The sequence below is a fragment of the Trachemys scripta genome, chromosome 18, assembly GCF_013100865.1.
Source record: "Trachemys scripta elegans isolate TJP31775 chromosome 18, CAS_Tse_1.0, whole genome shotgun sequence".
Taxonomy (NCBI): Eukaryota; Metazoa; Chordata; order Testudines; family Emydidae; genus Trachemys; species Trachemys scripta.
Window position 1 is genome coordinate 3,801,962 of NC_048315.1, and position 143,235 is coordinate 3,945,196.

Sequence of the window (143,235 nt, forward strand, 5' to 3'; positions counted from 1 at the left end):
CTTGACTCTCAGCACCGTTCTTTAACCACACAAATAAAATCAAGGACATTCAAAGAGATGAACACGCGTTCTCATAAACTTCCCTTGTTTTTATCTAGGCACAGCATGGACGTATTCATGGTATATAACAAACAAAATAAAATCCTCGCTGTCTGGAGACTGGTAGGCACAATGAGGCAGGTTTAGGACCAAAGAGCTGTCTTTAAATCTTTATTATGATTATTTTGATGACAGTATTTATTTGTCACATGGTATCATAAATATGCATAATTCTTTACAGATAAATACAAACAGTGGGTGAAGTTCTGACCCCACTGAAATCAATAAGAGTTTTGTCATTGACTTCTGTGGAGACCAGATTTCACCCAGTGTCACTGCCGCCAGAGTGTAATACAATCAAGAGCCCGTTCCTGTAGCTGGATCTGCACAGGCAGACCCTTTTAAACACATGAAGCCCATTGGAAGTTAAAAGGCATAGGGCTGTGACTGTGTGGAGCACTCTGGAGGATTGTGTTATTTTTCTCTTGATAATGGCCATGTTTAAAAAGACAAATACTTGCTCACGGAAGGTTAATGCAAACTTTGTTTGCCAGGAGCTGTGATTTTAGGGTTTCTTGCTAAGGGCCACGTTTTTCTTCTGGATTTGCTCACCATTTGTATATTTTGGCTATTATCAGCCTCTTGTGTTGGGCGTTGATAATTAATTTAATTTGGTATTTATAAAATGGTCCTCTCGGATCTAGTCTCTGAGCACAAAAATATATCAGAGAGCACCACAAAACAAGTTAACAATAACAATGTTAAAGGGAAAGAATTAGTTGCTAAGGGGTGTTGATCAGGAGCTGCATCCTGCTCTAAAGATGGCTGCATTTCAAAGATGAGTGAAGAGATGCTTCTGAATCTCTTATGTAACCCACAGGTTGTGAGGTTTAACTAATTAATATTTGTAAAGCAAGTTAAGATCTTCAATAAAATAGGTTATTTCTTCTTATTATTATTATTATTATTGTTGTTGTTGTTGTTATTATTTATTTGTTACAGAGTTTTTTGATGGGACAAACTTCAGCATCATCATGATACCAGGACAGTTACATTGCAGAGTGATGACACTGCATTGGCATATCATGATGCAGTGACATCACAGAGTATCACAGCTTCCTCCCATGCATCTTTACAACATGATGATGGAAGTTCTGGATGCTTGTAATGTCCTACAAGCTGGGCTCCCAAAGTGCAGGTTCTCCCCAACTTAAATCAGGATGATCCTGGAAAAAATTGGACAGATGCATTGTAAAGTAAAGGGCCTTCAAAGGAAATCAGCATCAAGAGCTGTATACTGGAAAACTTGTAGCTAATGCTTGTCCTCACTTGTTTCTAATGATGAGGTGTGCTGTTAAAGGGACTGAACCTGTGGTTTATTCCTTGCTCTGGGTTACTGAAATGCATATCACTGAACTGGTTTTCTGGCACTCATCACAATTACGAAGTGTGCTTTTTATATAAGGTTTGATTCAGGGGAATCTTTCACCTTGTGGGATCTTGAGGAAGCCAGTTCCTTGCTCTGTGCCTCAGTTTCCCCATCTGTAGCTGTGAACTGCAATAAGAATACAAAGCTATCACACAGGGTTGTATTTGTTAATGTTTGTAAAGAGCCTTAAACTCTTCTGGGCACTCTTGGAATACAAAGTATCATTATTTTATTATTATTCTACTTCCCATTAATTGTGCTTGTCATCCACGGGATATTATATCCTTTCATTTGAGGATTTTTGAACTACTTATAAAAATCTCAAGCAGGATTTGTGTAATATCTGAGACTGCATGATGCAATTAAAGAAAGGTTTGGGTTTTTCTAAGGTCCACCCTTCAAACTTCTACTTAAGGATTTTCCCATGTCCAAAATGGACATTTGAGCCTGCAAACTTTATTTGGGTTGCAATATTTGTATTGCATTGAATAAAAACATTCTAATTCAGGTCATAAGCCAGATGCAATAGTATCCACTGTAGCCAGTGACTACTGACCCTCAGGGTTTGTTACGATGTAAGACCTTGGGCCGCAATCCTGCTAACACATAGATAGTGCTTAACTCTTTGCACTGCAAATAGTCTCATTAGACTAAACGGGACTACTCGTAATGTGTTAAACTAAGTACATACTGTATGTCTTTGCAGGATGGGTACTTTGTAAGGATAGTGTAGCAATATCGGTGAAAGATATTAGCATCAACTGAATCCAGAAGCTATTATTACACCTACATTGGGGGCTTGGCAGAATCTTATCCAGAGGCAGGCTATTCCATAATTGTCCATTAGGGGGGTTTTATACTTTCCTCTGAAGCAACTGATACAAGCCACTGTCAGAAAGAATCTGTTGAGCTAGATGGACGATTTATTTGATCCAGAATGGCAATTTTTATGTTCCCGTGTGGTCAGAATTAGACTCTATACTTCTCAGAGCAGAGAATTTCATTCTGTTGTCTCAACTGTTTGTAAAGGACTTGGTACCTATACAGCTCTTTAGAAATAATCATGGCAATGTTGTGTCGTAACTCTAATGTCCTTTGTGGTAGAGAAGAAATAAGATTTGCTTGTCTGAATACAAAGAGGGTTCTGGAGACAGGTGAACCCTTACTAACTGACACAGTCTGTGCGGCCTAATGTCACAAGTCAAAGTATCTCTAAGTTCTGGCTAAGACTAAGTAGGGTGGGAACTATTGCTGGCTATACAACACCAGTATGTGGGCGTTTTGAGACAAAATGATGAAGCCACGTTGTGCTCTGATGACATTTTGACACAGCATGGAAGCACTGTGAATGCCACAGTGATGCTACTTCAGTGTGATGGTGTAGTGTGGCAAGAACAAGGATTTGATCCATTGTGACGGCACATGGCAGTAGGGTTGCCAGCCCTCCAGGATTGTCCTGGAGTCTCCAGGATATAAAGATTTATCTTTAATTAAAGATTATGTCATGTGATGAAACCTCCAGGAATATGTCCAGCCACAACTGGCAACCCTACATGGCCGTGACGATGTGTTGACATGGCACCATGGCCCGTGTCAGTGGTGTTTTGAGACCAGGTGATGCTGTTATAATACAGCGTGATGACATCACATCTCAGCATGATGACATTTTGACCCAATGGGACATTACATCATGGCACCAGGACGCCCTGACGCAGCATGATGCTGTTACATCAAAGCCTGATGACATCACACCACTGCCACATCATAAAAGCGGAGTTAACCCCATAGCAGAAACTGACATTTTCCTTCTCCGCCCCCAGCCTTAAACATGAGGCCTAAGCCCCAATTTCCCGCGTCTGGGGCTTCTTGCCCTTATCCAAGATGTCTGACTGGGCCTAACTCTCTCTGGCGCCTTCTGCCCTTATCCAAGATGTCTGACTGGGCCTAACTCTCTCTGGCGCCTTCTGCCCTTATCCAAGATGGCTGCCTGGGCCTAACTCTCTCTGGCGCCTTCTGCCCTTATCCAAGATGGCTGCCTGGGCCTAACTCTCTCTGGAGCCTTCTGCCCTTATCCAAAATAGCTGCCTGCCCTGGGGCATTTTGCCATTATCCAAGATGGCTACCGGCTCTGGGTCCCTTTGCCCTTATCTAAGCGGGCTTCCCGTACTTAGCATGGCGGCCTGACGCCCAGGCAGCCATCTTGGGGGAAGGCAAGAGGCCGCGGGTAGTGCCGCGCCGCTGTTTCCCGTGATGCCTCACGAGCTCCGCTCTCCTCTCTCCTCCGTTCCCCCCGGAAGAGGGAGCTTGGCGGTGGCGGTTGTTGACAATATGGCGGCTGCTGGCTGCTCCGCGGGAGGAAGAGGCGGAGGGAGAGGAGCCGGCAGGAGGAGGAAGGAGTCTCATTCATAGGGAGCCCGGCCCGCTGCTCTCCCCCCTTCCCCGCCCCGGCACCATGTCCTTCTTCAGGCGGAAAGGTGAGGGGGCCGCCGGGCTGGCAGGGCCATGGGGGTGGAGGCTGCGGGGAAGGCGGGGCAGCAGGCCTGAGGTGGGAGAACGGGGAGGCAACATAACATGGGGGCAGGAGGGCTGGGGACGGGACATTGAGGGGCAGGAGGCCTGAGGAGAGGGAACATGGGGGGCAGGAGGCCTGGCGATATGGGCGGCTGTAGGTGACAGGGAGGGAACTGCTCTTTCTTGGGGGCACGTAGAGAGGCTGAGGTGTGGGACCCAGGCCTTTTTGCCCTCTGGGGTACAGAGGAGGAGGCAGGACCTTGGACAGGGGATTGTAGGAGCCTCCCTTCCCTTCTCCCAGAGAGCCAGCCTGCCAGGGGTCTGCACATTCTTTCCCCTCTGGACACTCATTTTCTCTCCCCTTCTCTGCTGTCAATAAGTGCTTCCCCTTCCATGTTTCCAGGGATGTCCAAGATATGATGATGTCTCTGATGAAGACTTCAAAACAATTAAGCATTTTATTGAAGCATGCAGTGCAAACAATCCTCAAACAAGAGAGTTTAAAAAATAATCTGAAATGACTGAATCTCGCTCCAAATGAGTGGGATCTGTCAGCTCTGCTTTCAGTAAATAACCCTGACTCCTTCCCATCCTCCACCCCACCAAAATAAAAAAAGGGCATGGTTTGGGGTGTTATGATGGGTTTCAACTCCTTTGTTTTATCCTGGCTGCTGCATCTCAGAGTGAGATGTCTGCTGCAGTTTCTCCTTGCCTTGTAACAAGGATCTTGCTGTGACCTCAGGAAATCTAAGCATATTTTGAAATAGATCCTGGTTTTAAACCTTGGTGATGCAGCTAGCAGCTTCATTCACTGGGGTGGTTCTCAGAATAGTTGTAACTAGCAAGGTCAGAGTTTGCATTTTCTTAAGGAAAGCATGGTTTAACAGCTGTAAAAAAGATAACTATTACATGTTGTATACTTCTTGTTTCCTCTAGACTAGTACAATAGACTAATAGAATAAAATTTTGCATTAACCCACACCATCTTGTTAAATTTTACCAAATTAAAATAACACTTGCATGATATAGTAAAACACAGCGGATTAGCTATTTGTATTGTGATGGTATCCTAAAGCCCCCAAGCACCCATTGTGCTAAATGCTGGACAAAAGCACAGATGATACAGTCCTTGCCCCAACGAGCTTATTATACAGAAGTTACGTAGCATAACTCAAGATATTAATATTTTAAGAATCCTATTTTCCTGATTCCTATTTTTGTGCAATGAGTACGAGTAATCATTGAGTTAATGGTTTAGATCCGGGTTTCTCAAACTTCATTGCACTGCGAGCCCCTTCTGACAATAAAAATTACTGCACAACCCCAGGTGGGGGAACCCAAGCCTGAGCCCTGGGTGGGAGTGCCAAAGCCCAAGCCCCACCACCCTGGGTGTGGGGGCCAAGGTGGAAGGCCAAGGGCTTTAGGCAAGACTGGCAGGGTGTAACCTCGACCCTTGCTGCCCAGTGCTGAAGCCCTTGGGCTTTGGCCCCGGGCCACAGCAAGTCCAAGCCAGCCCTGTCGACCCCATTAAAACAGATTGCGACCCATTTTGTGGTCCCAACCCGCAGTTTGAGAACCGCTGGTTTAGATTTTGTTGCTGAATTGGTCTAAAAGCAGTCAGTTGAAACATAGAGGGTGTTTTGTTTTTTTAACATATGGGTGCTAAATTCCTCAGTTCATAATCAGTCTCTAGAGAAGTTACATCCCCCAATAAATGTAACTAAACCTTCCTGTGTTAAGAAAATGACATAAAGAAACTAACCATTATTTTCATTACTTGAAATAAATGACATGCATTCTGGGTTTTACAGTTTGAGCTATGCTATATAATTTAATTTACAAAAGATGAATCCCTTTCAGACAAATAGTAGAACCTTACTTTTACCTGGAGTAAGGCTGTTGTACTTTCAGTTCAAAATATACAATCAGAGGTGCTTACATTTTGATTGGGGAAAAATATTTTCAGCCTACTATTAGTGTTTGGGGACTAAAGTCTGATCCTGAAAGCTGCCAAGAACTCTCAAGTCCTATGGGAGCTCAGTAGGTACTTCCTAGAATTCCTGGTGTTCAACAGCTTTCTATAACAAGCTATTTTTCAATCAGCAGAATTTTCCATGTTTAATTATTCTTCTGATTATGGTTGATTAGTCAGTAAGTGTGTCCAGTATCTGACACAGAAAATGGGGGTATCTGCATATAATAACTGAAAATGGCTAATAGACAGAAGGTAACAATATGACTTAAAATATAAGATTTTAAAGCCAAATATGTTTGACATTTTTCAAGTCGATTTTATAGTCTTACTACTTCCTTGTTCTTTGAAAATAAAATAAGCCTGTTGGTATTAGTGGTCTGAATCATTAGAAAATGAATGTTGTATAACAACACCTCTAATTTGCACAGGCTCAATATTTTTTTTAAATGGAAATCACTTCCACATTTGAAGGGTAATCCAGGTGTTTTATTGTGTGTTAGGCAGTCTGTGTAAAAATCAGTCTTGTCAACCTGTGGTAATACTGTAGTTCAAGTAGTAAAACTATCATTCCTTCAAGAGCTTCTACAACAATTAAGTGGCTGATATGAGTCTCTTGTAAAGTGTCTTGTTACAGAAAAATGGATCCAAACTGCATTTTTTGTTTTGGGAGAGTGAGAAGATTTGATAAGTTTAGATAGTGGTGTTCATTGGCCAGGCTCATATTTTTCACATATGACTGGAAGTACTTTACACGTTATTACAAGATTTCAAGGCCAAAGTAGCAGCACTAATTCTCTTATGCGTGGGGATTAGTGCAGTAGTCCTGGGAAAACAGTTTTAACCCCCCACTTTTCATGGGAGAAGTTCCAGAGATGCCATGAAGTCCACCACAGACTTTGCTGTTGTCATCAATTATTACGTGGAAGGTGCTCAGATACCATAGTGATGGGCAGCAGCATGAAATCCTAATATAGATCCAGCTGTGAACTAATGGTCAGATACAAAATGTTCCTCAACTCTGTACACTGAAGTATTTTTGTATGCAGTTATTTTTATGTAGGCTCTTGTATGAAATAACCTTCCCCAGAGTAGATAATAAAGTGAATTGTGGAACAGGTACTCTGTCTTGATAAACTGGTATGGAAACAAAGTGAAATCCATCAGAGACAAATGCAAAGAGATTCTTATAGGAAGGAATAGTCAAATGTAAAATAGAGGGATACTGATTTTGATAGTACTGTGACTAAAGGGATCTGAGATTATTGGTTTTAGCAGAAGTGGCTGAAACTAAATGTTATAGTGCAACATTATTGCAAACAAAACCCAGTTCTTCTAGGTTGCATGAATAGAAATATCATATAACTAAGGCTGTGAGTTTGTCATGGAAGTCACAGATTGTGTGACTTTCCGGGACCACCGCAACTTCAGCAGCTGCTGTGGCTGGCCCGGGGCTCGGACTCCTGCCCTCCGTCCCCCCCAGCAGCAGGAGTTTGGGTGTGGGAGGGAGCTTAGGGCTGGGGGTTGGGGCGCAGGAGGGAGTGAGGGCTCTGGGTGGTTCTTACCTTGGGGGACTCCCCCAGAAGCGGTGACATGTCCCTCCCTCAGCTCCTAGCTCTGCGTACTGCTTCCGCCCGCAGATACTGCCCCCACAGCTCCCATTGGCTGTGGTTCCTGGCCAGTGGGAGCTGTGGAGCCGGCGCTTGGGTTGGGGGCAGCGCACGGAGCTAGGAGCTGAGGGAGGGACATGTCACCACTTCCAGGGAGCCACAAGGAGGCAGTTAAGGAGCCTGCCAGCCCTGCCAACCCCCCCTCACCCCATCTGCACCAGCAGGTGTCTCCCCCCAGCACCAGCCCCGAGCACCCACAGCTTCCCCTGGGCCCTGCCCCAAGCACCTGCGGCACCCCTGACCATCCCCCAAGATTTAGTCAGGGGTATATAGTACAAGTCATGGACAGGTCATGGACCTTGAATTTTTGTTTACTGCCCGTGACCTGTTCATGTCTTTTACTAAAAAATACCTGTGAGTAAAAATGTAGCCTTACATATAACATAAGGAAGATTGTTGGTCTGCTGCCCTGAGAACTGATTAGGCCTGAGAGAGCTGCTTTCAGTTTTGGATACTGCATTTTAGGGAAGGTGTAAATTGGAGGTGTTGGAGAAAACAAATAAAAGGTTTTGAATAACCCCCAACATCCTCATTTGAAAACCAAAGTACTCTGTCCAAAATCAGTATAGTTGGAGCAAATTGCTATAGTATTTTTATAAGGGACTAAGTTGGGAAAGATGAAGAGAACGGGGTGTATTTGGTGAAAACTGAGGAGGGAGAGAACTTTCTATAAATATCTAGAGATCTTATACATGGGGAAATAATAAACTACATCTTTAGTTGATGAAGATGGGCCGTAAGGCAAGGGGCTAGGGAAATTTAGGGTTGAATAGTAGAAGGAAAAAAAGTAACTATAAGATTTGTTAGGCATCTGACCCAGCAGCCAAAGGAGGTTATAGAAGGTTAGGGAATTCTCATTAGTGAGGATATTCAAGGCCAAATTACACACCATCTATTATCTTAGAAATAATATAAACAGTCCTGCCATGATGTAAGAAGAAGGGTTAACTGATGCACATATAAAATGATACAAGACAGCTTACATTTGCTCATCCTTCTTGGCAAACTGATTTTTCTCACTAAATATATTAAAATCTTAGACCTTGTATGGCAGGCTGCACCTCAGCCTGCCTCTTAGTCCTCTGAAAATGAAGGCTGCCAGTGGAAATTCTATCAGACCTATAACCCCTAATGTACATGGCTATTGTTGTTGTTCAGAATTGGCTTCAAGTGCATGATATGACACCAACTAGATTGGCTGCAGCAGGGTGAAAGCAGAATTCATGTAGTGATATTTTACTCCTTGAAATGTAGCCTATATGCATGTACTATCATTCCTATATCTATAACTATTGCTTTGTAAATTTGTTCTGCTTGCTTCTGACAGTGATGCTAGAATACTTAAGCATCCCATCTTACCACTTAAGTAGAAGGTGACAATTTGAACTACGTCATGTTACAGGTAGTAAGGTAATAACTAGTTAAAGAGTAACAACTTATCTTTACAGAGAAGTTAGCATGAAAGAACAATTAACACTCTTTAGCTAAAGCGATTAGACAATGAAAGACAAGGGAAAGTGAGTAATCGCTGTCACTAAAGGTAGCTAAGACTGGACTTGATGGATCAAGTATTGAGAATGTTTTAGGGAGATATACCTATACCTATCTCATAGAGCTGGAAGGGACCCCGAGAGGTCATCGAGTCAAGCCCCCTGCCTTCACTAGCAGGACCAAGTACTGATTTTCCCCAGATCCCTAAGTGGCCCCCTCAAGGATTGAACTCACAACCCTGGGTTTAGCAGGCCAATGCTCAAACCACTGAGCTATCCCTCCCCCCAGGGAGAATGATGCTATTCTGATGCAGTGTAACAAATTACATTTGTTAAATATTATTGTGCTAGAAGGGATATGTGCTGATTTTCCCAGACAATTTTCATCTGGACAATAGTGTTCAATAATCTATGTAAAACCCAGTCATCTTAAATATTTTAATGTCTACAGTCATGTATAAATTGAGGGTCTACATAAAAAAAAGTGGAAAACAAGAATCCCAAGTTGCTTAATCAAGGTTTGAATGACTCTATTCCAAAATGAAAGTGCTAACCTCTAATATAAATGTAAAATGCTGAGTTGCCAATTCATGGGTCTGCATCATTTATACTTCCCATTCTAATGGCTGTCAGACTGATGCTGCTGCATTGACTATTGTGCAGAACAATTCTATAACTGGAGATTGAAATGCCTCTCTAAAAGATTTAAAATATTTAAATTGGGGTAAGAGCTTTTTTTAAAATGTGCTCATATTTTGCAATGTAAAGACTTGATTCTAGTAGTTATAGTTTGTATAGATTGTACTTGGAAGATTTTCAAGGCTAGAGTTCCATGAATGAGCTATTTGTAAGTAACCTTTTCAGCCTGTAGAGGCCAAAGAAATTTTCACTGGTACTTATGCACTTAAATATTTCTTTAGATGTAACTGGAGGTTACAAGCATGTTTTCAATATCACTTTCATTTTTAACTCTTGAGTCCTAAATATTTTGGTGACTTCGTAATTTTTTGCCTAATTGATCTTTAGGGGTTTTTTTTTTTGTAATTGACAAAAATAATTTTTTTACAGCCATAAGATGCAGATTTTTTTCGACTAAGATATCTCCCTACAGTACTTATTTTGTAGGCACTTGGCAAACATAGAGAGACAGTTCCTGCCCCTTGTAGGCATTTTGCACACAGAGCGAGACAGTTCCTGCCCCAAACAGCATACAACCTAAAATGTTCACCATAAATACCAAAGCATGTTTTAAATTCCATGGTAGGATGCTAATATATACTAGAAATTGTACCACCTAGATTTAAACCAATCTTTTTTTTCTAGCTAACCACACCAATTACTTAGGAATCATCTATACAAAGTTCACAGCTTGATAGAAAGCATCTGTCAAACCTGTCATCCACCACAATTAAAACATATATATCTTAACTATGCTGATAAGTCAAGTTTGTAATAAGGCTGCAGGTGATGGATGTGCAAATATCCAAATGTTAGGTTATTTAGATAATACTATCTGTGAGTTATGTCAGGGCATGGGGAGGAGGAGACATGTTTGACCTTCACATCCGGTGCTCTGTGAGGTCTCTGAATTCCCACAAATTTGCCATACACTTCAATTAACAGTACTGTGTTGTTAGAAACTGAATACTCTTTTGGGCAGTAATGCAAACTGCAGGAAGTAAATATGTGAAGAAATTACTTGAATAGATGAGGAAGCTGAGCTTGCATGTGCTGTAGGTGAAGCAGAATACAGGTTCCTTTTCTTCATCTAGGGTTTCTGTATTCTGCAGATAGTGATCACCCTTCCTAGGACAATGCCATTGTCCCATGTATGGATGCAGGGGCCCAATTAAAATTGGTGATCGCCTCTTAAGTGAAGATGCACTAAGTTTCTAGTATTTTTTTTTTTAAATCACCATAATCGGGAGGGGGGTAAATTATTAATTCCATCTAAATAAACTCAAGTCATCACTTTCTGTTTGTTTGTTTCTTGGTTAAGCTTAAAAATTAAAAGGTAGTGGTGATCTCTGTCTATACATCAGTGGCAGGATATGGCCCCCTACGTGGATGCTTAAATATAATCATCAGAGCTCTAACATATCTTAGCAAATGCACAGGGTCCTTACGGTAGTGTAAATGCAGGTTTTTCTGCCTTTGGCATGAGAGGCTTTCATTTCAGTCATGAGTGGTTCCGTCTCTGCTGGTAGATTGACCTCTGTTGCTTTACTAAAGAGATCAAATATAGCCTTAGTAACCAAATAATTCTGTTAAGATTGCTGTTCAGAAATCTAACAACAATCATGTTCTTGGTATTGTTCTTCTATGAAATGTTTCTTATTCCTCAACAATGGGAAGGGAGACTCAGGTTTGCCATTCTTAATTGATGGGGTCCCTTGCTGAATAGGGCCACAAAGGACTGAAGAATGGAATTCTTGCATGGACCCGTTTTACACTGTTACCACCACAACTAACTTTGAGATTATTTTTGCATAAGAGCTTGTGAATTTTTCCTCTTGTGCAACATGTGTAGCATGCAGAGTTTGTGAATGGGATGCATGCACAAAGCATAAGTAATTACTACTTGTGTTTTTTGCAGTGGCGCAAAGTGCTTGATCTTGGGAATGCTGGAAGTTGCAACTACCATGCCAAAGCTCAATAGGACCTTCTGCCTAGTAAATTGGTCAGAGACTGTTTTGAGGACAGGCCTTTAAAGCTACCAATTGAAAGAAAACATGTCAAGCAGAAATGCATCTTGGAGCAAATAGGCTGTGGCACATTTCCCTTTTTTTGCTGTCTTCTATGGTGCAAGCCATTGCTCAAACACAGTGCACTTTGTTAATATGTAAGACTTTTGGCTTGCTAAATTACCTTTTTATCTTTGGTCCCTGGTAAGATTCTATATTTGCAAATGTGCAGCAAGATACATAACATGATACAGCAAGAAAAGTGCAGATATACTTGTGAAATTGTGATCTATTTAGTCAATTTACTAATGATCGTAGACATTTTTATTTATTTATTTATTTTATTTATTTAACTCCTCTGTGGTCTAATGTTCAGTAACGAGGCTTCTGTTATTGTTTATGTCCCAGTTGTTTGAATCTAAAGATAAATCATCCATAAATAAGCCCTCTTTTGCTCTCCAGGATATGTAATGATAGAGTTTTTGGGAGTCATGAACATACTGCTTTTTGTCATTTTTTGAGGTCAGGGAGTGCAGGTGTCAGGAGTTGGAATAATTCTCAAAACCTTGAAGTTTTAGACAAGTGGGTCCCACTCTCACACTAATTTAAGTATATACAGTTTAGGGACTTGATCTGATAAAAGACCTTTAGGGTCATTAGAGGTCCTGGGTCCTAATGCAGAATTGGCCAAACTTGAAAATCCGTAACGAATTAAAACTTGAGTCATCATAAATATCTCAGATGAAATCGATTTTACATGATCTAATGTAGTCACTAGTGTAAGTGTAGATAGACAGAAGTAATCTGCACCTGTTCATTGCTGAATCAAACGAAAATCCAAATTTAAAAAAATTATTAAAGCTAATGTTAAATTATATAATATACAGGTTAAGAAAAGAGTGTCTGCACATCTGGGTATAGTGTTTAGATTATCCACAAATACAAAGTTTGTTTTTACAGTCATAAAATACATATAATGCTTAATCAGCAATAACCCAAATTAAGGTGAATCCGAATACTCGGGTACATCACTCATGAAAAGTTATACAGAGTTGATTGTAGAAAGCAAATATAGGAATGAGTGTAGATTGTCCCTCGGTAATTGAGCATATTACTTGCTTTCTTAGCCAATGGAAATATTTGCTGGTTTTAGTTTTGCTGGTATTTTTTAGTTTTGCTGTGAATGGACTGGTAAGTAGGTAGACATGTATGTGTCTGTCTTTGACAAAGAATCAAGCTGCGTCCAAAAACACCTTTCATAATGCTACATAGAACAGTTTATTTGGTTGTATTGATATTATCCTAAAATAGTAACCTGTTTCCCCCCCGCACTTCTGTATTATGAGATTAGACTTTCCTTTTACACATGCCATTGTACTTTTTTGATTATCACTGATAAATTTATTATTTTTTCAGTCATCTTCTTTATGTCCTCCTTCAGTCTTTATGCTTTGTTCTATACTGTTCCTTATGTTGGGGCTTCCTCGTTCTCTTCTTTCAGATTCTTCCTAAAAACTTCCACATTTTTCCTTTACATCTGTTGTGCTTCAAGTTCAGTCAACGATTGTATTATTTATATTTGATCAATATTGTTTGTGTCAGTATTATACTTATTGTAAATTTCTATATTGCCTACTGCTGTGTAAAGTCAGGAGCAAGGACAAGCTCCATTTATGTCTATACAGCTACTGGTATTCAGATAATACTGTGGGGATATAATTTTTCCAAAATTGTGTGCTGTGTGTGGTTCACTGAAAACATCTGCCAATATTTTGTTTTAAAATGCAACTAGTTCATCCTTTAATTTTGTTTTGAAAACAGTTTACATTTTGAATTTACTTTAAATAAGAAATCAGGCAACCTACAAGATTGGTTAAGTTGGTTTAAATTACATAATACACGAGCTTTGCGGGACGTTTGTATTAATACAAATCTTTTAATTTTTGTGAAATTTAATCCGTAAGAATGAACTACCAGGTTTTGTGTAAAAAGCTTAACATCCCCATCCAGCTACTGGATGTATGTGTAGAGTTGAAAATAGCAAATATATTTTAAAACAAAGAGGTGCTTATTTGCTACTTTCATTACCCACCAAGTCCTGAGTTTGAGATTTTTATATTCTCCTTCAACAGTCCACGCCATCACAAACCTGAAATAGCTTTTTATTCCTTCCTTTATATTTTACAGTGAAAGGCAAAGAACAAGAGAAGACCACAGATGTAAAAGCAATTAAAAGTAAGCTCAAGATTTACTGAACTCTATGGAAAGACAGTAAGATCCACAACACTGCCATATTTTTGTAACCAGTTGTTCATTTCCTTATCACTGAAGAGGAGCACACCTTGTACTAGAAAAAGTAAATAGTTAATCTGTCTCCAGGTGGCCTATAGTAAATTGAAAACTAATCTTTCCTGATAACTATCATCTTACCAGATCCGGATGCATGGAAAGTTATTCTTTCTCGCGTTTTATTCCAAAATTATCACCTTGCAAATAATGATTATTCCTTATCTGCAGTAGTTTGCTTTCTGAGGTTTTTGGGAGCTTTTTCTGGTATGTAATTTATTTTGCAATTTTGATAATGTGACTTTGCATTGCCTAACTTACAGAACAGGAGGCTAGGTTCTGATTTTGCTTTTACTAATGTAAATATGGAGTAACTCAGTTGAAGTCAGGAGTGCCTTCAGACTTACACCAGTGGAGTGGAGATCCAAATCTTTTTCAGAAAGAGCAGCTACCCTAATACTACACTAAATAGTATAGAAATGTTGTAGTCGTTACATGACTTAATGTAGAAAATTTTTCTGATTTGTTGGTAACACTCTGGGAAAACAACACATGGGAAAACAACACATCTAATTTATCAGTTCTTTCATTTTTATACATGTTCACTTTTTAGTTCAGCTTCCCTGGAGTATTGCTACAATCAGGGCCGGCTCCAGGCACCAGCATTCCAAGCAGGTGCTTGGGGTGGCAATCTACAAGGGGCAGCAGTATGTGTGTTTTTTGCCGCTTCAAGCAGCGCGCCGAATTACCGCCGTGGACGGCGGGGGCAGTCGGTGTGCCGTTAGGGCGGCACGCGTGTTTCCGCGGCGGCGGCTTCTATGTTCAGCTGCCCACAGGGGCAATTCGGCGGCTTCTGTCTTCCGGCTGAAGACAGAAGCTGCCGCCAAATTGCCGCCGCTGAGGAAATGCGCATGCTGCCCTAACGGCACACGGACTGCCCCCGCCGTTCGTGGCGGCAATTCGGCGCGCTGCTTGGGGCGGCAAAAACAGTAGAACCGGCCCTGGCTACAATAATTAAGCTGCTTTTATGTGCCTCAAATATAACTTTATTTCGCTTTTTAAAGTGTTCCCTGGGCTTTAAGAAAAGTGTACAAGCATCTTTGAGCATGTTGATTTATCTTTGAAGCAGTACAAGAAGCAAAGTGATCCTAACCAAGTTAGCAATTATTAGTCATGACTACTTATTAGTTCAAGCAGATTGCTAAGGAAAGGCTATGACATGGCCACTGTGTAAAGTAAAATAAAACTTCAAATACAATTCAGTTTATTACAGAACAAGAACTGCAGATGTTGAGCAAAATGGGAGCAGCTTCCTTGTTTGGCAGAGCACTCTTCAGTGATCTGCATCATATGAGGTTAGAGATTTAACACTATCTAGAAGTTTTAGAATAGGTATTTCATCCTTAGAGTTTATTAAACTTAAATTCTGCTTATAATAAAGCTAGGAGCCTTAAATCTAAATCAGAAAGGTTAAACCATTATCAGATGGGTCTCTTTTTCTACACAGTGTCCTCCAGCAAGTAATCTTCAATTGCTGTGGTCAGCCAAGCAACTAGCTGCTTCCCACAGGCTTGGAAGAACATGTGTTTTCCCATTCCTGTCTGCAATACATACCAAAGGCTTCTTGGAGAATAGCAAGCAGAATTTCAGTACCAAATATTTCAATTCAAGGAAAACCTCCATGTATCTTACAAATTATTTCCAGTGACTACTTGCCAGAATCAGGCCTGTGTTCATGTTTATTCAGTCATGTACATTCAAACAAGTGGAGAGGGAGACTATACTTACCCAGAGTTGTAGATTAGATTGTATTCTCTACATAGCTAATTTAGCAAAACAAAACCATACAGCCATAGATTAAAAGTATAGAAAACAGACCACAAATCCTCAACAGGTAATTGATAATTACGTGAACAAGATCAAATCTAAATGTAAACTTAAACATAGAGTCCTTATTATCTGCTGAACAAATGTGATAAAGGAGAATGGGCAACACTATAAACGGGCTAAAGTGATCTTATCTTTGGCATGGAGAACCCACTTATTTCTAGTACCCCTGCTCTGGTCAGATTATTAAGCAGAGACTGACATGCTGTACTACAAATGGTGTTGTAATAAGGATGCAGGTGAGCTAACACTGTAAGTCATCTCATGGTACTTAGCATGGGATACTGTGTAGAAAAGGTTACAAGTTTTTTTCTTTTAATCATTGTTGTCTTGATTCCAGCTGCAATACCAGTACATTCCCCTCAAAGAAGCACTAGAAATCATGCCTTGCTGGAGGCTGCAGGACCAAGCCATGTGGCAATTAATGCCATCTCCGCCAACATGGACTCTTTTTCTAGCAGTCGGACAGCTGCTCTTAAGAAGCAGCCAAGTCACATGGAGGCTGCACATTTTGGAGACCTAGGTAAGACTTTGCTGTTCTCTAATATTGGTGAGCCATATCTTTTCATATCCTATGAATATTATACGTGCTGACCACTAGGACAAGTTAGCATTGAGGCAAGTAGCATAGTAAGGTTAAGAAAATTAGACACAAGAATAGTATCTAAGTTACACTACAAAGAGTAAAATAACATGGGCTATCCATTCAGTATAAAGCATACTTGTTACCAGTTGGGATCAAAAAGAAATGTGCCATGCCCTATAGCTATTTACAGTAAAGTATATTATGAAGGTCTTGCACCTTCCTATAAAACACTATTGATGACACAGTCAAAGAGGATAGCACCCTAGATGGGCTATGGGCCTGTTCCACTGTGGCCCCTCCTGTGTTCCTTCATTACAGGTTCCTCCATGGGTATGTGTTAAGTTATCTCTAGGCTTAGTACATCTGTAAATATTAGATTTCTGATCTCTCACTTTTTGTTTTCTGTTTAGAGCTCTTTTCATCACCTATGGGCTCTCTATAAATGGATTTTTGGGTTGGCTATGGTGAATTCCGATTATACTTAATATTTTTTTTTGAGTCGTCCTTTTTCTTCAAACTAAACGTTGTGGCCATTTGTGCTGCATGCAGTACCTTTGTACTAGACCTCTAAGGCTACTCTGACGGTGTCGGTTTGTTTTTTATTAAGGCACTGGAAAATTTCATTGGGCTAACCCCAGAGTAGCCACAAGCTTAAATACCTAGGTTCTTAAATTGTAATCATTGTGGTATCTTACATAGAGGCTTGAATTTGCCATTCTCTAGGGCCATAGATCGTCAATGTTGGTAGTCACCAGCCTGTAAGTGAAGGGGGAAGAATCAAAACTGACTGGAAGGCTGATGAGGAACTAGCCCCCAGCTTCCCGAGACCCCCTCATTTTTGTTGTGCCTCGTGTAGCTGCTGGCAAGGTGGAATCTAACACCTACTGCAAGAGAGAATTAAAAAAAAATAAACACTAAAAAGCCCAGGTGGTGTCTCCTACCTGGAATTACAACAGCAGCCCCTGCCAACTGATTAGGTAACGGGCTACAAGGATGGTAGAGAGAAGTCCGAACAGGAGACCAAGGCTGTGTTCCTCCTACTCTGTATCCCTGCCAGAGAGTGCAGAAGGAAAGGTGTGTGCCTTGTGCATTCCACCTGCCTCATCCTCTGGGTCAGAAAGGACAACCAGGTTTGCTAAAGGGTAGAAGGCATCCATTATAAAGTCTGTTTTGTTTACTTAGCTTGGGCTTGTTTAGATTAAAATAATGTAAATCTTGCAGAGTTCTTATAGTTGATTTCTCTGAACCACACAAGCTGTTTATACAGAGCAGGCAAAATGCCATTTAGATTGACCCAACAAATCAATAGACTATTTACCAATATTTTGTAGGCTAGACACTTTTGAAACAGTAACCACTACTGAAAACACGTTTTTTATATTTAACTTCCGCATTGTACGTCGGAATGCTCAACAAACATGCTGTTCAAAAGCCCTTTTGGCACTGCTCACTGTACCATCCACTGACTGTCACAGATTGATTTCACTCATGGATGATGGTGCAGCTTGTGAGCAGAGGAAGGCTTGAGCGTTCAATGTTGCTAAAGTGTTATCAGTGCATTCTTATGGCTTATCGTCAGAGTTTTTTAAAATGCATTCAGAGTTTGAGGAAAGTTAAGGTAGCAGTTATAATGTCATGGATTTAGTATGTGAAAGTATAGAGCATAGGTAGCAGAAAGTGGAATAAGCAAAGTCTGTGTGAGTAGGTTGGTCTTCACGCACTCCCACCTCACGTGATCTAGGCATGCATTAGCAAATGGCTGTAAGGATTAGTCGCTTAAGGCTTCTTTGTGCCTAGATATTTGATACATTGGTTGAATAATCAAATTTTTCTGTCTTTTTGACAATAGGATGAGAACTTTACTGGACTGATCAAATATAAATAATATATATATATTTAAATGGTAGGCATTTCCACTTTCCAAATACTTGTTGGGTAGGAAATGCATTTTACACTAAACTTGTATGGATACTTCAGAATCCTCTCTTTCTCTCTACCAGTTGCATTTTGGTAATTGTTTATCAGATGCCAAAATGTAGAATATTGTGTAAACTCTCTGATGCTTTTTCTTTAGGCCGATCGTGTCTGAATTATCAGGCTCAAGAGACCAAATCAAGCCTTTCAAAGACCCTTGAACAAGTCCTGCAGGACAGTGTTGCCCTACCTTATTTTATCCAGTTTATGGCACTGCGTAGAATGGAACATTTGGTTAAATTCTGGTTAGAGGCTGAAAGCTTTCACTCCACAACATGGTCCCGCATAAGAGCACACAGCCTGAACACAGTCAAACAGAGCTCATTGGCAGAGCCAGTGTCTCCCTCAGTAAAACAGCGTGAAACCACAGTATCTTCTCCAACTGGATTGCTTGATGAGAGGTTGGAGGATTCCAGCACAGTCCATCTGCTCATGACCAAGACAGTACCAACAAACCTGAATGATAGAATTAGCAACATTCAGAACCACTTGCTGTCAAACCACGATAGCAATAATGCCAGGGTACTTCGTCTTGGGACGTCTGAGGCAGGAACCCATTCTGTTCCAGCTGAACAGCAAGACTCTTCCAAGCTTACAGTATCAAACCGAAACAGCCCCTCTTCTGCACTAAAGGACTTGTCAGGAAAACTAATGAAAAGTAAGTGCATCAGCGGCTCTCTTACATGGCCAGTTCCTCTGCCTCTTGTCTGCAAGTGGAGGAGTGTGGGAGAGTAAATAAAAACCTTTTTAAAAATACATTTTACTCCTAATGTATGGGTGCACCTGACTGACATATGTAACACTTTTTTTCAAAGAAAATGGCTAATTTATTGCTAGTGTAATAGCTCAGCGTAATGGTGCTACATAATCCTTAATCAAATTTTAGGATTCTCAAAGTAGACCCGTTAAATCAGATTTTTTACAATGTAGGTGGATTTTCTTGCAGAAGCAATCCTATTCCCAAGGGAAGGCATAAATGGAGAGATGAAGAATCATCATGTTAAGAGGACTAATTGGGCTAGATTCATGTCTGATTCTGACAATAGCTACCTCAAGCAGCTTCCCTTATCCTGAAATCCTAGGAAAACTCTTACGAATCTGCAGTTGCTCTAGATCTTATCAATTTCCATTTTAAAGACTACGTGCTAACTATTTAATGGACACACTCCCCTAAAGAGAAACAAAAGATGTGGGCTTGTTACAATTGGGATAGGTTTAATGTGTTAATTCTGGTCACATTAATACCAGTGGACACTGTGAAGTGGAACCCCTAAAAGGTTATGGGCAAAATCATTCCTGGGCCTGGGTAAAAAGGGCAATTGCTCTGAAACATTTTGTCCTATCAGAGAACTAGCAGTGGTGCATGCTTTCTCTTTTTTTAATAATATTGTATCTGTACCACAGAAAATAATGGCATTTGCAGCAGCATAAAATATTTGTGAACTAAGGTAGATGGGTTACTTTGGAAACTACCTCTGCTGAACATTCAGGGATGTATACCGTGTACTTCCATCAGACCACTGAAGTCAATGAGATTAGACGGGTGTAACAGAACAGATATTCTGCTTCACTGAGAAAAGAAAATGTTTGTGGGTTGGAAAGGTGGATGGGCAGGGGTTGGGGGATGAAGCTAAATGATCACTTTGAAACCACATTGTGTTCTATTAACTGAGTCACTAAAGGAACTCTCAGCATTGATACCCTAACAAACAGACCTGCTTAGACCACAGAGTCATGATGGAGCTCTAACCTTAGATTTATCCCATGTAACTTTCTTTAAGATAAATAAAAATCAGACTCATACTGCTGCTGAGAATGATGCCCTCCTCCCCCCCTATATATAATAATATAAAAAAAATTCCCAGTAGCAGCATGGGTTTAAAAAAAGGAAGAATTGAATTCTGAAAGCAGGAACTGTCAAGATACTGTGTAGGCCAATGTTTAGGCTGAACCCCTTTGTATCATTGGAATAAGGCTCTTTTGAAAGATTTGTGTTAAATATTATGCTGTCAAACAGATTTCAAAACCATTACATACTCTGGCATTGTAACTGTACCTACATGAGTAATCTTGTGAAATCAAGGCAATCTCTGTAATGGCTTTTCTATTTAAAAAAATTGTAGCAAAACTTGAATGACAACAGGGAAGTGGGGGTGATAGTTGCCTCGGTCTGGAAGCTGTATAGATGGTATCTTGTAAAATAACATAGCTAATTACAAATCCTCTCAAGAATGTGTACGGAAAATGTTTTTGTCTTGGATTTATTTGATCAAGCTTCTCATAATTGATTTGTTCTAATTTGGGGCTCAATCCTTCACACACTTACTGCTGGGAGTAGTACTTATTACCGTGAGCAGGAGCACAGAAAGTAATTTGATCATTTATGGTAGTAGGTTAGTAAGTGGCATGCCTGTAATCCTCTTCTGCGTTTCTCTGCACCCTGCACCTGCCCAGTTATGTGTGTCTGTCTAAACAAAAACATCCCTTTCACAACACATTGTCTGCTTGAGTGTTGCATCCCTTTCCTCTGACCTTTGTCTATCGTGTGTGTTTAGATTGTAAGCTCTTTAGGACTGTGACCATTTCTCTCGTACAGCATCTAGCACAATGAAACTCCAGTTCTATTTGGGGCCTCTAGTTGCTATTACGATTTAAAAAAAAAGGTGGGGGGTGTTTGCAGGAACTGAGATTCTTTTCTTTTTTTTTTTTAAAGGAATCTAAAGAATTTGGGGCATAGATGTCTGAAATACTAGACATTGTCACTGAGTTTGCTGCAGAGTTCATTCAAATTTTGGGGGGTTCTTGACATTTTTGCTAAATGGAAATTAAAATTAGCTAGTGGCAATTTTTATTTTTATTTAAATTGGAACAAAAAGATGTTTAATTCTGTTGTTGCTGATTGGATGTTCTTGTGTATAAGAGGAGAGGAACCGTTTCTAGTTGTAATGTAAGCCCTCTGCATAGTATCTGACTCAGAATAGTAATCATAAAATGATCTTTCTTTCCCTATTCATCTGTATTAACAATTTCCAGTTACCAAAGACAAGCTTGTCAAAAGAGCATAAATTAAGTTTTGTATGTTTACCAAACTCATTTGATCTGAAGAAACTGAACTTACAACTGAATTTCCAGAAGTAAAGTGAAAGTGTATTACCCATTAAGGGTTTGTCATAAACAAATTAGTTTTCCAACAGTGTGTCTTAATGAAATATAATATAATTAAATGGAATTTTATACTAAGAAGTGACATTTAGATTGTGTGTTATTCAAATAGTTTCTGGTTTCCATCTATTACATTTATGGACTTGATTACTTGAAAGCGGAGGTAAGAGAAACAACCCTTTAAGCAAGTTTTGTGTTTGAGGCTAAAAGCAAATGCAGTTTGTGTATTAGTAATGCCAAGCTAAAGATAGGTGTCTGATGTTGCACAGCCTGGTAGTGCAACTTATTTTTTCATTGACTAATTCTTTCAGGGGGTTGTACTTATAACATATTTTCTGTATTTAAGGATGGTGTCTGTCAGTAGGCGTTAGGACAACAACATGGATGAATGACAGAAAATAGGTGCATGGGACCTTGTAGTACTTCCGATACCTCAGTTTAAAAATACCAGAATTCCACTGTAAGGTGGCAGCTTTCTGCACAACTATAAAGAGGGCCAGAGTTTGGGAGCTTTCTTAGGATTCTTGCTTTACTGAGGTTTGGGGGGGCTTGGGAGATAATGTATTCAGCCCATATGGTGGACGTGAGGGATTGGAGAGCTGCAACCCTCTTATTCAGTCCTATTGGCTGGTGCATGGTGGTCTTTCAGTAGCCTGGAGTGTGCCTAGAGACAAGGCTGTCATGATAGGAATTGCTGTCCGGAGAGTAGAATAGGAAGTTAAAAGGTTGGAGGAAAGAAGAGCCATTTGAGTAGATGCTTCCTGTTCCTAGGTGAAAATGCACATCATTTACTCATTTTATAGCTATACATCAATGGATCTAAAGTTCAACATGTGTTTTCTTCTTTTAGGTATAGAACGGGATGCAGTTAATACTTTTACCAAATATATTTCTCCAGATGCTGCTAAACCAATACCTATTACAGAGGCAATGAGGAATGACATAGTGGGTAAGAACATGCTGTATTTGATACAATTGACTAGACCCATTGCATCTCCCAAAAGCAATAGCATTGGTATGCAACAGAATTGTGTGTTCACTTTTTATGAGTTTATAACATCAGCAGTAAATAGATTGTAAAATATACACCTAATTATTTCAGAAATCTCCAATTATTTATTAGATTTTTCTATGGTGCTTATTTCTGTAGCATTTGAGCACCTCACATATGTTAAGGCAGTGGTTCTCAACCAGGGGTATGTGTACCCTTGGGGGGTATGCAGATGTCTTCCCGGGGGTACATCAACTCATCTAGATATTTGCCTAGTTTTACAACAGGCTACATAAAAAGCCTAGCAAAGTCAGTAAAAACTAAAATTTCATACAGACAATGACTTGTTTATACTGCTCTATAGACTATACACAGAAATGTAAGTACAATATTTATATTCCAATTGATTTATTTTATAATATATGGTAAAAATAAGAGAGTAAGCAATTTTTCAGTAATAGTGTGCTGTGACACTTTCGTATTTTTGTATTGTGTGCTGTGGCACTGATTTTGTAAACAAGCAGTTTATAAGTGAGGTGAAACTTGGGGGTACGCAAGATGAATCAGATTCCTGAAAAGGGAATAGTAGTGTGGAAAGGTTGAGAGCCACTGCATTAAGGGATTTACCTTCTCAAAACTCCTCTCTAGTATGGAAGTTTTATAATCCACATTATGCAGATGGGAAACTGAAGCATAGAGGAGAAATGACCTTACTTAAGTTAATACAGGAATGTTTGGGAGAGTCAGGAATAGAACCCAGGTCTCCTGAGTCCCAGTTCAGTATCGTAACCATGAGAATATTCTTCTAATTTTATAGACATTTGAAGTAACAAACTTTTAAAGAAGTTCTTTGAACAGTCAGAACTGTTCCCAGTTGTCTTGAACTGTTGATTTTTTTCATTAGACTTATCACCAGTGATTTCTTTTAGCTAAATAAACCCAACTCCCCATTAAAGTTGGTCTGGTCTCTTTTACAGCAAAGATTTGTGGGGAGGATGGACAGGTGGATCCTAACTGTTTCGTTACTGCACAGTCAATAGTGTTTAATGCAATGGAACAAGAGTAAGTTGATTCCATGGTTTGGCTTTATCATGTTGTGTGTTCTTTTCTCTTGCGCTCTTTTTCAAAAACAGTTTCATAGATCTAAGAATAAACATATTCATACAGTTGATAAGTGAATAGTAACTGTGCTAAGCACTCTGTGCCACCCATTATACTTGGAACCATCTGTCTTCATGCTCCAAACCCCTTCTACTCCAAATCTGTGATCATGATTGCTTCCCTGAAGTCATTTATAAATGCTACTGCTAGATAATTACAACACTTCCAGTTCATATGAACATACCACACACTATTGTTTCTTATCTATTTTGCCTTTATTTGACTAGATTATTAAGAATCTTGGGGTAGGGACTAGGTTTTATTTGTAAAATGCCATTTTTGCTGTTGGCACTTGATAGCTAATAATATTTAATATTGTTTTGTCCATGTGCAGGCACTTTAGTGAATTTTTGAGAAGTCACCATTTCTGTAAATACCAGATTGAGGTGCTGACCAGTGGGACTGTTTACCTGGCTGATATACTCTTCTGTGAATCAGCACTGTTCTATTTTTCTGAAGTAAGTTTATCCCCCCACTGCACCCCCTCAGTGTAGTGTAATAAAACCATGTATACCATAAAAGCTTTATTTTAGGAGCCCTTTATATAACTTGAAAATATCAGATCTATGTAGTGCTAGGGAAAAATGCATTAAACTATTTTTTCCTGTCTCTGCGTAGAATCACGGCAAACGTTCTAATTTCTGTGTTGTATTTTAGGCTGAGCTTTCACACATCTCTTCTCCTGTTTCCTGTTTCTTAATAGCACTCTTTTTGCTCTGTAGCAAGATATTGTTAAGCACTGGAATAAATTGCCTAGGGAGGTTGTGGAATCTCCATCATTGGAGATTTTTAAGAGCATGTTAGACAAACACCTGTCAGGAATGGTCTAGATAATACTCAGTCCTGCCATGAGTGCATGGGATTGGGCTAGATGACCTCTCGAGGTTCCTTCCAGTCCTATGATTCTGTGATTGTAAGAGTTCATTTACCTACCCCTACAGGGCTGCTAGGAGGTTTAATATCTGTAAAGCTTTTTGAGAATCTTGAAAAGCCCTACTGAAGTACCAGAAATTTTTGTAGCAAAGTGATGGGCACAACAACTTAATCTCTTGCAGAATAAACTGCTAGCAGGTAGACTTGTTTAATCTTGCCTTAGCTTTTAGCTATTTTATAATCTTGCCAAAAGAAGCATTGACAAGAAGTACTGGGCAAGATTCTGACTTGGGTCATGCTGGTATAAATCCAGAGTAACTCCGTTGGCTTCACCATCATGACTTCAGACCAGAACATGGTGAATGTTTTGAATCTGAAACATCTTCACAGTAGCAGTGCTCTCTAGGTTTGGGGAAATGGGCTTGTCAGCAGGGCAAAACTGTTTTAATGGCTTAGCAGTGTTGCAAACTACACTGGCCCATATGTCTTGAAACAGATTAAGAAGCTCAAACACCCACACCATGTATAGTATTGCATTAAAATAAAGTCCACACAATGTGAAAATGATTTTTCTGTGTTCCTGTGTGTTTTCATACAGTACAGGTACGTGTAATTACCCAAGCATCATCTGAGACTGAAATATTGGCCTTTATTGTTAGTGATTTTTTTATTGTATTTGTGAGTGAAGATAGACTGTTAATCCCTGCTTTGTGTAACAATACATCTGAGCATCCAGAAGTCCTATATGGTATCTGCCCAGATAATTCTTGTGTATCAATATGTGATTCAGGTTTTTTGGAGAGGAAAAAAAAAAGTGGTATCTGAAAAGGGACCAGGTCTGCCTATGTTCGCCTTCCACTTCTTAGCTAAAAGCTGTTTTCTCTTCTTTTAAAGAATATATTTCATATTTCTTAATTTCTCTCACAGTACATGGAAAAGGAAGATGCAGTTAATATATTACAGTTCTGGTTGGCAGCAGATAACTTCCAGTCTCAGCTTGCTGCCAAAAAGGGCCAGTATGATGGGCAGGAGGCACAGAATGATGCCATGATTTTATATGATAGGTGAGTTGTTCTAACAATTTGCCTTCACAGCTCCAGTTTGAAAAATCTAGTACTTGCATATGTGGCATTGCACACAGGGATATTCTCTTGTTCAGTAAACATCTTTCATTCTTGGCTTTCTGTGTGCTTGGTGTATGGGACCGAGGGGCACATGCTGAAGAGTGTGTTTATTAAAGGTGACCTCCAATGTAAATGTGTGGAAAATTGACTTTTTAAAATTCCTTGTGTACAAAGAAGTCTAAAAGCTTTGAAAGTCATCTTGCATGCTCTTACATGAGAAATATTGAATCTTGTCTAGCCTATTTATGCTAGAGGACTCTATGGGTGGCTGGAGAACTAATGGCCTTATGTCATCACAAGACCTGGGCAATTGGGAGGGGAAGGATTTGTTTGTCACTGTGTACAACTCTGGATTTTGAGTTAAATAGGTTTTAATTCAAACGTCAGATGTACAATTGAGAGCGAAGCTCACTCTTCAATATTCAGACACCCTTATGCCTTCAACAGAAGGCTGAGAGAGCTTCCCACTTTAGTTCTCTAGTCCTCCTAGGAGTCCTCCAGGAAAAACAGGTAAGAAAACACTTGATATTTTTGGTATGTAGAAGTTACTCTTTTTTTTTTTTTAATTACCACTTTTTTTGAGGGGGGGGAGGGAACAACCTTTGACTTCCCTTTAGCTCTCATAAAAAAACAAGAAAGGGCACCAGTAATGTAACTGCCACCCCAACCCTTGCAGGAGGACTTTAATCATGTTAAAACAATAATGATTTCCTAAACTGCTTCTCAGAAAGCTTGTTCTAAAGCTGAAGTTTGAGTACCCAGGGCCACAAGCTGTGTTGAATTCATTTATTGCTGTTAGGAGCTGGGAACAGTCCCTGACCTATTTCAAACTAACCAGCTCACCACAATTCCCTAAAATCAGTTGTTTAATAGTGCAGAACCTGCTTTAGGTTCTTAGTGCTTGCCGCCTCCTTGCTTTACAACATAGTATTGTGTGTGCAACACTGCCCGTAAGCAATCACGTAATGTACTTTATTCCATTTACTCTTCCCTCATTTGAGGAGATATTTATAAAAAATGTTTATTTCCTCAGTTCAGGGATTTTTTCCTAACCTTTAGATATAAGTTGTACATTCATTTTGAGGCTAGTGGCCACCTAGTGATAAAGTTATTTTGCCCACCTGTGAACATTTTGAAACTTGTCTTATATATAGTTTTCTTCCACTGCCCTGTGCTGCAGGTACTTCTCCCTTCAAGCCACACATCCTCTTGGGTTTGATGACTTTGTGCGATTAGAAATTGAATCCAATATCTGCAGGGAAGGAGGTCCACTCCCTAACTGTTTTACTACTCCATTACGGCAGGCCTGGACCACCATGGAGAAGGTGAGAGAGAGCTTTTTGAAAACATTCTTGGAAACTAGTAGAGAGAAAAGATGATCAATAATAGAATTCCCCCCCCCCCATCTCTAATTTTATCAGTTCTTAGTCGTTCACCCTCTTGCTGCCTAGGTAATGTAGAATTGTTCTCTCTGATATATTTTCCAGTGTTCTTTGTCCAGTCTGTTTTTAAATCTTCCAAGCAAAGACATTTCTGTTAATTTTCTTGTGAAGTGGAGGCTATTGCGCAGTCTAATATCGCTCAAACTTTCTTCTGAGGTCATCTGCTAACCTCAGCTGATTTTTTGTTTCCTTCTGAAACACACTTCCTCCCTCATTACGTCTCTGTTCAGCCCACATCCTTGCAGAAAAAGACTTGTTAAAAATACTGATAGCTGATCATTAGGACTTGCTTTGCAATTCTCTTGAGGGTTCTGTAACTGCCATATAACAATATGCCACTAACTGAAGTATCTGAGTCAAGAAGATAGTGGTTGGTAAAAACTGTAACTGGTAAAAACTCTTGAACAATGTAGTGGACATTTTCAGACTACAAGGATAGGGAGAGACAGATTAGCAGCAAAAAGCACAAGGCAAATGCTTAAACCCTTCAGAAACTGAAATGAGAGTTTAAATATTAACACATAGGCCATGTCTACACTAGAAAATTAATTTTGATTAAGGTAGGGTGTGAATTTAAAGCACAATACCTGTTCCTGAATAACTCCATGTATGGACATTCTTGTTCAGGAATAGCTCCAAGGGTAGATGAGCCCTTAGCTCCCACGTATGGTCAGATACCCCTTCTCCTGTCCTGTGTGTGCCACTGTAATAGTCATTCATTCTGATTGTATCCTCTGCCTTTTTATCAACGAAACCAATTCCTCTGTTTCCTAGGTTTTTTTACCTGGCTTTTTGTCCAGCAACCTTTATTACAAATACTTGAATGATCTCATCCATTCAGTACGAGGAGATGAATTTGCAGGGGGGAATATTGCACTGACTGTTCAAGGACCCAGTAGCTCTCCTGACAATGAGCCTCAAACAACTGGTTCTGATGGCTCTGCCTCCCAGGTAAAAAAAAAAATCTGTTTTACTTCCATCCTAATAGCAGCTGTGGTCATTCCACAGTGACATCACCAAACATGTGAAGAATGACATGTAAAGAAGCTTTGGTTAAGGGTACATTTTCACGTAATTTAAGTCTCACATTTAGCTTTCCTTTTAAATTCTGTATTATAGTAGGAAATCTTTATTCCACCTTATTGTCTGTCTTAAATCAATCAAAAGTAATTGATATAGAAAAATACAACACAATATTTAATATAGCTCCTATTCCTAACCAAAGTTGCACCTCTTACTATAATACTATTCAAATACTGCTGTGAGACATACAGAAAGTACACCTCGACCCCGATATAACGCGACCCGATATAACACGAAATTGGATATAACGCGGTCAAGCAGTGCTCCGGGGGCGGGGCCGGCTGCTGCGCACTCCGGCGGATCAAAGCAAGTTCGATATAACTCAATTTCACCTATAACGCGGTAAGATTTTTTGGCTCCCGAGGACAGCGTTCTATCTGGGTAGAGGTGTACATCATCTTTGGTTTGTTTAAAAATAAGTATTGAAGAAATTAAACTATTAATGTGCAATGAAGACTTCCTATTACAATTTGCATGATTAGACAATGGTTGTCATTAGAAGTGACTGCAGTACTACACAGTGGAATCTGAAATACTGTAGGTCTTACCTTTAAAAAACAAACAAACAGTATCTATGATATTATGTTTTATCTGCAGGAAAATGCTGATTTTTTTGTTTTGTTTTGTTTTTTTTTTTTTTTAGTGTTGACAACTGTGAATAAATTGCTGTATGGTTAAAGTATAAACCAATGCAAGTTATGGATCTTAGGTTTTATTTACAATAGTTTTATGTACAATAGTACAATGGTACTTTACAACAATTTTGTTCTTGTAAATGACAGTCAGACATTTAACCTAGAAGCAGAACATTTCTTTTTCAGGATAAAATAGAGATAGCTATTGGTGTAGAGAGAAATAGCAGTTAATATCTAGCATTTAGGTTTCTATGAAAGCAGAACAGATCCAGCAGATTCTGTTGTGCTTTATTCATCAAGCTAGCCAGATGTCCAGTCAGTTTAACTGGTTAGAAATTGAGAGTCTCTCTTGACTCCTAGAAAAGAACTCTTGTGCCTAACTCTCTTGTAATTAGCTGAGCTACATGGTGGTGGTATCTGAGTTTGTGCTCCTGTTTGTATATGGTGCAGCTGAAGATGACTACATTGTGAATAAAGACTTAAAAGATCTGTTGCTGAGTCAGGCAGAGAGCTTTTTAATGAAACACTAAATAAAACTAGTTTGACTCTTCTTCTGTAAACTATATGGAAGTGAGACTGCAACTGGCTTCCTTTGATGCTCAATTGCTTTCTAACTTCATTGAAAAATGAGAGATTAGATTACATTTACTTTTGTTCAGTGACGGTGAAAGTACAGTCTTGTTTTATCTCAACTCCAGGTTTTTCTGTGCTTCATTAATGGCTTCTCTGGTTCCTCACCCATTTCTCCCCTCTTAGAATGCAGCTTTCTCAAGATTGTGCCCTGTGTGTTGCATTTATAAGTGGGTCCAGCCTGAGAAGTGGCCAACAGAGCAAAGCACATCTGGGAACTTTTCTCTTGGCTAATGGCAAACACATTTTTAACCTGGAATTGTCTATCACAAGTGAAAATTAAATTTTAGTTTTGTTCACATTACATTCAGATATGGAACAGGGGCAGCATATAGCAGTGGGCTCCAAGTTACCAGAGACTTAATTCTCTTCAGATATTGAGCTTGGCATTAGGGTGGAACAGTTCCAGAAATCCTGCAACAGCACATTTCCTATCAGCCTAACGAAAGTAATAGCAATGACATCAACTGCAAGCAGATACTGACATGGTTTCAACACCCTGTCTGATAAATAAGGGGGTTGGGGCATTAAGTCACCAGCATAACCTGCCAGGTCTGGAAAAGCTGTGCCGCTGAATGGACTAAGTAGAACAAACTGCTAGGAATTTTGCAATATAAATGGCAGAATATGTTAAAAAATAGAACACTGCGTTTAATGGTGCCTCTAGTTATGCAACTGAAAGGAGAGAGTATTCTTTTTTGTGTGCTTCCACTTTAAATATAACAGGGTCTCCCTACATGCCTCATTAGCCTGCTATGAGGCAGCTGCCATTAATGTTTCCATTTAAATACAGCATGTTAGTGAGTTATTTTATATGTTCACTCACTCTCACTCACATGTTTCTTTGTTTTCCTTAAGATGAAATAAGCAACTAGCCTAGGAAATGCATGATTTGTTCTGTGTATGGGAAAACATACTACATTTCATAGGAACCATATATTTCCATTGAGGATTAACCACACATGTACCAAGTAGATGGCTGGAATTAGGGGGATTTTTTAATAGCTGCAGCTTTTGAGAGAGCTCCATTTTAAATTCAGAAACGAATATATGCATGTCCACACAAATCCACTCAGTCACCACTCTTTAAATAGACATATTCTGACTTGTGTATTATATGTTTGCTTTTTTTATGCTCTGTTCATGTAACTGTACTTTATCACTGTCTAAAAACAATGTCACTTATTCTGAAATTCATATTTTGTGGGGTGGAGGCTGTAGAATATTTTTGGGCCTACTTAGAAACTTTGAGCTATTTTATAGTGTGCAAGAAAGCTAAAATATCATTTGCCCTGGTGTGCTAAGTGACTATTAGTTCTCTGCATTTGGCACTAATATTTAGAATTTCTGTTGTAGTCCAGTGTCAAAAAGGCTAATGTTAAAATCCTGAAAAATTTTGATGAAGCAATAATTGTAGATGCTGCAAGTCTGGATCCAGAATCTCTATATCAACGAACTTATGCAGGGTAAGGTTTATTCAGTGTCTATCATTCTTTCATGTCTGTGCTTCACCTTTGTTTCATTCTTGTTGTGTCTCTTTGTATTAACAGTGCAGATAGTTGCAAGCTGTAGCACTCTTGTTTCGTTCCAGTAGATGATTATAGTTGTAGTGCATTAGTTAGCTGAAAAGTATTCTACCTCTTCAGTTAACTCTATCAGCCAGTGTCTGCCTGCCTCCCTTTTGAATTAAGCAAGCTGTAATTCACAGTGGAATTCGGTCTGCTTCAGACTCCTAGTCTCTCAGCCATGGGAGCGCTACTGAATTGGGAGTTGGAACAATAGTGGTCAACCATGACCCAGTTCAGGGGGAGGGGAATATATGAGTGTCAGTCCCAAGGCCTGAAATGCCAGTACTGGCATAGACGCTGGGCTTGAGACTCCTGAATTAGAGGCCCTGAGTTTTTCCTTTCAAGTAAATCTCATCAAACAGTAATTCTGTGAGGAGCCTCTCAACACCTTCAGCAGGTTAGAATATTGAATCTCTCCAGCTTGCAAAGCTGAAGAAATCATTCCACCTTCCCCTGCCTCTCCCCAAGGGCAGGTTCAGTCTTGATATCTTACAGGATAGTTTCACTCTGTGAGTTTTTTCTATTTTATTACTTGAAAGTAATGGTTATTTAAATAGTATGATGCACATAGACATGTCTTCATGTTTGTGCCTCTCTGACCAAAAAAAATCACCAGTTGATAGTTTGAACACTAATAATAAAAGCCCTTACTTTAAAAATTATTTTAAACTGCTCTGTGTTGGTTCCAAGATGTTTCCCCTGGTCCATTTCCAGAAATAAATTTAGTATTTCCTGATCTCTCACTGACAGGTGTTGGATTAGAAGGAAGCAAGCCCAGAAAATCTCAATAGCCCAGTGTGTACCCTTGATTGTCTTCCTCCCTCTCACCAAATAGAGAAGAAACTGTTGCTGTCCATAAACCCAATGGATTGTGCTTTTCTTCTGCCTCTTAAGTAATTTCCTATTGTGATAGTCATCAGAGTCCTGGAAGCTTTTGTTTTTCTGCCTTTTTTTTTCCATATCTCTCAAACAGAGATGCTTTTTCCATGGCTTATATAATAAGAACATGTGGATTCCTTAAAATAAGGGGTCAAGTGTAAGGAAGTTGTTCTTTGCAGATATAACAAAAAATGATAGCACTTTTTAAATTGGACTTGCCCCTTTTTTGCTACTTTATGATGTATAAGGAGGTCATGAAAGAAGGTGTCCTGGAACCTTAGTTTTTTTCTGCTCCTTCCATGTCTCTCTCTCTCTCTCTCTTTCTCCCCTTCCCCTTTAGAAATATCAGGAATGTCAACTCTGGTATTCCCTGGTGTTGCCTGAGAACTATCTGGTTGTAGGTGATCTCAGGGAATTCATGTCATTAGATCTTGTGTTAACTGAAGGGACAGAAATGTCAAATATTTTACGAAGGTTTCTTTTTTCCAAAATGTTAACTGGCCATGGAAATTATGTAGGTGTCAGGAGAAAGTTTAAAACATCTGACTAAAAATCCCTTCCAGTCTCAACTGCTTAACTTTCACTGTCCTGGTTCCTTTTTGTGTTGTCAGTGTCTTACAGGCTAGACAGGATCTAAATTTCTAATGTAAAGAAGTAAATACTTTTGGGGCATGGGACAACTTAATCATAAAAAGCACAAGCCCCCTTTCTTTCATTTTCAGGTCACCTTTAACTTAAATCAGTTGTTCCCTAATAATTCATTTTGATGGCAGCGATTGGGGCACTTACTGACACAGACTTTAATGTGGTACAATCTAATCATTTTGAGGTTTGTACCTCTATTGAGTTTTTAGAAATGCATTCCGTAAAATAAACTTGGGATTTAGATGAAAGAGGGGAAAATATCAGGATGGTAAAATGCTAGCCCTGACTTTTGGGCCCAAGCACTTCTCAGCCATTGTAGAGAGCCTTTGCTCTGTTTCTACTGGACAGTTTTTCACATTGCACCTCAGTTAACCTGCATAGCTTTGTCTACTGCCTCTTGCTGCAGGAAGATGACATTTGGAAGAGTCAGTGACCTGGGACAGTTTATCAGAGAATCTGAACCAGAACCTGATGTAAAGAAATCAAAAGGTTTGCTTTCTCCTTCCTTCTTTGCGTCTGTAAATGTTTAGTAGCAGCTGCCCTCTTCCTTGCCTGCAACAGCCAACATGAGCAGGATTCTGCTGTCTCCAGAGCCATTCCATATATTTTTGTCAAGCAGAGGGAGGTGCTTGAGGGACCGTGCACATTCAGCCCATGCTCGTTCCCCAGCCAGGCCCTGCTTTTCTGCTCCAGTGGGACTCAGCAGCAGGAGGAGTGTTGTGGGCAATTTCTGGGATTTGAACTGTTGGCAGAGCATGGCAGAGAGTGGGAAGCGGCTAAGAGCTGAGCTGATAAAACCTCCTATGCATTTGAACTTAAAAGGGCTTCACTGGCTCAGCTCTCCCCAGCATTAGCAGCAGAGTCTCCTAGTCCCTGGCCTGGATAGGCCGATGAGACTATTTGGCTGAGTTTACTAATATTTGCCTTGAATGCTTTTTCCTTTTTTTCCTCAACAATAAGGGTCCATGTTTTCACAAGCTATGAAGAAATGGGTGCAAGGAAACACAGACGAGGTATGCCCTCTTTTCAAGCAACATTTTTGGAGTGTAAAAATCTGGATTTACCATTCCAATTACAGATGAAGAATATTCTCAGTCCTGACCACTTTCTTTGTCTGACATTCCTCCAGCAGTCTAGCTCATTAACTGTCCTGTGCCAAAATGTTCAGAAAACATAAATGACCTCCATGCAGTTGAGAGAACAGTTGGATTTTTGGCATTGCCAGCTGGTTGGCTTACTAATGTAATTGGTAACTACAGGTTTGTGGTCAGGGATTTTCTATGGTCTCTGAGGGAAACAAACTGCAAAAGAAAGGGGTTGGGATTTCCAGTTAACCAAGCAGCATTCATTCATTTTTCAAGTGATGGTCCCCAGGTATATTTTGTGCGCACCACCCACCTGAGTCTGGAATTTTTTTTTTTACAAGCGGTTTCTGTTGGCCTGAACATAAGCCGTAGCCCTTTTCATGTTCCGCATAAAGGGTGGTGCAGGCCAGTGCCTCTCCAGTTCTTTCTGACTGCTATGTGGTCTGAGTCAGAATCTTCAGTGGCCTCAGCTCCTTTCTGCTATGTCATTGCTGTAAATATATTGCATGTTGTTAGTTTTTAGCAGTGTTTAATATTTATAGTGTAGTCTAGCATAGTACAGTTATATAATGTTTTTCCCCTGCCTCCCACCGTGGGAAAATTTCCCCTCAGGAAATCTGGGATTATGGTCAGGGTCCCGGTGCTCAAAAACTGTTCTGCTCTTGCTCCTTTTTTGTGAGCAGTGAACATCAGTGCTCTCTCTATTGCCTGTGTGAGGCTCACATCTCTGCCAAGTGCAGCGTTTGCAACTCAGAGCCTGGTATTCGGATGGGCATTGGAAGTAAAGTGCTCATGTTCCAAAAGGGTCCATCCTTAACTACAGCAAAAAGGACTCTACAAGGAGCTATTACTCAACAAAATGGAAGCATTTCTCCTTTTGGGCTCAGCAAAATCACTTGTCCCCAGAATCAGCCGAGATCCCTGCTATCCTTGAATATCTGCTTACCCTTAAGTCTTTGGTCTCGTGCTCAGTTCTCTTTGAGTGCATTTAGCAGCAATCCGTGCTTTCCATCTTCCGGTGAATAACCATACAATCTTCACTCATCTTGTCACAACTAGATTTCTGAAGGGACTTCTCAGATCCTTTCCACTGCTGGTGAAGCTCACACCACATGGGTTTTATTAATTAATTAATTAATTTTTATTCTGTCATCTCACTAAACCTCCCGTTTATTCTGTCGTCTCACTAAACCTCCCGGTGAGCCTGTAGCTGCATGCTCAATGGCCCATCTGCCTATGAAGGTGGCCTTTCTGACAGCTAAAACATCAGCCAAAAGATTCTCTGAGCTGGTGACACTCGTGGAAGACCCACCATATGCTACCTTTTATAAAGAAGAGGTCTTGTTACAGCCCCACCCCAGGGTCATCCCTAAAGTAGTTTCTGATTTTCATGTGAGTCAGGTAATCAGTTTACCAGTATTTTTTCCTAAATCACATGCCTTGGATGAAGAAAGGTGGCTGCATTCTCTAGCCATCTAAGGGGGTTTGGCCTTTTATCTACAAAAAACAATGGACATTAGACCTAACTGTTTGTTTCCATAGCAGAGAGATCAAGGGGTCAAACTGTATTGGTGCAGAGACTTTCAAAATGGATCTCTGGTTGTATTACCCTTTACCAACTAGCTCACATTCCCCCTCTGGAAGGGGTGAGGGCTCCTTGCCCCAGAGGGCAAGCAGCCTCTGCGGCAGCTCTGAGACATATACCCTGATAGAGATATGTAGGGCATCTACTTGGATATCTCTGCATACCTTCACAAGACATTATGCTCTGGTTGAGTCTTCCACTATGGATACAACTGTGGGGACTGCAGTATTACAGTCAGCTATCTCTACTGTGTCCTCACTCCCATCTCCTGTCTGACTACTGCTTGTTAATCTTGCATGTGTGGAATATGCATAGGGTCCATCTCCTGAGGAGGAAATGGAGGTTACTTACCTGTAACTGGAGGTTCTTCAAGATGTGTGGTCCCAATCTGTATTCCACTACCCACTTTCCATCCCCTCTGTTGCCGATTGTTTGGACTGTGAGAATAGGAACTGGAGATGTGCCGTCCCACACCACCCTTTATGCTATTGGTTCAGAGCACAAGGAGCCCGGCACACATGCAGGGCAATGGACACTGCTTGTAAAAAAACAAAAAAACACATTTTAAAAAAAAAAATCCAGACTCAGTCACATGGGGCACGTGCGTACACAGGTATGGAATACAGAGAGGAACCACACATCTCAAAGTCTCCAGCTACAGATAGTAACATCCATTTTTGCACAGGTGGTGATAATTGTTCTATAGTGATGCTGTAAAATGACCACTGCATCTAGGTTGAAGACTAGATTCCCCTCTTCAGGACTGATCAGCTCCCCATAAAGTAAATCTAAGACTCTGCCTGTCACTGAGATGGGTAGATTTAGCCCTGTTTAGAAATACTCCTATTTTACAAGGTTTAAAATGTGACTGTAGTAAAAGCACTTTTGGACCTGTGACTTTAAGAATTTACGCTCAGAAACCAGTTTCCTTTGTTTTAGGCCCAAGAAGAGATGGCTTGGAGGATAGCGAAGATGATAGTCAATGATGTTATGCAGCAGGCACAAAATGACCAGCCTTTGGAAAAAGTTACCAAGGTAAATACAGGAGCCTCAACCATCTTATTCTTTTCCAGTCTGACTTGGGAAGAATGGCACTTTAGCACACTTTTCCTAGTGAGTTTGATAACTAGAGTGTGTTACGCTGTGCAAGATTTCTTGAGAGTTCTCATTAACATGAAATCAGCTTTTCAGACTATATGACTGGCTTGCTTGTGGAAGAGTTTCATGGCTGAGACACGATAATAGGTGCTTTATAGATACCTTTGATAGAAAGCATCTGTCCATAATTGCACAATTGTACAAGTCCTCTCGTGTTCATTGTTGTTCCTTTGGGATCTTTGTAAACAATCTTAATTAAAGAGATTGTCTTGTTACGATGGGTGATCAATACTGGAATGCCTTAGTTAAGTTCCCACTTGCTATTTCAAATTGAGTGCCAAAATACTTGCCTAATGTACCAATAAAACATTTAAAAGCTTGAAAGCTGTTGCTTATTGGTCACACCAACTTTATCACTGTGCTACATTTATGGTATGAAGAAATAGGGAAGCTCGATAGATTTGGCTTTGATTTAGCATTATGTTTAAGTGTTTCAAAATTTTTTTAATAGTATTTCTGGTTTTCTGCAGTCACACAGGATTCCAGGTTACGAAACAACCTCTAATGCAACAGTTTTATTATGAAACAATATAGTTGATTGCTGTATTCCTCTTCACTAATCTCTTGGTATTGGTAGTCAAAATTTCTGAAGGCCAAGGTTAACCTATGAAATCTACCTGCATCTCTGTACCATCATCACCAAGGAGTTAAATGTCTACTCAAAACATAGGTTTATACCTCTAGTTTGTGGAGGCAGTGATATGAGTGACTTATACAACAAGTCCCTCTACTTAAGTTTGTCTGTAAACAATTAATCTAATTCCCCTCTGAGTAGATCAAAAGGTCACATGGAATACACTCACATTTTAAAAACAAGAGCCTTTAAAAATCAGTGGCTGCAGACAGTTGGAACTCAAATTAAGCAAGTACAGTTGCAGTAATTGGAAGTTTCTTCCTCATCAAAAACTCTTTCCAGCCAACTTTGTGCAAACATTTGCCTACACCACAACGGTCTGTCCCTGTACTAGATGGTTGATCTGTACAGTTTTCAGCCACCTTGTCTAGAATGAACTTTAATTCTGTGTTTCCTTTCCCAGCTATGATTTTAGAAATGCCAGAGCAAGAAATCTGGTTTTCTGCTTTTGAAGATGAGTGAACTTTTTTCCCTTTTGGTGGAGTCTTCTTTAACACAGCCAATGAAAACAAAACACTGTTACTTCAGACAGCTGATACTCCCTCATCCATCAGGGAGGAGGAAAAGGAGCAATCCTATATCTCCTCCATAAAGTACAAAGTAATGGGTTTTTTTTTCTACTGCACGTGGCATTCACAATAATGAAGGTTTTAAAGAGATGAAGAAGCGATTCATGAACATGTCACTGGAAAACTGTGATCAGCGTCACAAATGCTTTACCCCATCTCGGAAGGACTGTTAATCGCAATGTCTGCAATGGGACATGGGCCACACTGGGGAGGGGGAAAGGCTTTGTTGTAGTTTCTAGTTCTACTACTACTTGTAATTTTTAAACACACAACTGTAAAGGCCACAGGGCAGCTTCCCTGACCTTAACCATTGGAGAGGTGAGCCTGAGATGAGGAACACATTGGCAGTGAGTGATCGAAAGAGCTATACCCGTTATATTTTTCCTTACTTGAACTAGATGAGTATTCAACTGTAAGATAAATAAATACATTTTACTTCCTTCATAACTGCATTCATTTTGAAAGAAGCATAAAATGGCCAGGAATGAAGACTGGACAATGTAACTCTTTCTGCCCTTAGTCAAGCTGTTACACTTGCATACACGCATTCCTTGCTTCTAGAATGCAGAAGACTTACAAACCAATCGCTCGCCTCTGCAGCCCTCCATTTCTGATTCATGGCTCTGAGTCCAGGCCACTCTGCTGAGCGGACTGTGCCCAGTGGACTCTGCTCCATTTTCTTACTTCTCCATCATGCAGGTATAAAATAACTGCCATTATGAGTTGCTGCCATTCTCCATAATGTGCTGTCGTCAGACCGAGACCATATCTATTCCCAGATGTTTGTTTTTAAGGAAAAAGATCATTCAGTTTTAGGACATTTCGCCTTTATTTCCCCTTCATTATTTTCAGCATTTGCAACTTATATAGCCTTTGTTTTAAACAAAAAGCCACAGCATCTATTATACTTCTCTCTTGGTCGCCAGACCAGCGAGGTGATTCTGCAGAGCATCTGAAGCACTCAAGTTGTCACTCCGTTATATTATCGCTGTATTTTTATTGTGAAGCATTTCTGGTTTGGGTTTATTTTATTATGATTGCTTTGTTTTCTCAAGATTGTGCAAAAAATCACTTTATAAAAATTCTCAATCATCTCCAATGTTCAGAAAGTCTTGATTGACTAGCAAATATTATTCTGTTGCAATATTTGACTGTATAGAGGCACACTGTGTATTGTCTAAGAAGAAGCAAAAAGGCTGTGTATAAGGTTTTTGGTACTATGTACCACCTCTTATTTCTCTCATGCCCGAGTATTCATGTACTTAAAACATATTATATTTAATTGTGTTGATTTAAAATATATAAATATTAAAAATTGTGTCAATTTTCTGTTTTGATGGCATTTGATTTTTCCTACATATCTTTTATGCATGGGTCTCCTCTTTGCTTTTATGAACAAAAGGAATCCTGAAATACCTCTTTTGGCTGGTTAGTTATGGTGGGCCAGACTTATAGTGTCCTTAATGGAAATGTCCATATATTGGCTAGTTTAATATTTTTCCTGATGGAAATTATGCATAGAAGCTTAGCAAAATGAAGTTTTTAAATATGATAAACTTGGTCTTTTTTCAAAGAAAATTAAGCATCAATTTAGAAAAGCACAGAATAAGTACCTGTGATGCTCCCGAGGGGATCACTGGTTTGGAAAACAAGCTTTTGGAAGAGTAGAAAGACTTAAGTTGTAACTCAGTTACCATGTGTGCGCACAGTGAGATTTTTCTGGGAGAACTGACACCCGTGGGGCTGCCCCAGAATAGCACTCAGCATCACACTATCCATGCAATGATACAGGGTGGGGAGCCAACAACCGTTGCAATGTCCTGGATACAATATGAAAATTGAGCACAGTTCCTAACAATTCAGGCTTATGAAGTCTCTCTCTCCTCTTACCTTCTGTAACGCAGCGCCTCTGACTGAAGCAAAAAGGCTTCTGTAGAACCATGACAGCTATACTCAAACACTGACAAATCCGTACTACATGCATATGCATCAACTTGGAAAACTCAGGCGATTGATGCTTTGTGCTATTGTGATAAGAGATTTGTCTGCAAGTCTGTGATCACCTTATGCCCATGTCTGTTGTGATTTCGCATATGCATGACTTCACAGATTCTCAGTTACAGCTTTACTGTTATAGTGGTAAAGCATCTTTGATGTATCTTGCATCCTACGGATACGTTTCAGTGGAAGTCCCTGATGACATGTGACATTTGTAGTTATACTGAGGTTGCAGAAGCTATGTACTGTCACAGCAAGTGAATGGAACATGCCAAAGAATATTCACTTGGGACACCGCAGTAAGTTACTGAAAACTCAGCTATCTATGCTGTCTACTAGAGTACATCAGTATACAGTTACTCTGCTTAAGTTCTGAGATGGTAGAAAACTAGCAGTGAGGAGCCTTGTGTTTTTATCATTGGAGTTATTTGTTTCAACAAGTTTTCCTTCCCAGCCCAGCTTCTGAGGGGTTCTGCACTTAAATCATGGCAACTTGGCACAAGCACAGGATTCTGATTCCACTGCAGGATCATAGAAGTTGGCAGGGAAGGAGAAAACGCTTCCTTAAAGTCATGGTGGGGCATTGGAAGACAGACGCAATAACACCGTATTTTGTGTCTGGCTGCATCAGAATTTAATCTTTTCCTGCTGGGAAAGCCAAGGCTTATCACTGAATCCAAACTGCTGTCTACCAACATTAGCCATTTATCCGGCTTCAGAAGAAATGTAAAATCACCGGGTTCAGCTAAATCCTTCAAGGAAGACTAGCGTGGAAGCAAAGGCCCCAACCTACACATGGAAATGGCATCAAGTCTTATCTACCAGCCTTCAGGAGCAAAGCTAAAGCTCGGAGGGCTGTTAACCCTTAGCACTGGACTATGTCTAGACTGTCTGTCAAATTAATGCTTATAGGTAATATGACTATTCCTGTCTAAGGCTGGGTCTACACTACCCGCCTGAATCGGCGGGTAGAAATCGACCTCCCGGGGATCGATTTATCGCATCCCGTTGGGACGCGACAATCAATCCCCGAATCGACGCTCTTACTCCACCAGCGGAGGTGGGAGTAAGTGCCGTCGACGGGAAGCCGCAGAGGTCGATTTTGCCGCCGTCCTCACAGCGGGGTAAGTCGGCTGCGATACGTCGAATTCAGCTACGCTATTCACATAGCTGAATTTGCGTATCTTAAATCGACTCCCCCCCTGTAGTGTAGATGTAGCCTAAGCTACTTAGCTCCAGCAGTTGGCAAACATTAAGTACTGTTCAGGAATTAGGCTGTTCTCAGCTAGTAGGGAAGCAATAGTGGGTGTTGCCTCGTTCAGGGTATTACATACATTAATCCTTTCTTTTCTCTCCATAAAGCACTCAGAACTTTTGTTACCCACGGGCTTCTAAGGTTGCAATATGAGCCTCTGTTCCTGTGGGTGTATTCCAGTTGGGCTGTGCTGGAAGTGAAAGTTATCGGCACCCAGCCCATTTCATTCTTTATGGTGAATGTCAATGAACTGCAGGTCCATTAAATCTCCCTACAGATCAGTTTGGCTGCTCATTTAATCAGGGTCTGTAATGAAGATAAGATACGAGGAGATGCTCTAGAAAATATGATATTGGACCTTTGTCTTTGTTACACAATTTTAGAAAATGCCCACCTCTAAACTATGATGAAACAAATTAAACTGAGTAATTTTTCTTCCTGGGTGCTGGCTTCTGTAGCCTCTTAGTCTGATTAATGCTCCCCAAAATCTTCTTTTGTTTGCATCGCAAGTCAATATCTAGTTTTTTGTGGGTTTTTTCAGTCATCAAACTGTTACATCATGGAGAGTAGCAAGGTTGTTGCAGTTTCCGTCTCCAGTCTTCTAACTCTGCACTCCTCCACCATGTGTTTGATGTGGGAGACGGCTACTGCCTTCTTGTGGCATAACGCAAAACCAAAGTAGACAAAATGCAGAACGCAGGCTCGTGTCCTAAACTCCTGAAATGTTGCCTCCCTCTGCACCTGGATTTCAGGGGTGACAATGAGGCCCTTTTTCTCTATGGGGTTTCATGGCAAAGCTCATTCTATTCCTCTTCTGTTCTCTTTCCTGTTGTGAGGGCCTCTACCTATCTAGCCTGCATTCATTCATAGCAAGCATGCCTGTGGTAGAGAGGCATCTTTGAAAGCACCACCTTTCTGCTGTAAAGTGGCTCTTAGGTTTTTAAATTTAACCCTGGAACGGGCACTATAGATGCCAGAGCCCTGACTGTTCCTTGCTGTAGAAATGTGCTTCAGCACCTGTGCTGTGCAGAAATGCTTATCCATGTGGAGTAATTATAAAGAGCTGCAGTGTCTGAGAACTGTGAACTCCTCTCTGTTATAACGGGGTGCTGGTTCTCAAATGGAACAATGCTAGTTTAGCTGTCAACTATTTCTCTGTCCATTTTAGCACCAGCAGCAGTTAAGGTACTTACCCCACACTCTCAAACTGCCTCCCAGGCTGCTGGAAGCCCTAGGTTCCCCATCCCTCACTGTTATGTATGCACAAATCTGCCTATTGAAAACTGGTACTGTGGGCATGATACGGAATTAATGGGATGTTTAGATTAGAATAAATAATGGCAGGGCTCTGGCTCGGCTTGCACTGTTCGTTGTTATATTTAATTCTTTTTAGAACCTCAATTAAAAAAAAATTGTAGCCCGCACTGAAGAATGCTGCATCACCCAGGGACTTTGCTCCAGTGTGTCTGGGTGGGGAGACACTCCAGGAGGATGCTTCTTCAGATCCTATCATATAAGCAGAGAGTTGCAAAGTTAGCTATGCAGAGACAGCAGCAGTCTGGATGGTGCATGGCTGGAGCTGATGACCTCTTTCCAGCCTGGAACGCTGTTTCCTTTTTCCACAAATGCTGATGCTTTTGCTCACAAGCCTAATTGTGGGGGATAAACAGCCTAAAATCAAGCTCTACATCAAGGCATTATTGAACCCATGTTCTCAAGAGGATGCATAGGAGAAGGATGGCCTACGGGTTAGGGCACTAGACTGGACTGTGGGAGATCTGGCGTCAGTTCCTGCTCTGCCACAGACATCTTGTTTGACCTTGGGGAAGTCACTTATTCCCATTATATAGACTGGACCTGGGAGACTAATAGTATTTCCCTATGTTGCAGGGTGGGATGAGGATAGGTACAGTAAAAATTGAGGTGCTCCAATACTGTAATAGTAGGGGCCATTTAAGTATCTAGATAGCTATCCCCAAACAGTTTTACACACCTGGCAACTTCTTGCAAGCAGGTGCCCTCACAATATGAAATCCTATTGTTTCTCCATGTAGAAGAATCAAAAAGGGACCATGACGCACCAGAAAGTGGTGCATCATGCAACACGTGGGCTAATTCAAAGAGGTCGGGAAAGAGGGATGGGAATCCAAGCAAGTCCTACCCTGGTTTGTAACTTTTCTGAGGAATATGTAAGTAAAGGATCCCACTTGCTGGACATTTAAGTACAGTACAAAGCCTCTTGAGAATGAGAAATCTAGGACAGGGGTTCTCAGTCTGTGATCCCTGGAGAAATTGCTGGGGATCGATGGAGAGCTGGCTGGTCCTCCTTATTTCCAGCTGCTCTGTTCCATTGAAAGGGACAAAAACTATGTGAAACTGCTTTTCCATGGGAGCACCAGCTCTTGTTGCCACAGAGATGTTGTGGCATCATGAATGGGAGAGGATCGTCCATGAGACAGTCTCGCTAGTAAGGAGTTGTAGGGTGTGCTGTGAAAAAGGCTGAGAATTCTGATCTAGTGCTTTCTGGGGGTAGATGTGGTGCCTAAATGACAGTAATTAGCACCCTTGGGTAGTTAGATAGTAGAACGTGTTCATGCATTTGGCTTTTTCCTCTGGAGACTTAAGTTCTGTCTCTTCAGAAGTGAAAATAAGTCGGGTGGTCTCCTGGTCTCTCTGCTTTGCAAAACTTGGAAACGATTCAGCAAGATGGTAGTCTCTTCTGCCAGGAAGGAGCCAGGGCTGAAAATAACAAGGGGGTGAGGGGTTGCGGGACTTGTATAGTGGGGAGTGTGGGATTGGAATAGCAGGGTGCACAGGTCAGGCTTGGGGGGCATTGGTGAGATGTGTAGGGGAAACCCTCCCAGCACCCTCGTATTATGCCCGGTCCCTTCACTGACGGAAGTCCTACAATTCTGAAATGGGGGAGGGGATGACTGTGAAATCTTGAGAGTGGATACAATTTTCAAACTTGCCTGTGATTTAGGCACTTAGGAGCCTAAATCCCATTGACTTAAAGTGCTACATCACATTTGAAAATGAGCCATAGGTTCCTAAGTCACTTAAGTGCTTTTGAAAACATTACCAGTATCTTAGTGACAAAATCAATGACAAAAAAGGCCAGGGATGAGGATGGAAATAGTGGTGGGAAGGCCTGACAATTTGATTTTTCTGAGTTTGACAAAGGATCTGATCTTTGTTGTGGGCAGGGAGGGAATGATATTGATCTCCTTTGTGAAGTGCTTTGAGATCAACATGAAAAATGCTACCTAAGCACTAGGTATTATTAATTTATCAAAGCGGACTCTGCTTCCTCCCAAACGATTTGGATGGTTCTTCTCCTTTTTTTAATCTGTCTAAATGAACTGGAACTAGAATATCAGACTGTACCAATATTTTCTGCAGCTTTCTGCTGAGTCTTTGCTGAAGAGTAACAAGTGATTACAATCAGTATAGCGCTTAATGGTATGTACCGTCTAAGGCCCTGATCCTGTAACGAGCTCCATGGGAATGGACTCGTGAGGGACCACATGGGCACAGCTTCTGCCTGCATAGCGCTTGTTGCAGAATGAGGGATGTTGTGGGATCACGACTGCAGGTCTTTCTAAAAGATGCTTTAGCTCTCTCAGAAGTTACGGACTTGATGCAGAAATTCCTGGGCAGGCTCTCGGGCCTGCGTTCTGCAGGAGGTCAGACTACATGACCACAATAAATCTCTGAGTTGAGACCTAAAGACTCCTGCTCTTTTAGAGGGATGCTGCCAAATGGAACTAGGCCCCAGAATAGGTTTGGTAAAAGCCACGTCTAAGATCTACAAACCCTGGGAGGCAAAGTCTGAGAGAGGTTTCCATAAAATTACCAAAAGAAATAGGTTTCTGTCTGTATGTTTACAGTGACCTAGTCTTTGGCAAGGTTTGTAACCCAAACATGGCAGAGGGTCTAAACCATGACCGCCTGAGAACGAAATGAAACTGAGTCACCTCTTTTCCCTGTCCAGCTAAGAGATGCAAAAAGCAAACAAACAGAGTCACTGTAGAAAAGTACATTGCATTTTTACCACAACGCATGTGAATAAGCTCCGGTGATCTTGGTAACATAGGTGAGGCCATTTGTGGAGTGGTTTAATGCCTGCTAACATAACTGGATCCTTTTAAACACACTAGGTACTATTCATGAAACTGAAAAACATTTGATACTTCCTCACTGCCAGAACCTGGATAGACCCTTGTGCTCTCATTTGGTGTGTCTTTCTTTTACAGTCTGGAGTGAAATAACTAAAATACTCCCATTCTCTTCTCTATTCCCTCTTTTCCTGACACCTTGCCCCCAGATGCTGGGTTTTTAAGGCTGGTTATTTTCTCTCTCCCTCACCCTGTTCGTGCAGAAATCTGCCCAGGGAATCTTTTTGTCCTATGGCAGCTTGACCCAGCTGTGTGCCTACATCACAGCTGCAATTCCCTTTGTCCAAGGATCGCTTGCTATAGCCTCTCTTCTCCAGCAGGTGGAAGCAGAGCTTCCCGGCCGAGCTGCAGCCCGGGCGCACAGAGATGAGCTCACCACTTCCTCTCCACGTGGGCAGGGCAGCAGTAAACACATGGCTGGGGCTGCCCAGGTGAGTGGGGGGTTTGCTGGGGGTTTGGGGGCAGAGGAGGTGTCCCTAACCAAAACCCTTCCGGCAAGAGCTGCCTTCTGGCCCCCTGGAGAGCCCTGTGGCTGCAAACGAAGCCAGAGCAGCCCATTGAGGGAGCTGGGATGAGGGGCCCTGCCCCATCCCTTCCTTCCTTTGGGGAGACCTAGCCGCTCCTGGGGTTGAAGGAGGGCGTCCCTCCCGTTGTAAAGCCGGACCTTGGGGTGGTGTTTAACCCCCCCTCCCAGCTGCCAGGAGGGGGCTGCTGAGCGTAGGAGAGACCCCACTGCAGCAGGTGGGGCCCAGCCTGGGCTGAGAGATTTACCTGGGCAGGAGCAAGGAGCCGCGGGAGTGAATCGCCCCCCCCCCCCGTCCCCAGTCTCCCCAGCCCCAGGGAAAGAGTTCGTGGCGGGGAGGAGGGGTTTGTGCTACAGATGGGAGGCGTTGGCCGAATGATCTGGGCTTTCATAGATTCTAGGACTGGAAGGGACCTCGAGAGGTCATTGAGTCCAGTCCCCTGCCCGCATGGCAGGACCAAATACTGTCTAGACCATCCCTGATAGACATTTATCTAACCTACTCTTAAATATCTCCAGAGATGGAGATTCCACAACCTCCCTAGGCAATTTATTCCAGTGTTTAACCACCCTGATAGTTAGGAACTTTTTCCTAATGTCCAACCTAGACCTCCCTTGCTGCAGTTTAAACCCATTGCTTCTTGTTCTATCCTTAGAGGCTAAGGTGAACAAGTTTTCTCCCTCCTCCTTATGACACCCTTTTAAATACCTGAAAACTGCTATCATGTCCCCTCTCAGTCTTCTCTTTTCCAAACTAAACAAACCCAATTCTTTCAGCCTTCCTTCATAGGTCATGTTCTCAAGACATAGATTCATAGAATCTATGTGCTTTATTCAGATGTCTCCAGAATTAACAGGATTAAATCCTATGCCCAAAATTTGGGGTTACTCGTGCAAAGGAGCCCAAGCCAGCGCATCCCAGGAACACGTGGGGGTGGTCACTGGTGCTGACATGGTGCCCCTGGAGGAAGGGTCTGGATTCTGGAGCATTGCGCTGAGCGGAATCGGGGAGGCTGACAATGTATCTCGGGGGAGCAGATAGATGGTGGAGCTCTGGGTGTCAGGCTTCCCGGGTTCTGTACCTGCCTCTGCTAGGTGACCCAGGGCTTTTGTGCCCATTTCCCAGCCTGTAAAATGGGGATAATGGTCGGGGGGGGGGGAGGGGGAGAGATGTGAGGGCTAATGGCAGGAAAGCACCTAGAGATCCTCTGATGACAGTCCCTGCGGAGATGCAGAGCATCCGGTCACAGGGAGCTGTGGAGCAGTTCTCTGTCTGTGGTATATTCAGCGCTATGTGGGTTTTGCTGGTGCCGATCTCTTTGGCAGCGGTGGGTTTGATTTATAGTCGCGCTGCGCCTGGTGTGGGGCTGACCCCCCCCTGATGCAGGAATGCGCTTGCAGGTCGCCACGATGCAAGGGGATGTGGAGAGGCTGCTGATCCTGTTCAAAGATGAGGCTGGCGAGATCCTGGGGTCCCCCTTTGACGTGCCCGTTGATATCACGCCGGAGAAGCTGCAGCTGGTCTGCAACGCGTTGCTCCAGAAGGTACTTCCCAAGGGGCCTCTGTGCCCCCCCCCCCCACTGCTCTAATGGGGGTGCAGCAAACTGCTGGTATCCACAGGCTTCATCCCAGCCCCATCCGGGGAGTGGGATTGCACAGGGGGATGGGGCTTTTCTCGGTGTTGGGATGCTTAGAACCACTCCTGCTGGGCCAGGGCCAGGGCCCCCAGTCAGTCAGTTGTGGGAAAGTGAGAGAGGAGCAGTGGGATCTCTGCTGCAATGCCCATGGCTCTGCTCCTCCTGGCTGTATAGACACCATTCGTAGCACTGCCTGGGCCTGCCCTGCCAGGGACTCTGTCCCCAGGGCTCCCTAGATGCTGAGGGATTGGCATAGACGGGGGGGGGGGGGCTGTCTGTCTTTCCCATCCACCCTAGGGCAGATTTGTCAACCACTACCTCAGTTCTGAGCTAGTGCCTCTCCCCAGCCTGGGGCTGCCCCGGGAAGGAGTAACGGGAAGCACACAGGGTCCCAAACTGTTTTCCGGGCCGGGGGGCGGGAGAACAGGACGGCTGTATGAGCCAGTCCTGCTGAAATCTGCCCCTGGCTAGTGCCTCTGCCTCTTGTCACGCAGGAGGAGCCGCTGCCCTTGGCCTTCTACGTCCACGATGCTGAAATCGTCACGTCGCTGGAGAAGACCCTGGCGGGGCAGGTGGTGGAGACGGAGAGAGTCCTCGACATCATCTACCAGCCCCAGGCTGTATTCAAAGTGCGGGCGGTGACGCGATGCACCAGCTCTTTGGAGGGGCACACCGAGGCTGTCATCTCCGTAGCCTTCAGCCCCACTGGAAAGTAAGGGCAGGAGGGCTGGGGATTGCCGGGCGGGAGGCAGGACCGCGCCGAATGGCTGGAGAACAGGGCTGCCAAAGGTTATAACTCCCTGGTAGTGGGGAGGGGGGAACGGACCGGGAAGGAGCCTCGGCACCACCTGCCACCCTGAGCCCAGACAGCCTCTTCCTCACCATCTCAGGTACCTGGCGAGCGGCTCCGGTGACACCACCGTGCGCTTCTGGGACCTCAGCACGGAGACGCCACACTTCACGGCCAAAGGTGGGTGCAGCGGGCGAGGGGGGACCCCATGGGGTGTTCTGAGTCTGCGCCTATCCCTCCCGATAGCCTCGCCGGGCAGCAGAGCATGGCCCCTGGGTTCCCTGAGTTGCTCATGCTCCAGAGGGTAGCGGTGGCTCTGCAATGCTGATGAGTTCACCGGGTCGCCCCAGCCGCTGCTCCCTCTGCCCCCGCCCCCCCCCCCCAGCTTCCCTTCGTGGGGAGGCTGCTGAGCTGGGCTCGTTGCAGTGACTCGGTTCCCCCATGTGTGCAGCGCGGTCCCGTTCCGGGGCACTTTGCCTACAGGGGTCAGGGCTTTGGGCCTGGTGCTGGTTCGGTGTGAGAAGCACATCACCGAGTGAGCACTGCACATGTTGTGCAAGCTGCCTCGATTCCTGGGCCTGGCTGTTCCCCTCCCGGACGTGCTCTACAAGTGCCCAGGCCACGGCGCAACAAGAAGAGCCGCTGCTCACTGAGCTAGCAAAGCGCAGGAAGTCAGGCTGGAACGAGTGCAGGGGAGTCCTGTTCCCCCCCCCCCCAGACCACAGCTGCCCCTTGAAGACAGGGCCACCTCCAGGATGGGAGGCTCTCCTCACCCCTGCACTCTCTCTGGTCGGCAGGTCACAGGCATTGGGTCCTCAGCATCGCCTGGTCTCCCGATGGCAGGAAGCTCGCCTCAGGGTGCAAAAACAGTCAGGTACGTGTCGGCTTCGGCTCAGCGAGGGGCCGGATTCCTCTGTGCGGGGCCAGGCCTGGGGGTGGGGTAGGGAGATCTGCCCCGGAGACATCTCATGGAGAGCTCTCTTCCTCTCTGGGGGAGCCCTCGCACCCCCATCGATGGACTGAAACCAGACTGGGCCAGCATCAGCCTCCTGGGTGATGAGTCGGCCCCTCTGACCGCTGTGGAAGGAGTAACGCGGCTGGGTCTTTGTTCAAACCCGGACGTGGAACTGGAGAGCAGGAATCCCTGTGGCCTGGAGGGAAATCGGCTGTGGCTGGGTTATGATGGATGTGTCCGGTTGCTCCTGTGATAGTCGTCACGTCTAGGCCAATGGAACACAACTGCACTTTAGCTACTCGCCCAGGCGTTCCCACGAGGGGCTCGAAGGCACATCCCCACAGGAGATCCGCACGCTGCTGGGGTTCATTGACACGGGGTTTGCAAAGATCCCTTTGAGCAGCCCTGGTTGGTTATTTGGTGCGTTGTGTCCTGTGCTGCCCCCTGCAGGCAGCTCTCCATGCTGCGTGGTTGGGAGACCAGCTCCTGGACATTCCCTCTGTCTAGCTGCGGGGTGCGTACAGGCTGTAGGGGCTGTGCCTTTGGCTGGCACTTGCAGAGCGGTGAATCTCTCTGGAGCCTGATGGCGGGTGCCTTGCTGGCATCACGCCCTCGCCAGTGCAGCTGCTGATGCAGCCTAGGTCCTGCTGTGGATTCTGGTGTTTATTATGAACGGCAGCAGCGCCTAAAGGGCCCGGCTGAGATCAGGGCCTCGCTGCGCTAGAGGCTGGAGAGACTGCTCCAAAGTAGGCGGGACAAAGGGAGGGGAAGGGAAACAAGCCCAGAGACGGGTGGTTTGCCCGAGGTCACCGGCAGAGCTGGGGATAGAACCCAGGGCTCCAGAATCCCAGGCACTGGGCCATGCTGAGCCGGGCTCTGCTGGAGGCTAAGTGCTGTCGGTCTCCAGGGTGGGGGCGTGTGTTTAAACCCTGCAAGCAGCAGTGGCATTGACTCCTCACCTGCACCCGTCAGAGCCAACTCCCTGCTTAGCGCTCCCCGGGGCTTGTTCTCTTTGTGTGTCGCTGGCTTGGCCAGTCCCCGTGGGAGAACAGATTGCCGGGAATATTCGGGCTCAGCGCTCTGACGCTCCCGTCTCCGAGCCCGGGAGCCGGGTGAACAGCATTGAAGCAGGGCCGCTCCCCACAGGCCGGACATACTCCTGTGCCGCTCTTGCCGCATTGGAGACCCCGTGGCTCGGTCGGGGGCTTGTATTCTGGCAGAAGCACGGGGCAGCCGGTGCTGTACCTTTAAGGGTTAGCTCCTTGTTTGGGAGGCTGCTTGCTTGCTGGGAATGGGCCCCGGGGAGGTAGCTCTTTGCTTAGAGAGCCGCAGTGGGACGTGCTTGTTGCCACTACTGAGAGGTTTTGTTGTTTCAGAATCCCAGGCTCAGCTGTCCCTGCTCCTTCAGGGTGCAGGGCCTGCCGGGCACCCTCCTGGGTCTTCTCTCCTCACTGTAGCAAGCTGGGCCTGCCTGCGGGTAGCCATTGTGAGCAGCCATGCGGGATGGTGGTGTGGTTGAGACATGGGCCTGGGACTGAGGGTTCTGTCCCCAGCTCTCCTGCAGCCTCCCTGTGTGATCTTGGGCAAGTCCTTTCATCTCACCGGGCCTCAGTTTCCCTTCTGTAAAATGAGGATGATAATCCTTCCTTTCCCTCTCGGGTCTCTTGCTGTGTGTTTATACAGCACCTAGCGCAACGAGGCTCCAGTCTCACCTGGGACCGCTAGGCACTGCTGGAGCGCTGCTAACAGTAACGACTCCTAACCCAGCCGCCAGCACGCTTGGGGAAACGACAGCCTCATTCCTTTGCCTCTGCTCCGAGTCAGCTGGGATTGAACCACCGCTAAGAAGAGGGGGACTGACTTCCCCTGGGATCGGTTTAGAGAAATGAGAGCAGAGGAGCCTGAGCTGCCTGGCCTGCTGTCAGCCTGGAGACGGCCCATTTATACCGTTAACTCGGTGCCAAGCATCTGCAATTAGGTGCCACTCGGGAGGCAGATAAGAACATAAGAAAGGTCGTACCGGGTCAGACCAAAGGTCCATCTAGCCCAGTATCCTGTCTACCGACAGTGGCCAATGCCAGGTGCCCCAGAGGGAGTGAACCTAACAGGCAATGATCAAGTGATCTCTCTCCTGCCATCCATCTCCATCCTCTGACAGACAGAGGCTAGAGACACCATTCCTTACCCGTCCTGGCTAATGGCCATTAATGGACTTAACCACCATGAATTTATCCAGTTCTCTTTTAAACTCTGTTATAGTCCTAGCCTTCACAACTTCCTCAGGCAAGGAGTTCCACAAGTTGACTGTGCGCTGCGTGAAGAAGAACTTCCTTTTATTTGTTTTAAACCTGCTGCCTATTAATTTCATTTGATGACCCCTAGTTCTTGTATTATGGGAATAAGTAAATAACTTTTCCTTATCCACTTTCTCCACATCACTCATGATTTTATATACCTCTATCATATGCCCCCTTAGTTTCCTCTTTTCCAAGCTAAAGAGTCCTAGCCTCTTTAATCTCTCCTCATATGGGACCCGTTCCAAACCCTTAATCATTTTAGTTGCCTTTTTCTGAACCTTTTCTAGCGCCAGTATATCTTTTTTGAGACGAGGAGACCACATCTGTACGCAATATTCGAGATGAGGGCGTACCATCGATTTTATATAAGGGCAATAATATATTCTCAGTCTTATTCTCTATCCCCTTTTTAATGATTCCTAACATCCTGTTTGCTTTTTTGACCGCCTCTGCACACTGCGTGGACATTTTCAGAGAACTATCCACGATGACTCCAAGATCTTTTTCCTGACTTGTTGTAGCTAAATTAGTCCCCATCATATTGTATGTATAGTTGGGGTTATTTTTTCCAATGTGCATTACTTTACATTTATCCACATTAAATTTCATTTGCCATTTTGTTGCCCAATCACTTAGTTTTGTGAGATCTTTTTGAAGTTCTTCACAGTCTGCTTTGGACTTAACTATCTTTAGCAGTTTAGTATCATCTGCAAACTTTGACACCTCACTGTTTACCCCTTTCTCCAGATCATTTATGAATAAGTTGAATAGGATCGGTCCGAGGACTGACCCTTGGGGAACGCTACTAGTTACCCCTCTCCATTCTGAGAATTTACCATTTATTCCTACCCTTTGTTCCCTGTCTTTTAACCAGTTCTCAGTACATGAAAGGACCTTCCCTTTTATCCCATGGCAGCTTAATTTACATAAGAGCCTTTGGTGAGGGACCTTGTCAAAGGCTTTCTGGAAATCTAAGTACACTATGTCCCCTGGATCCCCCTTGTCCACATGTTTGTTGACCCCTTCAAAGAATTCTAATAGATTAGTAAGACACGATTTCCCTTTACAGAAACCATGTTGACTATTGCTCAACAGTTTGTTTTCCTATGTGTCGGACAATTTTATTTTTAACTATTGTTTCGACTAATTTACCCGGTACCGACGTTAGACTTACCAGTCTGTAATTGCCAGGATCACCTCTAGAGCCCTTTTTAAATATTGGCGTTACATTAGCTAACTTCCAGTCATTGGGTACAGAAGCCGATTTAAAGGACAGGTTACAAATCTTAGTTAACAGTTCCGCAACTTCACATTTGAGTTCTTTCAGAACTCTTGGGTGAATGCCATCTGGTCCCGGTGACTTGTTAAGTTTATCAATTAATTCCAAAATCTACTCTCGTGACACTTCAATCCGTGACAGTTCCTCAGATTTGTCACCTACAAAAGCCAGCTCAGGTTTGGGAATCTCCCTAACATCCTCAGCCGTAAAGACTGAAGCAAAGAATCCATTTAGTTTCTCCGCAATGACTTTATCGTCTTTAAGCGCTCCTTTTGTATCTCGATCATCAAGGGGCCCCACTGGTTGTTTAGCAGGCTTCCTGCTTCTGATGTACTTAAAAAACATTTTGTTATTACCTTTGGAGTTTTTGGCTAGCCGTTCTTCAAACTCCTCTTTGGCTTTTCTTATTACATTCTTGCACTTAATTTGGCAGCGTTTATGCTCCTTTCTATTTGCCTCACTAGGATTTGACTTCCACTTTTTAAAGGAAGTCTTTTTATCGCTCACTGCTTCTTTTACATGGTTGTTAAGCCACGGTGGCTCTTTTTTTCGTTCTTTTACTGTGTTTCTTAATTTGGGGTATACATTGAAGTTGGGCCTCTATTATGGTGTCTTTAAAAAGCACCCATGGAGCTTGCAGGGATTTCACTTTAGTCACTGTACCTTTTAACTTCTGTTTAACCCCCTCATTTTTGCATAGTTCCCCCTTTTGAAATTAAATGCCACAGTGTTGGGCTGTTGAGATGTTCTTCCCACCACAGGGACGTTCTGGTTTAAACTAACCCTGTGAGCTGTTCTGCTCCAGTTCCTGGCCTCCCCTGGGCAAATGATTAATGCCTCAGCTCCTTGGAGGAGCATTTATTCAGAAGGCAAGAAAAACCCAATAAAAAGCCAACGTGTGTCCCACCTGCAGAGTCCGATAATAACCACCGTTTAGCACGTCCTGGCTCTCCCAGCGCTCGGCAGGCATTGGCACTGGGTGTGGACAGCTCGAGCGGGCCTGCGAAAAAAGCTGGATAATTTGATGGCTGATGGTTTTGCAGCAGTGTGGGCTAAGATGGGGGTGAACAAAATCTCCTGCCTCAGGGTGTCACCTGGTGGCTGCCGAGGTCAGGAAAGGAATCCACTCTTCATCCCCCTGCCCGAGCCAAGGTCCATCCTTGCACTCTTGGCCTGGAGTAGCTGGACTTTCCCCGGGATGCACGTTGGGTGGTAGCTGTGATCTAGCCACCTCGCTTGCTCTGTTGTACAGATATTTCTCTGGGACCCAGACACAGGGAATCAGATTGGCAGGGTGCTCGCCGGACACTCCAAATGGATCACGTGGCTGTGTTGGGAACCACTCCACATGTAAGTGACCTTCAGGCCAGCCTCCTTGCTTTGCCAGCGAGGAGAGGCCTGCCCCTTGCCTTGGTGATGGCAGAGTAAGTATGTACAGAGTGAAGCTGAAAAGCAGCCAGTGAATTGGGCACTGGGCTGGGAGCCAGGAGACCGAGGCTCTAGTCCCAGCTCTGCCCCCAACCTGTGATGCAACCTTGGGCTTGGCATGGCTCTCTTGTGCCTCAGTTTCCCCTGCTGTATAATGGAGATAGTGATGCCAGCTCTCCTTTCTAACAAGCTTTGAGATGGATGGATAAAAGGCTAGGGTAAGTTTCAGGAGCGTTTGCTTTATGTTTTCAAAGCGCTGTGCAAATGTTACCCCAGCCTTGTTCCTGGGAGGTGAGGCTGTGCTACCTCCATTGTACACGGGGGAGAGCACGGGGAGCTGGCGGTGGCTTACCCAGAGCTGCGCAGAGAGTTGTAGTTAGAGCTGCGATTAGCACCTGGGTGTTCCTGGCTCCCAGTCCTGTGTGCCGATCACTAGCCCATGGTGTCTATGCCTCATGCACCCTGCCCACGCTGACTGTTCCGCCTGCGCCCCCTGCAGCCCCAGCCGCCTCTGCCATCTGGTTAATTTCTCCCGCAGGCTGATTAACCGTACAAGCTCTTTATCCCCTCCATCTGAGAAAGCTCCACCTCCAAGAGAGGCGGGGGGGGAGCTGTAGATGATGATCCAAGAGGTTATCAACATTAAAAATAGCCCCTATGGAGCAGAGCCTTGCAAATTGAATTCCTCAGTAGGAAATCCTAGCGATTTGGAAATAATTAACTGGATTAACGAAAACTGGTTATAAAAGGAGGAGCGGGGGATGGGGAGGAGGAGGTCGAAGATCCTGCCTGTGCTCTGGAGAACTCAGGATCTGTGTCTCCAGCCAGCCAGGCAGGCTCCTTGCTCCGTTCCTGCAGAGAGGGATGAGCAGCATTTCCACTGCCTTGCACTCCAGGCTCTGCCAGGCCTCTCCTTGATTGGCGCGTGCAGTGGTCATGTTGCAGGCTTGGTGCCAGCTGTTAACTGTCCCTTCTTAGCTTGAGAGCAGAGGTCAAATGGGAGGGTTGCCGTTCTGTAAGGATGCCCTTAACTCTCCCCAGCCATGGAGCTGATGCAGACCCAGTCGATGCGTGGGAAGAGGAGGCCAGATTTGCTGTTCTGCGCCTTCACTGGCTTCCAATTTTCCTTCTAGAAATCCCGAGTGCCGCTACTTGGCCAGCGCCTCCAAGGACTGCAGCATCCGCATCTGGGACACCGTCACGGGCCGGTGCGATAAGATCCTCACCGGGCACACGCAGTCGGTCACGTGCGTGAAGTGGGGCGGAGATGGCCTGCTCTTCTCCTCCTCCCAGGACAGAACCATCAAGGTCTGGAGAGGCCAGGATGTAAGTGCGGCAGCCTGGCGTGGGTCGACTTCGACGCCAGGGGCCTGGGCGGGGAGGTAGCGCAAATAAAACGATGCATCAAACCTTTTTTGTTGTTCCTAAAAGCTGGAAATAACCAAGTTGTCGCCCATCCTGGCCCTGCATTGCCTCGTGGCTTTGGCTGCATGTGCTCGCTTGCTTTCTGGGCAGAGGCAGCACATGCCACCCACGGCTCAACAGCACCCCCCTCTGGCGGATTTAAGGAACCGCGATGATTGTTTCCAATTGGAATCTCGTCTGCTCCTTGGAAGCTGGGATGTCCCATGGTCTGACCCTGGCACTGCCCATAGCTGATTGAAGGTGTAGCCGGGAGGTCCTGTGGACTAATCCTTGCACTGCCGCTGTCTCCCTGTGAGTCCCTTTCTAAGCAGGTGGCTTTTTTGCTTTCAGGGAATTCTCTGCCGCACCCTGCAGGGCCACGGGCACTGGGTGAACACCATGGCTCTGAGTACCGACTACGTTCTCCGCACAGGGGCCTTTGAACCCGCCGAAGCCTCTGTCAACCCACAAGACATGAGTGGCACCCGTAAGAGCATTAAGTACATTGCAGGCTGGAGAGGAATCGGGGGAGGAGGTAGCGTGGCCCAGTGGGTAGGGCACAGCGCTAAGAGTCAGAAGACCTGGCTTCTATTCCAAGGTCACATGGGGGAGCTGGGTCCCCCCCGTTTCTCTGTCTAGAAAATAAAACCATGAGCACCGCAGATTGGGAATGCTACACAAGCACTGCATTTCATTGTTAAAAGTGTGACCCTCTGAAGAGGACGTTGTTCTAAACCCCTCACAATGTCCCTGTCAAAATCCTTCCAGAGTCACAAATCTGGAGGGAGAAGACGTCTTAGATCCTGGCTTTAGGGATGTTACACTTTTCCTTTAAGCTCCCGATCGCTAATCTCCCTTCTCTCCTGCACACAGTGGCAGAACTGAAAGAGAAGGCGCAGCACAGGTACGACCAAGTCAGGGTAAGTCTCCATTAAGAAATCCCCCCACACACCCCCGCTCCCCCGTGCCAGGCTTCCTATCATTGCTGCTGACAAAAAAACGAATAAATAAATCTACGTGACTGGTTAAAGATTTCCTCCAGTTTATGTCTGCGTCGGGTTTGCGTCTGAGCTGTGAGAGGCTCAGTCTGTGTGAGCCGAGGCTCGGTGCTGGGGTGCGCTGATTGTTTGTTGATCGCAGGGGCAGGGACCGGAAAGGCTAGTGTCTGGATCGGATGACTTCACGCTGTTCCTGTGGGCCCCAGCAGAGGACAAGAAGGCGCTGGAGAGAATGACAGGCCACCAGGCATTGATCAACCAAGTGCTCTTCTCCCCAGACACCCGGATAATAGCCAGTGCTTCCTTTGACAAGTCCATCAAGCTCTGGGATGGCAGGACGGGAAAGTAGGTTCTCTCGTTCTATTACAGACGCGAGGTTTGCAGTTCACTCCATGCAGTAACACAGAAGGAAATGCACCTGTCTCCCTCCCATGGCTGAGCCAGGACCTTCCCCTCTGCAGCCTTGCATGCATGTGCACACACGCACGTACGCGCACACACACACACATGCACACAAAGTCACCTTTTGCTTTTGAGGTCGTGCACCTAGTGATTAGAGCAGGGCACTCAGACTCTGAGCTCCTGGTTCCCTGCTGTGCCACTGACTTACTGTGACCTTGGGCATGTCCCTTATATCTCCGATTCAGAGCATGCGTGTGTGTCTAACAGCCCATCTCCACCCCTTCCCATCTCTGTCAGATACCTCACCTCCCTGAGAGGGCACGTCTCTGCTGTTTACCAGATCGCCTGGTCTGCAGACAGCCGCCTCCTGATAAGCGGGAGCAGTGACAGCACGCTGAAGGTGTGGGACGCCAAGACGGGGAAGCTGGCCATCGATCTCCCCGGCCATGCAGACGAGGTAGGATGCCGTTCGCCGAGGGGCTCACAGTAACCCGCCTAGAGAGGGCAGAGGGCTCTCAAATGCTGTGGCCACCACCAGTGTCTCTGAACAGCTGGGGGTGTCTTCTGCCAGGGGCCTGAGGTTCTTCCCTGCCACCGGGGCTGCGTGGCCCTAAAGGAGTGACAGGAGCGCCTCTCTCTCTTTGTTGGTAGGTGTTTGCAGTGGATTGGAGCCCGGATGGACAGCGAGTAGCCAGCGGAGGGAAAGATAAGTGTTTAAGGATGTAAGTATCCCCTGGGGCCTGTCCCCAAGAAGCAGAGCATGGCGTCTGTACACTCTGTGTATATTAACACAGCCTGCAAAGGAATGCACTGAGGGGCGCATTCTGTATATGGAACCACTGGGCCCACGGTCACCGTCTTGCTTCACCCAACAAGCTGGGCTTTTGTTATGATTAGTCTTATAGGAGCCCCCAGGAGCCCAGCTGAGTTTGGGGCACCATCATGTGAGGTGCTGCACAAACACATGGTAAGGGACAGCCCCTACCCCAAAGAGGTTACAGTCTGAATACAGTCAGGTCTTCGGGTTCTCAGTTAATTCTGCACAGCGAAACCATTAGGCTCTACTCCTGCCTTTTTGCTGAGCTTGCATTCCATTCAGTTCTGATGCCTGGGGACCCTCGCTTGCATTGGTCTCCACCCCAGGCTGAGCCTCTCACGGCACAAAGGGAAAGCTGACCTGAGCAGAACATCAAGAACCCTTTTTCCCCCCTTTGGAAGAGAATTTCCCTTGAGAAACGGGGCTGCTGGGCCATATTCCAGATTGATTGGCACCTGTGCCTAGCTACCCTAGCGAGGAGCCCTTCTGCACTCCCCGAGGTGGAGGGATAGACATGCATGGAAGTCAATATGACGGCAGAATTTAGCCCCTGTTCTCTGTACCAGCTGTCACTGCTGTGCTAGCAGTTGGCCAATCTTGGGGAAGGGACACCAGAGCAATCAGTCTCAGGTCCTCTCTTTCCAGCCTTGTTCTCCCCCCTCCAGACCTGTGCATACAGGATTCCCCCGTGATCCAGTGGCCAGTTAACTGCGTTCACCGTATGAATCTAGTGCAAAGGGCCTCGCTGTGCCGCTCTGCTGTCTGTGGCGGATGGTGCGAAAGCCGGAGCTGGTGCTGGGCTGATGACACCCGATGTCCCTTTCATTTGCAGATGGAGACGATAGGAGCAGTGAAAAGAACCTGCCGTTCTAACTGGCCCTGTCCGTATGGCCGGGCCTGGCAGCTAACCCGCTCAGCGTGGACTGTGGTGTTCTGCCTCTTGCACACCGTACTAGCTCTGCCTGATTAATTTCTGTGAAGGGAGATTGGTTCGCATTAAATCGGAATCACAAAGAACTTGCCCTTCTGCATCCAGGTGACTTTGTCTGCAACCATTAGTACACCCGGAGCTCTGCTAGCTCCGATTCAGCCTGGTTTCTGTTGAAACTTCTGCAGCCTATACTCTCTGGAGGAGAGAGTGAAGAGGGGGCGGGGGTCTGGTCATGCTGTTTCCTTTCCTGGCAAATGGAGCCTGCAGGGGCTAAAGCTTTTAGTGGGGACAGAAAAACACGTCCTTTCCTGACCCCCGGAGAGAGAATGGGGAAAAGCGTCACACTGTTACCTTGCAAAATTCTACTCGCCCATTTTGCCTGGGGCAAAGAGCTGTTTAACGGTAAGTAAGAGAGCCTTGGCCGCCTTCATTATTAGGGTGAGGGGAGCAAGGTGGCTTTGCCCCTGGGCTGTCAAATCTTTCCCCTTACGTATCATTCACTCTGTTGGCAATAGCCCAACCCACCTTAGTCTAAGGAACCCACTTCTGCTTGGCTGTTTGTTCCGAACCAGGGCAGGAGGGAGCAGGCGTGAAATGAAAACTGGTGCAGACGCTGTGTCGAGTTTCCAGGTCTCAGTTGTTCCCTGAATTGCGGAGAAGTGGGTGCGCGTGCCTGAGTGAATCCGTGAACCCTCCCTGTTCCATGCATGTTGCCTGGCTCGGGTGCACCGTGCACTGGGAGGCTGCTACTGTGTCTCTTGCGTCCTGTTGCGGGTTGTCCGTAGGGTTGAGATTGTCTCTAAAGGCTGCTCCTGGGCCTTTGAAGTCACTGGCAAAACTCCCCTTGATTTCCGTGGTGCAGAATTGGTCCCTTACTGAGTTTATCTGGTGCATTTCCTCTGTCAGATGGGTGCAGGGAGCTGAGTCACTTGTCCTATTTCAAAATCCAGTGTGTTCATATTTGTTCAGTTGTTCATAGCCCACATGGAGCGGGTTTTAAGTTAATGCAGCCCATCACTCTGGGAGGCAGGTCAACCTGGATTTAGCTTTGAAGTTTAAGAAGAGTGCAAGTCCAGATATGATTAATAAGGAGCAGACAGAATAATGTCGAGTTCTCTGTCACAATTGCAATAAATTTACATTAAAGACCAAAGCACTCGCTCTCTCTCTGGCGCTCCTTTGTTGTGGTTTGTGCTGGATGTTCAGCAAACAGTTGTTGGGGGTTTTTATTCAATCTCTGTAGTAAACTTTAGAGTTGTTGATTGATCCTGGCTTGGGGATTGCTGTGCAAGCCTAACACGGTGTGGAGAATGCCAACGACGGGCTTGGAAAGGAAGAGGAAGACGGGCCAGCGATTAGGGCTATAGCCTCAGACTTGGGAGACAGGAGTTCAAATCCCTGATCTGCCACAGGCTTTCCCTCTGACGTTGGGCAAGTCATTTAGGGCTTGTCTACGGTGCCACTTACAGCGCTGAAACTTTCCTCGCTCAGGGGTGTGAAAAAACATCCCGCCCCCCCGAGCGATGCAAGTTTCAGTGCTGTAAAGTGGCAGTATAGGTAGTGCTACAGCGCTGGGAGCTGTGCTGGGAGCTATTCCCCTTGCGGAGGTGGGCTTTTACAGCGCTGGGAGAGCGCTGCTGCCTCTGCCCCCCCTCTGGAAGCACAAATGCCAGAGGAGCAGACAGCTGGTGTGAGTTCCCCACCCTCCCAGAGGTAGTGGAGCTCAGACTCCCAGCCACGCAGCAGCGGCAGATTCCGGCTGCAGGCTCTGTCCCCCAGTCGCAGGGCCCAGCGGGCTCCATCCCCCGGTCCCACACCCATCCACCCTATCACCCCGGGCCCGTGCTGCCTCCCTACCCACTTCCCCATCCGACCAACCTGGCTTGCCAGGCCTGCGTAAGTCTGCTGTGAAAAGTGATATTTGTATGTTTGTTAATATCACTTTTCACTGCCTCCCAGCTAGCTAGCAAGTCTGCTGCTGTGAAAAGTGTTGTTAACAAACATACAAATATCACTTTTCACAGAAGCAGACTTACTAGCTGGCAAATTTTTAAAAAAACCGAAAAGAAAAAAAAAGGAAAAGAAACTACAACAAAAGACAAGAACATGCAAAGCACCTTGTTTGTGTTTCTATTCTGTATAGGTCCAGTAAAGAATAGACACAACTATCTGTTATTTGTATTATTGAATCTGGAAAAAAAAAACTACATAAATAAATGACTATGATTTGGACATGTGCATATTTATTTATTTTTCCTAAAGTTCATTAAGTATTTTAGGAGCAATTGTCTGGTGGCCGCACTCTGAGGCCACCGAAAAATGTGTTGTGAGAACCCGGGAAATAACCAACCTAGATCTATAGGTAAAGGGGTAATAAGGCCAATATTGCTCAGCTGGGAAGTACATCAGGAGACCCAGAAACTAATGGAGCCTGAGGCATTCTCTGACAAAGATGCCTGAACAACAACAATCCCCTACACACCTTGTCCCCAGCCTCCATTCAACACTGCTTTGCACCTACCTAGGTGAAATATCTATGCCCAAAGAGGCTTTTCCGTACAGGTGGTTTCCACGTGTCATAGCGCATCTCCCTTTGGTTACTGACAGAACCCAAATCACCAGTGGTGTGGAGAGTGAGGATGCCACAAAGCTGGGTTAGCTAGAGCCGTGGGGCTTTGTAACAGTGCTTATTGGTCCTGCTTGGGCTTATGAAGTGCTGGAATTTGCTTCTTGTGGCTTGCTCCATCCCAGGGCTGTGGGCCTGCGTTTGTGAACAGCAAGTCCAACGCAAAACATTCAGTCCTTGCTTGTCATGAGGAGATTCTCTCATTGCCTATTTATTCTTTTGCTGATGCCACTCAGAATGTTGTAGTTTTATAGACTCCCCGAGCAGGATACGTCTCATCCCTGCGTGCTGCACGGTCAGCATGGTCTGGGTAATCTTAATTTCAGCTGTAGAATGGAAGATAGAGACCAGGATTCATCATTCCAGAAATGACCACAGCCTGTCGGCTCTTCAGAAACGGTAAGCACAACACAAGGTTGGAACAGAAAGTTACTGCTCTCAAATCACTTCCTCTTTTAATATCTCCCACTTTGCAAACCAGCTCATCTGGCACATCTTCACCAGATCTTTAGGTAAGAACGCAATATCCTGTACACACACTGCTTTATTAATACACTTCCTCTGCTTGCCTCTTCCTGAATTTTAAGGCTGTGCGTCCATCTGCACAAGGGAAGCAACCCACACTTTGTTGATGTGAAGGTTGTGGTACAAGGCAGGGCGGTTCTAAGTTGCAGCTAAGAATGCTGTCCTTCAGTTGCTCTCCTCCTTGGGAGGAAAACAGCAGAAAGGTGAATGAAAAGGGAACTCCCACCAAAGTATCTATAGCCTTACTTTTAAGATAACTGCTCAGGATGGAGGAGGAAAAACCCAAAACAAAGAGACTTAGCTGTTGTTTAAGGCTTTGTGTGTTCAAAGAAGCTAATCTACCCTCCAACGTTTCGGAGGTAGGTGGTATTATCCTCATTTTACAGATGGGAAAACTGAGGTACAGAGCGATGACAACCCCACAGCTAGTCGGTGTCACAGCAAGGATTAGAACTCATGATTTTCACTTCCAGCTTAGTTCGTCTGTCCAGATCAGCTCATGCATCTCCAAACTGAGCAAGGCTTTTTCAGTTGCATGAGGTAAGCTTCTTCGCATTCTGTCCTAAACTGGTAGATAGTTTTGCTGTGCCATGCTAATGAGTTGCTATGTTTCACTTCAGAGGTGCCTGTATTTTAGTGGCTGGGAAAATTATCCTGAAATATGTTATTTATATTACAGTAGTGCTTGGTTTGGGCTCCCACTGAACTAGGTACTGTACATAATCAGAGATGGCCCCTGACACTGCACAATTTAGAGAGACCAGACAAGTGAAGGGTGGGAGATAACATTGCCGCTTAATGATAACCAGCACCATGTTTTATTGTGGATGCTAATCTGATCAGAAGTGCTCTCTAGCAAGGCACATGGGGCTAGATTTTCAGAAAGTTCAGGCTCACAAAAAAGTAATTGCTCACGAAAACCTCTGGACTTAGCTCTTCAAGTGCATATGAATTTGGGATCCTGGGGGAAGAAAGGTGCTATGTAAATATCGTTTTTAAATTGGAGATCACGTATGTATTTGTATTACCAGAGCACCTAGGAGCCCTATTCCAGATCAGGACCCCATTGTGCTAGGCACTGTACAGACAGATCGAAAGACGTTCCTTCCACAAAGACTGACAGTCTCATTTGTGCTGTAGTTCTTCAGCCCCCGAGCCTGACCTGCTCATGAGGTTACTCCTTTCATTCCTCCAGATGTGACCTTGGTGTATCTCGTCTGCCATGATAACATTGGCAATGGTGGGCCTGCTCAGCCGTGGGTCAAGGGCACTGGTACGCCTCTGCAAGAGGCACCAGATAGCGGTGCCAGGCTTGTGAAAGTCAAAGCCTTGTGGGATGTTTAGAATAACCTCAGCAGATAAGCCCTGCACATCTAGCCGTTGATCAAAGAAACTCCACTCCTTAGAGCCTGGCTTGGCCATGCATGCCTGAGCTTTGAGGGAGATTAACTTATCTGCTGGGACACTTTTGGCTGCTGATTCCCAAACAAATAGCTTTTCCCTCTTGCCAGGTCTGAACCTAGCTAACACAGCTCCAAGTGGTCACCATCTCTTCTGCCCCTCTTCTTCTCCGTTCTGGCTTCAGCATTTGACGCCGAACGGTATGCATGGAAAAGAGAAACAGAAGACCTTAGACAAATAGATGGAGCTAACATGTAGGTTCCCAGCCACTGTGACTGGGAATATCTGTGTGTCCTCCAAAAGGTGGTGTTTCGGCTTTAATTTTCATTCAGCTGATTAGTCATGTGGCTTGCAAATCCATCACCCACATGGTGAAGTGGCAAAAACCAATTGGGCAGATTCTCCTTGAAACACTGCTACTAATATGATTAAGTTCTAATATTAATATTTTTGCCATTTACATAGTACCAGCTTCCATGTGAAATAAACCCATGGTCCTTCCCATATGTGCTCGTTAAAGAGCCCGTGATGCTTTTTGCAAGAATATGATGGTAACCTCCGAATCTTGATCAAACTTCAGTTTAAGTGTCTTCCTGCCTAGCTAAATCCTTCTGCCTGCAGCTTTGTGTGGATACAGCATTCCTCACTTCATATCTCAAACTCTTTTGTAGTGCTGTTGTGTACTGTTAAACAGCTGCTGTGTTCCACCCCAGAGGTGGCTGCCATTTTGATGGTTGGTAAAGAGCATGATATAATCCCTTGCCTTCTTCCAGGTGGTGGTGTGAGCTTTAACTAGTCAGTGATTATTGAAACACTTTGAAAACTTGGATAAAAGATGCTATAAATGTGCAAAATATTATTACATCTCTACCTCGATATAACGCTGTCCTCGGTAGCCAAAAAATCTTACCGCATTATAGGTGAAACTGCTTTATATTGAACTTGCTTTGATCCACCGGAGTGCGCAGCCCTGCCTCCCTGGAGCACTGCTTTACCGTGTTATATCCGAATTTGTGTTATGTCGGGTCACATTATATCGAGTTAGAGGTGTACTTATAATAAAATCAAAATATATGAGGTAAGAATCTTATTTTTCACCAAAGATCCTCGATGTGTTTTAATAATCAAATATCTCTTTCTAAAATCCCTAATGTTTGTCTCTGGAAAGTACTCAGACAGCCCTTCCTGACTGGCTAGCAGCTGTGTTGTAGGGATGCCAATTTTGGTTGGATGTATTCCTGGAGGTTTCATCAAATCACATAATCTTTAATTAAAGATTAATTCCTGGGGACTCCAGGACAATCCTGGAGGGTTGGCATCCCTACTGTGTTGGCAACCTTACAAAAATGCACGTACTGAAATATTTAGGTTTTCAAAAGCCAGCGTTTGGCATAAATGTTGGTATATGTTCCTGTGTTTTCATTCCAGTTTCAGATGAATTATTAATGAAATGTGCCACAAAGGTATGCCTATTGCACAGGTATTTGTGTTCCTTGTCTAACACAAGAATGCTTGTAAGTGTATCCAGCTAACACAGCCCTGCTATTACCAGGATCTCTCCTCACGCTTTCTGGTATGTAATTATATGCTGCCTCTGTTTACACCACCATTAAACTCCTTATAACTCCCTCATTAAAGCAATACCTCTTAGCACTGTCCCTGGTTCCTGAGGACTTTGTGATGGGGATGAGGAGGTGTGCCGCTCCTTGGAGGAAAGTTTTGGGGCTACGAGTGAAAGGTCAGGAGTAATTAAGAAGGGGGAAGTGATGTGCAATCACTTCTCCCAACCGTGACTCAAACAGACCCTGTACTGTGGGGATTCACAAGCCAGTTGTGTGATGACTTCATCATGATCCTTTAGGTCACATTTAAATGAGTGGGGCCTTGACTTCCGGCTGATGTACAGCGTCAATGCTCTGGCCTCTTCTCACCAGCGCAGAAGGCTCATTTAGTGGTTTATCTGTCATCTTTGTAAAACTGCAAAATCCCAATCCCAGGAGCTCAGCTCATCGCTTGGTTTTTCCCAGGTCGATAACTTGACTCCCCTGGGGCTGACTGGCTGGGGAGAGGTAGAAGTCTTTCAGTGGAGACATTAAAAGCCTAGTGTCTTACCTGCTCTGTGTGGAAGTTAAAGGTCTCCGGATGCTTTTCGTAACAGAGTTTGGGGGTCCTTGGCCCTCTGCTGTTTGTGTGGGGTACTGTGTGCAGGTTGGGTGGTGGCTGGGTGTCAGTGGCAGAAGATGCTATGGAAACACACAAGATTAACATCTTCATTCCAGGCAGATGGAAGCAGGACGAAAATGTGCCGTACAAACGCCAAAGGGAACCAAAACCTTCCCGCTCTCCGGAAGGTCCTGGAATTATTAGCCTCATATTACAGCTGGAGAATCTCTGAGGCAGAGAGAGGAACTGACTTGCCCAAGGACATGCAGCGTGTCTGTGGCAGAGCCAGGAATAAAACATAGATCTCCTGCCTCCTAGCTGTCTTCTCTAACCCAGTAGATCACATTCCGTGACACGTTGCATGACTTCAGCACCCAGGGAATTTCTAGGGGCACTGTATGTTTTTGGCGTAGTGTTTGTCAGGTTATGTGGCTCAGGCCTGCAGAGATGTTTATTCCCTATGCCCTTCTGCTCCCTGCCCATGCCATATGACCTATACCTGCTATCTTGGGGGCCCCAACTGTGGGAATGAGTGGATCCTTTTATTTGTACATTTTCCTATTGCTTCTTGTCCTCCCTCCTGGGCTATGAATGGAGCTAGATTTCTCCCTTTTCTTAAGACCAATTTTCAAAATGTCACTTTGGTACAAAATGCCACACAGAGCTAGAGATTGGAGCCCTTTATTTATCCTCACTGTGTGGGGAGCAGTGGCGGTAGCAGAAGTGTAATCTGCCCATTTATACCTCTCCTTGTTTTTCTGTCAGTATGCCTCACCCCTGTGATCTGCAGGGCCCACCTCCTAAAGGTGAGAGGAGGAATACAGTTCACTTATGCTTTGGTCTTGCTCTGCTGAGAGTACAAATAAAGGTGTCACTTGTGGACACCTGGAATTGGACTGACACACAGAAACTCATTTCAGAGAGGCCAGCCAAGACCTCAGTTCAAACCAGTGGCCTAGGCCAACTCCTCAAAGATATTTAGGCTCCAAATTTCAAAATCCCATTGAGATCTAGAGCCAGACTCCACAGTCCTTTCACTGAGCAACATTTCCATTTATTTTCTGACATCGCCACTAGAGTTCAAATCATCCATAGCCGGTTACAAATCCCCATGTGATGAGCAGTAAATGTTACGCTGATCAAATTTCCCAGCTTCTTCCGGTCACGGTTTCATTCTGGACCACCAACTTTCTGTACAGCTCTCTGCTGAAATTAACCCATTCCAAGGCCAGCAGCCAAGGAAAGCAAGACAAACAGCTAACAAAGCAGTGTGATCACTTGGTGCTGTCAAGGGAAATGAATGTGTTGTTTTTCAACCCAGGTGGGATAATTTCTGGCTTAGAAATTCCTAAAGTGTCTGTCTCAACAAATACGACTTATGGCCCCTTGGTGTTGTCTTTCTTCAAAGCAGGCTGCGTGAAGTAGAGTTTTTGGGTGTAGGGCATATGCTAGCATGGAGACACAGACTCATGCCAGAATGGGAGAACAGAGTCATTTTTCAAGAAAATGAGTTTCTGAATGTCTAGCTTGTTAAGACTGGTTTTGTTTTTCTCTTGGCTTGATTTTTAAATCAGTGCTGTTAATATATATTAAAACCCAAAGCCTTTGGGTTATTACCAACACCTTAGATTATGATGAAACTGAATTTTTTAATCTAATTTATTTTTTACCGTTGGTCTGTTTTACTTTTTGCTTTTACTCTGCTGACTCTATGAAATTAGTCTGATCAGTTTCACATTCTGGTTCTTGTTTGTTAGCTCAGGGCTCAGGTGACATGATACAGAAAAAAAGTTTGAATTAAAAAAATATATCCTTTAGTCCTGTTTGACACAAAAGCATTCATATTGGTGTTCTGTAACCCACCCCACCACCACACACACTTATCTGTAAAGCCAAAAGTTGTCCTACATAAGGCTAACTGTGTCCCTTTAAGTTATATTTATTGCTGCATGTCTTTTGTCTGCTCAGATCTTTGAAAAAGATTTTAATTTCAATGGTTTTGACAGAGATGAAAAAAAGCAAGGTAGTAAGTGTGGTGCATTAAGGTAAGACTATGGAGAGCAGCAAAAAAAAACAAAACAAAACCCCACACCAATCAAAAATGCTTCCCTGAATGTCTTGGTGGGATACTGCTCAGTCACTATTTGCAGATGCCAAAGTGGGATGGAGCCATGTATCACATGAGAGAACGTGTACTGATCTGTGTGGGACCCGGGGCACTGACCCTAACTGGCAGCATCAATAACTGTTTGCTGTGAGCACCTCCTGATGTTTATAACTGCTTGAGTGCTGCCAAATGCCAGAAGCAAAACTCAGCTGGTGCCTCCCATTCCAGGTATATCAGTTGTTTGCTGGAACAAAGGCTGGCACTCCAAAGGGGTGCAGCGGTAAGGGAGTTAATCATTCATTACAGCTAACAGTGTGCAGAGGGAGGACAGAGAGAGCAGTGGAAGAAATGGGATTTAAGGAGGGATTTGAGGTACAGGGAAAGCACTTGGCACAGGGGCGTAGGGATGCTGGTCCAACCACAGGAGGCAGGTGGAAAGAGATGAAGGGACAAAGAGGAATGGGAGGAAATGGAAGTGGGATGAAGGTTAAAGGCTTCATGTGACTTGCATGTTTCCTGACGTTTGGATTTGTTGAAGTAACAGTCCTAAAGCTGATCTACAAATGTGTCCAGGACACAGGCTGGAGGTGGGAAGGGCCCCTGCTCAGAGTTTGGCCATAGGTAATTTTAAAACGTTGTCCATGATTTATTACATTTATACATGCTAGCTGTGTTTGTGTGTTGCCCCCATTGTTGCTCCATGCATTAAGTCCTCTGCTAGGTTTGAGCTGCGGTGTGGTCTTACTAATGGAGCACCAAGTAAATTTCCTAGCACAGAAAAGCCTAAAGAAATGTTAACAGAGATGCAAAAAATCACAATGCAGTGCAGACCCATTTATCTGCAATGTGTTGGGCGATACCAGAAAATCTTGGTGGAGGTGCGTTGCAGGAGAGACAGAATTCACATGGGAGTTAGGAAGTTGAAATTAATGTAGGGTCACTTTGGGCCCCAAATCCTGTAGTCAGATCCTTGTGCTTGAGGGGGAATCCCACTGACTTCAGTGGTACTTCATGCAGGAAGAAGGGTCTGCTGGCATGGGTTGGATCACAGAAGCAAGATCTTGGAGAATATTTCAGATCACGGAGGGGCAATGGAATCATCTCAGTTTTGGGTCTCAAACATAGATGTCAAAGCTTTCTTTTCATAAACCTGAGCCCAGTGGAAATCAATTAATATATTATTTTTTGTCTTTAAACAAGTCAGATTTCCCCTCTAGTCTTTGTTACACAACCCTTCCAGCATCAAGAGTTCAGGGGACCAAGAGCAGGTGAACATGAACAACTGACTTTGTAGGTGATTTACTATCCAGGAGGAGAAATACAAAAAGTATCTGCATTTTATTTTCACTCTGCATTGAGAGGACATAACTGCTGTTACAAGGGCACTTTGGAGGAGAGGGAGCTGAGTAAATGTGGAGTGAGGGCCGGGGGAATGTTAGAGTTTAAATTCTGTGGGGCAGGAGCTGGGTTTTGTTACATGTGCACAGTGGGGGCCTGACTCCTGACATGGGCTCTGCTGGGCACTAACAATTCCTGGATGAGAGATTCACACTGATGGGAGTGGGGCTAGATCTGAAAGTGGGGTAAAAGTGTATTTTGTATTAAACCCAATTGGACACTCTGGGACCTGGATACTAAGTGGGGTTAACTGGGGATTTAGTGAGAGATGGATGTGACCTTGACAGTGTTTTGGTTTGGACAAGGGCCCTGCCCAGGGATGGGACTATGTAGATAACAGGCACATTCAGGTCATTAGGGTCGCTCTTCTCCCTTAGCAAGAGGGGTTTGTCCTTGGTGGAGCAGATGGGCAGGTGTTCTGGCTCAGTGTGACTTCCTGCTGATCTGAACCGGGCGGCGGGGGAGGCAAATTTAAGTGAAGGCAGGATGTGTGTTGGCTGGGGTAACTGCGGTCTTTGAGGGGTGTCACAGAAAGTGGCCATGAGCTGAGGGAGGCAGGAGGGTTACCTCATTACCCCTGCCCCTCCTTCATGACGATGGCTAAACTGGGGTTGAGGGAAGTGGGTGTTGGTCGGGTACTGGGGGGTTGAGCTAGGCTGCATAATATGGGATGAGGGAGGTTGGGGGTGTCAGATAAGCCCAATGGTAGGGGAGGGGGTCAGGTAACCTTGATGGTGGGGGTGCTGGGATTATGGGGGTCAGGTAACCCCCCTGGAAGGGGAGGTAGGGGTGGGGTGCTGGGATAATGGGGGGTCAGGTAACCCTGCTGGAAGGGTGGGGGGTGCTGGGATAATGGGGGGTCAGAACCCCCCTGGAAGGGGAGGAAGCGGTGGAGAAATGAGGGGGTGGTCAGGTAACCCCGAGGGGAGGTGGGGGGCTGCGCTGGCTCAGCGGGGGAACGGGAGCAGGCACGTGCCTAGCGGACTCCTTGGCCGGTGGCGGAAGGAGCCGAGCGCTGGGATTGGCGCGAAGCGGCCTATAAATACCGTGAGGCGGCGCGGCGGCCCCGACAGCCGAAGCTGGCGGAGCGCGGAGCTCGCCGGGCCTGCAGCAGGAGGCAGTGGCGGCCTGAGACGACCCCCGCCCAGCGCCGGGGATCGGCGGCGACAGCCCGGGGGGGCCGGGCCACCCCTTCCCCTGCCGCCCGCCGGATGCTGCCGGGCTCGGGGCCGGGGGGCCACGGGCTCGGCGGGCATGAGGAGCAGCCGCAGCAGGGAACAGTGACGTCCCCGGTGCTCTCCCCCTGAGGGGGCTGAACCCCCCCCCCCGGAGGCTGAGCCCCTCCCCTACCCAGAATCCTTAACTCCCCCCGTCCCCTCCCCATGACAGAAAGCGCCCGTCGCCTTGGAGACGCCCGCCCGCAGCCCCCCACCCGCCAGGCCCGGGGGGGTCTGCGCCGCCCCTAGCAGCATGACAGCAGCTGCCCCCGCCCCCGGGGGCAGCCCGGGGAGAGACCGCCTGCCGCCCCGCCGGGGGCTGCCGTGAGCGGAGCGCTCGCCCCCCGTGCCCGCGTGCCCGCCCGCCCGGCCCCCCATGCCCCCGCGGGACGAGGATGGAGGTGGTGGGGGACTTTGAGTACAGCAAGAAGGACCTGATCGGGCACGGAGCCTTCGCCGTGGTCTTCAAAGGCCGCCACCGCAAGGTAACCGGAGCTGCGCCTTGTCCCCAGCCGCTCCCCGCCTGGTTACACAACCGCTTCCCTGCCCGCCCGCCCGGCCCCCGGCGATGGGCTGGGCCCCCTCCCGAGAGCCGCGGGCAGCCCGGGTAGGAGTCGCTGCCTGGGGCTCCCCTCTCAGCGGCTCCCCTCTGGGGGCTTTGGTGTGCTGGGCTCCTCCTGTCAAACAGGGAGGTTTGAACCCCCGCGTCCGGCAGATTGACCGGCTGCGGCGGGGAGACGCGCAGATCGGTGCCACTTCGGTGCGGGTGGGGGTTTGTCTGCCTTTATTGGCGGTGTGTGACTACACTGCTCGTATCACCTCCGAGCCCCGAGTCCTTCCTTGGTCAGGGCTCAGACCTGCCTAAGAGCAGCGCTCCCTCTACCGACTGGTGCCTGGGAGATGGGCTTTCCCTGTCCGCCTGGGAATCTGGACTCCTACCCCTTTCAGTTCTAATCTCACAAAAAGCTGTAGGGACAAATAGCCAGCTTTGATAAAGGTCAACACCCAGGTAGTTTGCCTTTTATTTTCACTGCTATTTGGTGGCTCCCAAATGCAGCTGCTGCTTGGGGGGGTTCATCTGTATAGGAGACTGGTTTCTTTGTTTTGCAGCAGTCACCAGTGTTTATCTTGCTTGATAACTGGAGACCTAATGGAAAATTGGCTCCTGTTGGATTGGCTGAAGATTTCTTAAATTGAAAGGTGTCTCGTTTCCCAGCATTGTTTCCCCATTAGCCCAATAGTATTAGTTGCATTACACCTTCGCACTTTTTATCATGAGATTTTAGCCTGTGTGTGTTGGGGAGGGGGTGGAGAGAGATCCTGGCACAATTCTGATTTCCAAAGAAATCTATGTGCTGTCAAGGAACACGTCAATCAGTTTTATTCTTCATGGACAGTCAAGTAGCACTCTCAACTTGCAGTAGGCCCAATATTTAGATTGTTTCTAAAAACAAGTTCTTACAAAATCTAAGGTCAGTAGAAATGATTCCACAACCTCATAAATAAATATGCATAACTTGTTTTTAAACAAATATTCCCCCAGGTTGTGTGCAATGCAGATATTGTAGCATTAAGAGCCTGAAGGTGAAATTGTATAAACAACAGTGAAACTGACACTGTTGATGTTAGCTGTGGAAGATAAGAGGAAAAGAAAGAAACAAACAGCAACATTAGTGAAAAGCAAACTGGATTTATACAGTCCTTTCTGTTTTAACAATCTAAGGTGTTAATGTGATTTTTTTTTTATTATTATTAAACTGGAATTTTGTCTTTCTCAAAACAGTTCACCATTGCAGCTTATAATGGGTTTGGAAGATGTGTAAAGTGTCACTGAATGAAAATAACACTAGAGGTTTTGGTGGCCTTATTTTAAAATCACAAAAATAATCACAAAAGGGACAGATTAGGGATCCTTTTATTGTTTCATTGGGCTAACTAGCCAGTCACTAATGGGGAAAGTAAACATCTTTTTGTTTTTAAAAAGACTCTTTTCCTTTGCAGAAAACTGATTGGGAAGTAGCCATAAAAAGCATTAACAAAAAGAATTTGTCAAAGTCACAAATCCTGCTTGGGAAAGAAATAAAAATCTTAAAGGTATGTTAATTTGCAGTGATTTTTAAAGCCTTCTCACTGTGCTTTATTTGAAAGGAAATGGGAATTTCAGTCCAGTTCTTATGAGATGGGTGGCCATATAAGAGTCACCGTATTCCTAGTTTTCATAGCCTTGTTAGTTGCAGCAGAGGTCAAGAAATGAATGGGCCAAGAAAAGAGACTGAATTTTCCTTTTCTCTCCAGAAAAGGTCCCAGAACAGGTGTAAGGTAGTGGGCTGGGCGGGACAGGGGGATGAGCTTCTGTTCTGTACCGCTGTATGGGTAGAAGATTTTATACAGCAGGGCTGTATCTGGCACATTTCACTAGCACTACATTTACTGCAAATAATGGGGGAGCGGAGGAGAGAACATGTTATCAGTTTTTTTTTCTTTGTAAAGATTACTTGAATTCTTTGCTCAAAGGCAGGGTGGTTACTTGAAAATTAGTTTGTGCTGGGATTTGATTCTCAGGACAACCTGCACCACTTCTAAGTAAAATGTTAACTCAAAATTCACAGCACATGTTCTGTGGAGGAAACTTAACAGAAACCTAATTTATTTTGACAGTACTGAATTATGTGAAAACCCTCCATAAGGCTGTGCTCTTTAGAAAGTGCCCGTAGTGATCCTGTACCACAACTCTGCAAGCTTCCCTACCTGTCATCTCTCCTGCTATTTGATAGTCATTATCTGCATTGCTTTATTCTGATATTTTCAAACATGTCATGATACATTACTATCTGGAAACTCCAGTGTTAGTTACATTATTGTGGCTCTTTTTTAGTTCCTGTGGCATCCTCTTTAAAACAAGCTATAATCACTTGAGTGTCCTGGAAGTTTTGTTTAATATCATTTAACTTGCCTTTCAATCACTTTCAAAAGGGTGAATCGTTGAGGTGAGAATAATAGTCTAATCAGTTTATTTTCCCCTAAGCAAGATGTTGTGAGAGAGTACAGAGTAAATTCAGTCAGGTTTTGGTATTTTATGATGCAATACTTAAAACAAAACATGGAAAATAAATTCTGGAAACAAACACTCAAAGAAATTTACCTGTCCCATGAGTTTTTCCTAGCAGAGTAAGTCATTCTTTAGCTGTTCATTATGCCAGATTATATTTTCATGATGTAATTATTTTGTTTTATAGGAACTTCAGCATGAGAATATTGTGGCACTCTATGATGTCCAGGTAAACAATCTCATTTTCTGCTGTAAAATCTGTATTCAAATATACTGTATGGGTATGTTGAAACTGATTTCAACTGTGCTTTTTTTGAATGCTCAGATCATTCTGGTGAAAGATTTAATCACTTTCTGAAAGGGTGTTTGCTATTAAATACAAAGCTTGTACAAAGCAAAAACAAAATACAAAGCTTGTAAGGAGCACAGTGTACTGTAGGCTGCAGGTTCCAAGAGCAAGTGGAAGCTTGTGAATCTCTGCAGAGGCTGTTTGTGTAGTCTGGCCCAGAGGGAAAGCATCAGCTGGTGCTTATAGGTAACTGGGTGAAGTTACATTAGTGGTAGCAGCTATTCTCCTTTCCTAATTAGAAAATGGGGCCAAGGAAAATGCTGCTAACTGGGAAGTGGCAGCTGGCAGAGAATGGGTTAGGACATTTTTCTAACAGTTGTTGATTTAACTGAAAATCATTCTTTCATTGAGGTGGGCAGCGTGAAGGAGTTAACATCATTTAGAATCCTAACTGTAGAAGAAGGTCAGTGGTTTTGAGATCTCTGTAGTGTGGAAATATGCTGTTTAATCCTGTGTCAGTGGGGCAAAACTGAAAGCAATTGAAGACATAGTGATGTGACATTTACATATTGCAGATGTAGCTAGTGGAACATAGATATACAATGATGTGTATAACACAGGTGTGTTACTGGGCCTCTTGGAAGGGGAAAACAATGTGTCAAATCACTTTGACCCTATTTTCCCCCTTTCTTGTATGTCTAGGAATCTGCCTGTAAATGGTTTAGTCCAGCATATTATGGGGAGTGCATGTCCATATGAAGTCTCCTTAGAGAGAGATGCTGTATTCTGAGACTTGCAAGTGTTGGGTACGGCTATGTATGAAAATATTTAGATTATGCAGTTATTCTTTCTATTTGAATAGGAACTATACATTTATCTCCTGGGCTTGATTCTAATTTTAAATACAGAGGCATATTTGTGAATAAAATTACTGTAAACAATCCTTAGGGCAGTGCACAGTTAAAATATAATTAAACCGGCATAAAATCGACCTTTCCTCATATCTCATGGTTGTGAATAAGCATGCCAAAAATAAACTCTACATTTTTGGTGCAAGATGGTGGCGCGCGTACATCCCTTCTCTCCCCATCCCCTACAAACTACACACTGGGATGTGTGGACTTGTAGTACTTTTTCCACTGCGTTTCTTATATTCATCATTGTGGACTCCTCTTACAGTAGTTGATAACATCAAGACCACCCTAGACAGAGTAGTGATCACTTTTCTGCATTCTCTGCCCTGCTTATTGAGGAGTTTAGGGCCTGATGCGAAGCGTTGTTGAGTGGGAAAAGCAGGCTCTCAGCATCTGGACTTGAATGACCTCCTCAACCATTACAAGAGAAATTCTGATTTCTGAGTGTTTGGATATTGGGAAGTAAGGGGGGAGCTGACTTTAAAACCCGTTGCATAAAACCTGTAACTTCAAACTTTTAAGTCTACGCGTGTTCTGTTAATATATTAGTTTAAGCTCACCAGCCTTTACTTTATAAAATAAAATGAAAAAAAGCTTCACAGTTCACCTTTAAGGCATGTTGTCTTGGTTTTCCATGTTTTGATGATCTAATTGTTATCTTTCCATTATAAACTCTAGGGGGGTCTAATTCTCCTTCTGATTCATGCACCAAACTCCCACTAGTGTGCAGTGAAGGGAGAATAGTACCCTACATTTGTTTATGGAAGCCATTTCTTTACGTAAAGTTTATTTGGAAACATGAGTCTCATACTTTCCTGATCTGTCAGGGTTGGAAAGATGCCGATATAGTAAATGTTAGTCATGAGACTTCTCATACGATCAGGCCTATATTCTCAGTTTGAGATGGGGATGGTTCTGCTTGTCATTCAACCTTGTGCTTAATTAAAAGGCACAGCTATAAGTAGGAGAAGGGAAAACTGTATGTCAGACCTTGGATATATTTCAGACACATATATAGCAAAATGTAAAACTTGGCATGCTGAGGTCGCGTCTATTGATGAAATATGTGCTAAAGAATATGACAGTCACACAAATAGGACTTTCAATTTCTGTATAGTGTTGTTTGTGAAATATTATACATAATTAATTTGAGATTACATTAATTTATAGCCCAGAAAGAAAGGCACTATGCTAGGCATCACACATCTGGCAGCCATTGTACCTACTCATTTGCTTTAGTGTTTCATGTTCTAGCATGTATTGCACTTTTTGTTTCCCATAACATCAAACATTTTGGGAATATAATACAGTAGATTAGACTTTTGGAAATCAAGTAGTTATCAAACCACAGAAACTACAGTCTTTGGCTCTGAATGTTGGAGCCAGTGAAGTCTGTATCACAGTAGGGAGTTCTCAGTGTGACTGGGAGTCTGTTTTTTATAGATCTGTCAGTCTGTAGCTTTTGTTAACCCGAGGCAGTTTGAAGCAGAAAATGCTCATGTTTTAGACAGCACTGTTTGACAGACCAGTTTACTATATAATCAAAGAATTGTCATTTTGTTTTACTAGGTTTTCTGAGTGAAAAGCTGGTGGGTTATAAGTAGCTAAAAACCATGTGGGGGAAATATAAATGTATTTTAATGCAGAATAAATATTTTCAGTACCACTTAGTGGTAAGTGATCTATTTACACAATGCAGTTATAGCTGTATATTTGTTTACGTTCTACTCTGGAATATATCAAGTCTGTGAATTAATGGGATAGTAGATACTTGAAAAAAAATCACTGAACTTCTGCTTTATTTTGAAATAATTCTCATGTTTGATGCATTTCAGGTAAGATAGTTTCTATCACAGATTCCCTCTCCCCTTATCTCTGTCCAGATCCACTTTTCTTGGTATTGCATTGCCTATCGGCTGTTCCATAGTCGGTAATGTAAAGCATACCACGTTAAACCTTTTCATTAAATCTTGATTGTGAACAATCCTGCTGTTAGCACATGGGCATTTGGAAGCATCATACATTGCTCTGGCTTCAACTCTCTCTGAATTCAGAGGTTTGATATACCACTTAGCATGTGTAGCCTTCACTCCATTATAATACTAAAAGTGCCCATTCATCTGGAAATGTTCCCAAATGAATTGGTGAGCCATTAATGTGTATGCATTGCTTGGCATTAATATTGTGTTGTACTGAAGCCAGCACAATAATTGCCATTGATTTCCATAAGGTGGCTACATGCAGTGTTGGCAGGTTTGAACTGTAGTTAAGCATTTCATATAAGCAGAGACATACTTGCTATTTATGCTGTATTGGGAGCCAAGATAACTGTAGCAAGCCATAGTATTAGAGAGTATGCAGGATAGTTTTTAGTAGAGCTGGTATCTAGAGCAAATCGGTAACATGCACAGTAGTTCCTCAAAATGGTATTGGAATGCTATAATAAATATATTTAAAACCGATAAGGCCGCAGATATCTGTCCCCATATCAATCCATTAAGGACCAGTAGGGAAGGTTAAATGCCCAAAGCAGCGGTTTAAGCTGGTGTTTCTTATTTTTATTACTGGAGACATTTTTAAAAACGATTTTTCTTTATCTGTGAATGAAGGATGAGTAGTTACTCAGTTGGAAGAGTGAGTTTGAGGTCCCAGGACTCTTTAATGGCGAACTTAAAACTTTAAAAATAAACACAGAGCTCTGTAACATTCTAAATCACTAATGAAATAGATGGGTAGTCTTTAAGATGTGAAGATGGGTTTTAAAATAAAATATTTAAAAATAACTTCTTGTATTTGCCTTCTAGAGCTTGAGTCCATCATTCTTTGTCTTACTGAAGAGTGGATTACTCCCAAACCCTAAATAGCATCTGAAATCCATCTCCTTTCCTTGCTTTAGGTGTCTGGGATGTCGTTCGCTTTTATAGGAGGAACAGAGAATCCTTGACTCAGATCTTGACAGGTTAATTAGAAAAACAAAACAAACAACTCCCTCCCAACACTTTAACCCACCTTTTGTAAAGTGCATTGAGATCCTTGGATAAAGATGCTACTTAAGTGAAAATATTGGTTATCTGTGTACAAAAATGTGATGGGAAATAGCTATTTAGAATGAACTATATTTAGGCTGTGAATTTATGCTTTTTTTTAAAGTTGATGATCCCAACTGTGTGTGTTGAATGGAGATTATCCTTTACGTGGAGCCAGACTGCTCCTGTTTTAGCAAATAATTTATCATTCAGAAAGTTATTTAAAATATCAGACATCTGAATAAAAGTAGGACATACATCTTGGAAGTAATGATATAATGGGGTGGATGAATGTCTCCACCATATGGAGATTGGAGTTTGCTGTTTGAATAGTAGATCAGAGATCACTGATTTCTGGTCTGTTAGAGAAATAAATTTTCTTTAAAGATACTACTTGTGCAGGGTTCTCTTTTTTTGGGGCTTAGCTTACCGCTGGGCAGAATACCCTTAGCTTCCTGTTATCCTTGAGGGCAGTGGTAGCAAGATAGAGCACAAGCCAGACAACCTGTTGGCCATCGTGCATCACCCCCTGATTTTAAATATAAATACTAACATTTGAACATTTCAATCAATTCCTTCTAGACCATGGTTAGGGAAGGAAGTCCCTGTTGGAGACTGCATTTCTGTAACACTCTGTTTTACCATCATTAGTTGTGTATCCTTGTTCGATTTACCCAAACATTCTATCAGTCTGGCGTGGCTACCTAAATTTTTTGAGGTGGTTGCTTCAATCACTCTGGCATGTTCTTGTTCTTTGCTTGTTCTGGGGCTTTGGTGCTTGCTCCAGCACCTACTTCAATGTGTCTGCCCTTTTTTTTTTTGATTTGGCACTTCAGCACAGCATTCTTCTTGGAGCACCAACGTCTTGCGGTGCCATGTTTTTCTTAAGTTCTTGTCTAAGGCCTGGTCTACACTAGGCGTTTATGTCGAAGTTAGCGCCGTTACATCGAATTAACCCTGCACCCGTCCACACCGCGAAGGTATTTAGTTCGACATAGAGGTCTCTTTAATTCGACTTCTGTACTCCTCCCCGACGAGGGGAGTAGCGCTAAATTCGACATGGCCATGTCGAATTAGGCTAGGTGTGGATGGAAATCGACGCTAATAGCTCCAGGAGCTATCCCACAGTGCACCACTCTGTTGACGCTCTGGACAGCAGTAAGAGCTCGGATGTTCTGAACTGCCACACAGGAAAAGCCCCGGGAAAATTTGAATTTGAATTCCTTTTCCTGTCTGGCCAGTTTGAATCTCATTTCCTGTCTGGACATCGTGGCGAGCTCAGCAGCACTGGCAACGATGCAGAGCTCTCCAGCACTGATGGCAGTGCAATCTCAGAATAGAAAGAGGGCCCCAGCATGGACTGATCGGGAAGTCTTGGATCTCATCGCTGTGTGGGGCGATGAGTCCGTGCTTTCCGAGCTGCGATCCAAAAGACGGAATGCAAAGATCTATGAGAAGATCTCTAAAGACATGGCAGAGAGAGGATACAGCCGGGATGTAACGCAGTGCCGCGTGAAAATCAAGGAGCTGAGGCAAGGCTACCAGAAGACCAAAGAGGCAAACGGACGCTCCGGATCCCATCCCCAGACATCCCGTTTCTACGAGGCACTGCATTCCATCCTCGGTGCGGCCGCCACCACTACCCCACCACTGACTGTGGACTCTGAGGATGGGATAGTGTCCACGGCCGGATCCTCGGACATGTTAGCGGACGGGGAAGATGAGGAAGGAGATGAGGAGGACGAGGCAGTCGACAGCGCTCACAACGCTGATTTCCCCGACAGCCAGGATCTCTTCATCACCCTTACAGAGATCCCCTACCAACCCTCCCCAGCCGTTACCCCGGACACAGAATCTGGTGAAGGATCATCCAGTAAGTGTTGTAAACATCTAAACATTTATTTGTAACAGAACATGATTATTAACAATTTAAAAAATGGGTTTCTCATGATTAGTTTGATTAACTTAACGGTTCAGTCATGGGCAGTGCAACTATTTGAAAAAAATCTAGCAATGTCCGGTTTTGCATGATTGTCCTGCCCAAGCCGCTCTACTGTTTAGTCCCTGCTACTGCAGCTACAGTAAGATGCGGTCTATATGTCCGGGGATGGAGCAGAAATCCTCCTGGGACATCTCAAGGAAGCTCTCCTGCAGGTAATTTGAAATCCGCTGCATTAGGTTCTTGGGGAGAGCGGCCTTATTGGGTCCTCCGTAGTAGGACACGTTGCCGCGCCACGAGACTAGCAAGTACTCTGGAATCATTGCTTGGCACAGCATGGCGGCATACGGCCCTGGTCTTTGAAGGCTTTCCCGGAGCATTCTCTGTCTGTCGCTCTCAGAGATCCTCATGAGGGTGATGTCGCTCATGATGACCTGCTTTGAATGAGGTAGGGGAATGTTAGTGTTGGGACTGCTTTACCGTTCCTTTACAGAACTGTAACCGCTGGTTTGCAGCCACGCGGTGGAGGCGGGAGAGGGTCAGCCGAAAGGGATCGTTCCCGGGGACAGCCGCGAGGGTGTGGGACAGGAGCAGACTTCCTGCTTGCCGGATTGCTGGCAGCAGGGACCGACATTGATTTCAATGTGAAATGAGGCCATTGCTAATATTAAAGTTTTAAGCTGCCACGAATCTACGGCTTACCATGTCTGCGTGCAAGAGCAATTCCGTTGTCCTGACAGGGTTCTCAAAAGTGCTCTGCAAAACCCCAGACACTGAATGCGAAGGCCGAGAATTCGACCTTGTGCTGAGTGCGCATGTGATAGGTGCTGTGCATGGTCCTGTTCACAGAGAAAGACTATGTTCTTTGTTCACAACTACATTTATCTTTCTGAGGAATTCACTCCCTTTTTCCCATTCCCACAGCCCCATCTGCGACTGTCTCACAACCTAGCCTGTCATCACACTCCCAGAGGCTAGGGAGGATTAGGCATAAGAAGAAGAGGACACGGGAGGACATGTTCTCAGAGCTTATAGCCTGCTCCCGAGCCCAGGCAGCACAGCAGACCCAGTGGCGGGAGAACTTGTCCCAAATGCACCAAGCCAACATGGATCGGGAGGAGAGGTGGCGTCAGGAAGACCAGCAGGCGACTCAAACCCTGCTTGGACTACTGAGGGAGCAAACGGACACGCTCCGGCGCCTTGTGGATGTTCTGCAGGAACGGAGGCAGGAGGACAGAGCCCCGCTGCAGTCCATCTCTAACCGCCCTCCCCCGCCACCAAGTCCCATACTCCCTTCACCCAAAGTGCACAGAAGGAGAGGCGGCAGAGTCCCTGCTAACTCTCACTCCACCCCTGCAGAGAGCTCGAGCAGCAGAAGGCTCTCATTCCCCAAAGTTTGACAAGTTCTTTCCTTCCCGCCTGACACAAGCCCCCGTCCAAGTTTCACTTCCCAGTCCCATGTGTAGTTGATAATAAAAAATATGTTTCTGTTAACTACTGTTTCCATCATGTTCTTTTGGAGGAGGGGGGGGAAAGGGGGTTGGTAATTGGACAGGACAGTCACCTTTGGCAGGGTACATAGTAGGGGGCAGGCACAGCAGCAGGGCACATACATAGTGCAGTGATGCAGTGACTACTTACCCTGGTTAGTCTGGGAGGTTCTTTTCATGTTATGTGGTGGGGGGTGGGTTGCTCTGTGACTTTGTGTCAGGGGAGGGCAGTTAGAGATCTTAAGCGGCGGTCCTTAGGCAGGATCACAGAGCCACACAGCAGGGGATCTGTAACCGTCCCACCCCTGCCACAAACTCACATAGACCCCCCATACACACAGTCCGTATCAGGAGGGGTGACAGGCTCCGTTGAAAGAACCATCCCACCGCAGCGGAGCCTGTCAGTCCTTGAGTTTAGAAGCTGCATTCGCGCGACTACACTACACCCGCTCCGCACCACAGTCTGCGTCCCAGTTTTAAAAAATTCCCGCGAAAACAGTATTAAAGAAAACGGTGTGCTTTAACAAAGTAGAACTATTTTTATTTTGAAACGTGTGTTGGAAGTGGGGTGAAGGCTTCTCTGTACACAAAATTAGAAAGTCACAGGTTACCCTGCTCACTCAGGAACTTTGCTTTCAAAGCCTCCCGGATGCACAGCGCTTCCCGCTGGTCTCTTCTAATCGCCCGGCTGTCTGGCTGTGAGTAATCAGCAGCCAGGCTAATTTCCTCAACCTCCCACCCCGCCATAAAGGTCTCCCCCTTGCTCTCACAGAGATTGTGGAGCACACAGCAAGCTGCTATAACAATGGGGATATTGGTTTCGCTGAGATCACAGCGAGTCAGCAAGCTTCTCCATCTCCCCTTGAGACGTCCAAAAGCACACTCCACCACCATTCTGCACTTGCTCAGCCGGTAGTTGAAGAGTTCTTTTTCAGTGTCCAGGGCACCTGTATAGGGCTTCATGAGCCAGGGCATTAGCGGGTAGGCTGGGTCCCCGAGGATGACTATAGGCATCTCCACATCCCCAACAGTTATTTTGTGGTCCGGGAAGTAAATACCTTGCTGCAGCCGTCTAAACAGACCAGAGTTCCTGAAAACACGAGCGTCATGAACCTTGCCCGGCCATCCGACATTGATGTTGGTAAAACGTCCCCTGTGGTCCACCAGTGCTTGCAGCACCATGGAAAAGTAGCCCTTTCTGTTAATGTACTGGCTGGCCTGGTGGTCCGGTGCCAGGATAGGGATGTGAGTTCCATCTATGGCCCCACCGCAGTTTGGGAATCCCATCGCTGCGAAGCCATCTATGATCGCCTCCAAGTTTCCCAGGGTCACTACCTTTGGCAGCAGTACATCAACGATTGCCTTGGCTACTTGCATCACAACAACCCCCACGGTAGATTTGCCCACCCCAAACTGGCTCGCGACTGACCGGTAGCTGTCAGGCGTTGCAAGCTTCCAGAGGGCTATGGCCACTCGCTTCTGGACAGTCAGGGCTGGTCGCATCCGGGTGTCATTGCGCTTCAGGGCAGGGGACAGCAACTCACAAAGTTCAAGGAAAGTTCCCTTCCGCATGCGGAAGTTTCGCAGCCACTGTGATTCATCCCAGACCTGCAGCACTATGCGGTCCCACCACTCAGTGCTTGTTTCCCGTGCCCAGAATCGCCGTTTCACAGCATCAACATGACCCATTGCCACCGTGATGTCCTCGGCGCTGGGTCCCCTGCTTTCTGAGAGGTCTGTGCTACTCTCAGACTTCAGGTCATCACCGCGTTGACGTAGCCTCCTCGCCTGACTTTTCTGCATCTGCCTCAGGGCAACCTGTATGATAAGCTGCGAGGCGTTGAGAGCGGCCACAACTGCAGCGATGGTTGCAGTGGGCTCCATGCTCACAGTGCTGTGGCGTCCGCGCTGTCAATGACTTGAAAAGTGCGCGAAATGATTTCCCGCCGGCGCTTTCAGGGAGGGAGGGAGGGCGGGAGTGATGGACGGATGACGACAGTTACCCAAAAGCACCCTGGCCCCTTTTTTTTTTACCCAGAAGGCATTTGCGGCTCCACCCAGAATTCCAATGGGCGGCGGGGACTCCGGGAACTGTGGGATAGCTGCCCTCAGTGCACCGCTTCCAATGTCGACGCTTTCCCCGTTAGTGTGGACTCACAAAGTCGAATTACTGTCCTTAGTGTGGACACACACGTTCGACTTTGCAATATCGATTCCAAATATTCGATTTAAGTAAAATCGAACTACTCTCGTAGTGTAGACAAGGCCTAAGGCCTCTAAACTCAGCAAATTCTGTTCCTGCTCTGTTGTTCCAGCACAGCCATTCCATACATCCCCTTAAACATTGAAAACCATTTCTGAGCTGTCCACAAAACCACTGTCCTCCTCTTTTTTTAAATCACTCCCAAAGTCCACTTATTCTCTTGTGTTCATTTCTCAACAAAGAAATTATTTTTGCTCCAGTATGTTATGCACTAACCTCACTGAGCAACTGAATAATCTGTCATTCCTCACCTACATCTCTTTACTCTCTTGTTCTGTGGTATGTTCTGTGGTATGTTGTGCTGTGTCCAATACTAGTTGGTAAACTTCTTAGAGTAAAGATATTTTCTCTTCTGTACTGGGAGACATCTATCATGCTTTTAGGCATTGTTGAAATAGTTAATTTCTTACTTATTTAGTAAGACATTCATGGCAGACAGGCCCCAAATACTTTGACTTCCCTATTGTTGGGAATGCATCTGTGTGGTGGAAAATACAATCAGCCTCTGAAAGGAAGGCTGCAGAAGTCTAAAAATAATGTATTTAAAAAAAAATATCGAAAGAAAATTCACTCAAGAATCTGAATTTCTAAATCACATAGTGCTTAGTAGTAGCTGGAAGGTTGGCTGCCATAATGCTGGTCCTTGAAGAATGAGATAGAATTAGTGTCTAAAATTAGTGTGTTATGAGAAGGAATCGAGGGATAAGAACAACCTTTTAAAAGTTTTTGAAGCAAAGTTAATATGTTGTCCTTAACTTACCCTGGTGTGCCTAGTTATTACAGTTTGTGTGTCATGGCACTGTTTCAAGCACTTACAAGCGCGTAGGTGCAACAGAATAATTTGTGAAAGGCAGATGTTTGGTGTGACAGTAACATAATTTTGTCTTTTTGTATTATGTAGCAGGCCATTCTAAGAGTGACTATTCAGTTTAATTCCTACCATAGCTGTTAGTTAAGTACAGCATTTCAAGTACCAGAAAGTGACTGGCCTTGCTAGTGTAGTACATTTTCCATGGCTGATTGCTCTTTTATATGAATAATTGGCAGCATGTATGCTATTTGATCCTACAGTCAGATGTCAACTGACATTTCGTCTGAGACTTAACATTTAGGCAGGACTAAACAAATGTTCAGTCCTGTGTGGAGGATTATTGCTGTGGTGTGTACATAGGAAAAAACTTAACCCATGACTGGAGTACAGTGAGAAATAGCTAAAAATTATATTGAGCAAACTTCTATTAACTAAATCATTAGTGCTTTTGCCAAATATCTCAGTGTCCCAGAGAGGTGAGAGGCATGCTTGGCCAAGTAATTATAACTAATGTATGGCAAGTTAATTTTCGGATGGGTTAATCAGAAGACGATAGGTATATGAGCTGTCATGCTGATGTACATACACCTGGGACTCAGGTCATAAATGTGTGTTTAAATGGAACTAGTAGACATAGAGCAAGAGAGTATCCATTTGATTTGCTGCCATTTCTAGGAGGCAAGGGGAGTGTTCACAGGGTCCTTATTGAAATTGTTCTTCCAGGGTGTTAAAATAATTGGCAACCCATTAAGATTATTCTCTGCAGATGTTAATTCATTACAGAGAACAATTTCATAAACTAAAAAAAATCTAGGATATATAACTAGAGCTATAGATTATTGATGGCCACAGTTGTTAACATTGGATATCTGACTTGCACTTTGCTTTTTTTAAAATGAATGTGTTCTAAATGGAAATATTTTGTTCTGTACCAGACCCTTGATTTGGGCTGGGACTTCATCCACATCTTCATCCTGAGACACCTCCTGAATATCAGGGGTTAAAACTCAGTGAGTTTTGATGGACCTAATGCCTAATATTCCCTTCCGAAATGTATGTGTTTAGCTTTCAGAAGACCTGGAATGTTTTGTTAGCGTTTTCTGTCTTCTACTTGTCCTTGCTGGGGAAACCCTGAATCAGTTGATTCAGAAGCATCACAGGCAAAAAGAGAGACACGAGACCGTAAAGCAAGGCATGTGAAGAAAAAAATGTTTGAATGGATGTTCATGTGACTCTAGCAGAATATAGGGTAAATTTGTTTTGCATGTTATTCCTCTAAAGTGAGTAGAAGCATAGGCTGGAACAATTGCACTGTAATGATTTTGTGGTCTGTTTTTAAAAATGTGAAAGCTTTTATAAATTTTAAAAATGAAGTTTTCAAAAACAGCTTTATTAGGTCAGTTTTATTCTTGAATGTTAGGTCTGTAACACATTAGGTCACTATACTTTTCGGTTTTGATACTTTACCTTATGCTCTGTTTAGCAGGTCAACCCAAAGACCACAAATTGAGGGAATGATGGAGGATGTGAATAGTTCTGCTCCTCAGCAAAATAATTCAAAAGGTTTCTTCATGTATCGCAACATGGAGTTTATATTCTTCATGCTATCCAAAAATATGGTTGATACCAGATGTATACTAGAGAAATTTATTGTGAACGTAGATGGGGATGTGAGCTAATTCAGCTGTTCTGTATTAGGGGCCTTGTATTGGTGGAACGTTGAAAGATGTTTGGGTTCGAGGTAAACTTAGTACTTGGCATGGTTGGTCAACCTAAAGCCAGCACTGTGCAAAGTATTTCTTACAGGACATAAACTAGATATGACTTTTGACCAGATAGGAAAAATCTCCTTGTGAAACATTTAATCTACTCATCTGATTGGTGAAAAGGATTCCTCTGTCCTAGATTAAGGCTACCAACCTAGGATTAATAAAGTTAATCTGAAATAATTATTCTTACTAGCTATCTTATTTGGCTGCCAAAACACATCAAACACCCTTTTCTAGGAATAGTGGTTAAGGAAAAGCTACATAACTGCCTTGGTTTATGGAGAAAGCTCTAGTTTAAACAGTTAAACTAGGTTAAACAACAATAGGAAACAACGCAGGTGTACCTGTAAAAGGAAAATCTTGGTGTATTTTTCCCATCTTAAATCTTACTGTTGTGCTCTAGCACCACATCCAAACTTGTATCTAAAGTAGGGATACAAGTTATGAAGAAACTTGGAAAATAACTCATGTCACCAGTGTGAGCAAAAGTTGGTGCATATGAAGGATTAGAGCCTTAGTGTTGTCGAACAGCAGTGTGTAGGGGCAAGATCCAAGTATTAGATTATGCTGAAATGGTTAGAGTTTAAATACACTGGGGAAAGCATAATTAAAGATGACTCTTGATTGTGCTGTATTAATAAACAATATTGCCCCACAAAGATATAATGTAAAAATAATATTGTGACCTAGGGACCCCTCAGCACCAACTGGCAGAGGGAACCTCCTACCATAACTGACACAGGTCTGACACAGTCACTGCCCCAACTTGCTGTTGTCATAATCTGAATTTAAAAGGTGTTGTGTAAGGTGTTAGGTGCAAATTGGTAACATGCTAGTCGTTAATATTATTGTGTGATGTATGTATGGGCGATGCTGGAAATGCATTCCTAAAACGTGTTGACAGATAGTACCTAAGTCCAATCTGTTGTAGACAAAAGAAGTTTTGCGGACTTGACTATATCCAAAGTAAATTAAGCAAGGTGAGACCAAAGACAGTGAAAGCATGTTTACAAGCAAGGTAAAAAAAGCCATCAGGCGAGCAAGTGGGGGAATATGACCACTAATTTAAATAATATAGATTCTCTCCAAATAAATTGTCTGAACTCTAGAGCACAGACAGGTTGAAGTTTCATTTAAGACTTCAGTTTCAGATATATAGTTTTAAAAATTTAAACATTATGTGATATTTAGGGATGAACTTAGACAAAATTGGGAAATTCAGCTAGGTGTTTAAACTTTTGGATAGGTGTTCTATGGAGTGAGGGGCTTGAGTTAAGGTCAACGGGTTGTTGGAGGGGAGGGGATTGAAAATAGTACAGAGTTTGTAATCTTGATCCATTGCCACAGTTTCTCAGAAACAAGTAAATGAAATCCTTGGCCATACTGTATTAGTAGCCACAAGGGATACATGGGCTGCCTTCAGAGTGAGCAACTGGCAGAAGAAAAGAGTGGTCGTGCAAACTGCAAAAAACAGCTCAGTTTTCTCAAGTTCCTATGTACAAAAAATGTGTGCTTCTGATCCAATGCTCTCTGGCACCAGCCACCTCCCCAACTGTCTGAGGGGAGTGTCCAAATAACTGTGGCATTGCAGTGTTTACTTTGATTTTTAAGTGATATTAAACTAACCGCTTTTTATATTCCTCTTGCTTATTTGGAGAAGGAACAGTCACTATCATGGGACAACTAAAGGGCTTCCTATTTCTGAAGGGAACAATATCAGTTAAAAGAATATTGCTTCACAGGGAATTCTGGAAAATTTGCTCTTTAGTTCTGTGATGAATAAATAACTGGCATTAGCTGATTGTTGGATTCTGTCATGAGTTGCCATTTTTGTACAAAGAAAACTGCATAGTTTGAGTTGCTAATTCTGTGAAATCGTCAGTTCTAATTGTTCATATTTTTGCTCTATGGGTGGAATATCATGCACCAACCATTCTGTTTGCCAATGGAGAGTAGATATTAGAACTTGAGAAAACTTGCTATGTAACAGGGGAAGACAATTGAAATAGAATTTCAAGAGTTGAAGTGCAGTATGATCTGATGGCAGGCTCCTCAGTTGCCTAAACTCTCAACCTGATGACTGAAATATATAGTTGAGATCTTATGGAAAATCAGGTACATTACACTCCTGTGAAAGCACAAGAGAGGAATTACCGCCAGTGCCACAGCTTGTTATAAATTTCACTTGTTTAGTGTCTTCCACCCAAAGAACACAAAGCACTTTACAAACAATGAATTAGTTCTCATCATGCCTCTGTGAGGTGACATTGATCCCCTTTTATGGGTGGGGAAAAAAGAATTGTTGAAGGTTGCAGAGCAGATTGGTGAGGGCCAGGAATAGAACCTAGGTCTCCTGGCTCTCAGTACTCTTTCTTTAAGGATTTTCCCATTCTTCATCCGGAGGAGTGATGGAAATCAATTGGAATGCAAAAGTACTTTAATTAGCACAGATAGTTTGCAATTTAAGCATTGTGCTCCGAATTTTCTAAATGTTATTTGGTGTAACTGGAAGACTTCTAGAAGAAAATATGACTGGTTTAGTTGGAAGACTTTATTAAGAAGACACACAGCAAGAACCACTATCAAATTAAAGACAGCTTGTATTGTCATGAAATATTTTCAGTCATCTAAATAGAGAAAGAGAAAATATGTACGTTACGGTTTCCAACTTTCTAATCGCACAAAACGGAGCACTCTTGCCCTGCCCCACCTGTTTCCTGAGGCCCTGCCTCGTCTTGCTCCTTCTTTGAGGCCGTGCCTCTGTTCACTCCATTCCCCCCTCACTCGCTCACTCCCTCGCTCTCCCCCACCCTCACTAACTTTCACTGGGCTGGGGCAGGCGGTTGGGATGCGGGATGGAGGTGAGGGCTCCGGCTGGGGGTGCAGACTCTGGGGTGTGGCTGCGGATGAGGGGGTTGGAGTGCAGGAGGGGGCTTTGGGCTTGGGCCAAGGGGTTTGGCGTGCGAGAGGGGACTCAGGGCTGGGGCAAGGGATTGGGGTATGGGAGGGGATGTGCGCTTCAGCTGGGGTCAGGGATGAGGGGTATGGGGTGCAGGAGAGGGCTCAGTGCTGGGACAGGGGTTGGGATGCAGGCTCTGGGAGGGAGTTAGGGTGCAGGAGGGGGTTCTGACCTGGAGGATGTTTGGGGTGCGGGCTCCAGCCGAACGCCCGGTCGTAAACCGCATGTCTGGCAACCCTAATGTACGTGTTTAGCTGACTTAGTGTATTGCCTTCCTGGAAAAAACATTGTGGTTTGTAGAGGACACACATGCTCCAAGACAACAAAACAAACGGGAACTTCCTGTAATTTGATCTACTGCTGCTTCAGTATTGGTTGTTTGTTGGTGGGAGTTAGCCCTTAGTTGCAACAGACTCGATTAACTTTCCAAGAAACTTGCTTCAAGATGCAAACAAATCTGTAATGCTTTCAGTGTTCTGAGCTGGAGAAAAGAGCGTCTTGATTGTTCTTGCAAGTGAATAGAAATTACGATCCTTTTAGAAAACAAACTCCAGGAATTAGAATGCGAATACTACTTGACAGTAATTTGATGTGTTCTGCGCTCTTATGTAAGCTTTCATTTTTCAGTCTTGTAGTTCATGATATCAGCTGAAATGTCTGGGGTCTTTGAGGAATAGCTTTACTGTATTTTGTTCTCAAACACAGGAATACAAATTTTCACCAGTAAGCAATTCACCCCAAACTTGGTTTGGCTTTTAATGGTTAAAATGTGGTAAAATTTAGTAATTGGCAGTTTCAAACCAGCAATTACAAATTATTGTAATTAAAAAAACATAAGTAGTTGAGTATCTTATTTTTTTCTCATTTGTGTAATGCCTGTAGAATTTAGAAGTCCGAACCCATAAGAGGTTATGTACTGTACTTTTTGATTGTCGTACTTAGGCAAGTCAGCTCCCTTGGTCTGGGTCTGATCCAGTGCTCATTGAAGTCATTGGGAAGGCTTCCACTGACTGCAGTGGGCTTTGGATCCGGCTCTGACATAGCACATCAAAGCACAATTTTTAAATACTTTTTTCTTGCTGAGAGTTCAGTGTACCATCAAATGTTTACCAGTTGTCTGTGAACACCTGACAAATCACTTCATATTTTCATAGAAGTTCTTGACAGTTTGCTCAGATTCAAAATGTGTGAAGATTTTAATATAAGCACAGAAAAGTGACTAATTTCACAGCTGCTATTTTGCTGTATAGTGCCCCTTCTGACTTCTTTTGTCACTAGCATACGTAAAGGCAAACTGTGTATAATTCTGCTTCCGAATGTGCTTTAGCCTGTATGGTATGCTACGTCCCTCTCCTATTCAAAACCACCTCTTCCAACTAATTTAAAAAAAAAAAACCACCCCACTCTTATGTTAACTTGAGTTCTATTATATAGGGATTGAATGTATTATCCCACTTAAGAAGGAACCATAACTTTATTTTGTGTGTGCTTTTCTCCCTCTCACTTGTTACCTCCTCCTAGCTCCCTCTGACTCCTCATGCCTTCTGTCTACTGTTACCCAGTTAGAATGCAAACTCTGAGACAAGATCTGAGTTTTGACTGTATATAAATGCCATGGAACACATGTGGCGCTATAGCCATATGTTAGAAAATTGAAAATGAATCAATATAGAAATCTGAGTGCTGCAGCACACTGTTACCAATACATACAATTTGTGTTGGCTGTTGGTACAGATGAGCAGACTTTCTCTTAGGTTAAAAAAGAATCTTCAGTGCATAAAAAGTCCACGTTCTTATTTCCACACTAAAAAGCAGGAAAGGTTGCAGTCAGGCTTGTGAAGGGTACGCACAGTTTACAGTTGGGGGTTAGCTAATCAGCCTTTGAATAACTCTTACCCTATATTCAGACTGGGAGTCCCAGTTCCAAATGAGTTGGAAGAGGTCAGAAGCTCGGAAACTCTCACTTGGGCTGCCATATCAAATTGCAGCCTTGAGGTGAGATGCTTAACTCCATGTCTGGAGCATGCCTCATCCAGTGACTCATTGGGTAGATAATTTCCAGAAGTATACAAGGAGCCTGGATTAAGTACCCTGCAAGTCTGATAGTACATTTGGGTATCCAGTTTATTCCAGGCATTTGGCAAACTGATGTGTGATTCTTGATTGACCTTCATTTTTTCAAGTGGCAGGACAAATGCTTGTTTGGCCAAGGAGCAGGGAACCTTACTTTGAAATCCCTCTTACAGGGGATTGGCTGGCTCTGGAAAATCTTAAGCCGCCTTTTGCCTTGCCACTAGATCAAATTTGACCCAGGATGTTAAAAAAACAACAAATGCCATCTAATGTCTGGTTGGTTGGACTGGTGTCTAGTTGAAGAGGTGGCCAAATATGGGATGGACACCTAATTGGTCCTTTATTAATGTAGCGTTGGCTGAGGTACTGAATAGGTATGAAGGCTAAAGGGACAATATGTGAATGACGCTCACACTATTGCTCTCTTTGCCGTGCATTTTGTATGGCTAGAGATTCAGCCTTTGATTATTCTGGCAATCTTCATGAGAACTAATATACACTTTTAAAAGTAAAATCTTTAATGCTTGTTGTATGAAAACTTAGGAACATCAGTTATTGCACTAAAATTTAATGATTTTGAGTAAGGTCATTTCAGTTAATTGAAAATCTAATACTACATTTGGTTAGTGTAAGGGTTTTTTGTTTGGTTGGTTTTGTTTTGAAGGCCCTATCTTGTTATCTCCCTAAATGAGATTTATTGTGCTTTTCTTTCAGGAAATGTCCAACTCTGTCTTCTTGGTAATGGAGGTATGTGTTTGTGTATGTTTCTGTTTAACTGGATTTGAATTAGTCTTCATCTACAAAAGTGCTATAAAAATGGATTGACTATGCAGATATAGCTGCAATATACTTTGGCCGGCTGAAATTTATAAATCTGAAAGCTGGATCGTTAATTTCATATGCACTGTTAAAGACAACAATAATTGTATGTGTTCTATAAATTATGCAGTGTTTCTGTTCACAATACCATAATTCTTAATGGAATGTTTCCATTATACACCAGAATTAATAACTATGAATAATTAACAAAAATAATATTAAAGTCAAACAGATGCAAAAGATTTTCTAGATTTTATTAGGAAAAAACATATGAGAAATGAAAATTAACATCTAATGAATGGAGTGAACATTCAGACATCTACATTTTGAGTACCAGCCTCTCCTTTCTTTTCAACAGTATTGCAATGGTGGAGACTTGGCAGATTATTTACAAGGTATTTGATTACCATGTTTCTCTATTAGTGTACTGTTATGCTAAACATATTCTACAGTTGTAAAATTCATCAGTATTTCTTTTTTGCTTCTGATGTAAATATTTTTATATGTGTATTGGTGTAATATCTCTAATGTAATTTCATAAATGTTGACACTGAATGTGGTCATTGAATGTCCTGCTTTTCAAATTTCACTGTTACAATAAAGCAGCTAATGTTGAATATCTTAAGTGATTTCTGTTTTAAACAAACTCTAGATATGTTGCACCCAGTTTAATTAACTCAGTTTCCAAGTGTAAGGAGGTGCTTAAATCCTCCTCGAGGCACAATGAGGCTATGTTTTGGGGACTGACTTTCCTTTTTGGTCTATTTCTTAGCATTCGAGTCTCCCCAGAACAGAAAGCAATGGGAAAAACTGTTACAATCCTGTATATGAGGGCAATACAATTTACTGTTTCTGGTTAAGTAACAGGATATTTAAGTTATTTTGTGATGCCCAAGCACGTAGGAAATCAGAGAATTGAGCTCCTATATGGCTGAATTAGGAGAAAATGCTTTAAGATGGTGAAATTTACTATTAATGTTAGGTCAGGAGGTTATGGTTTTTTGGTTAGCAACATGGATCACTGTATAAACCCAACGAAATCCCATCAGTTGCTCCACTTTCTGATATAAAGTTACACTGTTTCTACTGTATAGTCTTTCCAGTGAAATTTCCCAATGAATTTAATAGTCAGCAGGTTTAAAACAAACAAAAGGAAGTACTTCTTCACAGAACACACAGTCAGCCTGTGGAACTCATTGCCAGAGGATGTTGTGATGGCCAAAACTATAACAGGGTTCAAAAAAGAATTAGATAAGTTCATGGAGGATAGGTCTGTCAATGGCTATTAGCCACGATGGACAGGGATGGTGTCCCTAGCCTCTGTTTGCCAGAAGCTGGAAATGAGCGACGGGGGATGGATCACTTGATGATTACCTGTTCTGTTCATTCCCTCTGGGGCACCTGGCACCGGCCACTGTAAGAAGACAGGATACTGAGCTAGATGGACCATTGATCTTAACCCAGTATGGCTGTATTTATGTTCAGTAGCTGTTCTTAAAACTAATGGAAGAAGTATTCCAACTACTATATTTGTTTTATTATAACACACCTCTCCAAGAATTTGGAAACCAAATTCTTATTTCTCCTTGCAGCTTCAGGTTTTGCATTTGTATCAAAGTTGTCCTTTAGCCATTATAAATGTTTCTTTTAATGCTAACTCTACCAAAAGCTAATAAAATAAGTGATCGATCTATAAGAGTTCTGTCCATGCACAGCTGGTCAAAGGCATGCCTTTGTCCTTATCCTGAAACAGTTGAATTTAAAACATTCCATTATTTGTAGAGCTGAAAGAAGAAAAGTTCTAATCTAACACTTTGGTAACATGGTGCAAATTTTTGTCAGATTATATTCTAAATCTGAGTCTGTGGTGCTGCTGACCTTGTTTTGATTCTTTCCACTCCCTTTTCTAGGAATTGCCTCTAGAAATTTGCTGAATTACTTGGATAATGAGGCTTTGTGAAAAAAGGCACTTTTGTTTTACTAGGGAGAGATTTCACCCTCCTGCGTGCCTCTGTCCAGGGTGATGACGCAAGTTTCAGAATCATAACATGAGTTCATTTTTTAAAAACTTCTTTAAAAAAGTCTTCTCTTTGGGGAGAAATAAATCATCCTTCCCTGGAAAGTTACTTTTTTTTTTTTATAATCCTTATCACATTCTTTATATCTTTCTGTGTGGAATGGATTTTTGTTTACTAACAGCTTCTGTTACTGCATCTGTGTATACTAAGGGCCTGATCTAGCTTCCATTGAAATCACTGGAAAGACTCCAATTGACTTCAAGGGGAGTTCGATCGGACCATAAGTTGAGGGTTTTTTTTTAAAAAGGTACATATTTTCTCATACTGCATGGTATGTTCCTGCACAAGTCATTTAACACCTTTCTAAAAGCTACACAAAAACTTTAGTTTATTTTCTTTGAAGCACGCTGTCGTATATGAAATTTTCAGCATAATTTAGCTGCTTGTATGGAATGTAAGTTAATTAAAAGAGAGAACAGATTTAGGGTTTACTATTGACAGCATGGTCTTGCACCCCTTTTATACTTGTGCAGTTCTAAGTAAACTGTTTTCCTGTTGCTTGCCTCCTGTAGTTCTATAGTTTTTAGATGGCTCAGAACAGCATTCTGCAGGGACGATGACAAGCTTTACAATCAAAATGCCACAAAGCTGAGTAGATTACTGTAAATACAGATAACTCAAAAATATCACTAGTACTAAAGCGGTGGAAATGCATATTGAATGTGTAATTGGGGATTATGCATTTATAGAAAAGCTTTAAAATACCATTGTTATTAATTGAATGCAGGAATGTGACTTGTTTGGCTTTCTTTCAGACTTTCAGTGCAGCTCGGTGGTGTTACATTTATTCTATTTTGCTCAAGATAAATACAGGTGGTGTTTACTTTCTCATGTGTTTAAATATATGTATTTTCAGCTAAAGGAACACTTAGTGAAGACACCATCCGAGTTTTCCTCCGGCAGATTGCAGCTGCTATGCGTATCCTGCATAGTAAGGGAATAATTCATAGGGATCTTAAACCACAGAACATCTTGTTGTCTTACGCAAGTCGTAGGAAGTCAAGCGTCAGTGGCATACGAATCAAAATAGGTAAATTCTTTTTTTACTTAAAAGATGAACTTCAAATACAGTGAAATCCACTCAATTGCGACTTTATAGTGCAGTAGAATGAAAGGTTCTGCCTTAAGAGTTAGCAGATGGGTCCCCAGGATTAAGAAACTTGAATTATAATGAACTTATAATGAACTTTTTGGTTAAATTTGATCAAACAGGTATCCTGAAGAAACAGTTATAAAATCATGCTGATTAATGGTTCTAATATTAAACTATTTTAATTGAGAGACCATGGATCTTTGGTTTGCTGTAGTTTTAAAAACTGGCTTAATTTTTAGCCCATTTCAGAATGCATGTGAATCAGCAGTTTGTTCATAATTCAGAATGTGCTTGTGGTGGGAGGACTCCTAAGACTTCTTTTTTAAAAGGTTCTAGATGTAGTTTTTGGTGCCTATTTGGTAGGAAGGGTTTGGCATTGTAATTGACATGGGATATGAACTGTTCTGTACTGACCTTACCCTGACTGAATTTCTGAAAATGTTCTATCTCGAGGAATTAGGGCAGTGAGTTTCCATTGAAACAGACATGTTGTATTTTATTTGTTTCTTTTATGATGCATTCTATTGTTGAAAATGAGGTATCTGTTTAGGATATAACCCATTCCAATAAATTCATTCCTGTCTTCTAATCAGTACAGAAAAGGCAAAATTCCTCCCCTTGCCACCATATTTGACAATTCTCCAACCTTCTTGTTTGTGCAGAAAGATTCAGGCATCTGAAATTTAAATTTCCAAACTTTTACCTGATGCGATTTTAATTAAGCAGACTGTGTATTCATCATTCTTAATGAACCATTTATATTTAGCTTCTGTCTTTAATCCTTTCCTGCTGACGCCAAACAGCGAACTCTGCAGCTGGAGAGTTGGCTGAGTAGCAATTTGTACAAATGATGCTGCTGCTATTTCTTGGCTTGCTGTTAGGGAGGCTGGTGCATTGTTCCTGTTTGCTTCTCTTCGAGTTTATACACAGCCTTCTGCTACTCCACTAAGCTGGCATTTTATGACAATACTGTACTTACTTTTCACTCTTAACTTGTGATTACAGTAGATAACGAAAGATAAATCCATTATACTGCATAGGTTTAAGCATTATTTTTCTTTTCAATGACACATGTGTTTCTTTAAACAGCTGATTTTGGTTTTGCTCGTTACCTGCATAGTAACATGATGGCTGCCACTTTGTGTGGGTCCCCTATGTATATGGTGAGTGACAGTATTTTAAACTCCATCCTGTATTTGATACATTGTTATCAAAGAAATAGGGTTTACCATTTGGAGACAGGCGAGTGCATGCTATTTAATGAGGATGGTGTTAAGAGGAGCATACAGTTTACCTTTCTACTATCTCTTCAGCGTATGCTGTTTTGAGGCCTGGAGGTCATAATTGTTAAAATGAGAGGGAATGAGGGGAAAACTGAACATTTCTTTAGCAGTGCGGCGAAGAAATATTCTGGTAAATTAAAATAGGCCATGGTATCTGTGTTGATATTATGGATTATGAGACATGTTGGTTCTTGCATACTTCTTGATGCACTAGAAACTAATCCGTAAGCTTGCATACTAGTTGCCTTTATACTTGTTGGCATTGTCTTCTGAAGTAGGGCATTGCCTGATTCCCAGTTTCTGTGGAATAAGAAGGGTCATGGAGTGGGAGAAAGCGAAAATGGCTAGAATGCAAACATTGGAAGAAGACTTGGAGTAAACAAACAATTATTTCAGTAGTTGGAATGAAAATGGCATTTATGTATTCTCTCTTCATACTCATAATTCCAGATAACAATTTCACTTTAATTGCCTTTTGTCTTTCTGAGGCAGTGTGGCCTAGTAGATAAAGTACTGCACTGGGACTCAGGAGACCTGAATTCTATTTTCGGCTCTCTCATTAGCCTGTGGGGTAACCTTGGAGAAGTCATTCCACCTATAGGTTCCTCAGTTTCCCCATCTGTACAGTGGCGGTGATGATACTACTTTCTTTGTAAAGCACTTGAGATGTGCTGATAAAAAAAGCACTGTATAAGAATGAGGTATTAATCATTTGGCATATCTCCATGCATACAAATTGCCTCCTTTTCCTATATTAACACCACCAAGATTTACTTTTTTTTTCCTCCAAGAATGCAGGTGTTCAGAGTTTAAAAAGTAAATAGTCTGGTGTCTGAAGTCATACAATGGGACAGACTAAAATGTTACATTTTATCTTATCAAAATATTGACCTTGTTGCAGTAAACTGGACATTCTATTACTGCAGTTTGATTTGTGGGCTGATCCTGCTGTCGTGAGATAAATATTAACGATTTGATTTGTACCATTGTGGCTGCCAGTTTTTCATAATTCCTTCTGTAACTTTCCCGTATTTTCTAGGCTCCTGAGGTTATTATGTCGCAACACTACGATGCCAAGGCAGATCTGTGGAGTATAGGAACTGTGATTTATCAGTGTCTTGTTGGGAAGCCACCTTTTCAGGTAAGATTTATTTTTCCCGCCTCTCATTTGATTGGTCATTTTCGGCTGACAGAAGCAGCTGTGGTACTGCCAGCCAGCCATGAGGATTAGGATTCATAATGTCATCTTTGTCTGTTGTTAATATTGCTTCAAGGACCAGGTGGCTGTGGATTCTCAGAAGAGAAGGGGGGTTCACACTCAGTCCTTTTGAGATCTGAATGTGTAGTCTGGGATGCATGTGCCTAAGGATGCTCGGTAAAGTCCGTTCTGAGCTCATATCTCCCTTATGATACTGTAAGCCTCTTTACACATATGCACTTGAATTGGCCAAGTCGCCTTTTTTGTGTGCATGTGCATAAACATGTGGGAAGGCAATTCTCACTGCTGAAATGAGTTTTTAAACAAATTCACATTTTTATTTGACAGGCCAATAGTCCTCAAGACTTGAGAATGTTTTATGAAAAAAACAGGAATCTGATTCCTAGGTATGTATATTTTGTAGAGTAATTTTATATCTATGGAAATCAAGTGATTTGGATGGTTACATCTCTTTTAAAATACAGTTATGATTTCCCAAAGTGGCTATATAAAGAAGGAACCACCTCACCCAAAACATCTGCTGTATGTGCCTGTCAAATCATATCTACTGACTTCAGTGACAAATATGTTTGTACTACTCCTGTTAATTCTGCAGAGCCAATACAACTGTGGGCGAGCGAGTTAGATTCTTCTGGTTGTAGTCTATCAGCAGAATTATTCATTAAGTTCCATTTGCAGAGTCTTTTACTGATGAACAAACCAGAAAGAGCACCCAGCTTGACTCTCAGATCTCCGCTTCAGTTTGCAGGGTTGACAGACAACAGTTGGGTTTTTTGTTTTTTTTAAAAAGCAGGTTTGGTGTATAAATCATGGAGACAAACAGGGACTATGTGCTGGTTTGGGAACTGTTTCAGAGCGTAACACTTTGTGAAGTTCTTGGCTTTATTTTGTTTTTCATTTGTTTTTGTAGTCTGACCTGTGGCATCGAAATGCCAAATCAAAGGGTGTCTCCCCACTTCTACTAACCTACAATAAGGCACTTATTAGCTACTGGTGTATATTTGACAGCCTTCCAGAGATCAAGACAAAGAGTTCCAAAAGTAACTAGTGATTTTTGGGTGCCTCAGTTCTTGGGTGCCCAACTGAAGACGTATAAAGGGGCCTGTTTTTCTGAAAGTTTGGAGCACTACCCCCTTTCAAGTGCCTCAAGTTGGGCTCTCAAGGTGAGGTGCCCTAAATCACTAGTCATTTCTGAAAAACATGGCCTAACTGTATAGTTCTCATCCAAAGACTTCTAAAGGCAGAGCCTCTCCCAAATCTATATTTGCAGGGGGAGTCTCTTCACAAGTCTGGTTGTGGAATCGAAAACTCCACTCAGAAATCTGAATAATCAGGAGAATATCGGGGAGAGGGGAATGGGTTTACCTTGATAAATTGAAATTAGAAGTCTTAGTTGGTTTACTCCAGGCTTATCAAGTATGAATTCCCCTTATGTCTGGCTTTAATTGCTGACCAGCTGAGTTCTTTGTTCTCGGGCCACTGTTTCCCTCTTGACAATTGTATGAGTTAGCCACCCCACTTTCCTTTCCTTTGTGATGCCTGGACCCAGTAGGAATTGACATTTAATGTTGCTATGTTGACTTGGGAGTAATGTAATGCCTGTGGCACATATTCTACCATCCTTTCACTGCCCACGCTGAGTCCAAATGTGTGTCCTGTGTAAGACAGTCAAGCATTTATTGTGAAGATGCAGTATTGTTCCAGGATGTTAGTTTCCTGGGTAGGAATGTAATATTAATAGAAATTAATGCATATTTGATTCTCTTTCTCTTTGTATACAGTATTCCTAGGGAAACATCAGCATATCTGGCTGACCTGCTGTTGGGTTTACTTCAGAGAAACCAAAAAGATAGAATGGACTTTGGTATGTAATTTTTTCGTAAACATGTCCAGGGGCTTTTTACTTTCTCTGTTAACCCTGTTGTTTATGTACAGATTCAGTATAATTTTCCAGTCATCTAATTTAATTGGGTGTAGACACAGGTGAAATTTTTTCCCCCTCACTCATCTCAGTGGACATAGGATACTCATCCACAAATCATTAGATAATTAACATCACAGTCACCTAGCAGGAATGTCTTCATGTCTATATGAAAACAAATCAAATAAATCTATATCTGTGACTTTGATTGTGTTGTTTTAAAGACCAGTTATTAAATGGAGATTGGTGTCACTGATCACTTTCAACTGTGGTCTTTTTCTCCAGTCTTAATTTGTTGCAGTCAAGGGAAAAGTGGCAGTAGATAGAAAACAAACATCTGAGAGTGGGCAACTTCTGTTTTTAAATTGCTTCTTGCTGCTTGCTTCAGTGTTGGGTACGTGCCCAAGAACAGTTGGTGTGGAGCAGCCAGTCATATTTTATTAGGTGGTAAACAACTACTTATACTCTGCTTACGTAATCCTTGATTATTTCTAAGAAATGGAATTTCATAAATAGTCATTCTAAACATGAACAAACCTTATGCAACCTGCAAGCATTTAAATGTTAATAATTAAAGAAAAGCATTGAAATAGTGAGCTGGTGTACTATTTATAGCATTTCTTTTCTAATGTCTAGTTGTCATCTGTAATTGTTGGGGAATGTTTCCAACTAAACCCTTGTTCTGCCAGGCCAGATTTCTATCTCTCGCTGACCAGCTGTCACATGGTAGCTGTGTGCAGAGGAGCTGTGTTTTTCTGTCTGGTTTGGTTTGCATACTGTTTTCGAATGGATACAGCTGTCTTCATTGTGAGATACCTTAAATTTCATGTTACAGTGATTTATAATTTGTTTTTTAAGTGCTCGTTTGGCTTTAGATTTGCTGAAAACATTTTCCATACCACGTTGATTAGAGAAATACAGCTTCCACAAAATTGGATTCTCCCTTTGCTTTCCCATGTAAAGCATATACATGATGCTGTATGTCAACACATCTCTGTTTTAACAGTGGTATATAGATCGTGTCTGGTTTGAGCTCACACCTATATGATCTGTGTGTATATGTAGAAGGGGCATGAAGGACTGATGTAACACTAGCTTTGTTCGTATTCGGCAGAGAATGAGTTCAAGTATCTATTATGCCTGGGATGATTTGTTTACAGATTTCTATATTTTTCTTATGCTCAGAATTAATGCTAGTAGAGAATTACCAATGACTGGTAAAGCATAGGAAGAGCAGAAAATAATCCAGTCAGAAATGTAATAGACATGGCTGTGAGCTTGTAAAATCTGAATGCTTTATGTGCTGCTTGCTCCCTACACAATAAATACAACTTTGTGGATTCTGCTTGTGGAACAGTACCATGACAACTTAACTGCCCGTGCAAGCTTAGGCATTGTATATCATTTATGCAAATATAGAAATTGAGTCACAATTTGGCCTGTGTTGTTCCTGTGTATATGCAATGAGGAGGCTGGGGAGGCGAATATTCACAATAGGCTTTTGAATTCTTCACTAGATTCTTAAGGCTTTCTTTATATAAGAATATTTTTAATTCTTGCTGTGTTCCACTGTTGGAGTTCTTGCAGGATATCTCAAAAAACAAAAATGCATTTTACCTAATTCAGACCAAAAAATTAATAACAGAATAGCTAAGTTCCTGATCCTGCAGTTTTTTACTACAGTGATTAGTCTTGTTGAAATCAGTAACAGTATTTATAGTTAGTGCTGCACCTAGTAGGAAGTTTTGCAGAATCTGGCCCTTAGCAAAATCTGGATAAAATACCACATACTATATTGACTGTTTCAGAAGAAGTTGATTTGTAAATTTACATGGATTAAGAGAGAAGTCAACACATCACAAATGCTGATTTTTATTATACCAATAAGTAACAATGCACAACTAATCTACAGTACAAAGTTATAAATCTTCTTCCCAATCAGATATTCTGATACAGATGAGTTATTGAATTGATTAATGAAATGCAACCAGTACTAGCCAAAGTGAGCATATAACTTAGCTGTCACCTAACGCCTTACTTTTGATTTGGGTTTTTGGGGGGCCATCTGATATCAGATAGGGAAGCCCTGTTGTAGTGGGTGCTTCACTTGACTTTTCAGCACTGCCATCTGGGAATAGTGGCTGGCAGTGATTGCTGAAACACATTTGGGGGACCTGGAACATGGAGCTGTTCCCCCGGTGCTGTTAAAGGAGCATTGAACTGTTTGTGGTGAGAGTCCCATGTCTCCCTTTGCTGCAGGGGTGAGGTCTTTCTCAGCTCACTGACAGCCAAGAAAGGACTTTAAAGGGGGGGTGCATTAAATATGGTAGGAATGATTAATAAATGAATGAAGAGTGATCATTTGAATTGCTTGTGTTTTGCTAAAATATAAACAGCATTTGAAATCCTGCCTATCACAGCAGAACAGATTGGAACAGCAGGTGTTGTACCCAACTTCAGGAACACCTCATCCTCAGATAAAGTTAATCATTAGATTGCCAGTATTAAGCAACTATGCTCACTTCCTCCTATTGGGCTTTTGAAGAAAGTGCTGCTGCAGAAAGAGAGACTTGCTTAAGTCTAATGAGCAGCATTGTTGTGTTTTTCCTTCTTAATTGTTCTAAGCAAATTGTAAGCTCACAAAGATCTAGGACTGTCTTGCTTAGTTGATTCATTTTCCCTGTCTAATTAGCTGCCCGTCTCTTCTGGAACTATAAAGTGCTACCAAACTAGATGTGCCAAAGCAATTAAACATATCTCGATGTACCCAGTTACTAATGACACATTCAAATATTTCTGTTGTTGAAGCAATAACCAATGAATTGCTTAAGTTCATTGCACAAATTGTTGAGAAAAATTAAGTTAATTCCCCTTTAAACTGAGAAACCAGCTACAGAGGCAGCGTGCTCTGCCCCTTGGGGAGTGGAAGGGAGAATGCCTCATGCTGTTATGCAGTAGCACTGATGAGTTCAAAATTAATTTGATTCAGTCGCTGGCCACAACATGAGGGTTTGCAAAAGGGGGAGCACTAAGTGATGCCAAAGGTAAGGGAGCTTCCCATTCTGATAAGCAACACGGAGCTGAATTATTGTAGGGTTACTGAATGCCATCTGCTAGTGACTGACTGTGCAAACATTGCCCATTTGTACATATCGGTTATTTATGACTAGGGTTACCATATTGCAGTCCTGGAAAAAGAGGACGCTCCAAGGGGCCCCGGCCCTACCCCAACTCCGCCCCTTCCCTGCCCTGACTCCGCCCCAACTCCGACCCTTCCCCAAAGTCCCAGCCCCAACTTGCCCCCTCCCCTGCTTCCCGCGAATCAAATGTTCGCAGGATGCCTGAAGCAGGCAGGCAGCAGGTAAGCTGGGGCGGCAGTGGAGTGGTGGAGCGCGAGGAGGCGCGGCCCAGTCCGGCCCCCCCGGCCAAGCGGCTCCCTCCAGCGGCCGGCCAAGAGGCTCTGGCCCGGTGGCTCCAGCCTGGCTCGGCTCGGGCCCTGGGGCACCGGCCCCGGTTCCGGCTGAGCGGCTTCGGCCCGGCCCCAGCCGAGCATCCCCGGCACTAGCGATTCCAGCTCGGCTCCAGCCCAGCCCCAGCCCTGGCAGAGCGGCGCCAGCCGGCGGCCAAGCACCCCCAGCCCCGGTCGCTCCAGCCTGGCTCGGGCCCCGGTTCCAGCCGAGCGGCTCTGGCCCAGCCCTGGCCGAGCGATGCCGGCCAGCGGCCGAGCATCCCCCAGTCCCAGCGGCTCCGGCCTGGCTCAGTTCGGGCTCCGGTTCCAGCCGAACGGCTCCGGCCTGGCCCTGGCCGGCAGCCGAGCACCCCCAGCCCCGGTCCCCGCGGCTTCGACCCGGCTCGGCTCGGGCTCTGGTTCCGGCTGAGCAGTGCCGGCCGGCGGCAGCATCCGAGCTCGCAGCCGCCTCCTCCCGGGCTCCAGCTGCTGCTGTGCTGGGGAGAGCGGCGGGAGCCGGGAAAGTTGGAGCCCGAGGAGGAGGCGGTCCCCTTACCATGCCTCCCTATTTTCCCGGACATGTCCCACTTTTTGGAAATTCCTTCTGGACGGGGATTTGAGGACCAAAAATCCGGACGTGTCCGGAAAAATTCGGACGTATGGTAACCCTATTTATGAGTCATAAAATGTCCCTTAAAAATCCAATCTGATTCTCGTGCAAGCCACTTCTTTAAAGCTATTGACTGTATTTCCTTTCCAAGTGTAATAGCAACAAATAACCTGGAAGATTTTAATCTTTTATAAGCTTTTCAGCCTCTGGATGTGAAGTATTGATTCTGTGGAAGGGTAACCACTTATTTCCTTGTATGCTATAATGCAGATTCTAATATGGTTTGTAGGTTGACGCACATTTGTTCTCACCTTTTGTTTTGCAGAAGCGTTCTTCAACCACCCTTTCCTTGATCAGGTTTCAACAGTCAAAAAGTGTAAGTAGTTGCATTTTTCCACTTATTCTCATCAGTGAGGCATATTAGAAAAAAATTATACTATTGAGTAGCATATTCTTTCTGAAACATCTTCCACAGATCAGCAGTCATGCTCCAGTGTTAGTTTAAAAAAAAACTGTGAAATCTTTGAGTGTCATGTTTGGTTGAAATGTAGTTGCCATTTATGCATTTCTTAAGCATTTCAGCTGGTCTTAAGTAGCATTGTGTGAATGCATTTTCCAAGGACATGCTGTGTACTTAAAGCTCTGGAAGTGTTTATAAATTAAAGCCAGCAGTGAGGAAATCATTGCATTGTGTCAGTTCAATTGTTTGAAAATTCATCTCAAATCTCAATCCTCTCTTCTTCCTCCAGCTTGCCCTGTGCCAGTGCCCACATATGCAGGCTCAATATCTGGCAGCTCCTGTGGTAGTTCTCCTTGTCGTTTTGCTTCTCCTCCTGTAAGTTCTCTGTTTTGCTTCAAGAATAACCCTTGTCAAAAACATATTCCTCCGTTTGCTGTTATATGCGGGCAGAAATTGTCAAATCTCCTCTAACTTGTTTTTTAATTTTAGCTCTGATCATCTAAACAGTTACCTTAAAAAAAAAGGCAGAGCAAACAGTATGGCTGTCTTTTAGTGCAGCAGTTTTATAAAGGTTTTCAATCCTTTCCCATTCTTCATGCTTTTTTATAAAAGACTGTGCCAGATCATTAGTTGTGCTGGTGTGAATGCCAACACAGTGAATGAGCTTCCCAGGTAATCCTTGGAGAGCCTCTTTCTGGGCTCTTACTAGGTCCATGAAGAATGATGATCGAATGAATAACTTCAGAGTCAGTACCCATTACCTATCTGAATGTGAAATTGTCCGTCTGAAATGACACCTAAGTTGGCTTCAATATATCTTTCAAAAAAGGTTTTCTTTACATACATATTTAATAAGGTTCCTTGCCATCTGAAAAGGGTCTCACAATTCAAATTAAAATTAGTATTTTTAAAAGACTTTGGAGAATTTTTATAATTTAAATGCATATATTTTTCACCTTTACTTTTGTTCCCTATATTCTTTCCAGCTAGCTAAACGCAGGGTAGCATTCACCTTATTGTATTGTGAGCCTGCCCTCTAAAGGGAGATCCTGCATCATGAACCATTTGGACTTACGATTCTCACTTTTTCTTCAGTCCTTGCCAGACATGCAGCATATTCAAGAAGACAACTTGTCTTCCCCACCATTGGGTCCTCCTAACTATCTTCAGGTATCCAAAGATTCTGCCAGCACCAGTAGCAAGAACTCTTCTTGTGACACAGATGATTTTGTTCTGGTTCCACACAACATCTCTTCAGATCACTCATGTAAGAATCTTCTTTATTTTGATGCTTAAGAACACTTTTCACACTCTTTTTTTAAAAATATTTTTGTATCCTATTGTTGGTTGCTCTTATTTTCTCCAAACCTATTTTAATTTATATTGGGAGCTTGTATCTTGATATTTTATTGTGCTTTCTTTCCAACAAATACCCTTCTGTTTATTGGTGAATGTATTTCATCATTTGTGAAAGAGTGAGGATTGGGGGTGCACCAGAGGTAGTAGGGTTAGTTTCTGTGTACATACCCCAGCATCCTAGCTTTTATTCTGTGCTGCTTATCAGAGTGCCTAAGGGCAATGATGGTATGTGGTTGAAATCAGGGTCCTTTAATTCACAGAGAATTCTGATTTATTAACACTGGAAAAAAAAAAAGCCCATTGTGAATAAGGGATGCATAGAATCATTAAGTGTCCTAGCAGTTGAGGGTGGACATGCTGTAGCATGTGACTCATAGACCAGCTAAACATTGCCAGTCAAGCTTATAAGGTTCAGTTTCTTGCCTTTCTTCCGTCTGCAGCAACTTACTGTCTCAAGCTAAGAAACAACGAAAGACTAGACTTCACAACCATACAGTTTCACACAAGGCTTATAGTGTACATTGTGTTTCATGGTACTCAGTGTTTTCATTTTTGTTAAACTTGCATAATGGCAACATAAGCCATGGATGTTTAGTGTTTTTGTTTTAATCACCTGCTTTCCCCATGCCACTGCAAATGTCTCCGTTTTTAAAAAATGTTGTGCAGTATCTTTGGGTCAGTTAAGTTATTTTGTGTTCCAAGGAGTTTCTGGAGATCAGTGGTGTAGGTTTCGCAGTGCTCATATGCTATACCGTAACTAGTTATACTTTTCCTTAAATATTAGGATAATTTGGGAATAAAATCTTTCTGATATTACTTTTCAAAACCAGTCTGTTACAGAACCACTTTCTGTGTAATAACTTAAGTTTGGGTTAGATTTGGGATATCTTTTGTGAAATCATCTGTGAAGCAGTTCATATTATTTTGTTGCTAATATGGCAATAAAGTTTTTCTTAGTTTGCATGTATGTAAAGTATAATAGATATTAAAAGGATTACATATAAGCAAGAATATTGAAGATACATCTTCAGGCCTTGACTAAATTATGTTGGTTTCAATATGTTCTCTGCCTTTTTCTGTAGATGATATGCCATTGGGAGCAGCTGGCAGACGGGCTTCAAGCGACTTCATGATGTGTGGAGGGTATATGTGCTGGGTTTTATCGAACTAAGTTTCATAGTCTAAAACCGATGTTGTAGCACAGCTTTACAGTTGTTGGATTTTACATTGCTAAATGTGGACTTTCCACTGGAAGATGAATATGCCCAGTAGAACACAGTGTGACTATTTAAATAGCTCGAAATCAGCAAGTTCTACAGAGAACTAAATGTTGTTGTTTTTTTCTTTTTACAGATAGTTCTTCATAGTCTGTGACAGTGTTTGTGGCTTCTTGTTTTAACAGGCAGTCACCATTAACCATTTCTGGAAGCTCAGGAACTTTACAGAAACCATCCTCAAGCTCCACCCGAAGTAGTTCTTCTGGTTCAGCTAACAGGTATGTTATTGAGTTGCTCTCCCATCTTTTTAATGATTTCTCTGTTGCTGTAGAGTTTGTTTTTTACTTCTGTTGCTTACTGGAAACTCATTTAGGATAGTGCTACTATCTAAGATCTTTCTTTAGTATTTGCTGTTAACTGTTTTAGCGGTAGAAGGTTGCTCAGTTAGCTTCTGGCTCAGATGCAGCCAATTAAGTTCCTTGAGGAAAGAAAGAATTTGTGTTTGGCTTTTTGATTAATTCTGAATGTCCCCAGCAGCAGTAGGTGCCCAGGCACAGCCCTCCAGAGAAGGGGTCTACGTGTCTGATTAGCATTACGTAGTAAACCACACCGATCTCCAGTTAGGGATACAGGACATTAAAAGCAGCTATTGAGCTATAAAAAGGGAGGCTGTTGCAGTTACATGTTGATAAACTGGTACACTGATGTGTGCAGTGTTGGTCCCAGGATATGAGAGACACAAGGTGGGTGAGGTAATATATTTTATTGGACCAACTTCTGGTGGTGAAAGGGACAAGCTTTTGAGCTACACAGACGTGAGGAAGAACTCTGTAGCTTGAAAGCTTGTCTCTTTCACCAACAGAAGTTGGTCCAATAAAAGGTATTACTTCATCCACCTTGTGTCTCTGGTACGCTGATAGCCATTGGCTTTTCAGACATACTAGAGTACATTAGAGTTTTTAATTGTTAGTGATCCACCAACATCCTTCAGTACCTTGGAAATCTGTGTTGATTAGCTAACTGTAAGGAGAAGATGGTTTACAATCCCTTTTTCTGTATGTGGAATTCTGCTTTGCAATATACCTGACTTAAATGTTCAAAACACTTCCCTCCGACTGTAACTGAAGACAAAGTTCTGGGTACAGCTTGTCAGATGATGTTGACAAACGGCAATTAATTTTTGTTTTTAACTTGGTAACATTTGGAAAACATCATGTGTACCCATGCTTCTATTAGTATCTAAACAGGAGAATTAAATTTGTCATTTGATGAAATAATGCATTTCATAACCCAATTTTTGATACAAGAGAAAAAGTGGATGATTATCCAAATAGTGACTGCAGATATTGACTGTTTCCTTGGCTTATGCTAATGTTACAGGAAGATGATACTGCATTTTTGGGGCGGGGGGGGGTTAGAAATGCTTGTCATAAGAAGAGAAGTTTATCACTTTGTGCTGATCACAAAGCAGTTTGCAAAATTTGCTAACATATGGGCTGTTAAATATAAAAGGTGGAGCTTCTATCTATTAAGGGCAGAGAAACAGAATAGCTGATTTTTTTAATGACTTTTAGGTCTGAGTTGCCTTGTATGCAAAATATTGTAAGTATATTCTAAAAGCCTCTTTATACTCTAAATTAAAGTCAAAGTTAATGTTAATTGAAATTATGAAAAGTATTTTAGGTGCATTTCCACATTGGTAATGTCAGAGAGCCACTTATTTGTGCTGGCTAGCAACAGGTGTTTGGTATTCCAACTATAGGTTTTTTAATTACTGCTTGATCAAATTTTGAATGACTAGGTCTAGTTACTATAGGTGACCTGGTATCAGGTGACCTAACAGCAAAACTGGTTAAGAATATTGAGCTGCTTTGGATGTAGTTTGTTGAAAAAGTAGTGTGGGTATATGACTGATGGTTATGATATTCTGGTTTTATACAGTTCAAACTACAAGGCGATTTTGTTTTTCAAGCTGGGAAATATTCGTTTAAAGTTAATTACGAATTTTTCACCAAGTATAATTAAGTCCTATGGAGAAATGATTTTTTTTTTTCCTGATTGACTGGTTAAATTAATTTTACTAAACTGTGTAACTGTATGAATCATACCGAGGGTTGGACTTTGGGTGTAGGCTTCCACTGCCCTCCCAAGAATAGCTGTATGTTTCTTCAATGAAACAACGAGCAGGGAAATAGGTCACAACGTTGACTTTAAATTACTTAGTAGTTAATATTCAGGAGATGAAAAACGGTCAGCTCACTTTTTTTAGGGCGAAATGAACTTGCTGTACAAAGTCCAAGTAAATGAGCTTTGCACATAACAAAGAGGGAGTGAGGTCAGGTGGGGAGAGAACTTCACCCAACCCAACAGCATGACCTGAAGTGTCTGCATAGCCACCACCCCCTGCTACTGCTACAGATATAGTAACTGCTGCTCCCCCTGCGCTTGGAATTTAGACGTGGGGCATCTGCTTCTTGGCATTCCCCCATCATGCTACTGGATGCCTTTGTATAGATTCTGTGTACAGCCTGCCCGCTATGCATGGAAGCTTTAGGCCCTTACATTCAGCGTGTGGCCCTTAAAGCTGTGGTTTCATTACTGTCTTTTGGCAGATTCACCACTGCGGCAGATGAGGTGCAGAATATCTTAATTGTTGCAAAGCTGAGAAACTTCTATAAATATGAGCTGGAGTTCTGCAGCCCAATGAGACTGCCAGAAAACTGTTGACAGAGTATTATCTGCTCAAATGTGCTCACAATGACTCCTGAATTAACAACAGTTTCTAGGCAAGAAGAGGCACTGCTTTCTATCATTAAGGAAGCACCATCCCCAGCGGAGTTGTAGATCATGTTATATTAGGAGATATTGTCACAACAGTTTTATCCATTTGTTTTGCCTCACTGTGTTAGACTGGGCTTGTCTTCACTACTCGCCTGGATTGGCGGGTAGAAATCGATCTCTCGGGGATCGAATTATCGCATCTCGTTGGGACGCGACAATCGATCCCCGAATCGATGCGCATACTCCACCAGCTCAGGTACTCCCCCGTCGACGGGGGAGCCGTGGCGGTCGATTTGCCGCCATCCTCACAGCTGGGTAAGTCGGCTCGGATACGTTGAATTCAGCTACGCTATTCGCGAAGCTGAATTTGCGTATCTTAAATTGATTTCCCCCCCCTTCCCCCAGTGTAGATCTAGCCTCTGAGTAAAGCAAGTCATGAGATCCTTAAAAGGTTTAGTGAATGGGAATTCAGTGCTGTATAAGGAAGCAGTATTTCATATAATGGAATGGCAAAGTAATGAATGCAGCTGTTTCAAAATAATATCAAGAATCCAGATTTCAATAGAACCAAAGCCAGGCAGTGGTTGCGGTGACTGCTCATTTCCTTCAGCTTTAGCAAGGTGGGTAGGAAAAATTGTTGCTTTTTGTCTACTTCTGTCTGCCGCTTCCTTCCCCTGAGAGAGTGAATTTCTTTCTGAATAATAGATGACTTGGAACTTCTGCCTGCTTGTGTCTCTCCGCTTTCTGTTATGCTGACTGGCTGCTCCACTGTTCTATCACTGAGTGTTTCTTCCAGTGGTTTTCTGCAGCTCCTTGAAGGAGAATCTCATTAGACCAGAACATGCATGGTGGAATAGCTCAAATCTAGCTGGAGGGAGGGAACAGAAGGTTCATCTGGAAGATGAAAATAGTTCTAAATTCTTTTGAAATCAACTACTTCAGGAGGACCCTGGCTGTCTGATTAGAGTTATCTTCCACACAGGAGTGCACGGATGTCCTTTCCTCCTTCCAGTTTGCCTTCTATTCTGTTCCTCTGTTTGCTACTTCCCCCTTCCTTTTGCTTCACACTGTTCTTTCCCTTTTCTCACTACCTTCTCTAAAGTTCCTTTGTGGGCCCAACTATGCCCCTGTTGCTCCCACCGCAGTTCCTAGGCTAGATTACCAGCAAGGGTTCTCTTCCGCCTCTTTAGGGGTGAGGTAGGCTGAGGCGGATTTTGGGGCACATCATCATGAAGGTATCCTTGGGGTTAAAGCCAAGGTTAGAAGAATTGGTCCTTATAGTCTGTGCTTTTTTGTGATTACACTGAGGTGGTCCTTTCTCCCAATCTTCAGTATCTGTGTGGAGTTTGTCATTCAGTCGTCTGTAGCTGGCTTCTGGAAAGAAATGTTATGAGCTGTATGGGACGCAGGACTAGTACCAGTATGTGAAGTAATCTGCTGGACTTTCAGTTTCTTGGTATATAAAACTTGCTGAGGGATTTCAGTTTATAAAGGTGAGAAACCAATATCAGAAAAGAGTAGGAGTATTGCTTTGGCAATAGGGTTAGCCAAAGGAAGTACATTCTAGAAAAATACTGTTATGTTTGGCATATATGTATCAATTTCCCCAACAACTGAATAACCCTATGCTTTTCTCCTGTACTGTTGTTTGGTTTGCTGTTAGTAAAATTCAGTGAAGTGTGAGAGTCATTAGTCTAGAATCACCAGTGCTTCCTTCATCAGCGTGAAAGCATTGGGTTTTTTTGGGAATGGAGGACATCCTTCAAGATGCTACATAAAATGTGGTGCATTTAGGTAGTTTGTCTTCGTCTGCTGAAGCAGAATACCTAATAAAGGCTGGCATGTTTTACACACTAGTTATCCAAGGGGAAGAATGAGAGAGCCATGAGGGACAGGAGGGAGACCGCATCTGAGACAGAAAAAAAGACCTTAAAAAGGACAGACAAATCTCACTGGGTCTTACTTTAAAAAGACAAAACAAACTTGAACAGGTTTTATATTGTATATTCACAAGTTACCTTTGTCCTGGATAGAAGAAAAGCTATGAATCGATTTTTAATGTAAACTAATGCATTATAAATTAGAAAATGATTGAAATTAAATATCAGTCACACAGTGCTTGTAAAAATGGTTTGATTGCAATCCTTCCGATAATTTTTTTCTCTCTGAGGTTGGTAGTTTGTATGAGGGACCAGATAGAATACCTTGTCTTACTTGGAGGAATCCGTTAATTGGAAAATGTGCTTGTTATGTTTTTACTTGAAAGTGGTGATAGCTGGTTAAATACTTATCATGGAGAAAGTTGATCCACTTATCAAAACTAACTTTGAGAGATAAGTCACTGACACTTATTAACTGAAGTACATAAAACTCATCTACAACTTGATGAAATGGTTTAGTGTTCAGGTGTGTTTTGGTCACTTTGTGCACGTAGGAGTTGATTACGTAACATGTTTTCTTTTTATGAATTCACAATGTCTCTTGGGAAATCTCTGATTGTGCCTTAGTAGCTTTTGTAAACATGTCAGTCAATTTTGCTCTTGAACTTCCTGTTCTTTACACAGTGGGTTTTCCTAGAACCACTTTGTTTTGAAAGATAGTGAACAGAGGAGTCTGACTGGGAGGAATGGAGTTCTGCTGATCTGCAGACTGTGTTGCATGATTGATTCTACCAGTTAGTGTTGCAGTTCTCTGCACTCAGAAGGCCAGTGTAAGAAAAGCTCATTAGTGGCAAACTGGTCTTGATCTTGCTTTGTAAGTGATTGAGCCAAACTTGGATAAACTGCAGACTGTGTTGTCTACATGTTCTGCAAAACTGGAGTTTATTTGCCTGTTTCTGGGATTTTCTTTAAATACTGACAATGGTACAAATTAGCAAGAGACCCACTTACCAGCAGTCATTTCCTCTCTCAATACCTTCCAACTTCAGACAATGTCAGCCTTCAGTGTCCCCACGCAGCGAAACGGCACCTATTCCAGTTCCCACTCAGTTGCGGAATTATCAGCGTATAGAGCAGAATCTCACATCTACTGCCAGCCCTGTGTCAAACCCCCATGGATCACCGAGGTGAGTTATTCCTTTTTCTCATGGCCTTCCTTTGTGTTTATACACTGAAAGATGGCCTGCTTTCTTGCATAGTAAACTACTGCCAGAGTTACATTTTGTGTAAGCTGAATTATACGAAGAGTTTAAATGTTTTGCACGGAATAATTCAAAACAGACTGTAGAATGAGTACAACGTATTAGTTCATCACAATTTGCAGTTAGATGGCTGGAAGTGTAGTGAGTTTTTCAGTAAAAGAGAAGTAGAGAAGCCCTAGAATATACTTGTTTTTTCCACTCTAAAATGTTGCCCAAAGAAGTAAAAGGATGAATTCTTGCTCTCTTCTTTGTATGTGCTATAGCATTATGACATGCACTGAAATGTCAGTAATAAGTTCTTCTGTTCTTATTTCACACGTTAATGATAGGATGAATGCATGCATTGTTTTATTAGTACATCAGGGGACAGATTATAGTATGTGAGTTGTTAATTGGCGCTTCATCATAATAAAAAGCTCTTCTTGCGAACTAGACTTGCTGCTTCCTGGTCCACTCCCAAACTTTCACTCTTTGTCCTGTACAGTATTCTATAGAGCCTTGGGAGTGGGACAGAAACTGCCCCCCCTTTCAAAAGGTTTACTACACTCCTTTTCTTTGAGTAAGGTAAATGCTGCCAGAGACCTTCCCTTCTCAGCGTCTTCCTTTCTGGTCCTCTGACAACAGAGGTTGCCCTGCTTCTTGCTGGCTGACTAACCCCACCACCTGCATAAGGACTGTTTGCAATGTGAGGATGGGCTCTCCAACCTCCCAGCCCATTTATCTTATTTCGGTACCCACTGGAGCCAGAACATTCGGTTCAAGAGACAGATAACTTGCAACCTAGTTTTTCTTTTTACAGTTATCTGGATTTTTCATAATTTCTAATTTTGAGGCTATACTGCTGCAGTGTGGCAAGGGCCTTACTTTGTTTTTAATAACTTGTTCCCAACAGCTGATCCGCATACCAGGTCCAGTACTTCAAACTCTTCTGATGAGTATATTCTAAGCTCCCTTTTCCTGCCTTAATGATCAGCATTCTTGTTGGAGTCTGTTGCTGTTGCCTGCTTTCCCACTCAATTGTGCATGCAGCGATGGGAGTTCACAGGGGTCCATGCTCTGTTGTGGGCTTAATTGCACAGGCTATTTCAACTAGTGTCTGAACTGGTAAAATGAGTTGTCTATAGGTTGTGGTAAATTACTTCTAATTTGTCATCTATTACAGCAGCGTCAAAAGTTGTGATTCCACTTTGTGACCAAAGGATATAAAATGCTGCTTATGTTTGGTGTGGAGGGTTTAGTTTAAGGCTCATTAAAATCATATTTGGATAAGCATCAATTTCATATGCTTCTCCAAAACGTCAAGAGTTTGTTTTGGGTTTGATCTTTTTAGATCTGCAGTGGTGAGGCGGTCTAATACCAGCCCCATGGGCTTTCTGAAGATGGGCTCCTGTTCACCAGTACCAGCAGACACTGCGCAAGGTGTTGGACGCAGGCTGTCCACAGGGTCTTCGAGACCGTATTCTCCTTCGCCCTTAGGTAAGTTTACAAATCGGTAGATAACGAGGAGAGGTATCTCAGGAATAATACCTTTGACATGAGAGTATCTGGTAAATTCAAATCTTGTCCATTTAGATTTCATTTGCAAAAGTGGCTCATGTTAAGTGATTGTTTGAAGAAAGCCCGTTGAAAGGAAGCCTGCAGTCTGTTGTTCTCATGCTGTTGTCCTTCCTGCCTCAGAAAGGCAGAAATGTAAACTTCTATTCTTGCTTTTAATTTGCTTAGTTGGAACCATACCCGAGCAGCTTGGGCACTGTTGCTGTGGTCAACCTCAAGGGCATGAATCAAGGAGTAGAAACGCCTCAGGTGAGTGGCATTAGGCCAAGTTCCATTTCACTATAGACCTGAAAGCACTGGATGAAGTTGGGTTTTAGTCCCACTTTATAGACAGCCTTTCTGTGTCTCCATTACCCCCAAGTGGCTTACCAAAGGTTCCAGGGTAAGTTGGTAGTATTTAGAACAAGGACCTACGTCACCAATCTCCAGCCCTGTAGTCCGTCCGCAAGACCGTAAGAAATTGACTCGTCTCTGTAGTTCACAATATTAAAGAACCGCTCTTTATTCTGGTCCCCTGCAAGTTATTAACCAAGGATGGAAATGAATTTGGAATATAATCAGTAACAGTAAAGTACTTCTTGAAATGTGGTTGTGATAGATCAGCGTGTCATGAGAAATGACAGCAAGAAATATTAGTGTCTGTGTTCAACATTCCCATCCTCATTCCCTCAGGGAACTGACTAGTGTCTGACATTAATGTTGCTAGGCATACAATGAACTTAGTTCATCATAAACCATCTAGGCGTGCAGGCAGCAAACTGAGGAAGGAGGAGATAGGGATTCATGCTGCTTTATTTGATACTATTTAAGATGGGTCCTACTGGAAGGACTACTCAAAAGGGATACAGAAGAATTGCTCAGAAGACACACTACACCATTTGTAACTGAGGTTTAAATAGTGACTTTGCCACCAGGCTTGGTCCATTTCTCTCCTGCTCAAGGGGCACTTATGTCTGAACTATCTAAAATGTTAGATGTCTTATTTTGAAATAGAACCATAGGATTAGAAGGGACTCCAAGGGTTATCTAGTCCAGCGGTTCTCAACCAGGGGTCTGTGGCCCCCTCAGGGGCCGCAAGCCGGTTTCAGAGGGTCTGCCAAGCAGGACCAGTGTTAGACTTGCTGGGGCCCGAGGCAGAGAGCCGAAGCCTCACTGCATAGGCTGAAGCCTGTGGCCCGGAGCCCAGCCACCTGGGGCTGAAGCTGAAGCCTGAGCAACGTAGCTTTGTGTGGGCCTCTGTGGCCCCAGGCAATTGCCCTGGCTTTTATATGCAGAAAACCAGTAGCTGTGACACAGGCGGGCCATGGAGTTTTTATAGCATGTTGGGGTGGGCCTCAGAAAAAAGTTGAGAACCCCTGATCTAGTCGAACCCCCTGCCAATATGCAGGATTTGTTGTGTCTAAACCATCCAAGAAAAATGGCTATCCAGCCTCTTTTTGAAATCCTCCAGTGAATGAGCATCCACAGCGTCCCTAGGCAGTCTGCTGCATTGTCCTACTGTTCTTAGAGTTACAAAGTTTTTCCTGAGATTTAATCTAAATCTCTTATGCGGTAGGTAAGATGTTTAAATGTTAAGATATGCTGTTGAATTTGTTTTGTTTACTTGAAACTTGTTTCCCAAAACTGCCCTCTGGTAAAGAAATCTTTCACTTCTAAGACAAATGTAGCTAGTAGCCAAACATGTTTAATATCTGACAACTGTTCAGCCTGTGTGAAATGAGTTCTGTGTCCACGGTGGTTCCATGTCACAAAAATAACCGGCACAGTTAGTATTCATATTAGCAGTCTCCACAGAGGTCAAGGAATGTGACTAGGTCTGCAGACTGAAATATCCTCTTGCTTCAAAAGATGATCCCTCCAGAATATGATTAAGCCACTTTCTAAGTTGTACGTGTATCTATTCTTGACTTAAATAGGGGTTTATAGGACTGTTAATTTAGCACCAGCAACAAATTCACTTAAACATGTACCCTGCCACAACTCAGTTCTTCTCTTTTTATAGCCTCTTGAGTGTTTAAATTATTTTACCTCTTATTAATGAACTGCTTAAGTCCTTTTCATATTTGACTTGTACCACTTCTTAATATTAAAAGATTCTGGTATTTTTAATTGTAAAATACCATAAACTGCAGTTATCTGTCTTAAGCATTTAAATGGGTATTCAAATTCAAAACCCATTGAAATCATGGCTGCCCAGAGATAAAGTGAAATACCACCACCATTTCCGAGGAATTGAAAATGTTCTCCTGAACGTAGTTGTTTCGGCCAGCAAAGGAGAGAGAGCAATTTACAAAAGAATCTAAAACCTTTGAATTCAAAAACATCAGCCAATGTCTCTTTGAAACTTGGATTTCTGAAGTGACAGATGATGAGTTTCTAAACTCTCCAGCAGAAGAGCGAAGGGATTTCAAACAATCAAAACTGCTGGCTGAGAATTCAGAGGGAGAATCTGACATGAGCACTCTGGAATTGTGGGCAAGCAGGTTATTTCCAAAACAGTCATTGCTTAATGGAATGGAATCAAATCAAAGTGAGGTAGGTCACAGTCACTTTAACAATAGTAAATGTAGGTCTCATAAGGTAATTAAAAGACTTGGCTAAATAGTTACAGGCACTTCATTGAATGAACTTGGAAGAAGGTTTAAGATGAGTGGTTTTGGAAGCACCAGTTTATGAAACAGAACCTGAATTCAAAAAACTGTTGATTTGGCTTCCTCTTAAAAAAACAGATATATTGCCATGTTACTATACACTATAGCATGGAAAACAAGCAAAGAAATTAACCACTGTGGTGTATTTTCAAAGTTCTTCGACTTGACTTAAAGATAAGTGAAATTGTTAGCACTTCACTGTCAGAGTTGTTTAAGATTGTGGAAAGGTACGTGTTATCAGCGAGGCTGTGACCATGAGACTTCAGTATTATGTACAGTCCTCACTTGGTGCAATACCTCATCTGAAATATAAGAGGGTGCCATCAAATTTCAATCTATATAACCGATGGCATTGATAACTGGCCATTTTGAGTTTGAAGCTTGATATTAACAAACTAGTTGCATTCCCATTAGGAACACAGAATTTACAACATCGCATTTTAATATTCCACCTGGAACTTCAGCTGCACAGACAGAAAATACCGCCTTTAGGAAGGGGACCTCTTTGTGGGTGCAACTTCTGAGCGCATACTCCTTACTCAAAGCTCATTATTTAACCAAATGGGTCCTAAAGTTCCTTGGTCTGGGTTTGCACAAGAAAAACCTGACATTTGTGACAAGGAGTGGACTTGTTTTGGGCATGGAGGGTTTTTAAGAAATATTCCCTTTGGTGGAGGGTAGAAAACAAATGATCCAAGTAATGGCCCCTTGCATTACCTTGTTCTGTTAGTATCTGCAGTCTTTGCAGAAGCCATGAGATGAGTTGCCTTTTATGATTGAAAACTGTTTCATTAAACTTAAAAAAACAAAACAAAAAAACTTTAAATCCCTTTTGTGATTTATTATCAAAAGATTATCAGAATAGGAAAAAGTCAGAAGGGTGGGTTCCCTTCCTCACTTCCTGTGCTTTTTTTTCTTACCCATTTCCACCTTTAGTAATGTTATGATTGAAAAGCTTTCCTTTAGTAATTACTGTCATTGTTTAAAGTAACTTCTCAGTCATACTGTCCTAAAAAATGTTCCCTTCAGATACTATATACAACAGTGTAATTCTATTACTCTTTCTTTTATCCGGGCTCTTGGCTGTTTAATTGAGAGTTAACCACGTGTTGTGCTGTACCTGTTGGAGCTGACCATTTCATTAATTATGGCTCAACTCTCCAGAGGTTCTGAAGCAACCAGTACAGCTGTCACCTTGAAATCCTGTCCCTTTGGACAATTGACCATGTTGTGTATCACTCCTCGATGTACGTCTAGCCTTTAGTTCGGGCAGTTGGCATTCTGAATCCACTCCTCCTGCCAGCTGATGAACAAACATATCTCACAACAATATAAAACTCTGTCCTTTCAGATTAATTTCAGAATCGCTTAATGGTTCATATTTTGTAGGACTGTTTTGAAGTCACTGCCAGCAGAATCACACTTTCTTCTTGGTGCCTCTTCCCAGGTTCTCCAATACCACAGTCTCAGTCACCACAGTCCCTCTTGATGGGAGCCAGGCTGCAGAGTACCCCGACTCTAACAGATATCTACCAGAACAAACAGAAGCTTCGAAAGCAACATTCAGACCCTGTATGCCCATCATATGCAGGGTATGGGTATAGCTACTCTCCACAGCCAAGTAGGCCAGTCAGCCTGGGAACATCACCTACAAAACATATGGGATCATCACCTAGGAGCTCAGACTGGCTGTTTAAAACTCCATTACCAACAATTATTGGCTCTCCCACTAAGGTTTGTTAAACTTAATTCTGTCTGAAAAAAATTGTTACGATATAGTACTTACTTACAGCTATCTCAGTATCTGAGAGTACTCACTTGTATGCTAACCAGATTCAATGCTTGTTTAGGCAACTGCTCCTTTCAAGATACCTAAGACTCAAGCATCCTCAAACTTGCTGGCCTTGGTTAGTCGTCAGAGTTCGGCGGATGTCCCATTGCAGTCTAAAGACATGACTGACCCAAGGGATTTCACGCACTTCCACACGACACAAGGAAGTGAAAAACAGACAGTAGAACAGCACAGCAAGGCTCCCTTTGGCAGGTAGAAATCATATCTGTTTACAAACTGCAGACATTGTGTAGGCATAACTTGTCTATAGAATTGCCATGCTATTCTGAAACCAGAGTGCTGTTGCATGCAATTTATAGCCTGTGGTTTGTTCTGAGATGTTTCTTGTTATGGAGACATTGGAGGTTAGTGTGTACCACAGAAACCTCACGTTCAGTGTAAAAAAAAAATAGTGTTGACATCCTGGACTGCTTCACCGTATTGCTGTTAAGTTCCCTTTTATTTGTTTTGATCGTCTAAATTTGGAGTTCTAGTCCCCACCATTAGCCTCCTTCCAGTTTTTACTTCAGAATTCTGATAAACTTAATATGGCTAAACTTGAAATACTGTCTTAACCTTTGGGGTCTTTGCACGATTGTAGTCCGTTTTATTTCAGTAAGTCCAGTGTTGATACTACAGAGAATTCTTGAAATCAGATGTGTAACATCTACCACAAAGCCACCCTCAGTTGTGAGGTGCAGAGGAGGCTACATTGAGAATTTTTTCCATTTTCATTTGCTTTTCTGTGTAGATCTGTCAGTACTGGGAAGTTGTCAGATCAGCAAGCGAAGACTATCCTTGGTGGCCAGTTATATCAGGGCAGCACAGACAGCCTCAATGCTGAGCGACCAATGGATACAGGTAAAGAACAGATTCATTCAGATATTATTGTAGTTTAAAGCATACAGCCAAATTATCATTCCATCAGTATTAGGAGTTTTTATGGACATTCTCACTGGTTAAAGTGGTTGCTGTGTCACCAACACTCATGTTGGTTCTGAAAATACTTGGACACAAACATAAACTGTTCAGAAGATTTCTGCATGTGTATGTTGAATATCTTTATAAAGCACCATATATAGTTGGGCACTGTCTGTAAATAGGAGCGTCCCAGAACTGCCCTAATGATAAAAATATCAGAACTGTGTATGCTCATTTGGGGTTGTTGTTTTTTTGTTTTTGTTTTTTGTTTTCTTTTCAATACCTCTGTTGCAACTCCATCTTCTTATTCCAGCTTGTTTTCTCATAGAGGTTAGCTTCCATCATGCTGGCTTGTCTTATCTTCTAAGGCTAGTGATTGTGCCTTCCATAAACTAGTCAACAGAGAATGCTGTACCAACCTAATGGCTAGAATTCCCAATATTTTTTTGAAACCAGGGTGCTATCCATGGAGGCCTGATTTTTTTTTTTTTCAGCCTCCTTCCTGCCTATCTTATTTTCTATAGCATCTATTTCCATAGGGTCTAAGCACTGTCTCCAGGTTTTCAAAAGTAATCTCTAGTTCTCTTCCACGAGGAGAAGAGTTTAGAGCTAAGAGCAAATTTAGTTTCAAGTGGAACTTGGAAGGGGATGTGAAAGCTAAGGGTGCATCTTAGTTCTGTTTGTGTTCAGCCAAGTGGCCCAGCACTACTTGTGGCATATGGTATTATTTGCTGTCAGACTTCAAAGATGCCCTCATTTTTCCCCAGTCTTAGTCCAAAGTCTGGCTCTGTTTCAGAGAGTGCTGTGTATTGTATCATCATACCATGTAAACCTTTTATTCCAGCTCCAGCAGGGGCCTGTGGAATTGCAATGGCACCTCCTTCCATGGGAACTGGAGCAAGTTCTAGGGCAGTAATGTTTACTGTGGGTTCCCCTCCAAACAGTGCTACCCCTCCTACTTGCACCCATATGGTCCTCAGAACTAGAACAACTTCAGGTAAGACACCCCTTTCAAACAATGTATCTTTGGCAAATGTAATGCCTAAATTTGTAAGTTCTTTGGAACTGGGACCTGATTCTTCGCCCGTGTTTGTAAGGTGCATGGCACAGTAGGGCCTCGGGACAATGCTGTAGCAGGTGTTAAACAATAATCAGGACTAGAGAGGAATGTCAGTCTAAGTCTTCTGACTTTTTCTCTCCTTAAGAGAGGGGTAGAGCTGCTAGTTGAACATTCTACAGTGTACTTTTGTGACAGTCTACACCATGTCTGTGATGGGATCTAAAGTTGGTTCAGATGGCATACACAGTTGTTTGTTCCAAGATATAAAAAAGTAGATTTTTAAACCTGTTTCTGCCCTTTGGTGTTACACAGTATGCAAGGAATAATGCACAAGGTTTGCAAGCATACTGGATTCTAGCACACCTTAGTATGTGCTTTGAAATATAGAAGCCAACAGGCTAAATGCCTTCTTCCATTTGAAGTGTGGATGTCCAGCATATCTGCATAAGGGTGTTTTTGTGAACTTGATTCTGTCTGTCGAATTTGACCGGATACCTGCAGTCAGAATCCTTGTCAGCCAATCACTTTTTCTTCTCACAATGCCCATTTTATAAATCTTCACTGTCCAATAAGGACTGCTGCTTAGGTGCTGGACCGACGATATAAAGCATAATGAGAAACTTGTGAATTTGTGGTGACTTCTGCTTTATATTAACTTTAGCCCAGAGCTGCCAGATAGACTAAGCTGTTGGACTGAACGTGTTTTATTTTTCCTATAGTTGGATCAAACAGTTCTGGAGGGTCTCTCTGCTCTACTAGTGGCCGTGTATATATGGGCTCCCCTCCCGGTATTTATATGGGTTCTTCTCCTCCTGGAGCAGAGGCAGCTCCAAGTCTGAAGTACATGTCTTATGGTACTTCACCTCCCAGCTTAGAGGGTTTTATCACTTTTGAAGCTCCTGAACTGCCCGAGGAAACATTAATGGAGGTACAGAAAAATTAATGTTTTGTCATGTTTAATGCCTAGAAATGATGGAAATATGGCTGAGGATCTGCCTGAATAGTGCTTTTAATAGTTTCCTTTTTACTGGACAATATCCCTTTGTAAAGCTTGAAAAAAGTTCCCTCTCTGTTTGTCCTTTTCTCGCTGACAGTTATTCCTTGTATCTCCTGTCCTTTCGTAGGTGACAAAATGAGCATGTCTGCTTTGGTTTAACAAAGCTTTCCACTGATAGGACACTATTTCAGTGCCAAATCAATGCACATGTGTGCTGAGTGACAGTGCACACCCTGCCATAGCTTACTGCTTGTCCAAAGCCAGCAAACAGGGAATTGTGCCAGCACTTTAATCAGAATGAACCTAGTGATTGTAGATCTGAATTTAAATTGGAGTAAAGCAGACGTTAAATACTGAAGCTTTAGATCAACTATGTTGTTAGATACCAAATATGTTATACAATAAAAGCTGAACACTTCTTTTGGTTTCTCCTATACAAGTGTCTAGCATCCTTGTGGTTGCTGATAAAATAATAAATAATACATGCCACTTGTGAGTTCTTTAGCCACTCTACAGATTGGTTTCAACAAACTTAGAGCTCAGTGTCCTACTCTTTGGGTGTTTGTTACAAGGTTTTAGCGTACATCTGCAATATGTTTAGATTTGTTTTAAAAGCAAGATAATTCATCTCAATTCCCTTTGACCTAGTGGGTTCTTGAGTTCCTGCTATTGGTATTAATACTGTGTGTGTTGCACAGTGTTGCCGAGATGCTGACTATTCCCCAGATAGCTGCCCTGTATTTGCCACATGGCCTATTGTGATTAAATTGTCGTCTTTTCCTTCTGACAGAGAGAACATACAGATACACTGCGTCATCTGAACATGATGTTGACATTTATAGAATGTGTACTGGACCTGACAGCAGTACGCGGAGGAAACCCAGAACTGTGCACCTCTGCCGTGTCATTGTATCAGATTCAGGAGAGTGTGGTTGTTGATCAGATAAGCCAGCTAAGCAAAGAATGGGGGTAGGTATTTGGCTAAGTAGTTGTTATAGAATTAGTGAATTTCAGATGAATTCATATGTCTGCACATGACAGTCCTCGTTTTGACTTTGTCAGAAGTGACCTTTCTGCTTTAGGGAACGTTTGGTGGTAGTATGAACGTTCTTTAACAACTGAAAAGCAAAAAGGCCTATAGAGAGGCAGAGAAAAGACTGAAATGAGCTGGCAGATGAATAACAAGGAATTCTGGGAGAGGGAAAGTGTTTGGTGGGGAGGGGGGTTGTTCTTTTTCTCTGAACTGTCAGATGAGTGGAGGGCAAGGTTGGCGGCTGCTGCCTGGAGCAGTGTTACGCTTTGTCATGCCTGGGAATCTGAGCTCCAGTCTTCACACCCCCAGATATGGGGAAAAGGGAGCTCTTTGCATGACTCTGTCAGTAACCATCTCTGGCTGACCCAGGAGCAGCAATACCTAGTTCCAAAGGGAGTCACATCTAAGCTTCTGTCAGAGAAGCAGCTCAGTCCTGATGTGAAACCTTTAGAAGGGAGGAGAAATAAGATGAACATGCTGGAGATGGGAGTGAAAATCTCAGTCATTTCTCCCTTCCTGAAAAAAAAAAAAAAAAAAAAAAAAAAACTAATGTGTGTGATGGTCCCAAATGTTGGAATTCTGCAAGTAACCCCTAGGTGGTGGGGGAGGGATGGTTGTAAGGACACTCAAGAGAAAAGTGCAAGCAGGGGCTTTCTGGAAGGACATTGGCCTCATGTAATTAACCTACAAACAACAAATTGGGTTCTATTTTGTACATGAAAGCAAAGGTTATATGTGCACTCTCTCCCGGCCAGAGAGACGGGTTCTCTCCCAACCAGTGCTGCACAGAGGGCCAGGGGTGCTTTGTCATTTTTGGACACCTGTTTCCTCACTCCCCGACAGTTATTTCCTGCCAGCACATAGTGTGGGGAGCAGAGCCATTGGGAGGGTGTCTGGTTAATATCTGAGCGTCTGGCTGTGGGTCGAATATCTCTATTTGAAAAAGAAGAAAATCTTTAAAAATCAGAAATGCTAAAATTATTTTTTTCCAGACAAGTAGAGCAGCTGGTGTTGTATATGAAAGCAGCGCAGCTACTAGCATCTTCTCTGCATCTGGCCAAAGCACAGATCAAATCGGGAAAACTGAACCCATCCACTGCTGTTAAACAAGGTATACGCAGCCATTGCTTGAGGACACTGATCTTTTCATTTCCTTTGCTTGTGAATTATTGACCTTTATTTGGCCCATCACTGAAAAGAATTAAGTTGAAACATTCAGGATCTCTCTGTGGCCAGACACCATACTCCCTTTCCTGCCTGCATCTGTACTAGTCCCTAAGGAAACTTCGACTAAATCAGCTGGGCAAAGAGGTATCTTAGCGCTTTCCAGAACTGACCATGCTTACTTGTACTTCTGGAGAGAGAGAACTGCAGACACAGAACTGCTTAATTACTATGACTAAAAGACGACGTTAGTGGTTAGGGAATGGGTGATTATTAATATGAAGTGAAAATTATTTGATATACTTTCCCGACAGCAAAAATGACACAGTAGATGGTAAAATAAAACTACAAAGAGAGAAACTCACTTGATTAGAAAGCTACCCTGTTAAGTTGAATTTAAATGTTTTAACCTCTTCTTAACACTGACTTTCTCCAGTTGTCAAAACTCTGAATGAACGATATAAATTCTGCATCACCATGTGTAAGAAGCTGACAGAAAAGCTGAATCGTTTTTTCTCTGACAAGCAAAGATTTGTAGATGAAATCAACAGTGTGACCGCGGAGAAACTCATCTACAACTGTGCTGTGGAAATGGTAAATCATTCCTTTCACTTGCATTTAGGGTATTGAGATCAGTAAAAGTAGTAACACTTGTGATGGGCACGACCTCCTCTCACACATCTCTCTAATCTAATCAGATAGCACTGCATGTTTGGCCTTAATCCCGTTGGTGCCAGGACTGATGTAATCTTCCCCCAGATCATTTCTGAAGTTCCTTGCTGATACAGTTGCTCTGAGGTTTTCCCACACATCAGCAGGTTTTGTATATAGACACCACAAAATGCACTGCTAAGCTATACAGTCCATGATGGGCTTCTGTGCGCTGGAGTATCACACAATAAAGCTTACTGAAGTGTAGAAACAGAACACACACAGCTTCCCAATCAGCTGGTTTTAGTTTAGGGAGTTGTTTAGAGTTGGGGGACTCCTAGGTTGGAGAAGTGTGTCAGCAGGTCTATAGAAAATAAAAATGTTAATAAAGAAACATGGGGAAAAGGTATCTGTGTATCTGACAAGTTTTGAGTACACAGCTGTTTGGATAAACCCGGGAACAAGGTGCAGCAACTGTATCACATTAGGAGATTTACTTACCTTTCAGATAAGGGAAAGTTCTGGTGAAATGGAATTGGATAAATAGTGGTGTTAGACATAAGATCTTGGCAAGTATCCACTGTATTTAACATCCATGACTTGGTAGCCACATACAAATTAGTTTCTCTCACAAATAAAATTAGCTTGATAACAGGTGTGTGTATATGTGAGTAGTTACAATTTGAAATGTACGTATATACTGTACCATGCTTAATAGTAAAGGATCATAAAGCATTTCACAGTCTCTACATGCAGGACTCTTTCTGTGTGCCATTAGGTGAACACTTACTTTCCTGTAACTTCTCCATAAGATTATATTAAAAATTATAAAACCAGACCAGCATATTTAAGGTACAGAAGCACTGTTAGTTAGCATCCACAGAGTGATACTCATTTATCAGTCAGTTCTCTGAGACAAATTTTTTTAATAGTATTTGCTTAGAACAATTCATATAGCTGATGCTAATGAATGCTTCCAGGTTCAGTCAGCAGCACTAGACGAGATGTTTCAGCAGACAGAAGATATTACATATCGATACCACAAAGCAGCCATGCTGCTGGAAGGACTGACTAAGATACTGCAGGACCCTGGAGATATAGAAAACGTTCACAAATGTAAGTTATTTTGGAGGGTGTATTTTGTGTACCCTGGTAGTAACTGAAAATTTCAGAGAGCGTAAAAAACTTGATCCTCTACTTCTCTTCAAAATGCATAAAGTGTTTCTTTATTATAAAAATAGCAACATCTGGCTGCGGAGAACAGAATAAATGGGTCTAATATTTTGGGTGAAATCCTGGCCCAGTTGAAGTCAATGGGAGTTTTGCCATTGACTTCAGGAGAGCCAGGATTTCACCTCTAGTATTGTTTGTCGATCCATGGCAGTCCACCCCAAGCCTCTTCACAAGGCAAATGCTGCTACATCTCAGGGCACAAAGCCTTTCGCAGTATTGCACTTGTAGCGGAAGCTATTCCTGATGACTAAGACAAGAGTTTTTAAAATGTAAGAACTCAGAGGAACAAATCTGTGTTCCAAAAGTGGAAAACTGGACAAATGAAGGGCAAAAGTAGATTTGTAATAAATTCAATTTAACAAGTAAATCCAAAGGATAAATGCTGGACTTCTGAAACCAGACTAAACACAAACAGTGCGCAAAAATCACTGTGCCGAGCTTTGTGTTTAACCTTTTTAATAAAATCCTCTGAATGCAGATGAACTTCCTTTGGCTGATATTTATTACCTGCCTTGTATATTTAACTCATGGGGGAGGCACCTGGAGTGTAAGATGAGCACTTATCTATTTTAAATATATGTAAATGTGTAATTTCGTGATTAAGCATAGCCTATAAAAGCAGCAAGCACGAGAGGAGCAGCCAGTTTGGATGGTTTTCAAGTGCTCGTCCTTAGCTGATGCTGCTGTATAACCTGAAGAGCCATGTCCGTTTGGATGCAATGCTTTTATTCTTTCTGCACTGAAATGAATTTGCACTTGATGTGTTCAGAACTTGACGGTACTTTAACATTTGTGGTTTTTTTTTTCCAGATAAATCTAGTATTGAGCGACGGCTCTCTGCACTTTGCTATAGCACAGTGGCTGTATATGAACAGTAGCAGTACCCCAAGGACCAGGCGGTGTGAACAGAAGGGACCACTCAGTGACGTACTTTTTTTTGCTACAGCTTAATTGTTGTCATTGTCCCACTGCCCTGTGGAAGACAGTTTTTAAAGTTCTGTGGTGACTACCAAAGAAACAGCAGTAAATTCAAAGAGGAAAAAATCCAAAAGTACAACATTTATAGAAAATCTGCCTTACTGATACAGTCACTCATCCCTTTTTCCTCCTAGCAGCAGAATTTAAAAGAAATAGGTCTTCACGTTTCTAACTGAACTTTGTACATGTACTTTTAACTACAACAATCAATTTTATTTTCCTTATTAAGGACTATTCAGAATGGATCCTTCTTCACAAAGTATACAAAGCTGTGTTTCCATAGGGAGATTCCACTCAAAGGTTTGTGGAAGATTGTTTTTTAATTGCCAGTATCAGACTGTTGAATGAGGGTATGAAATTCCAAATGTATAAACCTGCAGTTTGAAGCTTTTGTGGCTAAGCTTGTCTGGATCCGAGCTTACATCTTGTAAATACAGTTCATCAGTGAATAGAGGAAGGGTGGGAAGTAAGTACCTTTTAAAGAAGGGGAGGAAGAGGTCACTGGAAGAAATTTTGCTCCATCTCTTCAAAATACTCAAACAATTTTATCAGCTGATATGGATACAACTAGATGCTCTTCTTCCAAGACAGTTTGTATTGCACTAATTTACTAAAGCAACTGTACATTCATTTTTGAAGAACTATTAATTTAAAAAAAAAACAAGAGAAAAGGCACAATGGACTTAGCTGAAAAAGTTTTATTTCGGTGTATATAAAACCCTTTTCAGAATTTCAAATGTAGCTTCTAGAAGACTTTCAGACAACCTGTAAAAACTTGTATTCATGTGAACCTTTCCATTTTATACCTATTTATCTAATACTTGAGTAACTACTGCTACAGACTTTCTCAGTAATGGAAATGTTTTGAGTTGCTGGTTGTTTGCTTTCTATATAGGTTTGGTTGCATCTTTTGTTGTGCATGCAGTATGTGCATTATTGCCTGCAGTCTCTGTAAGTATAACAGCTCTCTGTATCCTGTATCTTGGACAGTATTAAAACAAATACTGTAAACTGAGAGGCTCTGTTAGGAGCCAGGTGAGACTAGAAATAAGGTTTGGAATCGGGATGCTGATTTAGTGATGTGGGATTTCTACATACAGTGCGTGAAAAATCAGGGTATTTGTGTATGCATTTTTAGGGAGAGGCGGGAAGCTTCCCATAGCCTCATAGGCACTTATCATTTCAAGCATCCCTTCAGATCATCAGAACAGCAATTCACAAAGTATTTAGGCAGATCATCTTCTCTGGAAATGGTTCCTATATTTTACTTTTGGAAGGGGTTTTTTTTGGGTGTGGGGGGGATTACTCAACTGCTTGAATACTTGAATAAACCATTGTCCAGGACAAAATCATTTTAATCCTCTTTTAGATACCGTGGTCTGAACTATTTTACAAAGTTGTACAGTTCTCTTACATCAATATTGTTTTAGTGTACTGATAACCATGTGTTTCCTTTACTTTGACAAAGTAATGTACTTTTACCCTTATTTATCTGTATGAAATTCCAACAGTTAATTTGAAAGTGTTTATTTATATAATGTTTGTATTTTTAGGTCTTTAATACAGTGTTTCTACCTCTCCTTTGTAACTGCATGCATTATTCTTGAAACTAGGTAATAACTCACTGAACTGTTGCATAATAGCCTTTTTATTATGGCCTGTATAAATGTATATTCAGGTAAAATAAAGACTGACACCAGACGTGTTTCTATGGTACAACCTTAGTTTGTATCTTGCACTGTGATTGGGGGCCCTTATATTAAAAAAACACTGCAGTATTGGCTAGTGTTTAAATCAAGGACTGAACAGGCCCTGGAGATTAAACTTGCTTCACAGGCCAAGAGGTGTGTCTGGCAACAATCAGCTGAGGCATGTTGGCAGAGCAGCGTGATGGAGCTGCATTGCTGCTTGTGCTCAACCTCTTTGGTGACAGAATGGTCGCCAGCACGACATGTACTGAAGTTACCTTTCCTTAAAGCAAAACCTGTTAACCCTGATTTTCTTTTTTAAAATGTCATGGATTTGAAAATCAAGATGCTAAACAGATTTTTGGATAAGAGCTGGAAATCTTTCAGTGAAATGCCTGTTAATTGCCTTGAGCAAAGAGGCTCAGCGTTCGAGCTGCTAGAAACACGTGTAATGACATACACCTGATAGACGGGCTGGTTCTAAATGACATTTCTACCTGCTAAAAGTCGCAAAATTTAATCCTTTCCATTGTGCTGCTGAAGCTGCTTCCCCAGTGGAGTGTGGTAGAGTAGCTGGGAAAGGGCTGTTTTTTCTTTGCTAGACTATCAAGATTTTCCAACATTTGCCAGAAAAAGAAAAAAGCTGCTCAGAACTGGACCCTAATTATAAAAGAAAATGGAAAGGGAGGAGCACGGTGTGCTGCTGGAATAGCTGAACATGCATCTGGCCCTAATACAAAGGTCTGGGAAACGGGGGGCTTTTCCCAAGAACTCGTTGTCTTTCACAGAATTCAGGCGCTCTCTCTCTCTCTCTCCCGCTCTGCTCCTGCCAACAGTCTACAGCTGCACAAACAGGAGGGAGAAGAAAAGGCCATTCTTGTTTGCTGGTTTTCAGGAGGAGGAGACTACCAATGTTGAACATGGCCTGTCTTTCTGTGTAAACTTTCAACACAGATTCTGAAGTTGTCTCCTAGCTCCAGCTCTCTCCATTGAACAGCAAGTGTCTGATTCTACCAGAAGTTTTCTTACCCTTTTAAAAAAACAGAAATCAAGGGGAAACATTTCACCCCTTCAGTACTGTATTTCTAATTCGGATGCAGTGGATTTTATCTCCCCTTAAGAGGATCATGTTTAGTAGTACCTACATTTTTTTCTCCTCTCTATAGTGCATAATGTCCACTGAGCATCTTGAAAACCCGTTTACATTCTGACTTTGCTATTTTTTTACAGTGGGAAAGCTGAATTCCCTTCTTTTCCTCTGGTGCAGACAATGAATTCTGGTTAAATTCGTTGTGTAGATCACATCAAAACATTCTTTTAACCCACCAGTGAGATCTCAAAATATTCTCTTTTCTATGAATATTTCCCCACCTGTACTCCATTTTAAGTTAGGTCAACTCTGAGGCACTCATTATTGAGTCAATTGATATTTTGAAAAGTATCTTCCAGTTCTTTGACTTGCATTTCAGAGAGGAGGGGAGATTGAGGAAGACAAGACTCCATTTGCCCAGCAGGACAGAAAATGGGGGACAGCTTTTCTTCTCCCCTAGTACAAGGAAAGTTGGATGCTGCTGTTTTCAGAGCCTGTTGATGCTTTGAGCATCGGACAGCCAAGCTGCCATGAGACCTCATTCCTCTGTAGCCTGATCTCCACTTTTCCCTCCTTCACTCTTAATTTCCTCTCCTCTGAAATCTGCTTGACGCTATCTTCTCAAATGGCCAAAATTTCCTTGGCTGTTTTCAAGTCTCCTTTTATCCTAAACAACATCCTCTTTAATGCCTCAGCCTTTACTTGACCTAATAAATGCAGAGGGCATATGCTTAGCGACTCCGCACCCTAGAGCAGTGAGGCATATCTGAGTATCCCCTTTACGAACATCTCTTATTCAGTAGGAGCCCAGTCTAGCTAAACGTTGGCACTGCCTTTTGTAGGCAGCAGACCCTCCCCGTCTTCAGCTGAAAGCTAATTGAATGCAAATGTCGCTGCTGAGTCTTGTTCAAGTCTTTGCGCCAATTGCTTTTCTCTTGTTTGCTTGCTTTCACATTTTCCATCGCTCCAGCTATGTTTACAATGCAGCCTATAGATCGTTGCTTTGTACGACTGTATGTTGCTCTCACAAACATGAGGTCAGCCACTGCCCTCAAAACAAGTGACACCATAAAATGAACTGAGCGGCTTTTATTCATTTAGGCTCTTTAAAGCCTTTTTCTTTTTAACAGCAATTTCAGAAGCTATTTCTGACTCTCCTTTATCTCCATGTGTATGCTGGCCAGCTTCCTGGATTTGTACCTTCTGTATCTACATCTCTTCCATCTTGTGCCTCTCTGGCCTGGTTTTGTGACTTGTTTTTAATGCACCCAGACAAGTCTATAGACACAATGGATGCCAAGGGTAGGTCTGTGCAGCAAAAGCTAGGCACAGGCTAGTCAACCCAAGGTAGCTTGAATCCAGCTGCATGGGTAACAAGGATAGTGAAGATAGCACGGGCTTCCACACTAGCCCAGCACAGACCTGGGTACATACTTGGTTCCCCAGTCTTCACTCCTATTCTTGCTCATGCTAGCTAGATACAAGTTAGCTTGAGCAGGCAGCCAACGTGTAGTTCTTGCACTGTGGATGCACCCTTATAAATAGGGCCCTACCAAATTCATGGTCCATTTTGGTCAATTTCACGATCATGGGATTTTAAAAATCGTAAATTTCATGATTTCAGCTATTTAAATCTGAAATTTCATGGTATTGTAATTGTAGGGTTCCTGACTCAAAAAGGAGTTGTGGGGTGGGGGGTTACAAGGTTATGGGGGGGGGATTACAGTACTGCTACCCTTACTGCTGGTGGTGATGCCTTCAGAGCTGGGTGGCTGGAGAGCAGCAGCTGCTCGTCGGGAGCCCAGCTCTGAAGGCAGAGGCGCTGCCAGCAGCAGCGCAGAAGTAAGGATGGCCTGGTATGGTATTGCCACCCTTACTTCTGTGCTGCTGCCTGCAGAGCTTGGCCCTTGGTCAGCAGCCACCACTCTCCAGCCGCCCAACTCTGAAGGCAGCAGTGCAGAAGTAAGGGTGGCACGGTATAGTACTGCCACCCTTCTGCACTGCTGCTGGTGAGGCTCTGCCTTCAGAGTGGGGCCCCTGGCGAACAGTCAGTGTTCTCCAGCCACCCAGCTCTGAAAACAGCACAGTAGTAAGGGTGGCGATACTGTGACCCCTCCCTCCCCCCCCCCCGAAAAAATAACCTTGTCCAAACCCCTTTTGGCTCAGGACCCCCGGTTTGAGAAACACTGGTCTCCCTCATTAAATCTGTGCAGTATAGGGTAAAAGCACACAAAAGACCAGACTTCATGGGAGGGAGACCAGATTTCATGGTTAGTGATGCGTTTTTCATGGCCATTAATTTGGCAGGGCCCTACTTATAAAAAACACAAATTGAGGATCACTGTCTAGGGTCCTGCCAAACCCCTCCAAAACCAAAGCATGTTCTCTCCCCCACTCTCCGCAACCCAAGGAAAAGGCTGTGAACGCAGATTGGATTTGCCCCGTGATCTCAAATTGAACACATTTGGTGAACCAAAATTGGACGTATTCTATAGCTGATGCAATTTCACAGCAATTGAGATCATCCAGGAAGAGAGGCTCACTAGGGTAGCTGGGACCCAATCCCTGTAAGGTTTTGTAGGTTGAAATCAACATCTTGGATTGCATCCAGAAATATGTAGGAAGCCAGTGCAGATCATGGTGCATAAGTGTAACAAGATCCATATGTAGCCAAATGTTTTCACTTAATAGAGGACTTATTGTTGTAGCTAAGTATAATAAAGTAATATGTGATGGATAGGTTTATGTAGGATAGGAGTGTAAGATTGACGAGCCTTTGAATAATGAATGTATATTGGCAAAGTAAGGCTGTAATGCAAGGCTGAGGCCTGTAAGCTTTCAGCTTTGCCATACCAGGCCCCGGGCCTAAGGAGGGCTGACGTAAGTAGATGACCCAGAACTAACCCCGTACCAGGATAAGAACTTTCTTATACTATTTATTTACTAAGTATTGACAGCTTTACAAATCCTTGCCATATAAATATCAGAAACAAAACCATCATTTACAACACTGAGCTTTTATTTAAAGAGACAGTGTATACAGTCATCAGACCTCTGTTTAACAGGGTGCGACTATATTCTGGGGTGAGTGTCATTCCAGCATCTGCACCATGTCGTTTCTAGTGAGTTTTGTTAACAATATATGAGAAATCTGGAAGTTGGGTGATCTTCGGCTCTAGCCCCAATGACGAGTGAATCCTGTCCGCTGCTGACAAAAGCAGCGTGGAACTCCAGGGTGAGGTCCTGCCTCTGAAAGGAAATATTGGCCCCTTCTGGATAAGTTTTGGCACCACAGGTATCTGGAAGAACATGCTTGATGGATCCAAGGAATTATCACTTCACATCATGTGATACCAGGGAGGCAGTAGCTGGCAGTCGAGTGACTCCAGCTTAGCCTTGGGGGTTGCTGGACACAAGTCAAGTGTAGTTTTTAAGCCATCCCAGCAGAGTTCATTGTATCCATCCAGTACCAGCTATCAACAATACTCTCTGACAGATCATGTCAAACCTCGGTTTTTAAACACCATAAGAAGAAAGCTATAGGCAGAAGCTAGTGCATATAGTAGCGTGGAACTACAATGAAATGCATCTCCTATGAGCATGATAAACTATGGGAATGGGGAAGTGGTTATAGAATGTAGCTGGGCCCAAAAAGTTTATCCACAGAAATAACCAGTGAATGTCTGTGGCAAAACTGAACCTGCTGGTAGCAAATTCACCAGCCAAACACAAACCCAAGCCCCAGTGAGGAGGCTTCCTTTATTGTATTTGTTTCACTCTGGGGCAGCAGGCTGGAATAAAAATCCACAGAAAGAAACTGTTTACCCTCCTTTTTCACTCTGAAAAGCCTCCTGCTCTTCTCCCATGCAGCATGGCAATGATGCAGAGTGAGAAAATGCCAGTGAACTAGCAGAGTATTTGCAAGGGCCAAAGTTCAAGTCCAGGCCTAGTAAGCAATTGGAGCTGGGGAAGAAACGTGATGTGTACAGAGCTGACATCCAACTGCCACCCACTTCATCCCGGCAAAGGGGAAAGTTCCATTAGAAACTACTTCTGCTCTGTGTTTAGGCAGCTGCAAATAAAGTGTTGCCTCCAGCAAGAGGACTTGAAAGGAGGCAAACCTCCCTTTTCAAAAGAATAGTAGGAATACAGTGGAAAAGCTGTAAAAAACGCTATACAATGCGGCTGGCCTTGGCCCAGCCCCTTGGGAACAGAATCCTTTTCTTCTTGGAGAGTCACTGCACGGAGGGAATAGTTGAAATAATTGCAAGCAGACCGTGAGAATGTATTTGTGTCTCACCCAGGTAGGGTGACCAGACAGCAAATGTGAAAAATCGGGACGGGGGTGGGGGGTAATAGGAGCCTATATAAGAAAAAGACCCAAAAATCAGGACTGTCCCTATAAAATCGGGACATCTGGACGCCCTACACCCAGGCGGTGCTTGTCTCTTGAATATTTCCCGCTGTAAACAAATTTCATGTTTGTTCTGTTATGATGTAGCCTAAAGCAAAGGAAGACACTGATGCCCCAGAGGGATCTGCATATTTACATCACAGTGCTAGATGTGGTCTGTCTTTCAGGCAGATCCCTGCCCTTTCTCTGCTTATTGACTTCCTGCCCATTGCTGGACTGTGGTTTTGGCTTAACCCTTTGCTAAGAGCCGTTCCCAGGATGCATTGCTTATTATGGCTCTCCTAAGTCTGAGAGACGGCTCGCTGCAATTGTGCTTTGTTCCTTTGGCTTCCAACTGCTATTGGTTGCAGCTCCCTTCCTCCCAGCTCATCAGCACTTGAGCTCTTTTTCTCCTTGCTTTTCTCCTTCCTCCCGGAAAAGGCCAAACGGTCTCTGTCTATGGAAGGTGTAGGAGATGTACGCCCAAACAGTGGCAGAGACCATGCTCAGAACTCCACCTCCCTCCAAGCTAATGGTGTGATGAGAGCCAATGGGAGAAGACTCTGTACCCTGCTCCCACACTCCTGAGCCATCCGCTCCTTTGCCAAGCCCTCTCGAGCAGCATCTGGGAGGGGGAAAGAGAACAACACAGACAGGTTTGTTCTCCAAACCCTGTGCATGCCTGTAATTTATGGGCATGGAAAATGACGGTCTTGCTAATTGGCCCAAGGGGAGAAGACGCCAGAACAAAGTCTGGTGGGGAAGAGGGCTTCTCTTAAGTTCAGTTGCTCAATAAAACCTGTCACCTGATGCCGTAATTATATCACTGGGGACTAGTGGCACCCCAGTACTGCCTGCCTTACGATTCCTCTGGAGTTCAATTACCTGTCCACAAACACCCCTTCTGCCTCGTGTCTTGGAGACTGAGTAAAAAACAGATTATTCCCCAAGCTGCTAGCAGTGAGAAACTACCATGGGCAAGCCCTCAAAAAGCCAGCATGTGTTCTTGTCATGTTCGGATTCAAGGATTCCCCCATTCTCCTTGTATCACACGTCTGTCTAATCAGCCTGCCACCCAAGGAGGGCTACACAGATCTCGAGAGATGCTGGATGCTTTCTAAATCCACGTCCCAATAATCTGCAGCCGCTGATGCTTTAACAGCTCAAGGGGTCAGTGGGAAGGACATGGGGGCCCTTCTCTTTCCCCAAGGACTCAACATGCTGCCCCTTTAGCATTCCAGTTGCTGGAAACCAGTGACTGAGTCCAGCTGTCCCTTAAGCATGGCAGAGCATTATTGTGGTGTTTAGCAGACAGGGCATTGGACTGAGAGTCAGGAGACCTGAGTTCTGTCTCTTCACCTTTCTGTTTCTCTTCCCAGCATTTCTCTGTCCTGTCCATTCAGTTTGTGTCTCAGCCTGTGCGCAGGGCCAAGCATAGGGGCCTCAAGGCACTAATGTAATGTTAATAATAGTGCCTGGGCTAATGGGCCAGTTATATTCCAAGGAACAGACGCGCTTGTTCAAGACACTGGGAAAAACAGATGAAAGACAAACTCCCTTTTCCACTGCACCATCCCCTCTCTCTGAAGCATTAACTGTAAAGGGGCACCGTACATGGCCTTCTCCAAAGCCCCATAATAATCGTCTGCCTGGCATGGGAAAGACTTTTGCTCTGCCTGCAGCAGAATTAGTTCCTTGTCTAATTTCCCTCCAATCTGTTCAGACTGAGGTGCTTGAATTCCCTGGGGAGGGAAGTTTGTAATGGTGCTCTGGGGATGTGTGGGTTACAACAGGTCTGATACTGTAATCTTTATTCAGGTGAAACTTCCATGGAATACACAGACTCAGCTACTCAGATCTTCACTCTGAAGTCCTGTAGGGAGTTCTCTAAAAGCCAGCCCAGCCCTGGCTCAATGACCGTTCCTCCTAGTGCAAATCGCAGCATGTAAGCCGTTTCTTTGGCTTACAGATTCTCCATCCCATAGAGCTGCTGGCAGTTGTTCCCGTCAATCTTTCCCACGCCAAACTCTTTGCCACTGGGATTTACGCAACGGCTTGTGCAATGCTCATGTGCAGACAGCCGCAGCCTGCCAGATTCATGAGCTGAGCCTGGTGCCTGGGCAGAAGTAACGACTCCCGCTGGGTTGGCAGGAAGCAGCCGACTTGGCAAGCTCCCTGTTCCAGATCTGCGTGTGGCGTGGAGTGAGACTGATCCGGGATCCCTTTGCCTCACATAACATGGAAAAGGGCCTGGTACCGTCTGAATGGAGAGCTTAGGCAACGGAGCTACTAGGATCTGTGGCTTGTCTGCTGTGGTCAGAGCTAGTCTCCAGGTGCTTTTTGGTGTACTCACTACAACAAAAACCACAAAACCCTTCCCTGCCTCTGCAGTCCTTCTCCTCCCTCTCCCCATCCCTCCCCCCCCCAAAAAAAAAAAACCCCAAACCACCACCAAACCAGCTGAGGAAATGTTCTGTACCTTTGAGCCTGGAGGGATGGAGGTGGGCAGGGGGAGCCAAAAGCCAGGGTGGAATAAAGTTGTAGAACTTGGCTGGGGGTTAGGCTGCTGCTCTTGACTAGGGCCAGTAGTGAGGAGATCAGTGGGAGAACCTGTAGCACTCTACCACCACCTAGTGGGCAAGACTGACACAGGTTCCATGGCCCAACAACCCTAGCAAAGCTACAGCCCTGTTAGGTTTTAGTTTTGGATTGATCTCTAGCATGTTGGCAACAACTGTCTCTGCCCCTAAAGCCCCATTTGAGGCACTAAGGGTATGGCCACACTGCGGCAGCACAGCTGGGCTGCTGTAGCAGTGTCATGCAGACGCTTGCTACAACCACGGCCAATTTTTTCTTGGCCGTGGAGGTAATCCACCTCCCCGAAAGGTAGTAGCTAAGTCTTCCATCGACCTGCTTGCCTCTACACTTGGGCTTAGGATGACCTAACTACTGCACAGGGCGCAAAAGTTTTCACAGCCCTGCGCAATGCAGGTCGGACAATCTAATTTGTAGGTGTAGGCTGGTCTAGGGCCCTTATCCACAAAGCTATTTAGGTCCTAACTGGGCTAATCTCCTTAACGTAGGATTTTCCATGCTAAATCTGACAATGTGTAGTAACGGATACTTTGGAGAGAATTTTGAGTAACCTTGGTATCGAGAATTATAAATGAGCTGTTCAGAGAGGGCACAGCAGCAAAAGCAAGTCGGTTCAGAAATTTACCTAAAGTAAGTCACGCCCTGTCCCAATTCCCAAATTCTCTTCTGGATCGTTGGCATGCAGTCTGCATGTGACTCAGTTAACACACCTGTTTTTAACAAGTGTCCTGGTCAACTTCCAGTTAAGGTGATTACATGCTACTCCCTCACAAACCACCTGCATTTTCAGCTGTTTATTGGAGTATTTACCTCCCGTCCAAAACTTGTATAATGTTGCTGTACATAATTAACTGGCTTGTGTTCAACCCCCGGAGGTGGCAGCATCTCAGTGGTGGGTGTGGTCATCTGTCTGTTTATACTCAGAGTTTCAATTAGTGAAGGCCTTTGAGATCCTTTGGGGTGGAAGGTGCTGTACAAAGGTGAGTTACTAACAATTTTATGCAACAGGGCCTCTTACAGGAACATACAGCTCTGCTTCACGCCAGCCTGAGGGGACTATGGAGTGCACTGTACTTGAGTCAATATGTTACAAAATCCTAACCGGACTTTGTTAGTCTGCACCAGCAGCTGCCTACTGGGGTGATCCTGTTTGAACAGGACCGGCAAGTTTCCCTGGCATTACAAAGGAACGTGCCAGACAGAGGCTGGGGCCATGGAAAACGAAAAAACTCCCTATGCGAGTTTGGCCAGCGCTTCAAGCGCCTCACTCTGGGATCGTGGACCCAGCATGTCAAGGCTCACCAAGGACTGAGAGGCACTCTGTGGCTATGTGGGGAAATGCAGACATTTCAGCCAGTCCAAGCATTCCTTGCCCCAGCCTGTTTTCACTGTACATGCCCAAAACATGTTGGGAAAATTCCTTCCTTTCCCAGAGTCATACACGTAAGTGGCTGCTGCATTCTCCAGGCCATTAGTTGTCCTGTCTGTAGAGTGACCCAAGCCCTGTCCACAAGCCTATGGATTCCTCAGAGCTTGGCTGTCTCACATTCAGCCATCAAACAGAAGTCAGAGAAGCGTCTGCGTATATTTTTGAACCGTGTGAACAGATCAGTATCAAATGGAAGCTGGTTTCAAGGCTCACTGCTTACAGGGGTCATTTGCCCCTTGCCTATACTACTCACGGGAAGTGATTTCTTTGATTTTCTTTGTTTTCAAAAACTGAGCAGAATGTCACACTGTTGAGAGCAATCAGCCACATGTAAAGAATCTCACAGCTTGCGAGAGGCCAGAGGAGAAACTGTTCTATACCGTGTCCTCACCTCCAGGTTTTCCTAGCCTGTGGCACTGACCATGTCCCCCTTCTCTTTGAATCCCTCCACTGGCTGCCTCTTTATTGCATCAAACATACGCTACATTCGTGATCTGCCTTCTAATCGCTCCTCCGATGTGATGCCTACAAAACAATTGACAAGGGTTAGGCTCTTGGTGTGCTGAGAGCACTGCCTGTCATGCTAACCCATACCGTCTCATAGTTTCCATGGATTCCCCCGCTGTCTGTCTGCATCCATCTGTTGTCTCTTATCTTCTGTTTAGATTTGTTTGCTCCTTGGAGCAGGGGCCCATCTTTTGTTGTGTGTTTGTTCAGCACATACCACTGGGCCTCCGAGGTGCCATGGTAATACATATAATAAAGAATAACCTGCCTGACCTAGTTTGGTGTTAAAATATGTGGGAGGACTCACTCGCAGAGATTTTGTTTGTGCACCTGTCTGCTTTGGGAAGTTCATTCTTTCACCGGCCTGGCGGTCGCAGTCATTCAGACAGAACGAAGCAGATTCATAGATTCTAGGACTGGAAGGGACCTCGAGAGGTCATCAAATCCAGTCCCCTGCCCGCATGGCAGGACCAAATACTGTCTAGACCATCCCTGATAGACATTTATCTAACCTACTCTTAAATATCTCCAGAGATAGAGATTCCACAACCTCCCTAGGCAATTTATTCCAATGTTTAACCACCCTGCTAGTTAGGAACTTTTTCCTAATGTCCAACCTAGGCCTCCCTTGCTGCAGTTTAAGCCCATTGCTTCTTGTTCTATCCTTAGAGGCTAAGGTGAACAAGTTTTCTCCCTCCTCCTTATGACACCCTTTTAGATACCTGAAAACTGCTCTCATGTCCCCTCTGTCTTCTCTTTTCCAAACTAAACAAACCCAATTCTTTCAGCCTTCCTTCATAGGTCATGTTCTCAAGACCTTTAATCATTCTTGTTGCTCTTCTCTGGACCCTCTCCAATTTCTCCACATCTTTCTTGAAATGCGGTGCCCAGAACTGGACACACTACTCTAGCTGAGGCCTAACCAGAGCAGAGTAGAGCGGAAGAATGACTTCTCATGTCTTGCTCACAACACACCTGTTAATACATCCCAGAATCACGTTTGCTTTTTTTTGCAACAGCATCACACTGTTGACTCATATTTAGCTTGTGGTCCACTATAACCCCTAGATCCCTTTCTGCCGTACTCTTTCTTAGACAGTCTCTTCCCATTCTGTATGTGTGAAACTGATTTTTTTCTTTCTAAGTGGAGCACTTTGCATTTGTCTTTGTTAAACTTCATCCTGTTTAAACTCAGACCATTTCTCCTCCAATTTGTCCAGATCATTTTGAATTATGACCCTGTCCTCCAAAGCAGTTGCAATCCCTCCCAGTTTGGTATCATCCGCAAACTTAATAAGCGTACTTTCTATGCCAATATCTAAGTGGTTAATGAAGATATTGAACAGAGCCGGTCCCAAAAACAGACCCCTGCGGAACCCCACTCATTATGCCTTTCCAGCAGGATTGGGAACCATTAATAACAACTCTGAGTGCGGTTATCCAGCCAGTTATGCACCCACCTTATAGTAGCCCCATCTAAATTGTATTTGCCTAGTTTATCGATAAGAATATCATGCGCGACCGTATCAAATGCCTTACTAAAGTCTAGGTATACCACATCCACAGCTTCTCCCTTAGCCACAAGCCTTGTTATCCTATCGAAGAAAGCTATCAGATTGGTTTGACATGATTTGTTCTTTACAAATCCATGCTGGCTGTTCCCTATCACCTTACCACCTTCCAAGTGTTTGCAGATGATTTCCTTAATTACTTGCTCCATTATCTTCCCTGGCACAGAAGTTAAACTAACTGGTCTGTAGTTTCCTGGGTTGTTTTTATTTCCCTTTTTATAGATGGGCACTATATTTGCCCTTTTCCAGTCTTCTGGAATCTCTCCCATCTCCCATGATTTTCCAAAGATAATAGCTAGAGGCTCAGATATCTCCTCTATTAGATGTCCATTGCCTCGATGGACTCTTCTCACATGATCTCACTGGAATCTACTTTTCCTTCAAACCCTCTCACCCCCCCCCCCAAAAAAAAAAAAAAACAAAACCAAAACTGAAATGGAGAATTCAAAATTTTCTTTTGGAGAAGAAACCCCTTAGGAAACAGGTTTACAGATGACTGGGTCAGATGTTGCTAGAGGTGTATGGAGATTCCTTGTAAACTTCCCTCCTGGAAATCCTAACATTTCTTTCTGTTGCTTATCTTTTCTTCCTTTCCTGTCTTTATCTTATTTACCTTCTCTGCCCATTCCCTCTTCCTTAAATCTCTCCTCTTGGATATAGGTGCAGTGAAAGAAAATCCTCTGAGATGCAGCCCGGAAATCAAGTAAGATGGACTGAGACCTGGAGGGAATGGAGTTAAGATTTTAAGGAGAGTGAGAACTGAGATGTTGAGGAGCTCAAGGAGGGAACAGTGGCCCAGATCCTGAAAGATTTTGGCATCTAACTCCCACTAATTCTAATGGGAGTTAAGCACTTAATACCTTTCAGGATCTGGGCCAATGTACTTTGGACTTTGTAGAACCTGCCAAGAACCACAGGCAAGAAAATAATTGGCAACTAAATACTAACGGTCCACAATTATGTATAAAGATGTGTTTCTTGCAAATAGTATACAGGTGACCCTGGGCTTGGAGCCAGATTTCCTTAGTGGGAGGGATGAAGTCAAAGTAGGGAGGTGTTAGGGGCAGGGCTGTGTTCTTTGCACTCATTGCTGTCGAGAAGTCCGGGGAGAAGCTGTATTTAAGGTAATGTCTTTTCATAACAAGCCACTTTTGTTAAATCTTAATAGCAAACTACCTACTCCCAGGGAAGGGGAGCCACTGCGGCTATTTACTATGAAATTTCTGCTCTTTGTTTTCTCAGGCAAGGAAGAGAGCTTTTGCAGGAATAGCTTTCCTCCTCTTGCGTAGGTATTAATTATGTAGTGGAAGCTGCTTCTCGTAAACTCTGACATACAGAGACGTAGAATGAAATGCCTGTATTGTTTTAATAGAGTGGACTGGGGAGAGGGCGATCCTAGATTGAATGAAGTCTCCAGTTACAGTGAAGTTGTTCTGTGAACACAGATGGCTTCATTATAAGCAGGAGCTCCTATCATTGTAAAATTTGCAATGATCAAGCTGTGTTTTGCAGGGTGGGTGCCCAGCCACTAGAGTGAATGGTGCCACACTTCAAAATAAATTCATTCTTAATATTTACAATTTTTGGTAGCATTTAAATAAACATGAGGGTGTGGAGGGATATGTTTAAATAAATTCCCTAAGTCTGGGAAAGAATGTGGGCAGGGCAGATTTGTCAGCTGCCCTACCTCACCCTAGGAACTGGCAAGAGAGCAGCTGGTATCCCATGGACCTCTCTGAAATAGACTTACTGAGAGAAAGTGCCATAGGTCAAGCAGCTGTGTTCTGTTGGCGTGTTGTCCATAGGTTTTACTATTATTTGCATGAACATAGGGTCCCTTGGTGCTCAGGAGTGTCTCTGCCCCCTGCTAACTATTCCCCAATCGCAGCCATAATCTTGCAACTTCATGATCTCAAAATTAATGAGCAGAGGATTAGTAGCCTTGCCAACAGCTGCAGGGCACTGGCAGAGATGCCAACTCCCTGGGCCAAGCTGCGGCTCTACCTGCTGGGAGGGGTGAAGTAGCTCTATGTAAATACCTATGTACCTGTTTGTTCAAATGAGTCCTACATGCTCTGCAAATATTGACTCAGGTTCAGGAACAAGCCTCTTGGGCTGGCTATATGGGAACCTGTCAGGGCCCTCATGTTTGCAAATTTGCAGAGTAATTTACCTCGTGCCCTAGATTGCAATGGCTCCTTCATTATATCTTCCACCCTTCTCTGTCTCTACCTTCATCTCTCCTACAGTTAGTCCCTCCCTTCCACCCCTCTGTCTACTCCTGATCTTGTATCCATTGTCATGCTGCTACCCTAGGCCCCTGCATCCACCTCCCAGGTGCTGCACATCAAGTGCCCCTGTTCCTAAGGACAGCTGAAATTGCATCTCTATGTGAAATTCAGATCCAAGCACCGTACACTTTCTTTTGCTTGTTCTATATCATACTTGCTGCTCAGGCCTTTAGGGTATGTGCCTACTGCAGCTGGGTGAGTGCCTCCCAGACTGACCGGGCTAGCTCTGCTCTAGCTAGCGTCCTAAACACAGACACGGCAGGAGCTAGTGCCTCAAGTATAGACCCAGGTGGGTGGGCGGGCGGGCAGGCTCAAACACCGTGGGCTAGCACATTCCATAATCTCCACACAGCTATTTTTTTAGCGCACTAGGTGGAGTCAGTCTACCAGGCCAGGAGGCACGCTACCAGCTGCAGTGTAGACATCCTGAGGCAGGGACTTGCTATCTGTGGCACAACTCACAGCTGCACAGCACTGGGTACAATCTGGGCACTAAGGGCCTGATTTTTAGGGGTATATAGCCCCCACCGCTCCACCTAAAGTCACGGGGCTGCAGGTGCTCAATGCTTCTGAAAATCAGCCCTAAGAAAAGCAGAACGGGCTGCAGAAGCCACAGACAGATGGAATAAAGCAGGTGTTATGGGGTGGTGCCTGGCTCTGCATGATGGGGGCATGCACCCACCCCCACTGCACCCTCTCTGACACTGACCCCACCCACCCCCAACACTGCACTTGCTCACCACCCACCTCCTGGGGACCTGCACCCACCCCGCCATAGTGCTCACCCTGCCAGGGATCCTCTACAAACTCCACGTGCTTGGGAGCAGGTGGGGCAGCGGGGTCCCGCCCTTCCCTGGGTGTGTTGGGGGAGGCATCAGGCTCACTCTCCCCAGGGACCCCTCCATTCTCTCTCTAGGGGGGTCTGGGTTCCACTAGCGTCCCCTCCATTCTCTGGGGGGTCCCCCCAGGGGCCCCTCCATTCTCTTGGCGGGGGGGGGAGCCTGAGTCCCTCCCAGGGGCCCCTCCATTCTCTCGGGGGGGGAGCAGGTGGGGGCCCCTCCATTCTCTTGGCGGGGGGGGGGAGTCTGAGTCCCTCCCAGGGGCCCCTCCACGCTCTCCAGTGAGGTGGGTGGGGGGACCGGAAGTGCGGCTGCCCCCTACCCGGTCAGGTGACCGGAAGGAGGCCGTGTCAGGGGAGGGGGGTGGAGCGGAGCGGAGCGGAGCCGCCTGTGACCGCCGCTCTCTCCGGCAGCTGGCGATGGACGCCCGGCAGCAGGTGGTGGCGCGAGCCGGGGCCGCGTTCCGCTCGGGCCGGTCCCGCCCGCTGGAGTTCCGGCTCCGGCAGCTGCGGGCCCTGGAGCGGATGGTGAAGGAGAAGGAGCCGGAGATCGCCGCCGCCCTGCGCGCGGATCTGCACAAGGTGCCCGGTGCCCCCCTGGTCCCCACGGGCCGGCCGGGCCCGGCCTGTGCCCCGGGGCCCGAGCGTACCCCGAGCTGCGCCGGG

General features: G+C 43.4%; 4 protein-coding genes across 6 annotated transcripts in view; all 4 read left to right on the plus strand.

Moving 5' to 3' along the window:
- Positions 1–3,738: 3,738 nt before the first annotated feature.
- On the plus strand, positions 3,739–39,085 carry AKAP10 (A-kinase anchoring protein 10). 2 transcript variants are annotated; one of them, XM_034752495.1, is made up of 16 exons: positions 3,740–3,942; positions 13,983–14,030; positions 15,345–15,436; positions 16,309–16,491; positions 18,629–19,186; positions 22,541–22,639; positions 23,659–23,743; positions 24,177–24,300; positions 25,643–25,779; positions 27,020–27,164; positions 28,056–28,232; positions 30,986–31,095; positions 33,128–33,210; positions 33,682–33,734; positions 36,331–36,426; positions 37,587–39,085. In XM_034752495.1, the coding sequence occupies exons 4-16, from the start codon at positions 16,410–16,412 to the stop codon at positions 37,590–37,592; spliced, it is 1,755 nt and encodes a 584-aa protein (XP_034608386.1). In that variant the 5' UTR covers positions 3,740–3,942; positions 13,983–14,030; positions 15,345–15,436; positions 16,309–16,409; the 3' UTR covers positions 37,593–39,085. The 2 variants fall into 2 exon arrangements, with proteins under 2 accessions (XP_034608385.1, XP_034608386.1); XM_034752494.1 differs by lacking the exon at positions 15,345–15,436 and having other exon boundaries at positions 3,739–3,942.
- Positions 39,086–45,504: 6,419 nt separating this feature from the next.
- NLE1 (notchless homolog 1) lies at positions 45,505–59,798 on the plus strand. The gene is made up of 13 exons (XM_034752758.1): positions 45,505–45,614; positions 47,108–47,251; positions 47,839–48,056; positions 48,235–48,314; positions 48,932–49,008; positions 53,918–54,015; positions 55,227–55,419; positions 55,849–55,984; positions 56,371–56,417; positions 56,638–56,840; positions 57,195–57,354; positions 57,549–57,619; positions 58,547–59,798. Exons 1-13 carry the CDS (start codon positions 45,597–45,599, stop codon positions 58,557–58,559), a joined length of 1,458 nt encoding a protein of 485 aa, XP_034608649.1. The 5' UTR covers positions 45,505–45,596; the 3' UTR covers positions 58,560–59,798.
- Positions 59,799–69,928: 10,130 nt separating this feature from the next.
- On the plus strand, positions 69,929–127,883 carry ULK2 (unc-51 like autophagy activating kinase 2). Of its 2 annotated transcripts, XM_034752979.1 has the most exons (28): positions 69,929–70,567; positions 72,084–72,176; positions 73,319–73,360; positions 91,379–91,411; positions 91,842–91,878; positions 94,418–94,591; positions 95,744–95,817; positions 96,977–97,078; positions 97,484–97,542; positions 98,938–99,020; positions 103,461–103,511; positions 103,885–103,970; positions 104,691–104,862; positions 106,037–106,097; positions 106,357–106,449; positions 111,882–112,019; positions 113,425–113,570; positions 113,817–113,897; positions 117,747–118,033; positions 118,150–118,343; positions 118,882–118,991; positions 119,896–120,048; positions 120,831–121,039; positions 121,899–122,077; positions 123,134–123,252; positions 123,742–123,899; positions 124,937–125,072; positions 126,000–127,883. In XM_034752979.1, exons 1-28 carry the CDS (start codon positions 70,478–70,480, stop codon positions 126,065–126,067), a joined length of 3,228 nt encoding a protein of 1,075 aa, XP_034608870.1. In that variant the 5' UTR covers positions 69,929–70,477; the 3' UTR covers positions 126,068–127,883. The 2 variants fall into 2 exon arrangements, with proteins under 2 accessions (XP_034608870.1, XP_034608871.1); XM_034752980.1 differs by lacking the exon at positions 72,084–72,176.
- A 15,047-nt stretch (positions 127,884–142,930) lies between these two features.
- The window catches only part of ALDH3A2 (aldehyde dehydrogenase 3 family member A2), an 18,700-nt gene continuing 18,395 nt past the window's right edge, over positions 142,931–143,235 (plus strand). The window contains exon 1 of the mRNA XM_034752225.1: positions 142,931–143,151. Coding sequence (XP_034608116.1) covers positions 142,990–143,151 — 162 coding nt within the window. The 5' untranslated portion in view covers positions 142,931–142,989. The remainder of the gene's footprint in view (positions 143,152–143,235) is intronic.

Bases quoted from the DNA above. Each gene is read 5' to 3' on its own strand.
- AKAP10 (XM_034752494.1), top strand. From the start codon at position 3,921: ATGTCCTTCTTCAGGCGGAAAG. The intron at 16,492-18,628 runs GTAAGACTTTGC...CTTTTTCTTTAG, and splicing joins TGCACATTTTGGAGACCTAG to GCCGATCGTGTCTGAATTAT. The intron at 19,187-22,540 runs GTAAGTGCATCA...TTCTTCTTTTAG, and splicing joins GTCAGGAAAACTAATGAAAA to GTATAGAACGGGATGCAGTT.
- NLE1 (XM_034752758.1), top strand. The intron at 56,418-56,637 runs GTAAGTCTCCAT...TGTTGATCGCAG, and splicing joins ACAGGTACGACCAAGTCAGG to GGGCAGGGACCGGAAAGGCT. The intron at 57,355-57,548 runs GTAGGATGCCGT...CTTTGTTGGTAG, and splicing joins TCCCCGGCCATGCAGACGAG to GTGTTTGCAGTGGATTGGAG.
- ULK2 (XM_034752979.1), top strand. From the start codon at position 70,478: ATGGAGGTGGTGGGGGACTTTGAGTACAGCAAGAAGGACCTGATCGGG. The intron at 73,361-91,378 runs GTAAACAATCTC...CTTTTCTTTCAG, and splicing joins TGGCACTCTATGATGTCCAG to GAAATGTCCAACTCTGTCTT. The intron at 122,078-123,133 runs GTAGGTATTTGG...ATTTTTTTCCAG, and splicing joins CAGCTAAGCAAAGAATGGGG to ACAAGTAGAGCAGCTGGTGT.